Genomic DNA, 121,157 nt, shown 5'->3' with positions numbered 1-121,157 from the left:
GCTTTTTTTCAAGCTACAATATTGTTGACCAAAATAATGAAGATAGTAGCCTGCCCTATTGCTGAGAACCTACCAATAACCTACCACATGTCAACTGTTACAGTGCTGTTAATGAGTATTGCATAAAGCTTCAAGTTCCTCACAGTACACACTGACAATCTGTAATGGTCCACCCTCACAGACAGTGTGGTGAAGAAGGCGCAACTCAGGAGGCTGAAGAAATTTGGCTTGGCCCCTAAGACCCTCACAAACTTTTACAGATGCACAATTGAGAGAATCCTGTCGAGCTGTATTGCCAACTGGTACAGCAACTCCACCATCCGCAACTGCAGGGCTCTCCAGAGGGTGGTGCGGTCTGCCCAACGCATCCCCAGGGGCACACTGCCTGCCCTCCCGACATCTGCAGCACCCAATGTCACAGGAAGGCCAAAAAGATAATCAAGGACATCAACCACCCCAGCCACGGCCTGTTCTCCCAGCTACCACCAGGAAGGAGAGGTCAATACATGTGCACCAAAGCTGGGACATAAAGACTGAAAAACAGCTTCTATCTCAAGGCCATCAGACTGTTAAATAGCCATCACTAGCCGGCTATCGCCTGGTTATTCACTGGACATTAGAAGATGCTGCCCTATATACATAGACATGGAATCACTGGTCACTTTAATAGTGGGACACTAGCCACTTTAATAATGTTTATATACTGCTTCACTAATTTTATATTTATATACTGTATTCTATTCTACTGTATTTTAGTCAATGCCACTCTGACATTGCTCATCCTAATATTTATATATTTCTTAATTCCATTCTTTTACTTTTAGATTTGTATGTATTGTTGTGAATTGGTAGATACTACTGCACTGTTGGAGCTAGGAACACAAGCATTTTGCTACACCTGCAATAACATCTGCAAAATATATTTATGACCAATAACATTTGACTTGAGAAAGGTGCATTGTACATTCACAAGTGAGATAGGCTAGCACATAATTTATTCCTCTCCCCTGTTTCTAGGCTTACATGAAGAGGAGTGTGGAGCAACAAGACAGCGTCAACCTACGGTTTTCATTTCAGTCCCTCTCAGGCAAATCAACTTTCTCAGACTTGCACCCAGACAAGGCTTCAAGACAAAATACCGATAGTACATGCCTACCTCTTTGAACTGGCCAAGATTCCCTGGTGTCATCACTGAGAGTTTGTTCCTGGGGCCGATGCTCATGATTAATTCCTCCCAGCAGGCCCTTCTGGCTGCGGTGCAGAGTTTGTCTTCACAGAGCCTCTGGAAACCTGCACCAAGCTTGGAGGACAAAGTGATGAGTGCAAGCAAGCCCCTTTCCTCCTTTCCTTTTTTTCCTCAAGTCCCAGCTTCTGTATGCCTGTCACATCTCCAGCTCTTTGTGTCAACTCCTCTCTCCACCTGTATTCCCATATGTAACTTGAAAGACATTGTACAACAAAGCCTTTCCTTGCCCTCCACCCCCTGCCATTGTCATTCCCTGTACCACACTCAATTTCTACCACAGTGATTGGCTGTGATGGACTAAATGTTCACATTGCAGTGATAAGTACCTTTATGAAAAGGTCCAGGACACTGCACAATAGTTTTTTTGGAACACTTTATTGAAGTGGAGCTAGTGCTAAGATATGCCCTAGTAGTGTATATGCCAATGGAAATTAAACGATAGTGAAAGGCAATGCAAAACGACATGAAATGTACATCTATATGATACTCACCAGCAAGGAAATTTGGCCTACGAAGAAGATCACATCTTTTAAACTTTTAATCCAAAAATATGTTGCATAAGAGTTAAGTAAATAAATCTGTTGATGCACTTAGAGTGGCAGGTTTAGGTTAATGTTTTTGGTGATAATGATTGATTCTGAGAGAAAGAATATACGTTTTTAGACATAATTTTCAAGTGCTATAAATAATGCTGTTTTGATCATGTCTTTCTTGCAACTGGTGCCAGAGACTAGATGTCTTGAGCATTTAAAACTTTCGGTGCTTGTTTTTAAAATATAATTTCATCTCAGGAGAAGAAAGCAGATAAACATTTAGTACCAGTCACCAACTGAGGGAATTACAATTATGTACTGGGCTGGCTGTATTCTGCTACCTGAAACCCCATTGATTACTGACAAAAGAGCAGAAATAAATAATGGCTTTCAAGACACATGTATTTCATCATATACTTTACAGAAAAAATAATTTACACATCACTTAGATGGCATGGTTCATAAAAACAGTCACAGATTTATTCTGATTTCACCTTAAATAATGACATTTCATTTTAACACAGCCTTAAATCATCACAATTGAGTCAAAAGCCTGTCTAAAAAGGCAGCTACTTTGTGGGAATTCATTGCCTTTTGACTGAATTTCATAACGTCTTAGATATTTTTTTGCAAAGGTCCAGACCTCTTCTTCACATTCCATCACCAGGATTTACCACACTGCATCTAGAGTTTCCTCTGTCTTCAGTCCCTTTGAGAACGTGCTGATAACTTTCAGCGTCTTCCAATTCTTAAAACACCCCAAATTGTTAAAACACTGTTGAAATGTTCCCTGACGGTCATATTCAGAGAAGATCTAATCACATTGAGATGATGCGACAAGTTAATTGAATACTATGTTGTTGTAGTGAGAAAAAAAAATTGGATCTCAATGACTAACCTGGATATAAAAGTCAAATAAATAAATACAAAAATGTTTGCAGTAGCAATACAGCTTTTTGAGGCTCTTTATATTACAAGATTGCTATACTGTGGCCGTAGACAATCTCAGGTATGTTATATAATATCTGGGGCATTCAACGCCATTCTATGGCTTAGAAACACTGATATTGATTCAAAAGTCAGATGATAAACTGTTGAAGGATCATATGAGTCATATCACTGATGGCTCTTAGCTAGTTCCTAAATATGCATAATAGTAAAACATTATATATTGGGAACATAGCGTATAGCAATAAATATTCTGTACAGTAAAATTTGAATATTTTCATTACAATCATAGTGCATTGTTAGAATAAGTTCAATGCTATGTTCAATGCTTGTAATCATAATCAACCATAATATGCTATTTCATGGGTGAATTCACTACATTCCAACCAGGACATACAGTAAATTTGAGATGAATCCAATGGGGAGGCACAAGCCAGAATCTGAAAGAAGATGGCATGAATACTTAAATAATGATCAGATGAGAATTGAGATTTATAGAATAGTTATACACAGATTTTACACGAGTGAAAAAAAAGAAATATATAACATGTATGTACATAAGATGAAGTAAAGAGCTATTTATTTTGTTCAGGGAATAGAATAATATCTCTTGCAAAATGAGAAATCCCTCAGTTATTTATAAAACAACTGAACGGGCAAGGAACTCAGCAGGACGAAACAAAGTTTGAAGAAATTTAAACTTTAAGGAATTTTAAAAAGGTAAGAATACAATCAAGCTTGTCTCCAATTAAGTCTATAGATCAAACACATTCCCCTCAATGGAAAGATCTCCAGTTTCCATGGTGGTACTTCCTGGCCCACTGTGTTCAGGATGACCCTCCTCACAAAAGATTACCTGGGGTGTATTCATTATGCCTATTCTGTTGCAAAACGTTTTCCAACAAAAACTAAAGTTTCTATTGGGCAAATTCAGTTAATTCCCTACCCATTTCATTCTGTTTGTTTCTGTTTGGTTCTTAAACAGTAAACGGTTTCCGTTGAAAGACGTAATGAATACACCCTTGATTAGGCCACAGGAGGGAGTGTGGTGTGCATCAAAGGCAAGTCAGAATATCTTTGAGAGCACAAATCAAGTACAGGGTTTGACACATGGCGAAATGGTGGTAAAAGTTATTTTCTTTAATCTCAGTAGCTGAGCCGAGCAAAAGTCTTATTTTCAGTGTAGCTTAGCAACAACAGAGGGCACCTACACCACTATTGACTTGACTTCAGACTTGCCTTTTCTCTGTCTGAGCACAGCAGCTGAAATTGCTCCCCCACTTTGAAGCTTGACCAAGTTGGGCTAACAGCATGTTCCAGAAGTTCATGGCCAAATGGTCCATCATGCTTATCTACTTTCCTGAGATACATCTCCCCACGTACTGGTTTCATTGTCCTCTGAGTCAGACAGAGCTGCTGTGCACATGTCACTGAAGATATCTGGAATGTAAAAAAAAAAAGAAGAATTAAAGACGCAAACTCACATACATGGGAGTTAGGATCTAACATTATGGAGGCCAAGCAACAGGCGTGAAGGGAGTGGTGATTCTTAAGATTCAAACATCACCATCAGTCTTTTTAGATGGGGGTTGCATAGAATGGATACAATGACTGACCAAACAATGCAGTTTTAATAGCAGAGTAAAGAAGGACACGATGGTGAAACAATATTGATTAAGATCAATACCAGTGAAGAGTGCTTCTATTAAACTTTATAGTAGTACAAACCAGTATGCTGCTGGAATGTGGCTTATAAATGGTTTCAAGTGGGGAAGATCTGAGCAAAAATGTCAACTACCCAAGCAAAGAACAGAAGATGGCATTCCTCTCAGTGCAGACAAGAGCTTGAGAGAGCACTTGTTTAAAGGACAGAGCTCCAAGACAACAAGACAAGCAAGGCTGTGAACTGAACATTTCAAGGGAAGGCTGAGGTGAGAGAGGGAGGGGAGAGAGAGATCATGCTGCAATGGATGACATCATGCTTTGCTTGTTCACCTCTCAGGCAAAAGCTTTACCGTTAGAGTCCACCCAAGCACGCACCCCGCCCAATCCCCCAGCACTGAATCAAACTACCACTTTGAGCTAGGGTGAGTGTTTTCTTGCAATGCCAGGAATAACTCATAATTTTATAGTGGATGTGGATTAGTCAGAAATACCAGTAGTGTTACAGTATGAGTGACCTCCTTCTGCTGCTGTCTGAAGTACACTGGGCGGTACCAGACCTGTCTTCTGAGTAATAAGATTCTTGACTAGCCTAAAACATGAAAGAGAATGTAGGCTTTAATGGAAAGGCTGGTGTAGGACCTTATGCTGGAATAGAAGTGATCAGAGAGTGACTAGGTGTTGGATTACTGCCACTGGCAGTGGGGAGAGCTGACGGGGCCCTGGGAGTGTACAATCTCACGTATTTATAGGCATAGTATTTGATCAGGAGTTCTCTCTATGATCTTGTCTGCGAACTGTCAAGTCCAAAGTTTCAGATTTTGACACCCTGCTTCGTGTGATGGAAAGCTTGTGTATTCATTGGTTATGCTGCTGCTTCCGACAGTTGATTCTGTCCAAAGCCTCTGTACTGCTTCATATATGCATTCCAATCCTCCCAGCATTCTGTCTGTACACTCTGTACACTCTGCAGCTCTGCCTAGCAGAACAAGCACTCTCTGGCCTTGGCCTGATGCAAACCACCCACATGAAGGGACTTAAAAAGGTGCACTGGCCCCATTTCTCATGTATTTAGTATTTATTAGGATCCCCCATCAGCTACAGGATTGAAACAATTACATCACAACAAAAAAACAGCCTATATCATAAATAAAACAATACATCATATTGCATTATTACTCTATTATTAGACATGTACAATATAAAATATAACATTTTAAAGTGTGTGTGCGTATACGTGTGTGTGTCTCTCTTCAAAGTACACGTCATAAGGTGATGTTTTATCAGGGTTTTTTTTTTTATCAGATTTTACTGCTCGCTTAAGTTACTTGATGTGGAAGAGAGTTCCATGTAGTCATAGTACAGTGCCTTTCCCAGAGTCTGTTCTGGACTTTGGGACTGAAGAGACCCCACTTGGGAGGTCTTGTGGGGTATGTATGGGGGTCTGAGCTGTGTGTTAGCTGTTTGAACAGACAATTTGGTGCTTTCAACATGCCACTACCTCTCACAAAGACAAGTAGTGATGCAGTCAATCTTTCCTCTACTTTGAACCAGGAGAGATTGACAAGCATGTTACTGATATTAGCCCTCGATGTACATTTAAGGGCCAGCTGTGCTGCTTTGTTCAGGGTAAACTGTAATTTGCCTATGTCTTTTTTTGTGACACAACCATATAACTGGGTGATAGTCCAGGTGTGATAAAATTATGGCCTGTAGGACTTGTTTTGTTGCTTGTGATGTCAAGAAAGCAGAGCTTTACAGACAGACCTGTCCCAATCTTAGCTACCTTGCATCAATATGTTCTGACCATGTTAGTTTACAATCTTGGGTTACACCTAGCAGTTCGGTCTTCTCAACTTGCTCAATTGACACATTATTCACTACAAGATTTAGCGAATCATTTGTCCTAAATTCAATGCTTTTAGTTTTGGATATATTAAGGATTAGCTTATTACTAGCCACCCATTCTAAAACTGACTGCAGCTCTTTAAGTGTTGCAGTGATTTCACTTGCTGTGGTAGCTGGCATGTATAATGTTGAGTCATCACACAGGCTTTACTCAAGACTAGTGGTAGGTCATTAGTAAAAATAGAAAAAAGTAAGGGTCCAAGAAAGACCGCTACCTTGTGGTATCCCAACTCTACCTGGTTTACGTTAGAGGAGCTTCCATTACAAAACACCCTCTGTGTTCTGTTAGATACTGTAGGTAACTCTCATTCAATGATATGGCAGAGGATGTTAAGCCATAACACATACGTTTTTTTCAGCAGCAGATTACAATCGATAATGTCAAAAGCTGCACTGAAGTCTAACATACAGCTACCACAAAATTCTTATTACAAATTTCTTTCTGCCAATCATCAATAATTTGTGTCAGTGTTGAGTACGCTTCCCTATATGCGTGCTGAAAGTCAGTTGTTAATTTGTTTACTTTGAAATAGCATTGTACTGTATCTGGTCAAATAACTTCTTCCAAAAGTTGCCTAAAGGTCAGTAGCAGGCTGATGGGTCAGCTGTTTGAGCCAGTAAAGGGTGCTTTGCTATTCTTGGGTAGAGGCATTACTTGTGCTTCCCTCAAGGCCTGAGGGCACACACTGTCCTGTAGGTCAAGATTGAAGAGATGGAAAATAGTGGTAATATAGTCCGTTACCATCCTCAGTAATTTTCCATCAAAGTTGTCAGTACCAGGTGGTTTGCCATTTTTGATAGACAGCAATAATTGTTACACCCCTTCCACACTCACTTTAAAGAATTCAAAATAACAATGCTTGTCTTTCATAATTTGGTCAATTATTAAGGGATATGAAGGTTCAGAGTTTGCTAATCTTGCCAATGAAAACGTAATTCAAGTAGTTGGCAATATCAGAGAGTTTGTGATGAATAAGCCATCTGATTAAATGAAGGATGGAGCTGAGTTTGCCTTTTTGACAAAAATGTAATTTAAGCTGGTCCAAGGCTTTTTAATCATCCTTTATATCTTTTATCTTTGTTTCATTGTACAACTTCTTCTTCTTTTTGTTTAGTTCACTCGTATGATTTCTCAATTTGCCAATCGGCTTTGGAGCCAGACTTTCGCCTCATCCCTCTCAACCATAAAATGTTTTAATTCCTCATCAGTCCACTGGGTGCATGCTTATCAGTAAATTGAAGAAGCAATTTCATAAATGTGTAAATTCTGGCAGCTGGTTGCTCCTCAATACACACAGACCAGCAAATATTCTTTACATCTTCAACATAGGAATCACTACAAAACCTCTCGTATGATCTCTTATAAACTATTTTAGGCCCAGTCTTTGAAACTGGTTTTTCTAGATATGGCTACTATACTATGATCACTACATTCGATGGGTGTGGATACTGCTTTAGAGCATATTTCTACAGCATTAGTAAAGATGTGATCAATACACATGGAAGATTTCATTCATATATACCCTGGTAGGTTGAATAATAACCTGAACCAGATCGCAGGCACTGGTTACAGTCTGAAGCTTTTTTTTGAGTGGACAGCTTGAAGAAAATGAGTCAATATTTAGGTCACCCAGAAAATATACCTCCCTGTTGATATCATATACACTCTGTTGATATCACATACACTATCAAGCACTTCACACATTATCAAGATACTGACTGTTAGCACTCAGTGGTGTAAAGCAATTTTCCACAAGAATAGGCTTTAGTTGAAGCGGGTGAACCTGAAGCCATAATACTTCAACAGCATGATATGAGATCCTCTGTAAGCTCTACAGGAATATGACTCAATGTATACAGTAACACCTCCCCCATTAGCATTCCTGTCTCTTCTGTAGATGTTATAACCATGTATTGCTACCATTGTGTCAAATTAATTATCCAAGTGAGTTTCAGCGATAGCAAGGAAATGAATGTTATCTGATGTTAGTAAGTTATTGATTTCATGAACCTTGTTTCTCAGGCTACATATGTTATTGTGGGCAATTTTTGCCCTTTTCTGGGTTGCTTATTTGCGCTGATAGTGCAAGGTGAACTGCTCCCAATGGGCTTCCTACTAGGGTCAATTGTCTCAGTGCTAACAGTATAATTCAGGTTTATAGGCACATGATTACTGATGACAAAAGCTGTCAGATTGACATAGGTATTCAGGGGAGTGAGAGAAACATACATTAAGTTACATTGACCGTACTACCATTTCTACAGGAAGTGATTTGCTTTCCATGTCCTCTGTTGTTGATTACCACAGAGAGGACTGGAGCATTAATATACCCTGGCTGTCAGTCTCTAAAACAGTTTGCAATGTTGCTGGAGATAATCTTGGAACCCCTGCAGTTAGGGTGAATCCTCTCTCTTTTACAGAGTGCTGGTTGCTCCCACAGGAAATCAAAATGGTCACAAAAGGAGACATTCTTGTTCTTGCAAAGTTCCTGTTGACAGCATTTGTAAATATGCTGTCAACAGTGAGTAGGCTGGGGACGTACTGAAGCCTACGTGTGGATGCTAGGTGTGAAGCTGACACCTTATCCGTGGCATGGACAGACAGGTGCACCCGCTCCTGGGAGCACTGTGCTAACATCAATGCAAATGGTGGACCAGATTTCAGTTAGTCAGAACTATCATACACAAAGAGAGTTGTGCAGAGTTTTAAAAACTTCTGTACAGTACATGTTGACTTCCATCTATGAAAAAAAATAATTATTCATTTAAATGACTGCTGAAAAGGAGAGGGTTGTGTGAGACGTTTTAGTGCCAGAACCCAAAGATGCAAATGATGGGAGATGGTTTTAAAATATGAAATATGCATGAGGTGATGAAATATGAGCATATTCAAAGCATTTTTAAGTGCAGCTTTAATCTAATGGAGTATTAGTCACCCCAAAATGCACTGCGAAAGCTCGTGTGATACCACAATCCCTCTCTCATCCACTCTGGCTTGCAATGGATTCTGGAGGCTATTACTGTGAGAAGGTAATAACCACTCCTCATAGTGGTGGGATGAATCGAACAGACGGATATATTATTCATTTAGGCATTGTGTTTTAATTTCCACTGTGATATACAGACCTACTCAACATTTATGCTTTAATATCCTGAATGCCTCATTGAAATAATTTTACAATTAATTAATTTTTAATATAAAACTACACAGCAATAACTGTTCGTCCCAAGGGAACCCAGGAACAACATTGTTATTTGTTATAAATTTTTACAAACACAGTTTTAAATCAGAGAAGAGATAGAGATGGGCAGTGTGTGAATACAGTGCAGGAACAATGACTAATATGATTGTGCTTTATCCTGATGAGTTGGGTCCCTCTTACTACGGCAGGAGAATTGGTTTCTCTCTGGGACTCTCATAGTGTTCAATGGATAGAGAAGGTGGGTGCAACCATCACTCACCAGTGGCCATTCTCTGCCTCATCCAGGAACTGTACTAAATCTCCTGACTCCAGAGACAGGTCCTGCGCTGTCCTCGACTCGTACGTCAACTGGACACGGAAGCGATCATTGTCCCCCTAAGAGCAGGGAGAGAATGGAGGAGGAGGGTGATTTAGAGGAGGTGCCCTATCCTAGTAGTTGTGGGTTGTCTTTGCATGTGCTGGTGTGTAACTTGTGTGTGTGTCATGTGACGTGTGTCTGTCTCCACCCATCTATTCTATGTGTGTGTACAGCATGTCCATCTGTCAGTCTCATGTTGGACTCAGGGAGCATTATTCTCAGTGTGGTAGAGTTGTGAAGCAGGCCCTCCATTAAAACAGATCTCCGGCTCTCATACATCAGAAAGATTGTAATGGAAGGAGAAATCCGGAGGCTCTGGGGAGACCCACACTAGGCTATTTTGTCTTTTAAATGTCAAGTCGTCAGCCCGCGTTAACAAGATGGGTGATGGTGGGAAATAATTAAGCAGAGAGGATTTATTTCCAGGGGTTTGAAAGGATTTAAGAGGAGCAACAAGATGGAAGGGATGAAGTTACCTGTCAGGATTTATTCAACATTACTTACATTTTTATTACTGGACTGGTCCTCACCATCCGAAGAGTTGGAGAGCTCCTCTGCACTCGAATGGATGGTTTCAAAGTCCTCTGTGTCCATTGAAGGCAAACAACGTTGGGTCCAGCCTAGAGAAAAAGAGCACACAGAAAGAAGACAAGGTCTTGTTAACCCTTCAGTTGACTAGTATAAGTGAACACGTTCGTTTTAAGACATGGCATTACACATCCACTGCAAATGTACCCTTTACACATAAGCATTGAACATTCTGAAACATTTATTCTGACAGTCAAAGAAGGTATGAAGAAGTTGGAAATATCAACAACAAAAAAAAACACAATGCAAGAAACCAATCGAAAAGGTGTCACATACAACAAGACACTCAGTGGCAAAAAAAGACGAAAAAATGTTTAACCAAAACCAGCAAAATGAGAAAAGATAAATAGGTCATAGCGTGACTTTCCATCAGTAGATTACCTGGTTGAGAAGTGGACCTAGGCACAGCTGAATCAGTGCTTGTGGTGCCTTTGTGTCTGCTCACAGCAGGGATAGCACTGCGTAATGTATCTGGGAGGAAATTAGCTCTTTACAGACCACTGGGATGCCATTTTACATCACATTGCAGGAAATTGATATACGCATTCAGAAATAAATTAAGGAGCCATCATCGCTCCACAGCCACACTGACTCATTACCAACAACATGGCACTGCTAATGTGAAGTCATCTTGTTCAGCACTTTTTGTGCCAAACTAATACATATACCATGCATCACATTGAATCACAACAGAGCAGGCAAAACACACACCCACACATGAACACAGACACGCATGCAAGCACACATGCACACGTCACCTCACTAAAATGCAAAGCCGTCCCCATTAACAAAGACGGCTGACCATGCACAGATCCACAGCATACTGCTACAGCTATAGCTACCTTCATAACCGAATGGTGTTGGATCACTCTTTATCTCATGCCTTTTGGTCTTTTTAACATGAGTTGAAGGAGGACCTGTCAGGGGCAATGAATGCATAGTGGAAGCGTTAGTGGAAAATTAGATCTATTGAGACAGTCAAGCAAAATCCATTTTATTGTACATTCTCAGTTTTCATTGATCATAAATTATTGAAATACTTGATTATTAGGAAGAAGAAAGGAGGGAAATATTGGCAAAATTAAGTTCTCATCTAAATTCCACAACAATTGCACATGCTTTACAGCTCTGAATGTCACCCCACATTCCAAATGTCAGCTTATCAAAATTTACATTTGATTACTATGGTTTCTCAACAACAAAAAATGTTCCTTTTTGTTTCATTTCTGAGAAAGACATCATCTCATCATTCATCATCTCATCAATATCATGAGATTCATAGATGGGTAGGACTTGTCAATAAAAAAAAAAATATTTTCATTACCTTAGCTGACTCCTACTCTCTACATCTCTAGCTCTCTCTCCCTTCCCTCTCTCTCTCTCTCTCTCTCTCTCTCTCTCTCTCTCAAAGAGCCCCCTCACTAACCGGTCTGTACCTGCTCTCAGACACTTTCAAAAGTTTGATGGCGACGGAAGGAGAGATAAAAAGAAAGCGAAAGACCCCATGCAATCAGGTACCTTTTGTGCGTCTGGTGGCGGAGACACTGATAGAGGAGGCTAAAGAGAAGCGGCGCGTGACATCTGTCACCTTAGATGGAGGATCGGCTGTGAAAGGCAGGGCAGGGTTAGCAATTAGCTGGGCAGAAGAATATGAGGGAGGGAGAGAGGGATGGATGGCACAGGAAGGCACAGAGAAGCATTTTAATGGCAAGGCTAAATGAGCACATTGCTTTGAGGAGTTCTACCTTTTCTCTGGATTGACTTCTGATTTGATACAAGACTTGGTGATAACTGTCACTGTTGATTCCTCACTAAACACTGTCCAGCTTAAATGTATAGTGTGACATTTTAACAATTAAGCCCTTTTTTCTACTTACCCAGAGTCAGATGACCTCATGGAGTGTATTTTTGTGTCTCTTTATGCAGTTTGAAGGAAGTAGAAGCATGCTAGCTGTTCCTTTAGACTTCCAGTCATTGCGTTAATGATAGTTAGCAATGGCTCCAGACCTTCAACTTCCTTCAAAACAGCATGCAGAGACTTAATTGCCAAAATGGCACGCTATCCCTTCAAGATTATTAATTTCTCTTAGTTGTATCAAATTAGTGAGTTCAAACAGGCAGGCGGTTGACTGTGGGACTGAGAAACATGCAATGAATGGAGGAGACACGAGGAAGTGCAGAAAGATGAAGACAAATCGTGGACATTGCGGGCGGGTGGCGGCATCCTCACAGGCGCATATTAGAAACCAATTATTTTTTATATTTTTTATTTCACCTTTATTTAACCAGGTAGGCCAGTTGAGAACAAGTTCTCATTTACAACTGCGACCTGGCCAAGATAAACCAAAGCAGTGCTACAAAAACAATAACACAGAGTTACACATGGGATAAACAAACATACAGTCAATAACACAATAGAAAAATCTGTATAGTGTGAGCAGATGAAGTAAGGAGCAGTGGAGGTTCTAGACCATTTCGACTGGGGGGGCCAAACTGGGGCCAGTTGTACTGATAGGAGGGGCCAGTTACATTAGACGTTATTGTTGTCATATTGTTTTCTTCACTGTATTGCATTAGCAGGCAAAAGATCATGTTCCCCGTTGCCACTGTCTAATAAAGGATGTAAAAAAAGAACGACAGCAAAAATTAGATACACCACATTTAGGGGGACCACAAGGGGTTCCAAAATTGTTGTCACAGGTGCACTGGCTCCCCCCCAGAACCGCTAGTGGTAAGGAGGTAAGGCAATACATAGGCCAATAGTAGCGAAGTAATTACAATTTAGCAATTTACACTGGAGTGATATATGTGCAGATGGGAATGTGCAAGTAGAAATACTGGCGTGCAAAAGAGCACAAAAACAATAACAAATATGGGGATAAAGTAGGTAGTTGGATGGATGGGCTATTTACAGATGAGCTGTTTACAGCTGCAGTGATCGGTAAGCTGCTCTGACAGCTGATGCTTAAAGTTAGTGAGGGAAATATAAGTCTCCAACTTCAGTGATTTTTGCAATTCGTTCCGGTCATCGGCAGCAGAGAACTGGAAGGAAAGGCAGCCAAAGGAGGTGTTGGCTTTGGGGATGACCAGTGAAATATACCTGCTGGAGCACGAGCTACGGGTGGGTGTTGCTATAGTGAGCAGTGAGCTGAGATAAGGCGGAGCTTTACCTAGCAAAGACTTATAGATGACCTGGAGTCAGTGGGTTTGGTGACGAATATGTAGCAAGGACCAGCCAACGAGAGTATCCAGGTCGCAGTGGTGGGTAGTATATGGGGCTTTGGTGACAAAATGGATGGCACTGTGATAGACTGCATCCAATTTGCTGAGTAGAGTGTTGGAAGCTATTTTGTAAATGACATCGCCAAAGTCAAGGATCGGTAGGATAGTCAGTTTTACGAGGGTATGTTTGGCAGCATGAGTGAGAGGCTTTGTTAGGGAATAGGAAGCCAATTCTAGATTTAACTTTGGATTGGAGATGCTTAATATGAGTCTGGAAGGAGAGTTTACAGTCTGGCCAGACACCTAGGTATTTATAGTTGTCGACATATTCTAAGTTGGAACCGTCCAGAGTAGTGATGCTAGTCGGGTGGGAGGGGTAGCGATCGGTTGAAGAACATGCATTTCGTTTTACTTTCATTTAAGAGCAATTGAAGGCCACGGAAGGAGTGTTGTATGGCGTTGAAGCTCGTTTGGAGGTTTGTTAACACAGAGTCCAAAGAAGGGCCAGATGTATACAGAATGGTGTCGTCTGCGTAGAGGTGGATCAAAGAATCACCCGCAGCAAGAACGACATCATTGATATATACAGAAAAAAGGGTCGGCCCGAGAATTTAATCCTGTGGCACCCCCATTGAGACTGTCAGAGCTCTCGACAACAGGCCCTCCGATTTGACACACTGAACTCTATTTGAGAAGTAGTTAGTGAACCAGGCGAGGCAGTCATTAGAGAAACCAAGGCTGTTGAGTCTGCCGATAAGAATGCGGTGATTGACAGAGTCAAAAGCCTTGGCCAGGTCGATGAAGACAGCTGCTCCTACTGTATTTTATCGATGGCGGTCATGATATCATTTAGGATGGGTATGGGCGGGGTGGGGTATGGTAACAAGATGAAATCTATCGACAACTCAAGTTCACAGCGAGGCATTACCTCGGCGGGCCAATAAGTACAAAAACATCACCCCCTCAGTGTCAATTTCTCTTCAGCTAGCCTGCTCTGCATCATGAATGGAGCCAACTACACAGTATTAGATTATCACCATACAAATGACGACATATTATGTACAGTAATGTTATTGCCCACTTACAAACCACAAGACCCCTGTAATAGCACCAAAGTGGTAAGTAAATAATAATAAAATAAACCTCTCCCTGTTCAATTGGTTTGTTTAACTAAAAGAAATCTCATGTTTGTTGTAGAATATAATCAGATGTAGCTAATCAGGCTATCAGTATTGTTATTAAGGATGTATTTTGTGGAGAAGAACCTTGAATCAAACCATCCTCTTAAAAAAATGTTAATACACTTTTGAATGTCAAAAGCATTACAGGCTGACATTTACTAAGGCTACCTGTCTGCAAATTTAGCCTTCATGCATTTTCATTGCCTGGATGCCAAGGTTGTTCCATAGTCTTGAAAATGTGAAATCCCTTTGTTCTCGAGACATACTAGGATTTGGAAAATTCTAATCAAATCAAACGTTATCGGTCACATGCTTCGTAAACTACAGGTGTAGACTAAGGGTGAAATGCTTACTGACAGGTTCAACAATCCCCAACAATGCAGAGTTAAAAGATAAAAAATAATGACAAGAAATAAATACACAGTGAATAACAATAACAAGAAGAATAACTATATAACTAATAACTATATACTATGGCTCTATACAGTGAGTACCAGTACTGAGTCGATGTGCAGGGGTACGAGGTAATTGAGGTAGCTACCTACATACACTCAGTGAGTGACATGGCCGTGGTTCTCTAAAATGCAGGAAGACATACATCGAGGCATTCAGTCAGTATTCGATCGAACGTTAGAAGGGGAAAAATTTGCGACCTAAGCAACTTTGATAGTGGTATGATCGTCAGTGCCAGGCGTGCCGGTTTCAGTATCTCAGGTACGGCCAGCCTCCTGTGCTTTTCACACAGGACAGTGTCTAGGGTTTACAGAGAAAAACAAAAAACATCCAGTAAGCGGAATTCCTGTGGACGAAAACAGCTCGTTGATGAGAGGTCGAAGGAGAATGGCAAGAATCGTGCAAGCTAACAGGCGGTCCATAAACAAGCAAATAATGGCATGTGGTATGCAAAACAGCATTTCAGAACGCTCAACTCGTCGGTCCTTGTCACGGATAGGCTATTGCAACAGATGACCACATAGGGTTCCAATCCTATCAGCTAAAAACAAGAAGAAGCAGCTCCAGTGGGCAGGCGACCACCAACACTGGACAATTGAGGAAGGGTCCGACAAATTCCAGTTCCTGTTGGGTCATGCTGATTTGATGTAAGCAGCATGAGTCTATGGCCCCATCCTGCTTGGTGTCAACAGTACAGGCTCGTGGCGGTGGTATAATAGTGTGGGGAATGTTTTCCTGGCACACATTAGGTCCCTTGATACCAATTGAGCAATGTTTCCATTCCCCAAAGAATTCAGTCTGTTCTGGAGGCAAAGGAGGGTCCGACCCGGTACTCGATGGGTGTATCTAATAAACTGGCCACTGCGTATATATATATAGGGATAAAGTGACTAGGCAACAGGAGAGATAATAGATTGATCTGTAGCAGCAGCGTATGTGGAGCAGGAGCATACGTGGTGTTTGTGTGTGTGTTATCAGTATGCATGTGTGTGCATATGTGTATGTGGGAGTATGTAATGTGTGCATGTGTGTGTTGGGTTGTCGGTGTAAGTATGTGTGAGTGTGTGGGTAGAGTCTAGTGTGTGTGCATAGTCAGTGCAAAAAAGGGGCAAATGCAGGTAGTCTGGGTAACCACTTGATTAGCTATTTAGCAATATTGTTGAGCAGTCTCATTGCTTGGGGGTAGAAGCTGTTTAAGGTCCTGTTGGTTCCAGACTTGGTGCACTGGTACCACTTGCCATGCGGTAGGAGAGAGGACAGTCTATGGCTTAGGTGGCTGGAGTCTGACAATATTTGTGCCTTCCTCTGACTCCTCCTGACATAATTTACATACACTAGCTCTCTGCTCTAAGCGAAAACACCAGTGTGTATTAGTAGCACTGCCTGCGGCACGAGGACATAGAGAGTAGCAGGCTAAGGATAATGACTAACAAAGAGAATGAATGAGAGTAGGTGAAGTTGTATACAACACAATGAGTGGGACCTCTTCAAAGAGGGGATGAGAACAGGGTGAGCAGGTCAGTGGAGATGTCATGGCTTCTTTACCTGAGGGAAGAGACCTTCTATTGGAGAGGCCCTGCAAGGTGAAGCGCTTTCTAGCGAGAGCAGCATTGTGGTCAGGGTTATTAGTTGCAGAAGCCTCAGCTAGGAAGGGAAAGGGAGAGGAAAACGGTAAAGGAGAAAGCAGAAGCAGAGGGTAGAGAGAAAGCCAGAGGGACGACTTTGTAAGAGTAATGGATACCATGACAATCCTGGACATTATGGAGACCCCTATTCAACCACCTACACTTGGGTTCGCATGAAAACTGATTCAAAGATCAGGGGTAGATCAACCTAAACCTATTTCTGAAAATATATTCAAATTGTCACAAGTTTGAAGAGTGCTGACAAGGTTGTAAAAAATTATGTTTGTAAGATTATGTTGGAGACAGATGGTCCTTAATGATGGCTTTATTCTAGATCTTTCTCATCTCCACTAAACGGGTCTCTCTCTGGTCTAATCACAATGCTGACAGAGCTCTGAGATGCATAATAAGTTTGCCATGGAATTTCCTGGAGACTTTCACCATATGACAAACCTGATCCATGATTTACCCCTCTATGTTCCATCAACACAACCTGCATAAGGAAGAGAAGAGTCCTCCACAATCATGCTGGAACTGCAACGGTATAAGAATTTAGACACCTGCCGATGCCAAAACTAGAAGACAATTTTACACTTTTTCAAAATGGACAGCTTGTCTTGGAGAGTGTGTGATTTCAAGGACACTTGAACTACCTGCCCTGGAGGACCGCTCAAAATGTCCATATTATCATGTACATAATTATCACCTTCTGATTGTGAGAACACAGAATAATCACAACTTCCAGGTTCATCTCTTCTCACACCTCTGTCAAAGCTGCCAAACAGAGAGATGTCAACACAGCTGCTGCTTCTGTCCTCTGAGGTTACTCTGGCCTTCTGGAGATCTTGAGATTAGAAAATAAATCAGAGCTTTTGGACAACTATGAGAGAGAATACAGTAGACTGACTAAGCTGGCCCTCTAGCTGTGGCACTAGAGATTCTGGGTTCGAGTCCAGGCTTTGTTGCAGCCGGCCGCGACCGGGAGACCCAAGGGGCGGCGCACAATTGGCCCAGTGTCGTCCGGGTTAGGGGAGTGTTTGGCCGGCAGGGATGTCCTTGTCCCATCGCGCACTAGCGACTCCTGTGGCGGGCCAGGCGCAGTGCACACTGACACCTCGCCAGGTGTACGGTGTTTCCTCCGACACATTGGTGGGGCTTCCAGGTTAAGCGGGCGTTGTGTCAAGAAGCAGTGCGGCTTGGCTGTGTTGTGTTTCGGAGGATGCACGACTCTCGACCTTCGCCTCTTCCGAGTTGCAGTGATGAGACAATTGGATACCACAAAATTGGGGAGAAAAGCGGGGTGGAATTTATTTATTTTAAATAAAGAATGGGAAAGCCTGTCATCCGACTATTTGAGCGTGGTATATATTGTACCGTTGGCAGAATCTAACAGCTCGTCAGAGACTGGGGAAGTATAGCGGGAGGTGTACTAGTGGGACTACAGTATTTGGGGTCATGACCTCTGGAATGGGTCCTTCTGACTCAAAAGGAAACAGTCCCAATCAGGGAAATTGTTGGCATCAGTTACATATGGGTCAAAACTAAAAAGACCCACCAGACCACAGTTCAAAACCTATTGTAGTCAAAACCGTACTGTACTGCGGTTGTGTAACTGCATGAATAATGTAGACATTTTAGTGTAAGGTTGGTACTGAAAAACACCATTGCTCAACCAGCTTCTGTAATATTCCTTTCCCACAGAAGAGAATGGGAGAGATTTCATAGATTTTCTCTGTGACTCTGTGGTGGGGGGTAATAAAGGGCCTCATGCACACAGGACTAAGCACCTGTCGGATCCACTTACTTCTAGAGCCAGGGACGTCCAGCCACTGACCACATCCAGAGTCAAAGAGCAACTCTCCTCTTCTAACCACCACCACCCGCTCCGTGGAAGAATACCATTAGCCCAGCTCCCTCGCACTGTGATGCAGCAGCGCTCTGCTGCCGGGCTCTACACAGCGTGAAATCTTACCCATTACCTCATCCTCATCTGCCAGTATAGTGTATGTAGTGAGCGATCAGAGGGAAGTGGTGGTGAGGGGTTGGCTTGGGCTGATGCCGAGACAGAAAGAGTTGGAGCCAGTAATAGTTAGAGCCCAGATAAAACATCCCAGCTAATTGTGCCATCAGTGTGGTGTCTTTCATAATGCCATTATGGGATGATTTGTACATGGAAGTTGCTGCCTTTTGTTTCCAGTCAGCGGAGCTGAGTGGATGCTGGTTTGGCAGGGCCGGGAGCCTGGCGGGGCTGGCTGCGGCTGTGTGACATCTCACCTCGTTTCTGTCTCATGTTGGGGCTGGGGTTGCTCCTCCTGAAGCCTGTCTCCGGGCTAGACGAGTCCGACTGCCTCAGGGCCATTTTGCGCATGTTTCTGAGTGGAGGAGAGGAGAGATATAGGACAGTCAATCACACAGCCACTGTAGAAGCGTTACATTCACTATCCTTGAGAGCATCTGTGTGGTGCCGCCATTCAATCACACGACATGATGAAAACGTTGAGAGACGGAGTACTCTACCTCATGGGAGCATGATACACATTCTCAGTGATCTTCTGATGGAGTTGACTAGCCTCTGTGAATGGAGAAAAGAAAATGGCATTGGAATAGAACGTAGATTTACTTTCAATGGAATGACAGGGATATTAGTTTAGGTTAAATTGACATAAAAAGGTCAGTGAGGTGAATTTGTTGGGTGAGATCTTAGGTATGCAAGTGTGTGTGTGTGTGCGCGCACATGTGTTTGTTGTTTGGTGTTTGCATGATTGTGCATGTCACACTGTGTGTAGGACTGTGTGAGAAACCTGCAGTCAAAAGCAGGCTGATAAGCCTATGTGTTTCAATGCCATGCAATAAAACAGGAGAAATCCCAGGAGTCACATAAGCCACAGGAGAGTCCGTGGACCAAAACATCGCAGTCAGACCTGAAGCCATACCAAAACAGTGGTGCAGACAGAATGGAAACCAGTAATCCGTGTCTTTAAAGGCCCAGTGCAGTCAAAAATGTGATTACCCTGTGTTTTATATACATTTCCACACTACGAGGTTGGAATAATGCTGTGAAATTGTGAAAATTATGATAATGCACTTTTTAGTGTAAGAGCTGTTTGAAAAGACCGCCTGGAATTTCAGTCTCTTCTGGTGGGATGGAGTTTTGGCCTGCCTGGTGACATCACCAAGGCAGGCAGTACATTAATTAATAGACCAATAAGAAAAATAGTTCCAAAACTCTCTGCCAATAATAGCTCGTTTTCAGTATTCCCCTCCCCACTCAGACCACTCACAGACAGTCCTATCAAAATTCTTGCTTGCGAAATTGTTCTTTGCTAAGAAGCTATTTTTGTTTCTTTTTGACAAGTTTTATTGGAAAGAAAAATCACAGTAAGGTACTTAATTGTTACCCAGAAATGATTTGATATTGAAAGAAAAAAAGCTGCATTGGACCTTTAACAGGAGGACAGGACAGTTAACTGCCAAGGCCCAGGGGAGTCATCAAATCAAACAGCTGCAGCCGGTATCCTCAGTACAAGCCACTGCAGGAGCTGGATGGTCTGTATACTGGCCTTGTCCTGCTATTACACAAACCCCACATCGCCGGGCTTTTTAATACCTCACACAGTGGCTTATCTTGTGTGCCGCTCTTTTCTGCTACGTGCTGCCCTCCCCCCGCTCGCCAGCCGAGACAGGCGTAAATCACCTCCAACCCTCCAGCAGGCCAGAGCATCTTTCTCTCACTCTGCTTCATATGAGGGCTGCTATGTCATTACTCAGTCCCCTCACACATCCTCTCTCTCTCATACACACAGCTTGTCAGTCCAGCCGAGTGTAGACAGAGCAGAGGGTCGTTTTCCTGACTGTCAGGAGCTTCAGAGCGGAACAGTCGGCGATTGATGCATACTGCTGGAGGGTGGTGGAGGGAGAGGAGTGTGTGTGTGTGTGAGTGAGTGAGTGGACTGTACCGTCAGGGTCAGGTATGTGTTCACAAACAGTTGTCCACCTCCCTCCCCTACCTCTAAATCAGCTCTCCTCCAACACTGAATAACCCCCCCTTCCCACTGCTTAACATTCACATCAGCATTCTGAGAGGGTTCAGGGCTGTGTTCAGATGTCTAGTGCTGTATGAGAGAGATGGTGGTTTGAATATGCCTAGAGAAAACCCCCACACACTGTATACCTCTGCAAGCTTCGAGCTGGCCCGTCAGAACTTTTCGGATCTCTGACACCCACATGTTCTTCACATCCATGGAGGGAGCCTGTGGAGACACACAAACACATAGTTATACATACATATATATATATATATAAATAAACACCCTGAGGTTTCACTCTACAGCCTGTCTCACACCAGACAATGAATGTTTCTGTGAGAATGATGTCTGTGGGTGGCTACTCTTCATAGGGCAACACTGCCACCCAGTGGTCAAAGGGTTTGGTTTCATCAGACCAGAGAATCTTTTTTCCTTCAGGTGCCTTTTGGCAAACTCCAAGTGGTCTGTCATGTGCCTTTTACTGAGGAGTGGCATCCATCTGGCCAATCTACCATAAATGCCTGATTGGTGGAGTGCTGCATAGATGGTTGTCCTTCTGGAAGGTTCTCATCTCCAACGATTAACTCTGGATGTCTGTCAGAGTGACCATTGGGTTATTGGTCACCCCCCTGACCATGGCCCTTCTCCCCCAACTGCTCAGTTTGGTCGGGCGGCCAGCTCTAGGAAGAGTCTTGATGGTTCAAAACTTTTTCCATTTAAGAATGACGGAGACCACTGTGTTCTTGGGGACCTTCAATGCTGCAGACATTTTTTAGTACCCTTACCAAGATCTGTGCCTTGTCACAATCCTGTCTCGGAGCTCTACGGACATTTCCTTCAACCTCACGGTATGGCTTCTGCTCAGACATGCACTGTCAAGTGTGGGACCTTATATAGACAGGTGTGTGCCTTTCCAAATCATGTCCAATCAATTGCATTTACCACAGGTGGACTCCAATTAAGTAGTAGAAACATCTCAAGGATAATCAATGGAAACAGGATGCACCTGAGCTCAATTTATTTAGAGTCTAATAGCAAACGGTCTGAATACTTATGTAAATAAGGTATCTGTTTTTTATTTTACAATACATTCGCAAAATTTTCAAAAACCTGTTTTCGTTTTGTCCTTATTGTGTGTAGATCGATGAGAATTGAATCCATTTTAGAATAAGGCTTTACGTAACAACATGTGGAAAAAGGGAAGGAGTCTGAATACTTTCCACATGCACTGTATGCTACTAAGTAAAGGATGTTGCTGAATCACCGTTTTATCAAGTTTATATAGTATGTATTTAGAATTCTTTAGACTATAACTGTTAATATCAAATGGAAACAATGGATATGTTTTGGAAGTTGTTTTTTTACACAGAAACTATATGGACATGTACCTGAATAATATAGACTTCCTCTCTGCCGTTATACCAGACCTCGAACTTCTTAATGTCTCCTTTGACATTTTCTGTGATTCCCACAGCACTCATCTGAAACAAAGGCAAGGCTGTGTTTAAAAACAGGACGGCTTTACATTTTAGATTTACACTGCTGATTCACACTAGGATGCCCTTGTATTCTTCCAATGTGAACTGCTACAGCTTTTTCTTTACAAGCTGAAACGTGTCACTTTTCACTTCTATTGAGCGATGAGTAGCACTATTCATTGACTTGGTTACATGCACACTAGCCAGCGAGTGGGAGCAGAAAACAAGTTCAAAGGTTTCCTCAAGGAAACAAATGGTTGTTCCAGGATCCCAGTGATGAAAGGTTCCTGTCATTGTAGGGCCCTGTTTACTGCCTTGATTTTTCACGTGTCTAGATAAGCTTGAATTGAAATATGGGGAGTGACAGTGAATACCAAGGTTCTCAGGGGTCTGAGAGAGCCACTGTGAAGTTTCCATTTGAGGCGGGGGAACTTAGTGTAGGATAGTGGGCAGTATTGCCCTACAGGCAAGCAAATGGACTTTCAATTTCAGGTCAGAAATAGTTCTCCTACATCAAAGGTGATGTTTGTATATACACACAGGTTATGTTTGTCCAAGAAGAACTGAACCCACCAACCGACCTCACCTTTAGTGAGTGCTTGAAGCTATAGGAGGGGGATGGCTTCTCGTCCGTGGTCTCCTCCCGCTTCTTACAGAAGAGCAGCATCTTGTTGTAGAGGAACAGGTGCCTCTGCATGGGCTTGAAGCGAGCCAGGTCCTTCACCTTGCTGTGGCCCTTCTTGTGGTCCGTCCACACGTTGAACGAGCCCTGCATCAGAAGCTTCCCCAGGTCACTAAGGTTTCCCTGGGAGGTGAGAGAGACACAGAGGCCATCAGTCCCACACGCACACAGTACACCCTCTATACATCTATACAGCCTAGCTATGACAGTCTCTCTCCGCCCGATTAGTCAAACTCATTTACGGCAGGGTTTCCCATAACTTTCCCACAGCCCAGCAGATCCACTCTAAGATAGGTATCAAACTGATTTTTCAAACCCTTAAACTCCAGCTCAGTCATACTGACCTCAAATCCTGTTATGGCAATCTGATGCATGGAGTCATTGACAGACTTGATGATGTCCAGCATGGTGGCCAGGGCCTCCTCCAACTCAGCAGTACCCTCCTGGTTCTTACTGCATTTCAGCATCTCCTAGAAGGGGAACAGAGGCGGTAGGGACAAAGTGAAGTTGGATAAATAATGTATCTTTCAGTGTTTGGCTTAGTCCTACACTAACAACAGACCAAGTCTCAGAATGAAGTCTTTCCAACCACACAGGCTACTGCAAAGAAACCTCTCTAAAAACCAACAGCAACTTATACTATTCAATATCCATTCAGCTGTGTCTTTTCAGCAACATGGCTACAGGTACTGACCTATCTGTGTGGTTGGTTTTCCTGTAAGATATCAAGGTGCACTAGGCATGACAAATACATATACTTGAGACTTCCAATCAGATTAGGACTGAATGAAGAGTTCTGCATGTTAGTCCAAAGGATGAAGTTTGAGTATAGTATCTGTTATCTGTGTGTTGATGTAGAAGGCTTGATTGTATGGTGCTAAGGTGAGAGATTTGACTGTGATAAACTTGCCTTGAGCATCAGCTGGTACTTGGTGATCCTCTGCACAGGCTTGAGTAAATATGCATCCAGGGAGAGTTTGTGGTCCAGCTTCTTCTGACACTCCTGCAGTAACAAACATCACAGAATGTTTCTAGTTGCAATCATTTGTGTTAAGTCAATGTTATAATTTCAGTCATCCAAACAGAAAATGTAAGTTTGTCCAATGACATGTTGCTTAATGCAAACTGACACCATTATATAGTGGAATACTATATCATAACCATGTTAAACACTGAGACACATAGGGAAGGGGAGTCACCTGGAAAAACAGGCCGTCACCACACTGTCTCCACAGTGCCTCTGATCGGGGCTTGTTCTGACAGTATTTCTCATAGATCTGCAGCTCTTCTTTCTGGAGAGAGACACACACAGAGACTTCCCACTGCAACACACCGTAACAACACAGTAACGGCCTTCAGTTTCCAAATGACATTAACACATGGAACTCACCCTTTTCAAAAAGCAAGTCCCCACCAACTCTGGCCTCTCCATGCAATTTTCAAGCTCTTTGAAAAAAGTCCTGTGAACAAGAAGGAATAAGTGAACTCAATTACACATTTCCTGTTTGCACTTTACAAGGCACATAAAGTATAACATTGGATACAATTGCATAGCAACTTCACATTCAGTTCCATCAGATTGCCATTTCCTATGCTGGGAAGTAAAGCGGAAGTGTAGAGTAAAGATTGGGTTGGAAAATAATAGTTTGTGGGCAGAGTCTGTGCACTTCTGTTTGGAATGTTTGTGATGTTAGGAAAGCCGGAGATGCCGGTCGGCAATTTTTTTCCTCCTGATGGTTAAATGCAGGTAAAACTCCGGAACCTAATTGTAGCAGGGACCTTAAGGGTTGCCTTATTTCCTGGGGTGAGTGAACTGAGCAGTCGGGCAAGTAAAAAAAAAAAACTGAAAACAAAAATGCAAGGAATTCCAGTACGCCAGCCTTAAACGGGACCATGTCTATGTTCCCTTAGCCCCATGTTGCAAACCAGGGGTCAGCAACCCAAATGAGAGGAAGAACATTATTCTCTCAATATCTAGTATTTTATGGTGGTGCACGGAATGTGATAAGTATATTACATAGGGCGATTCCAAGATAACAGAATGATGCTGACTCAGATTCTTCAATTTAAAAAGCATGTCGAACAAAATCCAATGATAGTTTGCAAAGTTAAACAATACAACTCTATACACAAGGACTACTTTTAATTCCAGCAGCCTAACATAGCTACAGGGCCTTCAGAAAGTATTCACACTGCTTGACTTTTTTCACATTTTGTTGGGTTAGAGCCTGAATCTAAAATGTATTAAAGTGAGATTGTGTCGCTGGCCTACACCCAATACCCCATAATGTCAAAGAGGAATTATGTTTATACAATGTTTTACAAATTCATTCAAAATGAAAAGCTGAAATGTCTTGAGTCAATAAGTATTCAACCCCTCTGTTGTAGCAAGTCTACATTCTCACCCTGTGTGCAATATTAGTGTTTAACATGATTTTTTGAATGACTACCTCATCTCTATGCCTAACACATACAATTATCTGTAAAGGTCCCTCAATCTAGCAGTGAATTTCAAACACAGATTCAACCACAAAGACCAGGGAGGATGGCACCTATTGGTAGACGGGTAAAAAAAAGACAACATTGAATATACATTTGAGCATATTGAAGCTACTAATTACAATATTGGATGGTGTATCAATACACCCAGTCATTACAAAGATACAGGCATCCTTCCTAACTCGGTTGCCGGAGAGGAAGGAAACTGCTCAGGGATTTCACCATGAGGCCAGTGGTGACTTTAAAACAGTTAGAGTTGAATGGCTGTGATAGAAGAAAACTGAGGATAGTGCAACATTGTAGTTACTCCACAATACTAACCTAAATGACTAACTGAAAAGGAAGCCTGTACCGAATAAAATATATTCCAAAATATGCATCATGTTCGCAATAAGGCACTAAAGTAAAACTGCTAAAAACGTGGTAAAGAAATTAACTTTATCTCCTGAATATGAAGAGTTATGTATGGAGCTAATCCAACACATCACGGAGTACCACTTTCCATATTTTCAAGCATAGTGATGTCTGCATCATGTAATCATTAAATAATAAAATCCTAGAGGAAAACCTGGTTCAGTCTGCTTTCCACCAGACACCGGGATATGAATTCACCATTCAGGAGAACAATAACCTAAAACACAAGGCCAAATCTACACTGGAGTTGCTTACCAAAACTACAGGGAATGTTCCTGAATGTCCGAGTTACAGTTTTGAATTAAATCTACTTGAAAATCTATGGCAAGACCTGAAAATTATTGTCTAACAATGACTAACAACAAATTTGACAGAGCTTGAAGAATGTTGAAAATAATAATGGACAAATATTGCACAATCCAGGTGTGGAAAGCTCTTAGATACTGACCCAGAAAGACTCACAGCTGTAATTGCTGCCAAAGGTGCTTCTACAAAGTATTGACTAAGTGGTGTGAGATATTTCTGTATTACATTTTCAATACATTTGCAAAAATGTCTAAAAACATAATTTATTTTTTTAATTCAGGCTGTAACACAACAAAATGTGGAAATCTGTCAAAGGGTATGAATGCTTTCTGAAGGCACTATACTGGGGCGTCACAAAAGCAGTATATTTTGTTTACCTGCTACACTGGAAGCGTAACTGGTCAGGGCAAGCAAAGTGCAAGCCACTTTATCCTATTGCTCTCACCATACGTATTAACTGAAGATAATGTGGGCGATGACACTACGGAAAGCTATTAATTTTCAATAGAAGAAGTGAAGTGGGCGGTGGGACCATAGGGCGATGCGATCATGGGCAAGGGACATTAACAGGGTGGGACCAAAATTGGGGAAAGCTGAACTTTATGCAAATACTCTGACATCGCGGCACAACTGACCAGTCTTTGCTCTCTATAGCTTACAACCCCTACTGGATTGGCTGTTGACACCTAGCAGTACCTAGCATGCTTGCTAGCACCCACACAAGGATAAGGCTAGCGTGGTGAGACGGAATACAAGTGCTAGTTAATAGGTACTGTCAGGTGTGAGCGGTGTGTCAAAAATCTTGAAAATAGAACAAAGAGCGTGATTTTAAGCTCTAGCAGTGCACTCATCTCTTGGAGCTGGCGCACTCACGCCAAGGTTTCATTTTAAACTCGAGCAGTGCACTCATCTCTCATCTCATGATGACTCCTTGCTGTCCCCAGTCCACCTGGCCGTGCTGCTGCTCCAGTTTCAACTGTTCTGCCTTATTATTATTCGACCATGCTGGTCATTTATGAACATTTGAACATCTTGGCCATGTTCTGTTATAATCTCTACCCGGCACAGCCAGAAGAGGACTGGCCACCCCACAGCCTGGTTCCTCTCTAGGTTTCTTCCTAGGTTTTGGCCTTTCTAGGGAGTTTTTCCTAACCACCGTGCTTCTACACCTGCATTGCTTGCTGTTTGGGGTTTTAGGCTGGGTTTCTGTACAGCACTTTGAGATATCAGCTGATGTACGAAGGGCTATATAAATACATTTGATTTGATTTGGAGCTGGCGCACTCATGCCAAGGTTTCATTTTAAGCTCGAGCAGTGCACTCATCTCTTGGAGCTGGCGCACCTTGGCCCAAGGTTTCATTGAAATGAATAGGAGCTTCTCATGCTCTGCAAAAGTTACACGTCCGATGTAGCAGGCCAGTAAAAAAAATATGTTTAATCAAGAGAACAACAAGTTATGGCATTTCTGCATGTAAACACCTGTTTTCCCATTTTTTGGGCAAGTGACAATCTTCGGGAAACCAAAAAAATACTGCTGACTGGCCGCTGGGAAGTGCCTTTCAGAACTTAAACAAGGTCTAATGCAGCCGTTTTTATCTCAATAGCAAAACATTTCTGGGTAGCAATTAAATATTGTTTCTCGTAACAGGTTCAGGAATGGCTGAAAAATCACAACATTTATCTAAAATTAACCGTAATAGCACTGTTGGGAGATTTGGAAAACCATTGTCAATCAATCAACAGTATAATAAAACACATATCTTTAAATTACAATCTGTAGATACTATGCGATTAGACAGGTTCAGAATTTATGTGAAACATCACAGCACAGTTGAAAAATATATGACATGGAAATCAGAAGAGGGCGGTTTACGGAGATAGGTGGGATGAACAGAGTAGCAGAGGGGTGGGTTTAAAAGCAGTGCAGTGTGCAGTGCAGTGTGGAGTGCGACTGAGTCATCTGTGGATCTGTTGGGTCGGTATGGGAATTGAGTGCATCCAGGTTGTATGAGATGATGGTATTGTGAGCCATGACCAGCCTTTCAAAGCACTTCATAGCCACAGATGAGTGCTAAGGGCCGATAATAATTTAGCCAGGTTACATTGGTGTTCTTGGGCACAGGGACAATGGTTGTCTGCTTGAAACATGTTGGTATTACAGACTGGGTCAGGGAGAGGTTGAAAATGTCAGTGAAGACACTTGCCAGCTGGTCAGCGTATTCTCTGAGTATGAGTCCTGGTAATCAGTCTGGCTCCGCAGCCTTGTGAATGTTAACCGGTTTAAAAGGTTCTACTCACATAGGCTACGGAGAGCGTGACCACACAGTTGTCCAGAACAGCCGGTGCTCTCATGCATGGTTCAGTTTTGCTAGCCTCGAAGCACATAGACGGTATTTAGCTCATCTGGTAGGCTCACATAACTGGTCAGTTCGCGGCTGGGTTTCCCTTTGTAATCTGTGATAGTTTGCAAGCACTGACACATCCAACAAGTGTCAGTGCCGGTGTAATAGGATTCAATCTTGACGCTTTGCCTGTTTGATGATTCATTGGAGGGCGTAGTGGTATTTCTTACAAGTGTCTGGATTAGTGTGCCACTCTCTGGAAGTGGCAACTTCTTAGCAAAGAGCAATTTCTCAAGCAAGAATTTTGCTAGGACTGCCTTGGAATGGTAAGAGTGGGAAAAAAACAGCTGTTATTTGCAGAGAGGTTTAGAACTCTCTTCTTATTGGTTTATGAACTAATTTACTGTGTGGTGATGATACCAAGCAGGCCAAAACTCCATCACACCAAAACAGGAAAAAAAAATTCAGTCAGTCTTACACTAAAAGGATATTAACATAATTTTCACAATTGCACAGTATTATGTATTATTCCAACATCATAGTGTGGAAATATATATCTAAACACAGAAAAATCTTGTTTTTCACTGCACTGGACCTTTAAATTCGATCTCTGTGTGAGTTATGACAGTGATTAAGAAGTTGCAGAATGTTTTTTGGGGGGCTGCGATGAGAAAAAAGGTTTTTCTAAATAAATTGGCTTAGGCTATAAATACATAACGTGACCACTTTGTTTTCTCTGGCCAGATGGGACAGTTATTTCTTACACTACGTTTCTACTATTATTACCTATAGCCAAAAATAACTTTGGGATATTAGATCTCACCAGAAATTCAACTTCCCTGAACTGGACACTTTCTTTGAACATCCCAAGGCAGTTGGCAGCCCCACTCATCCCGTTGCAACACAAAAACGTCAACGCCGGAGAAGAAGTGGGGTTCTAGTCAGACTCAGGTGAAGAGCAAACTATCCAATGCTAACATGTATATTACAGGCTGACCACAGCGCTCTCGTCGCGTGTGCTGCAAAATAAATGTAGAAATCTATGTTATTCAATTATTGCACCAACACAGCTCGCGCGCACGCGCGCCAACAAGCATCTGCATTGCCAAGCTCTAAAATTGAAATAAGTTCCATTTCTGATGCAGATCGCGCTGCAAGTCCTGCCTCTCCCATCTCCTCATTGGTTTATAGATGCAGGTACCCACGTTCCATCTCCTCATTGGTTATACCCACGTGGGTGACTGAAATACGAACGAGGTCAGTGGCGTTAATGCACCTAATTTATGAAAGTTGCCAAATGCAACATAAAGTCAAAAGAAGAAAAGGCCTGGGAGGAAGAGTGACTACAAATGATTCAGTTTACCTTTTTATGTGTGGATTAATTGGTGGAGTAGAGGACCTTGTGCATTTCAGGTAAAATAACAACTCAATGTATATATCCCAGGACAAATTAGCTAGCAACAGCAAGTTAGCTAAATAGGACAAACTACCCAGAAAGTGCAAGGAAACTAGCTAAAATGCCATAAATGTTTAATGCTTTTCGACCTCTCCCCAAATCGATTTAATAGGATCAGAGTTTGTTTTGATATTTTAATCTGCATATCTTGGTCGCATTTTGTGTGGGGGGACAAAATAAATGTATGCACGATGGCGCATGCGCGCAGCTGGTTTGGGTTCCGTGTTACTCTCTAACGTTCAGGAAAAAAAATAGACATGCTCAGGGTGAGGATCTCCTTCCAGAGAGACATAAGGGGACTGTAACATACTCGGTTTTACAGATTCATGGCTCTCTCCGGATATAAATGTCCCCATCCATACAGCCGGGGGGGGTTCTCCTTACATCGTGTGAACAGGAAGCAGGAATTCTCCAGGAAACACAGAGGTTTAGGGGTATGTCTCATGATTAACAACTCATGGTGTGATTGTGGTAACATACAGGAACTCAAATAATTTTGTTCTCCCAATCTGGAATACTTCACAATCAACTGCTGACTGCATTACATCTCAAGATAATTTTCTTTAGTTATTGTCACTGCTGTTTCAATCCCGCGGACTAGGAAATGTTCCAGGTCGCATCAATGAATAGTATTGTAGTATACGCTGACTCAGTAACTGGGTTCATCAGGAAGTACATGTTGTTCCTACGGTGATGATTAGAACTTACCCAAACCAAAAGCCATGGATAGATGGCAGCGTAATGCAATTATATTTTTGTCAAAATGACTAAGACTAGACTAAATCTAAAAAGCATGCCTAAATGAGCAATGCTTCACACCGACAGCGTGGTAAAGAAGGCTCAACAGTGCCTCTTCAACCTCATGAGGCTGAATACATTTGTCTTTGTCCCTAAGATCTTCACAAACGTCTACAGATGCACCATCAAGAGCATTCTGTTGGGCTGCCTCACCGCCTGGTATGGCAACTGCACTGCCTGCAACCGTAGAGCTCTCCAGAGGGTGTTGTGGTCAACGTAGTCTCGCTTTGCCATTCCTTCAACATCCCATTGTTGTCACACCTCCCTTGGAGGTCTATAGAATTTTGCATTGCAATGGGGTTGTGAATGGTCTGCTGGCTCCCAGCTGCAAATTTTTTATTGGTTATTACATTTCAAGAACCCTCCCCAACAAGGCCGTTGAAGGGGGTGTGACATGTTATGTTCATCACTGTTTTCTGACCAGGTAGGCCATATTATGAAGAAAGTTGTTCCATATGCTAGCTAGTTTGCAACACTTCAGAAGATGTAAGAAAATACTGAAAAAAAAAATGTAATTCTGCTTAGAAGTCTGATCTATACAAAAAAAATCAAGTCGATGAAGGCATTACAACGCCTCTGCTTGAACACTCTGCAAAGAAAAGAGACGTTTTGGTCTGTCTACCTACAAGCTATGGTATAAGTTTAGTGTGTCAAGTGTAGCCGACAGTCCGCGATTTATTGAAATTGAAAGTAGAGAAATCGATGGTAATAGTAGTTTGTCCTCTGATGTCAACACGCGGGTCAAAGTGAGATGAAGGATGAGAAAATTGCCAAGGGTGAATACACGATTGTCTTGGTCCCAGCTTTGATGTACCTTTACTGACCTTGCCTTCTGGATGATAGCGGGGTGAACAGACCGTGGCTTGGGTTGATGATGTCCTTGATGATATTGTTGGCCTTTCTGTGACATCTGGTGCTGTACGTGTCCTGGAGGGCAGACAGTGTGCCCCCAGTAATGCATTAGTCAGACCACACTACCCTCTGGAGAGCGCTGCAATTGTGGGCAGTGCAGTTGCCGTACCAGGTGGTGATACAGTCCGACAGGATGCTCTCAAATGGTGCATTTGTAAAAGTTTGTAAGGACCTTAGTGGCCAGGACAAAGTTCTTCAGCCTTCTGAGGTTGAAGAGGTACTGTTGCGCCTTCTTCACCACACCGGCTGTGTGGGTGGATCATTTCAGATTATCAGTGATGTGTACAGCGAGGAACTTGAAGCTTTTCACCTTCTCCACTGCCGCACCATCTGTATGGATGGGGGCATGCTCCCTCTGCTGTCTCCTGAAGTCCACGATCAGCTCCTTTGTTTTGTTCACATTGAGGGAGAGGTTATTTTCCTGGCACCACTCCACCAGGGCCCTCACCTCCTCCCTGTAGGCTGTCTCATCATTGTTGGTAATCAGGCCTAATACTGCTCTGTCGACTGCAAACTTGATGATTGAGTTGGAGGCATGCGTGGCCATGCAGTCATGGGTGAACAGGGAGTACAGGAGGGGCCCCTGTGTTGAGGATAAGCGTAGTGGATATGTTGTTTCCTACCTTCACCACCAGGGGGCAGCCCGTCAAGAAATCCAGGACCCAGTTGCACAGGGCAGGGTTCAGATCCATGGCCCCGAGCTTAACAATGAGGTTGGAGAGTACTATGGTATATTCATCTTGTCCATATGTGATAGGGCAGTGTGCAGTGCGATGGCGATAGCATCATCTGTGGATCTATTGGGGTGGCATGCAAATTGAAGTGGGTCTAGGGTGCCAGGTATGGTGGAGGTGATATGATCTTTAACTAGCCTCTCAAAGCACTTCATGATGACAGAAGTGTGAGCTACTTGTCATTTAGTTCAGTTACCTTTGCATTATTGAGTACAGGAACAATGGTAGACATCTTGAAGCAAGTGTGGTCAGCAGACTAGGATAAGGAGAGATTGTACATGTCCGTAAAACACTCCAGCCAGCTGGTCTGCGCATGCTCGGTGGACCTTGTACTTGAGATGACACACACAGATGTTCATGGAAGTGTCTCTGTTTTACTGCACATCAGCCAATGAGGGTAACCCTGACAAAAATCGAAAAACATTCTGAGCGCAATTCCCTTACTTTTATGAATTTATGGATTTTTTTCTGCTTTGCCCATTGCTGACATGAGATATGCAATAGCCCTACTGTTTATCATTACTTGAGGTTTTTGGATATGATGAACACTTGCGTGATGATGATGATACATAAAATTACAGAATATTTTCAGTTCAAATAATTACACAAATAAAAGCAACAAAGAACGTAATGTTATGAAAGTAAACATTTTGTGAGTCTACATTGTCATTGGTTTCAGTACAACGTCTTCTTTCTCTCTTACATTACTTCTTTAACGGTGACATTTAAGATCATTTCCATTCTAGGATCTCAGCACTACAGCTGAAATCAACTGTTTGTGACCTCAGTCTGCATACCAAATGAGCAGACAGTTTGTTCTTCTCATCGTTTAAGTTCAGTTTGTGTTTGCTGATCCACAACAGTAGTTCCTCATAGTACAATTTCTGCAACAGGCTTATTTGGAAGTTCTGGAACTTGGGTAGAACCTGCTAGTTGTCAAAGCAAACACCTTCTGATCAAGAAGCACACTTGCTAGACGAGAGTGCTTTCGAGACTCTTGCTTCAGCTCACTGTCTTTAGCAAATCGTTGCAAGAGGTGGCCTCAAATGGTCTTGCTGACTTTCTGTGCAATATCAAACTGGACATGTGCCCCTTGATATTGGATGAGGTCTTTTGTGAGGCGCACATGGTATTCGCAGTTCTTACATCAAATACTTTGGTATTTCTCTGTGCCGATAACCTTGAAGACATATACCAATTATTTCCAAAGGACATCTACATATCCGTGATTTTGAACTAGAACAGTGACATTTAATAAAAGGAAAATAGGGTTTTAACATCTGAGACTGACATGCATTATGCAACACATTTGCAAAAATACATTTTGGTGCCACATAAAATGGGCTTTATCAGTTACTTAATTGTCAAGGAAAAATACAAACAATGTATAAATGATCTACGCTACAATGTATGTCACTATGACCAACTGATTATATTATTCAATGTAGCCTACAAATGTGAGCCTGTAGGACTTGTGCAACACTGTTTTTAACCTATATGATAAGTCTACGAAGTGTAATGATTAATACTCTGATAAAAAAAAACAATAGTACACCTGTAGCTGCATGGCCTATTGCATTGACAAACGTTATCTGTAAATAGCTACTGGATGTTGTTAGAAGGTAGAGCACTTTTAAGTACGCAGTGATCACTTTTGTTCTTGTCAGAACCGATGATGCACCAAAAACCGGTGCTTGTAGCGGTTGAATTCCCATATCTGGTGGCTGGTCATCTGTCTCTGGGGTTAGGTCCCTGAATAGGTCTCGTCTCGCCGCACTCTTCGTATTTTCTTGAGCAGACACTCCTTTGGTACTTATGGAGGGTCGAGACAGATCGAAAAGATGTGCTGCGGCTAACTATAGAACTTGCTCTTTCCGCTACAAAACAGACCATTCTTTCCACGTCATTGGCACTTCTTCATACGAGTAGAAGATTGCGACAGGACCAATATAATTTACTGCTTTTGAAAACCCACCACTCAGTGTGACAGGTCGCATTATCTATACTAAAGCCAGTGTGTAGTCCGGTCGCAATAAAGACGATTTACCTTGCAAAAGGTTGTTTTTTCCTGTTAAAGTCGTACGGTTCACCACAAACAAGGCATACATCAACATATTTTGATGGGGTTTTATTAATATGCAATTTCATGGACATACTCACACACTGTTGCATTTACGACACTAATCTAGTGAGCACCTTAGATGCTCCGCCCAAGCAAGGCATTTGATTGGTTTGACATGTTGCGTGGCGTCACTGATTTATACCTGGTTCCTACCCATTTCTAGCTGACTCTGTGCCACAGGCTTCCTGTTTAGGGAAGTCTGGTTCTCAAAAAGGCTACGGGCAGCCCAACACATCATCAGAACACAGTGCTTGCCCTCCAGGATATCTACAGCACCCGGTGTCACAGGAAGGCCAAGAAAACCATCAAGGACCTCAGCCACCCAAGTCTTGGCCTGTTCACCCTGCTACCATCAAAATGGCGGAGACCGTACAGGTGCATCAAAGCTGGAACTGAGAGACTGATTTTATTTTAATTTCACCTTTATTGAACTAGGCAAGTCAGTTAAGAACAAATTCTTGATAAACAGCTCCAGACTGTCAGACTGTTAAACAGTCATCACTAGCCAGCTACCACCCGGTACTCTACCCTGCACCATAGAGACTGCTGCTCTATGTACATACTGTACAGTCATTGAACACTGGTCACTTTAATAATGTTTACATACCGTTTTACCCACTTCATATGTACATAAAGAGAAAAAAAGACAGAAGAAAACAGCAAACAATGCAAAAAAATAATAATAATTTTAAACAAAGGACATCAAGGACAACTAAAATCATAACAGCAATGCCTACTGTATATGTTTGTGTGCATGTCTGGCACTATTACATGTATGTGTGTGTTCTTGTATGCGTTTTATTTGAATGAGTGTATGTATATATTTGCATGTGTACAAACACCTGCACGGCATCGGCCTCAGGCAAACTGGCATTAGTTGTAAAAACACTACCAGTCAGTGTTCTTACCAACTATTTGCAAACTGTATGGCACAGTTGACAACATCCTGGTCCTCAAATGAAACTGGTAAACTTTCCTAGTTATGCTATTTTTATTCCTCTGCCAGTTTTCTATTTATATTGGGCAGACAGACCAGTTCCCTACCTCCTCCCGCTGCCAGCTGCCTCCTCCATTTTTGGGGTAAAGCTGTAATCAATTGGTTGTACTCTTGGATTGAGCTGACCTTCCTGTACAATTCTGATAACTCTATGAAGGGCATATTTCACCTTTATTTAACCAGGTAGGCTAGTTGAGAACAAGTTCTCATTTGCAACTGCGACCTGGCCAAGATAAAGCATAGCAGTGTGAACAGACAACAGAGAGTTACACATGGAGTAAACAATTAACAAGTCATTGTGTGCAAAAGGCATGAGGAGGTAGGCGAATAATTACAATTTTGCAGATTAACACTGGAGTGATAAATGATCAGATGGTCATGTACAGGTAGAGATATTGGTGTGCAAAAGAGCAGAAAAGTAAATAAATAAAAACAGTATGGGGATGAGGTAGGTGAAAATGGGTGGGCTATTTACCAATAGACTATGTACAGCTGCAGCGATCGGTTAGCTGCTCAGATAGCAGATGTTTGAAGTTGGTGAGGGAGATAAAAGTCTCCAACTTCAGGGATTTTTGCAATTCGTTCCAGTCACAGGCAGCAGAGTACTGGAATGAAAGGCGGCCAAATGAGGTGTTGGCTTTAGGGATGATCAGTGAGATACACCTGCTGGAGCGCGTGCTACGGATGGGTGTTGCCATCGTGACCAGTGAACTGAGATAAGGCGGAGCTTTACCTAGCATGGACTTGTAGATGACCTGGAGCCAGTGGGTCTGGCGACGAATATGTAGCGAGGGCCAGCCGACTAGAGTATACAAGTCGCAGTGGTGGGTGGTATAAGGTGCTTTAGTGACAAAACGGATGGCACTGTGATAAACTGCATCCAGTTTGCTGAGTAGAGTGTTGGAAGCAATTTTGTAGATGACGTCGCCAAAGTCGAGGATCGGTAGGATAGTCAGTTTTACTAGGGTAAGTTTGGCGGCGTGAGTGAAGGAGGCTTTGTTGCGGAATAGAAAGCCGACTCTTGATTTGATTTTCGATTGGAGATGTTTGATATGAGTCTGGAAGGAGAGTTTACAGTCTAGCCAGACACCTAGGTACTTATAGATAGATGTCCACATATTCAAGGTCGGAACCATCCAGGGTGGTGATGCTAGTCGGGCATGCGGGTGCAGGCAGCGAACGGTTGAAAAGCATGCATTTGGTTTTACTAGCGTTTAAGAGCAGTTGGAGGCCACGGAAGGAGTGTTGTATGGCATTTAAGCTCGTTTGGAGGTTAGATAGCACAGTGTCCAAGGACGGGCCGGAAGTATATAGAACTCTACCATTCAAATTTACAATATAATTTAAGAACAAAATACCCTTTTCAAACATCTTTCCCATAAATACAGGTATTTTATCAACCAGCACATTTGAGTTCAGCCATAATATTTGTTCTTCTTTCAGGGCGATGAAATTTAAAGTGTAGCCAGCTCTGCAATGCTTGTTTGAAAAAGAGAGATATTTTGAAAAAAATATAATTTTCAATTAATTGAAAATGAGACATGGCAATCTGCACAAAGGCAAAAAAGGCCATGTTTAAACAATGGATGAGCTTTTCTTAGTAATCTACTTGAGAACCATTTAGGGTTCAAGTAAAATTTTTGAATAAGTGAAGCTTTTGGAGAAGTTTAGTGCTTTTATATTTAATCGTCTCAACCCACCCAATTCATATTCACTATATAAACTCAGCAAAAAACATATTCTCACTGTCAACTGCTTTTATTTTCAGCAAACTTAACGTGGAAATATTTGTATGAACATAACAAGATTCAACAACTGAGACTTAAACTGAACAAGTTCCACAGACATGTGACTAACAGAAATTGAATAATGTGTCCCTGAACAAAGGGGGGTTCAAAATCAAAAGTAACACTTAGTAACTGATGTGGCCACCAGCTGCATTAAGTACTGCAGTGCAGGGGAATGGCCCTAGCCCTCACCCTCCGATCCAACAGGTCCCAGACGTGCTCAATGGGATTGAGATCCGGGCTCTTCGCTGGCCATGGCAGAACACTGAAATTCCTGTCTTGCAGGAAATCACCACAGAACAAGCAGTATGGCTGGTGGCATTGTCATGCTGGAGGGTCATGTCAGGATGAGCCTGCAGGAAGGGTACCACATGAGGGAGGAGTATGTCTTCCCTGGAACGCACAGCGTTGAGATTGCCTGCAATGACCACAAGCTCAGTCCGATTGTGCTGTGACACACCACCCCAGACCCTCCACCTCAAAATTAATCCTGCTCCAGAGTACAGGCCTCGGTGTAACGTTCATTCCTTTGACGATAAACGCGAATCTGACCATCACCCCTGGTGAGACAAAACTGCGAATCGTCAGTGAAGAGCACGTTTTGCCAGTCCTGCCTGGTCCAGCGACGGTGGGTTTGTGCCCATAGGCGACATTGTTGCCATTGATGTCAGGTGAGGACCTGCCTTTCAACAGGCCTACAAGCCCTCAGTCCAGCCTCTCTCAGCCTATTACGGACAGTCTGAGCACTGATGGAGGGATTGTGCATTCCTAATGTAACTCAGGCAGTTGTTGTTGACATCCTGTACCTGTCCCGCAGGTGATGTTCGGATGTACTGATCCTGTGCAGGTGTTGTTACACGTGGTCTGCCACTGCGAGGACGATCAGCTGTCCATCCGGTCTCCCTGTAGCGCTGTCTTAGGAGTCTCACAGTACGGACATTGCAGAGTCAGTAGAAAGGCCTCTTTAGTGTCCTACGTTTTCATAACTGTGACCTTAATTGCCTACCGTCTGTAAGCTGCTAGTGTCTATATGAACATTCCACAGGTGCATGTTCATTGAACAAGCATGGGAAACCGTGTTTAAACCCTTTACAATGAAGATCTGTGAAATTATTTAGATTTTTACAAATAATCTTTGAAAGACAAGGTCCTGAAAAAGGGACGTTTCATTTTTTGCTGAGTTTAGATAGGCACGTTTTGTCTGGTTTAGCGTCCCAGAGAAATCTAAATATTTTTTGCTCATACGATTTGAAGTCATCAGGAGTAGAGTCATCAGGAGTAGGATCCTACATAGTTAACATACCTGTACAATATGTTCTATCAAGAGCTTCCAGTAAAAAAGAAGGGGTGAATAAACTGCCCAAACTTGTTCCATGTGAGTGCCTGCCACCAATGAAAGCATGGCAGTTAGCAATGGGAGACTAGGGAGAGGAAGATGGTTCCCTCTCCCGATCGTTATCATTTTGCAGCAGAACCATGCCAATCCTTTTTCTTTTGATGTCACAGGCACATTTGTCTACTCGCTGGATATGGAAATGCAATTCAGAAAGAGACAGAGGAAATTTGCTTACCTGTTGTGAAATTCATATATTTCTGGGAGATTGCCAAAAAGCACATCTTTCTTGTTCTCCAGTGCTGTAGGGATTAGGGGGGAAAGCTCTGTGTTGTCCAGCTCGGCAGCATACCCCTGGACAGGAAAATTACATTCAAAGCCAATAAGCAAAACTATGACGCCTCTGTGATAATGTGAACCCAATAAAACCCAGTCCTTCACATGGCTTTACACCTAAACATCTGAATGAACATTACATGATCATAAATCACGGACAGTTTGAGTAGCCTAATGGCTCATTTAAATTGACAAAGCAAGTACATTTTAAGTTCAACAAAAGTTCATACAGGATTCTGAAATGGCCAGACCTGATGCAACATTTGCAATGTCAGGCAATGTCAGGTTTTATGTTCCCTATGTGCAGTTAGCAGAGAAAGGAGAGCTTTCTCTACTGTCTCTAACGTTACTGCCACTAATTCACAAGGTTTCGGTCACGAGAGAGCCATTTAAAGTAACACACCTCCATGATGCTCTGCAGCTCCTCGACGTACAGCCTCTCAGTTTCAATCAGCTCATTCATGATGTGTCTGGGGAGGAAAAATACAGGATCCGTCAATATACACCAATTACAGAGAAGCCCTTTAGTGGCATTTGTCAGTGCAGCTACATTAATAAAACCCAGAATGGAGACTCCAATTGCCACTCATATCCTAAATGCTTTGTCAAAGTTCTCCAACCAAATAATCATCCTCATCAGGTGGTGGGTGTGCACTCAGTCGAAGGTGGAAAACACGTTCATCAAACAACCCAAAGTAGGCTCCGCTAGATATAGAAGCACAGCATCCCAGACATGAGGTACATGGGGGGGAAACAAGGCCTAACAGAAGAGGTTGTTATAAAACCAAGGAGCTTGAGCAAAGCTAACATTTCCAGACTTTAATGGCCCCTTTAATGTGCACATGAGTTCTGAGGTCTTGATTTTTATGTGCCATCACGAGCCCATCGAGACACTGAGTGCTGTTTGATGTATGGGCACATTTTATAGGTCAATAAAGCTCTTCAAAAGGCACCCGCCACTCTCACAGAGGCAGGCATCTGTCATATCATAGGTGACTGCCTTCCCAAGTCCCAACACAATAGGATATTTGCATATCCATTTTTGGATGTGGGAAGGCAGCATCGTGTGAATAAATATCATGGACAGAGATGCCTTCATTGAACCCCTGAGGGAAAAAAAACATTCCATGAAGTCATGTGCCCAGCCTGTTATTGGTGCTCCTAAGTAAGACAAGTTTTCTTGAATGCCCTAGTGGACAGTGTTTTTTACTAATGATACTTATGTGGTCGTTCTCCCTCAAGTTGTTTACACTAGCTAAATGTATTAGTGCATAAAAGAGCTGAGAAGTCTACAACCCTCTGTGTGCCAAGAAGAAGATAAAAATCACCCTCCAACCAAAAAGCAATGCTTTAACTATATAAAACAAAGAACGTATACATGTCATGTACTAAAATAACACATTGACAATGCCAGTTTGTCCTGTGCATACCTGACTTTGTATGGCTACAATCCCTTTCCTAATGTTCCCTCCAGAATACTGAATTACTTTTTTATGAAGAGTATGTACTACCGGATGCAATTCAGATGACAAATTCCAAGCTCTGGCATAGAATCCAGCTTCACTCCTGCTGGTTGGCCTCACTGATTTGATAATAACTTAGAGAAATCAGACTGACTAAGCTGAGGCAGTCAGGGGGAGTAAAGGGGCTGGGCTTTCCCCCTCTAGCCCAGCAGTTTCCTCCCCCACTAGTCCCACTCTGCTCTCTCACTCTCTCACAGTCACACAGATGGAGAGACATATATAGACAGAGCAGCTCAGGCAGCAGCCCTGAACCCTGGAGTTACTACACAGTTATGCTGTTGTTCCCTACACACAGACAGGAAAGAGAAAAAGAGAGTGAAAGAGGGGGATAGTGCTCATCTACTGGAAAGGAGGGGCAGGGGAGAGTACTTTTCTGTACTTTTCCCAGAAACACGTGGATGGAACTCACATGCTGGTAAGTGATCAGGGAGACGGAGGTGTGGGGGTTTTATGCTCTAGCTGCAAGACTGTTTATAATACCTTAGGGTGCTCAAAGCAAGAGTTCACACTGCTTTTACAGTTAGCCTGTGGGGAGATGTCCATTAACGGTAGAATCATAGCTGGGATGAGGAGGAAGAGGGGGTAGGTTTTGGTACAATGGTAGGTTTTAAACAATAGACACAGGAAATCTTAACAGAATAAAAAATACAATTATACTTAACAATGATATAGAAATGAGGTAATTTTAGAGATCATTGGTAGATATGATTAAACATCTGCTAATACAAATAAGAGCTCTGTTTAAGTGTTCTTATCTATAGTGGTTTGTAGCTACAATTTTTCTTGGGTAGAGGCTTTTCAGCACATCAAGCTTACATCACATTGTGAATACAAATTTGTTGGATGCATTTGCAGTTAGTTTTGGTTGTGTTTCAGATTTCTTTGTGCCCAATAGAAATAAATGGTAAATTATGTAGTGTCATTTGAGTAACTTTTATTAAAAACAACAATATATGTTTCAAAACAGTTGTACATGAATGTGCATGCTACCATGATTACAGATAATCCTGAATGAGTTGCCAATCATGATGAGTGAGACAGTAACAGAGGGTCAAAGATCATACCATGAAGACTTGCTAACCTCTCACCATTACCAATAGGTTAACATGTCTTGGGGGTAGGATTTTTGACCCTCTGTAACTTTCTCAATCATCATTATTCACGATTCATTCAGTATTATCCGTAATAATAGGCACAAAATAATCTTAAACACAACCAAAATTAACTGCAAATGCATCCTAGAAGTTTGTGACTTTACTATCTTGATGTAGTCATTGCGCACTAGGAATTATGGATCAAATACTGAACTTTTCACTACTTTATTCATAAGAATCTTTAGGGATGTCAATCATTCTGACCCCTACCTTTTTGAGTAAAACAAACAAAATCTCTTTGAGAAATTTTATTCAAATAAAAATGTCTTTTTTTGAGCAAACAATGTAGCTTTTTTGTCAATTGCGTGTATTTTCATCCATATATCAGTTTAAAATCATAAAATTTTTAAATTCGCCCTCATTTTTACCATTGAAGTTGGGCTTGTTTGAGTGGTAAGGTGACTGTTAAACGAAAGCCAAGGAGTGAAGTCGGGGGAAGTGCATCTGCGACAGCCAAAAGTGGGACAATGATTGGTGTTCAACAGCAAGGCTCTGTGCAACGTTTCCATTGTTTCTAAAAGTTTTTTCTTTATAACGTTGAATTAAACGTGTCTCCAACCCCCATATCACACGCTCACAAACTCTACATTGGTATGTACATTGTACAATCAATTGGTGAGAGAAAGCATCAAATATCACATTTATTTGCGCATATCAACTGTATACATGGATTGCGGCAAAGTTGGTTCCTGTTTCAGTGATGTCTTTGCTCACGTTTGCGTGGGTCAAACAAAAACACCCTAATGATTGGGTGATAATAGAGCCTCCCACAATGCAGATGATGGCTGCAGGATGAAGTTGGTGAAGAGCAATTACAGAAACTTGCAGTCAAAATTTCATGACCTTTGATCACATGATTTTTTTGGACATTTTTTTGACATCGTCGGACAATTTTATCCCCATAATTCAACACATTTAAAAGGTGATGAACAACGATGGTCATCTTCTTGGCAAAAGTGATCTGCTACAAAGCGCCCAGTGTTACATTTAACCCTGCAATTGTAACATTTAAATTCCGCCACTCTGTTGCATTGTTTACGACCAGTATGTCCTAGAAACGTAGTTACAGGGATTTTCCTCGTTTGGGCAAAAGTCCATTGTCTGACCTCCGTTCTCTCTCCTCTGTGACCCGGAAACAGTGGAGTGTGTCAATTCATTAGTAGGCAAATGGAAGACGGTCCCCCCTCCTCGATAGCCTCCTTTTGGCGAGGAAGCACAAGTGTTTCCCTTTGCGAAAGACTTTCAATCTGTCACACACCCTTAGAAAAAAAATGCTGATTCTCAAAGATGAAAAGTTACTTATTTTATCTATTAAATGCATTAGTTAAAATTGTAATTTGTCTGATGACACGCGATTGGAGAATGAGTCATTTCATACATTTTTCATCTCCTCGCCACCTCTCCTCGATTACCTTTGACCATTTTCAAAAAGGAGGCCAGAGAGGATGGAGGAGAGAGGACGCAGGAGTTGAGCAAATCTATACTGAACAAAAATATAAATGCAACATAACGATTTTACTGAGTTACAGTTCATATAAGGAAATCAGCCAAATTAAATACAGTGGCAAGAAAAAATATGTGAACCCTATCCAGTAGTGCTGTGGAACATCCAGGTACTCTTTTGCGAACTACAGACATGCAACAATGTTTTTTGGACAGCAGTTGCTTCTTCCGTGGTGTCCTCTCATGAACACTATTCTTGTTTAGTGTTTTACGTATCGTATACTTGTCAATAGATGTAACGATCATTGTTGGAAGGATGGTCGGACCAAGATGCAGCGTGAGGTAGGTTAATCATTTTTATTTATGATAACCGGCACAAAACAAGAAAGAGTAACAAATGAAACGTACAGCTTTGTAGGGCTAAAAAGCAACAATACAAAATTAAGATCCCACAAACAACAGGTGGGAAAAGTCTGCCTAAATATGAGGCCAACATAGAAAAAAAAGACTAGAATACCCACCCTAGTCACACCCTGACCTAACCAAAATAGAGAAGAAAAAAAAGGTTCTCTAAGGTCATGGCGTGACAATAGAGATGTTAGCATGTTCCAGAGATTTCTGTAAGTCTTCAGCTGACACTGTATGTTTCTTCATTGAGCATTATGTATCTTGCAGTCATCTTTGCAGGATGGCCACTCCTAGGGAGAGTAGCAAAAGTGCTGAACTTCCTAAATGTATAGACAATTTGTCTTACCGTGGACTGATGAACATCAAGGCCTTTAGAGATACTCTTGTAACCCTTTATAGCTTTACGCAAGTCAACAATTCTTAATCTTAGGTCTTCTGAGCTCTCTTTTTTTCGAGGCATGGTTCACATCAGGCAATGCTTCTTGTGAACAGCAAACTGTTTTTGGAGTAGTCATTAGCCTATGGGTTCACATACTTTTTCCAACTTACACTGTGAATGTTTAAATTATGTATTCAATATAGGCAAGAACAATACAATAATGTGTTATTTGTTTAAGCACAGTGTTTGTCTATTGTTGTGACTTATATGAAAACCAGAACACATTTTATGACCAATTTATGCAGAAATCCAGGTAATTCCAAAGGATTCACATACTTCTCCTTGCCACTGTAAATCTAATCTGTGGATTTCACATGACTGGGCAGGGGAGCAGCCATTGGTGGGTCTGGGAAGGCCCACCCACTGGGAAGTGAGCCCTAGCAATCAGAATGAGTTTTTACCCACAAAAGGGCTTTATTACAGATATAAATACTCCTCGGTTTGATCAGCTGTCCGGGTGGCTGGGCTCAGACCATCCTGCAGGTAAAGAAGCCAGATGTGGAGGTCCTGGGCTGGCGTGGTAACACGTGGTCTGCGGTTGAGAGCCGGTTGGATGTACTGTCAAATTCTCTAAAACCACGTTGGAGGCGGTTTATGGTAGAGAAAATAACATTCAATTATCTGAAACAGCTCTGGTGGACATTCCTGCAGTCAGCATGCCAATTTCACGCTCCAGCAAAACTTGAGACATCTGTGGCATTGTGTTGTGTGACAAAACTGTATATTTTAGAGTGGCCATTTATTGTCCCCAGCACAAAGTACACCTGTGTAATGATCATGCTGTTTAATCAGCTTCTTGATATACCACACCTGTCAGGTGGATGGATTATCTTGGGGAGTCGATCTAGCAACCTTTCGGTTACTGGCCCAACGCTCCAACCACTAGGCTACCTGCCGCCACTAACGGGGATATAAACAAATGTGCACACAATACGCTTTTTGTGAATATGGAACATATCTGGGATCTTTCATTTCAGCTCATGCAACCAACCATTTACATGTTGCGTTGATATTTTTGTTCAGTATAACTAAGAAAAGACCACAGCTGTACAATATTACTAATCTAACTCAAACAATCTTTTTATAAATAAGCAAAAGGCAAAAAGTGTTCAATTTAGCCCGTCTCCACGAGAATGACGATGCATGCCGTCTCCACGAGAATGACGATGCATGCCGTCTCCACGAGAATGACGATGCATGCCGTCTCCACGAGAATGACGATGCATGCCGTCTCCACGAGAATGACGATGCATGCTGTCAGGGCAGCTTATTGTTGTGCACCACCCGTTTGACTAAATCTGCTGCTGTAATGATATCTTGTTGTTATGGTGACTGTTTAGTACAGAGTTCAGCAATTCCATGGCCTCTGTTGGTTTAAAGCCCCTCCATTGTTGAACTTTGCGGTGGGTTAGCTTTTGCATTCATTCACAAAAGTTACTTCCCTAGAATCAAATTAACTTGTGAATACCATTTTTATGTCTCTGTGTCTTGTATGAAGGAAGTTAGAGGTGGATTTGTGCGCTAACGCTAACTAGCATATTAGCTGTACCCAAAGACTTCCAGTCCTTCATACTGGACGCAAGACATAAAAGTGGTATCCACGAGTTCATCTGACTCTAGGAAAGTAAATAAAGGGCAGTATCACCAAAATCCCAAACTATCCCTTTAAGATACTTCACACTGAACAAGCACAAAGGATTGACTCTTACTGATGAACATGGTGAATAGGCCATCATCATTGAATAGATAGGTACAGTTGAAGTCAAAAGTTTACATAAGCTTAGGTTGGAGTCATTAAACCTCATTTTTCAATGACTCCACACGTCTTGTTAACAAACTATAGTTTTGGCAAGTCGGTTAGACATCTGCTTTGTGCATGGCAAGTAATCTTTCCAACAATTGTTTACAGACAGATTATTTCACTGTATCACAATTCCTGTGGGTCAGAAGTTTACATACACTAAATTGACTGTGCCTTTGAACAGATTGAAAAATTCCAGAAAATTATGTCATGGATTTAGAAGCTTCTGATAGGCTAATTGACATCATTTGAGTCAATTGGAGGTGTACCTGTGGATCTAATTCAAGGCCTACCTTCAAACTCAGTGCCTCTTTATTTGACATCATGGGAAAATCAAAAGAAATCAGCCAAGACCTCAGAAAAAAAAGTGTAGACCTTCACAAGTCTGCTTTATCCTTGGGAGCAATTTCCAAATGCCTGAAGGTACCACGTTCATCTGTACAAACAATAGTATGCAAGTATAAACACCACGGGACCATGCAGCCGTCATACTGCTCAGGAAGGAGACAACGTACTTTGGTGCGAATTTGCCAATCAATCCCAGAACAACAGCAAAGGACCTTGTGAAGATGCTGGAGGAAACAGGTACAAAAGTATCTATATCCACAGTAAAACGAGTCCTATATCAACCTAATGTGAAAGGCCGCTCAGCAAGGAAGAAGCCACTGCTCCAAAACCGCCATAAAAAAGCCAGACTACGGTTTACAACTGCACATGGGGACAAAGATTGTACTATTTGGAGGAATGTCCTCTGGTCTGATGAAACAAAAATAGAACTGTTTGGCCATAATGACCATTGTTATGTTTGGAGGAAAAAGGGGGAGGCTTGCTAGCCAAAGAACATCATCCCAACTATGAAGTATGGGGTTGGCAGCATCATGTTGTGGGGATGCTTTGCTGGAGGAGGGATTCATGCACTTCACAAAATAGATGCCATCATGAGGGAGGAAAACTATGTGGATATATTGAAGCAACATCTCAAGACATCAGTCAGGAAGTTAAAGCTTGGTCGCAAATGGGTCTTCCAAATGGACAATGACTCCAAGCATACTTCCAAAGTTGTGGCAAAATGGCTTAAGGACAACAAAGTCAAGGTATTGGAGTGGCCATCACAAAGCCCTGACCTCAATCCTATAGAAAATGTGTGGGTAGAACTGATAAAGCATGTGCGAGCAAGGAGGCCTAGAAACTTGACTCGGTTACACTAGCTCTGAAAGGAGGAATGGGCCAGAATTCACCACACTTATTGTGGGAAGCTTGTTGAAGGTTACCTGAAACATTTGACCCAAGTTAAACTATTTAAAGGCAATGCTACCAAATACTAATTGAGTGTATGTAAACTTCTGACCCACTGGGAATGTGATGAAAGAAATAAAAGCTGAAATAAAATCACTCTCTACTATTATTCAGACATTTCACATTCTTAAAATAAAGTGGTGATCCTAACTGACCGAATACAGGGAACTTTTACTAGGATTAAATTTCAGGAATTGTGAAAAACTGAGTTTAAATGTATTTGGCTAAGATGTATGTAAACTTCCGACTTCAACCGTAGAGCACACAGGGATGGATGTAAGCACTGAAAACAGAAATTCAATATTCTAATCTGATTTAGTGTGACTTTAAATCCAGTTTGCCTACAAATTATGAATTGTTATGTTGGATTCACATCTCCAACCAAAAATATAAGATAATGAATAGGATTAAATCAAATCAAATATTAAATGCACTTTAAATAAAGTTGAATTTGATTTACTCCTAATCTTTCATTTAGATTTTTGGTTGAGATGGAGACTATTAATGGTTAATTTGTAGACAAACTGGAATTAAATCCAGACTAAGTCAGTGGTACAAGAGATACATGTCCTTCAAACAGTTGATATTTGGTTGCATTGACAACCAAACACAATTCAATATGAATTTTGTAATACAGTAAATAGCCTAAAGTTAAGGCTATCTTACAAACTAAAGTAACCGTATTTATTCAACCTTAAAATGAGTAACACATCCATGGCCACATTGAGGTTAATGTAACTATAAGTGCCTTCTTATGTAATCATAGAAAATCACTTGCACTATGTACTTTTAATGTAATCTCAACTACAATCCAGGTCATTTCGTTGTGCTATTAGATGAAGCACACTGAGAACACATTATTAAATTGTTGTATGAATAAAAAATATCTGACACTGTATTCCCATTTCAACTTTGTTGAATTTTTAAATGGTTGAAAGCGCAGTGATAACACATTTACATGACAACTAAACCCAAACATTTGGCATTGTTTTTCCATTGGAATTTGTTTATGCCTTTAGATGGTCGAAAGCACAGTGATAAGCCCTTTGGGAAATCAACAAACTTCTGGCTGTCTTTTCAAGTGGGTGAATACTGGTTAAAATCACATTGATCAACGTCTCAGCAAAATGTTACCCAAATGCCGAAGTTTAAATGACGTGGTGTGCCCAGTGGACTACTTCAAGCCATTTCATATCATCTGTTTCAACTATAACATTTGTAGGCTGCAAAACAACAGTCAGAAAACAAATAAAGGCTAGGAGGAACGATTAAATAATTTCCCTCAGTAATGTCCTCGCGCCCTGCATGCATTGTCGGCTTATTAAATCCGTTTGAAAAGGTAAGGTCAAAATGCATTGGTAAACATGTAGCCTTACCTTACCTACACCAATTGGTCGCGAATTCAATTGCGAGCCATGACGCTTCTCTTGTGCAGGGAGCACTGTAGGGGGTACGTGTTTGGGGGTACGTGTTTGTTTCCTTTTTTTATTTGGAATCATTAGAATATGAGAAAATTTATAATTTCGCCTTCAGCCTTGTTGTTATTTCATTCCGATGAGTAGGCTGACTGAAAAGCCACAATAGCTGTTTGTGTTCATAGACCTACAATCAATATTGAATTTGGACTGTCCACGCTTTGTTGACTAAATGTGATTATTCGACCCACGGTTGTTGTTTGGTCGTCACTAGTTAACACTGCCACAAAGTCATAAATTGTTAAAATAGGGTTTATCTTATTAAAATGTGATTTTAAACCTAACATTAACCACACTACTAACCTTAAATTAAGACCAAAAAGCAAAAACATTTTTCATGAATTTGTAAAAAAAAAATAGACCATTTTACTTTGTGGCTGTGGTAACTAGTCTCGCGCCAGTTGGTACAGAAAAGGCGGGCGCAATTGATTTAAGTAGCCCGGCAGAGTCGCACTTTAGCACCATTGGAATAACTTCAAAAGTCCAAACAGGTTTGCCAATTGTTCATATTTTTGTCTTTCTCTTTTCAGACCTTATGATGTGGGTCGCTCTTTGACCGGACTGTGTGGACACGGGTATCAAAACAGTGATGACTCAGAGAGCGGAGGAGATTAAATTGAACGAAATACCAACATTTCTCAAAGGAGCCCATGTCTCCAATTGGGTCAATATGATGGAACTCATGCACTCCCAAATCATTTGGAATAATTCTGAAAGTAGAAGCCTCTCAAAGGCAACTACCTATTGGACTTGAGAAAAAGACAGGGTGAGGGCAGGAAGGTTAGCAGAATGTTTATGAATTTCAGAAGGATCAGAAGATGTCAATGTGTGCAGCTGGTGACGACAGGCTTTGTCCTGTCTGTGTTGATGGTGTGCTGGGTGCAGCTGGACCACCATATGGAGAACCGTTACTTGGTCAACAGCTTTGACTTCATCAACAAGAGCTTTGGCATCAGCCAGCAGGAGTCGGAAAGCCTGAGCAACTTCCTGTACCTCATCAACCACCATGACAAGTGTAACAGCAATGATGTGCTGCTGCTGCTGTTTGTCAAATCTTCCCCAGAGAACCTGGAGAGGAGGCAGGCCATCCGGGCCACCTGGGGGAATGAGAACTACATCCAAAAGGAGCTGGGGGCCAACGTGAGGGTGCTGTTTGCCCTGGGGGTCTACTCCAACCCCCAGCAGAGGGGCAGTGTGCAGAGAGGGCTGCTGGGGGAGGACCAGGTCTATGGGGACCTGGTCCAGCAGGACTTTGTGGACACCTTTCACAACCTCACCATCAAACTGCTACTGCAGTTCCGCTGGAGACACACCTACTGCAACAAAGCACGCTTCCTCATGTCAGCCGACGACGACATCTTTGTCCACATGCCCAACCTGGTGCACTACCTGCAAGGCCTGATCCAGCAGGGGGCCCGGGACCTCTGGGTGGGCCACGTGCACAGGGGAGCCCCCCCTATCCGCCAGAAGGACAGCAAGTACCACGTGCCTTATGAGATGTACCAGTGGCCCTCCTACCCAGACTACACCGCTGGGGCAGGGTACGTAGTCTCAAGGGATGTGGCTGCCAAAATCTACCAGGCAACTCTGTTCCTCAATGCCTCGCTGTACATTGACGATGTGTTCATGGGCATCTGTGCCAACGCCATGGGGGTGTCTCCCCAGGAACATGTTTACTTTTCAGGGGAAGGGAAGGCCCCCTATCACCCCTGTATCTACGATAAGATGATCACCTCTCACGGACATGTAGCAGACGTCCGGCACCTGTGGAAGGCAGCTATGGACCCACAGATTCATGACATTTCCTCTGGCCAGGTGGGAAAGCTGTACTGCACAGCAGTGAAAATCATGCTCCTCTGTAAACCTTACTATTTAAATACCTACCCATGCAAGGCAGCCTTTTCATAGTGTACTGTTAGGCTGCACAGAATGTCACTTCAGTCTTTTTCATTTATATTTCAGTGTCTGCAGCTGGTATCATCTTCAAAATAAAGACCAAAGCCATGTTCTTGACCATATATTCACCACACCTGCCTTGGCTTGATGGATACTGTAGTTGTACTTTGTGGTTCAGCTCATTGTGTGATGTAAACAGACGTTACAGAGCTAATGTTCTTGGCTGCAGTCAATAATTCAAAAGGGAAAAATCCTTCAAATTAAATTTTGCTAGCAGACAGTGTTTTTATTGAGTTACCATTACTCATTATCTGTATCATACACATTTTATAATTCCTCTTCTCTCTATAGAGCTAACTCCATTTCTTCCCCCATTCCCCTGTTTCACTTCTCCTAAAATGTCAGGCTGCAAACCAGGAGCAGACACTGGCATTTCCCAAAACAATCTGCTTCAAACCACATCCTGCTCACTAAATCATTCCATATGAACTCTGCTCCCCCATCTCTCCCGTCTTTGTCTGGGTCCCCCAAAAAGGCAACATGCAGTATTTAGTGACACTGCAGACAGGAATTAACTGGCACCGGAGGGAGGAGTGAAGCTAGATTTCGATTCAGTATGGATCTCTAGGGGCCCTAGCCTACAGTACCATGCATCAGGGACTTAGGGCAAATAAACAGTGGTTCTCCATTGTGGTTGAATGAAAAATGCAGAATGTGACGAAATCCACTGTGGGATGGAAAAACTCAATCTCTCAACCTTATATGGAATTAATTTACTTCTTGCAGTTTTATCCGGTACTACTTTATGCTTTAAGAGATTCTGCCAGTGATGGGAAATCAAAATCAACCAGGACGTTGCTATTCATGTGTTTTTAAAATCTATTGCGTACAAAAAAGCCCCCTGGTGCAAAAATACTCAGAACTGTTACGGGACATTTTAGCATATCAGGTGACATACAGTATGTACAGTAGCTGTTGTATGTTTCAAATACACATGACCTACATTGATGCCTGTGCTTATCAGAAGAGGGGAATGCAAGTGTCATTCACTTCCTGTGTCAGATGAGTCAGAGATTATACTGCCTATTGCATCTGTACAATTTAACAAACCCCTAACAGTTACAGTAAAGACGTGGCAAATAATTTTTTCAAAATTCGGAATACAATGACGAGTATGTTCCATATCAGGAGGCATTGTGCAGGCTGATATTAGAACAGGAGACATCCCACAAGCAGGTGTGTGGTCACCTGGTGCTAACAGTCAGCTGGGAGGCTCTGCCTTAAGCCTCTCTTCATCTCTACAAATCCTCTCTTCAGACAGCTATAGTGTGTGTGCTATGCTCTCCTAAACTCTCCTTTCAATTGTCACTTTCTGTCTGTGACTTCTCTCAAAGTGCCTTAAAACAAGCTAATGGTTGAGGAAATTGACTTTCACCCATAGGAGGAAAAAGCTGTGCCAAAGGGAACTTTCTTGGATTCATACATTGGGTACCTTACATCCAGCAGGGCTTAATGATGATTTTGACATGTGGGTCATGTTTCAATCTGATTTCCACGATCCCTGGCTATGTGGTTATTGTAATTTAATTTATGTAATTTATGACAGTTCTTTAATCCGTTACCCCCTTACTATACTGAACAAAAACAAACGCAATATGTAAAGTGTTGGTCCCATGTTTCACAAAAATCTTATTTCTCTCAAATTTTGTGCACAAATTTGTTTTACATCACTGTTAGAGAGCATTTCTCATTTCCCAAAATAATCCATCCACCTGACGTGTGGAATATCAAGAAGCTGATTAAACAGGTGCACCTTGTGCTGGGGACAGTAAATAGCACTCTAAAATATGCAGTTTTGTCTTACAACACAATGCCACAGATGTCTCAAGTTTTGTGGGGGCGTGCAACTGTTAAAATAATTTAATGTTAATTTCTCTAATATATGCCACCTCCAACGTTATTTTAGAGAATTTGGAGTGTAACCACGCCAGCCCAGGAACTACACATCCGGCTTCTTTACCTGTGGGATCGTCTGAGACCACCCACCCAGACAGATGATGAAACTGAAGAGTATTTCTGTCTGTAATAAAGCCCTTTTGTGAGGAAAAACTCATTTTGATTGGCTGGGCCTGGCTCCCAGTGGATGGGCCTGGCTCCCAAGTGGGTGGGCCTACCCAAGCTAAATAAAAGTATATTTTAATATGTTGCAAGTATACTTAAATATACAAAAAAAATCTAATAATATACAGTACTTCAAATATGTGACTTTTCTAGTGTACTTTTCTTAAGTGTACTATAAATATACTATCATTACACTTCAACATTTTTATTAAATGTGTACTTTATATTAGTTGTTTTTTCAGTCTTAATATATTATAAATATGCTATCATCACACTTCAATACACTTATTAAAAGTGTACTTTAAATTCAATTGTTTTTTTCAGTCTTTTAGTATATTATAAACATACTATCATCAACTTTTAATATGCGTATTAAAAGTGTGCTTTAAATGAATTGTTTTTCAATATTTAAGTATACCATCTTCACTATCATTAAACTTAAACACACTCATTAAAACTGTACTTCAATTTCAAACATTTTAATTGTAATTTAGTATATTCATTCAAAATACACTTGGAGTTGTATTTAAGTTTAAGAATTTATTTTATGTAACTCTGCTTGTGAGTGATCAAGTACACTATAAGTATACAGTAACTTGCAAAAGTATTCATACCCCCTGGATTCCTTCAAGTGGAAGAAAAAGTCCAAAACAAAAATTAAGATTAATAAAAATTAAAAACTAAAATATAGTCGTTGCAAAAGTATTCAGCCCTTTTGTTTAGGCAAGTCTAAATTAGTTTTTGGCGTAACAAATCACATAATAAGTTACATGGATTCTGTGTGAAATAATAGTGGTTGACATTATTTCTGAATGAGTAACCCTTCCTCTGTCCTCCATACATACAACATCTGTAAAGTCCCTCAGTCAAGTTTTGAATTTCAAGCACAGATTCAACTACAAAGACCAGGCTGCCCTTCAAAAGCTTCATAAAAGGGGCAGTGATTGGTAGATCGGTAACAATATCAAATCAGAAATTAAATATCTATTTAATCATGGTCAAGTTAATACTTATGTTGTGGATGATGTATTAAACCACCAGGCACATCAAAGATACAGTCGTCCTTCTGAACTGCGCTGCAGGACAGTAATGAAACTGCTCAGTGATGTTACCATGAAGCCATTGGTGATGTTAAAACAGAGTTCAATGGCTGTGATGAGAGAAAACCGAGGATGGATCAACAACGTTTTAGTGACTCCACAATAATGATTTTAAAATAATAATACGTGACATGTATACAAAATATATAAAGTAATACTGGGGGGAAAAATGGCCTAAAAGCAAAGCATTATGTTTGGGGCAAATCCAACACAACACACCACTGAGTAACTGCCTCCTTATTTTCAAGCATGGTGGTTGGTGGCTACATCATGGTATGGGTATGCTTCACATCAGCAAGTTTTGGGGAGTTTTTCCAGTTAAAAAGTAACGGGATATAGCTAAGCACAAGCAAAATCCTAAAGGAAAACTTGCTTCAGTCTGCTTTACAACATATACTGCGAGAGGAATGCACCTTTCATTAGGACAATAACCTACAACACAAGGCCAAATCTACACTGGAGTTGCTTACCAAGAAGACAGTGAATGTTCCTGAGGGGCCAAGTTACAGTTTTGACTTAAATCTGCTTGCTTTAAAATAGCTGTGTAGCCATGAGCACCAACATCTTGACAGAGCTTGAAGAATTCTGAAAATAATATAGGGCTAATATTGCACAAGAAGACTCACCTATGTAATCGCTGCCAAAGGTGTTTCTAGCATGTATCGACTCAGGAAGCTGAATACAAAAAAAGGTATAGAAATCTTCCACTTTGACAGAGTAGTTTGTGTAGATTGTTGACCAAAAATTACAATTAAATTTGTTTTAGTCTCACTTTGTTAAATCAAAATGTGAATAAATCCAAGGGGTATGAATACCATTGCAAATCTGTCATCAAGGCGAAGGGTGGCTACTTTGAAGAATCTTAAATATAAAATATATTTTGATTTGTTTAACACTTTTTTGGTTACTACATGTTTCCATATGTGTTATTTCATAGTTTTGATGTCTTCACTATTATTCTACAATGTAGAAAACAGTCAAAACAGTCTTGTATTTAAAGTATACTTTCAAAAACTAACGTTCACAAAGAATTTGCATATTTCCCAGCATCCTTTTCTGCAGCTGAAGTTTTGATTTATACTATGATATTGTTCCTCATATTTACTTTATTCAAATATTTTCAAACTGAATAATGTTGTACTTTTAATTACAGATCACACATTTTATTGAAATGTTCATTTATTTCCGAAATGTGAACCACTAAAGTGTGAAATGCCAAGGGTGCACAGTTCACAAAAACATCCCTTAAAAATTTCTGCTCCAGCCACAACTCCTTTGTAAATAGCATGTTAAAATTGTCTGAGAATAAGCCTCGGTCAATCAAGGTAACCTTTACATGGCTAATTACAATAGCTAATGTGGTTAATGAGTAAAAGTGTATTTGTGAAAGTATACTTGAAACACATTATAAATACACTTTTTTTTGTAAATATTCAAATACTATTTTAGTATATTTCTAATTTATGAGAAATATACATAAAATGTACTTAAGGTGTAATCCACAGATTAGGTTCTAATTTATTTATTTCAATTGACTGATTTCCTTATATGAACTGTAACTCTGTAAAATCATAGAAATTGTTGCATGTTGCGTTTATATTTTTGTTCAGTATAGTTCTCATGTTTTTTTTAGGTTTGTCCTGGTTGTGACACCTGATTCTTGTTTTGTTAAGTGTTTATATGTCATGTTAAAAATACATGATAAAACATTTCAAACTATCTAAAAAATAATAATGTAAAACATTTACACATCAGTACCTTTTTCACTTAAAAATTCCACCCCAAAATTATATTTTGGTATTAGTTTCATTCGTCCATTGTTGATATAGTCCCAACATGTTTTGCATGTCAGCAATCACATTTTCAAGATATATAACTTTAAAAATACAGAAATACAGCTGGTATCATGCAAATGCATCGAACCAATGTGCCTCCTAGCACTGTGTTTTAACCCAAGTGTTGCTCATCATGTCTGACTGCATTGACACACGTTGGCTATATGTGGCTCCTCATCTCCTGCACCTCAGCAACAGTTGGGTGTATGACAGATTCTCCTCAGTTACCGAGGGAATGGTAGTCCATTGTAGATGTTGACATCATAAACCATATCATTAGCAACTTTGTGAGTACATACAGCAGTTGCTCTGCATCAACTTTGACAGAGAGCAGAGAAAAAGAGAAAGAAAGGACAGTTCTCTTTCTCAGAAGATTTTACTTTACATATTGTAGAAGGGCAGAGAAGAGAAAATATCCATTTACCTCCGCCTGGTTGAAAGACTCTCCTCTGTCTCGTTCGTCACCAGGATGTGGCTGGAGCCTCCCTGGCTTGCCTCATGCATTACCTCAATCTGGGGACAGAAACACAGAGTGATGCAGTCATGGATACTGTAGGTGGAGGAAGGGTCACACACATATACCTTGGAGGCCCCTATTTCCTTTCAAATATCACACTCCTGGTCCAAGAGCGTTGTGCCATAACTGCAAGGTTGCTGGTTTGAATTCCAGAGCCAACTAGGTGAAACATCTGTCGATGTGCCCTTGAGCAAGGCACTTAACCGTAATTGCTCCTGTATGTTGCTCTGGATAAGAGTGTCTGCTAAATGACAAAAATGTAAATGGTGTTAGATAAGATGAGATGCTCATCATAACTAGTATGGCACATTATTGATATTCATCAGACAGACATGATGTTGTCAGGGGAAAATGTGCATAATTGATTTAAACTAGGGCTCTGGGTTTTCTTTCTGCACATGTTTCAGCTGGGGAAAGGCAGGAAACAGAAGATAGTAAAACTGGACACCCCAGTGACTTTCTTTCCCAGACTCCCATTGACCATGTCACACCCTGACCATAGTTTGCTTTGTATGTTTCTATGTTTTGTTTGGTCAGGGTGTGATCTGAGTGGGCATTCTATGTTGTGTGTCTAGTTTGTCTGTTTCTGTGTTTGGCCTGATATGGTTCTCAATCAGAGGCAGGTATTAGTCATTGTCTCTGATTGGGAACCATATTTAGGTAGCCTGTTTGGTGTTGGGTTTTGTGGGTGATTGTTCCTGTCTCTGTGTTTGCACCAGATAGGGCTGTTTTGGTTTTTCACATTTCTTGTTTTGTTAGTCTATTCATGTATAGTTTATTTATTAAAGAACCATGAATAATAACCACGCTGCGTTTTGGTCCGCCTCTCCTTCGACTCAAAAAAACCCGTTACAGACCAAGAGTTCTGTTTTAATAAATGATAAAATAACTATATTGGCGGAACGCTGTCATAAAAATGGGCCAGTGGCTAGCCAACAAAAAAGATGGTTGTTGTTGTTGTAGATGAGTTTGAACCATTCAGGTTCAATTGTCTAGAGTTCATCAGATCTTACCTTGAGGCTCCCTTTGACTTTGCGACTTAAATTCTTCTTTTTGGCGAGCTCAGCCTCCGTGGGCTGCTTTGTGGCACTGGAGTTCTCTGAGGTCCTTCGACTGAGTGCTGGTAATAGTTACAGAACAGGGATGGGAAAAAGAAGAAAGAGAAACATAAGTCCTGTTTCAATTCTCTATGTGTGGAACAACAGCATAAGTCCCTGGCCCAAAGCCATGTCCTCTTCCTGTCGTAGTACCGCAGTGAATACAATAAACTTCCCTTACAAGTCTAAGGCATCAGGATGTAAGGTTTTAAACATATGCTTTGTCTAAAACTAGAAAATGACTACTTCCTGGCAAGTAAAGTATAGTATATAGCCTATCTTTCAATTTGAATAGTAATGAATAGGCTCTACATCGATGGTCTTGTGTTGAGGGCAGGTAAAGTTTGTGGTTAGGTCAACGTGGGGGAGACTTACCAGGGGCAGGGCCGGTGGTCCTGGGTGTTTTTGAGAGCGCGGGGCGATTGGGAGAGGACTCAGGCCGGGGTGCCACAGGCTGGACGGGCCGTGTCTGTTTGGCTGACAGCTTCTTCAGACTGACCTGTCTCTTCTCAAACATCTCCTGTACATCGTCCAACCTTTTTAGAGCCTTCTTTACATTAGCCTGAGGGAAAGCATAATACAAGTGGTAAAAAATAGAACAATTGTTCATCAGTAGGCTGACAACTCCAGGAACTAGGATTCCATGAGTTAGTTAAGGGACCACTGCACATACCTTGACTTCAGCATTGAGGACTAGCTCATATTGGTTGTGGATGTTCTTGAGGTCACTCAGTTGGTTCTCCTTGGCCGTCTCCAGGAACGTCTCAATGTCCTGCAGCGCTGCCTCAGCTCCATCCTGAGACTGGCACTTGTCCACTGCCTGAGAGGCCAGCAGATACACCCCCGACTCACACCACTGGTTCACCTGCAACCACCAGAGAACACATGGATGAATAAACAATAACTACAGTATGTACTGTCGAAGCTCCACATCAGTAGTATATATCTATGCTCATTGGCATGGCACTATCACACCAATTGGTGTCAGTCTGTGTTACGCCTGTTCTGGTTGGTCATCTTGTTAGATGGAAGGTGTTTCACCTGGTTGGCCCAGGTGTTATTTCAGAGGGGTGCAGTTGTCTTGAGAGATGTGGAGTGTCAACAACTTTAGTTATTATTATTTTGATTCTAGAAAAAATGTTCCTTTGTCTGATTTCCCTGATTTTGTTTTGCTCCACCTTTTTGGTTTGCGTCCTGTCTTTAAGTTTGGTGTGGGTTTTTCTTTTGTTTGCCTCTTCTTGGGCAAATTTAGTGGGCGCTCATGGTGGGTTCCAGTTGTTGCTAGTCAACTTTCAGTGGACACCCTCATGAGTGTCTTTCAGAATCCCTCATAAAACCCCATCTGTTTCATTTTGGTTGTTGGTCAGTGACTCTTTGTTTGTTCCACTTTCTGTTTGAGCGACATTTTTAGTTTTCTTGCGGGAGAACGTAACAACGCTTTTAGTTTTTATTGTCCTAGGCTACCTGGCTAAAATGCTTGCTCGCTAGCCTAACTTCCTTTTATGAGCAACGATGTTCCAGGCAAGCTAGTTAACATTAGCCTAACGTTACTACATCTAGATACATGTTGAACTTCAAACCTCTCATGACAGGGGCACAATCTGTCAATGATGTTTGGCTTCTAATGTGATGTGATTGGTATGAAGCCAAATCCAAATTGGCTTCCCTTAACACTTTCTTTTGGTGCCCCAGGACCATTTACAGCTGAGCTCACTCTGTTTAGCTCAACGCTGATTGGCAATTGTTTTTTAATCAAGGGAGGCCAAATGCTCATCGGCTTCCCTTGCATGCAATGTTATGTGCTGCAACAATATCATAGTCTTTTTGGCCAGAGAGCATCAGATACATGGGCTACACATAAAGAGACAAAGTGGAGTTGTTAAGTTCATATGAATGCTTACTCTGGTGAGATACATTCACCCTCGTGCTTTCCCCAGACGAAAGATACATTATTTTGTTTATTTTTTTATTGGTCATTTTTTGGGCTGCCATGAATACATGCCACTGAGTGTTTGTGGTGGCATTTAAACAATATGTAAATCTTCATCCAGGCATGTTGTACTGTATACAACAAGTTCTTGGTTTGGTATGTGGTTATCACCTACATGGAAGATTAAAGAATACCTCATGATACGCAGTAGACCACAGTATTTCCAAAGAGACGTTGCATCTATATTCTTTATAGCTGTTTATTTACCACAAACTGATGCTGGCACTTAGACCGCACTCAACAAGCTGTATAGAGCCATAAGCAAACAAGAAAATGCTCCAAGTGGCCGGTCACTTTAAAGCAGGAAAACTGAAATCCATTTGACCTAATTTCTACCAGCATGTCACCTGTGCAACTGGAGGCGAAAAAAACTCTAGATCACCTTTACACCACACACAGAGATGCATACAAAGCTCTCCCTCACTCTCCATTTGTCAAATCGGACCATTACTCTATCCTCCTGATTCCTGCTTACAAGCAAAAACTCAAACAGGAAGTACCAGTGACACGCTCAATACGGAAGTGGTCCGCTGAAGTGGATGCTAAGATGGAGCCGACAGAGATGGTCGCCTCGCTTCGCGTTCGCTTTCTTAGGAAACTATGCAGCATTTCATTTTTTTAATGAATTATTTCTTACATTGTTACCCCAGGAAATCTTAAGTCTTATTACATACAGCCGGGAAGAACTATTGGATATAAAATCGACGTCAACTTATCAACATTACGACCAGGAATATGACTTACGACCACCACCCAGGACAATGGATCTGATCCCAGTAGGCGACCCAAAACAACGGCGCCGCAGAAGGGGCAGACAGAACGGTCTTCTGGTCAGGATCCGTAGACGGGCACATCGCTCACCGCTCCTGAGTACACTACTTGCCAATGTTCAGTCTCTTGACAACAAGGTAGATGGAATACGAGCAAGGGTTGCCTTCCAGAGAGATATAAGAGATTGTAACATTCTCTGATTCAATGAAACATGGCTCACTCGCAATATGTTATCAGAGTCGGTACAGCCACCTGGTTTCTTCACGCATCGCACCGACAGAAACAAACGTCTTTCTGGTAAGAAGAAGGGCGGGGTGTATGCTTTATGATTAACGTGTCGTGGTGTAATCATAACAACATACAGGAACTCAAGTCCTTTTGTTCACCTGACCTAGAATTCCTTACAATCAAATGCCGACCACATTATCTACCAAGAGAATTCTCTGCGATTATAATCACAGCCGTGTATATCCCCCTGTCATGACGTTGGCCTGTGGGTGAGGTTTATGACCACACCCATAAATACCTTTCTCCCTTTCCTCTCTCTTGACTCTACAGAAGGACTCTTGAAAAGCCTTTGTTAAAAACCTTTTACGGCTGCTGTTCCTGTACATCACAGGAACAAAATCAAAAATGGCAAAACGAAAATTCCAGAGCGCCAACTAATTGTGTCTTCTGTGTGGACGGTACTGAAAGAGTATAACTCAAACTTTGGAACAAAGGCTTAAAACTCCTCAAATCTCGACAGGCTCTGTTCAAAAAAGCCAAATCACAAGTACTCAATTTTAAAAGCCAAATCAGCCCGGCCATTTACGGAGGGGCGGCAGTGGGTGCTGTGAATCTAGCTGCAACATGTCAGATTTGTAAAATGATGAACTTTTCCTGCTGAAAGCATGAGAAGCTTGTATTATCTGATACCCACATGTTATGGGGACCTCAAACAAGTGATTATCATATTGAACATATTTGTTAGGTTTATTATCTGACTTTTGAGCCTAACCAACTTTTTCTTTGAAAATCCATGAGAACATTTAACTTGCCCCCAGAAACACACAAAGGGTGGACGAAAACAAAGAAATTAGCAGAAACGCAGAAATAAAATATAAAACATTCATTACCTTTGAATATATTTGTTAGGTTTTCGTAGCTTCTTTGTTGGCACTCCTATATGTCCCATAAACATCACAATTGTTTTTTTAACTCAAACTTTCAAAAACTCACATGGTCCATATATACCCAAAATGTCCATTTATGAACACCGTGAAATCCAGGGAAAAAAACATCACAATTGTCACGTTTCCCAAAATGTCCATTTATGCGAAATCGTCATTTTTTTTTTAAAATTCATAAAGTTGCCTATAAACTTTGACAAAACACTTCAACCTACTTCTGTAATCCAACTTCAGGTATTAGTAAACGTTAATAAACGATCAAATTGATCACGGAGCGATCTGTATTCAATAGCTAGAAGTTTTGAAAACGAAGTCCATTTTGTCACCAACATTTTTTCCAGCTGCGGACCTGAAGACAGGATGTCCCATTCACTAATCTGACCAAGGATAAAGGTCCCTGGAAATCACAACACTGGCGACATCGTGTGGAAGCTGTAGGAATTGCAAGCCCAGTCCCATCAATTATGGCAAGCCATAGACAATACCGAGACTGGCGGATGAATTTTTTCTTTGTTGATTTTGTGATCAGGTTTTCTTGCGATTTTGACCACAGAACTCGTTCTGTTATAGTCACAGACACCATTGAACCAGTTCTAGAAACTTCAGAGTGTTTTCTATGCACACATACTAATCATATGCATATACTATATTCCTGGCATGAGTAGCAGGATGTTGAAATGTTGCGCGATTTTTAACAAAAAGTTTCGAAAATTCGCTGCAGCCATAACAGGTTTTAATTAAACATATAGAGTCTGGGAACATCAAAAGGTGGGGGAAAAAGAACCATATTTTGATAATCCAACCAGTTGAAAATATGTGTTGGTACTTAATGAATATGATGCCAGATCAGTTGGCATCTTAGACATTCTTACTAATGATAGGATGACATAAACTGGATCTTGGAAAGTCTACACATTATAGGTATCAGATTCACATGGAATTGTTGTGCAATTTAAATGTTTAAATATGAAACTATTTGTGAAAATATTCAATGTAATTTCAGCTTCCAAATAAGAGGGTTTTCATAAGGTTAAAGCTCTGCTTACTCAGTGACCCCGTCCATGTGAAGAGATATTGGTTATAAAAAATGAAACACGCCCTTCTCTCCTCTCCTATATAAAGCCCTTGACGAAAATGTAACTTTGTGATCCGAGGACGAGAGGACTATGGTCCCCACGTTGAAAGGGCTCAGATAATAACCTAATGAAATTAGCATTGAATTTCAACGTGAAGATGACGATCAACACACAGAAAGGATGAATTTCGACTATACCAACCAGAATATAGCATGAGCTAAAAGTATGGCAACTTGGTTTGAACTTTGAACTCTTATTCACTCCAGAAGTGATACCTCCTAGCCGTTGAGTTAGCAGCGGTCGCTGTAAACGTGGGCTAGGAAAGGACGGACAACGTATCCAGTCTACCGGACAACGTATCCAGTCTACCACACAACGACGATACTACAACTTATCCAGTTTACCACCAGAGACACTCTTCCACGGACAAGGAAGATCTTGGTCGGGCAACACAGCCTTCCATCTACAACCAACCTATTGAAGCGCAGATCAGAGTAAATATTTATTGCATTTTCCTTTTGCAAATGGGTGGGTATTCAGAATGCATAAGATTCTGTATTTACGATAGCATAGCTTCTCCCTTTGTTCTTCAGTCCTCCCGCACTTTCATTCAAGCCCAATCCCCTCTGTGTAACCAGCCGTCATGCAGGTTCCATCCCCCAGGGACGTTTTTTTTGTAGGAGATAATTAGTAATCAATGAATGATCCATTCTGTGTTTTGTAATTCTGTGTGATTATTTAGTTATTTAGTAAATAAATAATTAAACCAAAGTTTTGTATTGCTGATTCAACTTGTTAGCCAGGATTCGTGAAGATAACCAAGAATTTACAACTTACAACAAGGTGACGATTAAATATTGACTGCTATTGATGTAAAAGATTACCAGGTTTACCAGGATTACCCGTTTATTTGGAAGAAAACAGCTCTATAAACATTCTTTCGTGGTGCCCCAACTTTCTAGTTAATTACATTTACATGATAAGCTTAATCAAGTAATATTAATTACAGAGAAATTATTTTATAGAATAGCATGTCATATCACTTAATCCGGCATAGCCAAAGACATGACACCCACCAAAGCAGACACCTCGACGGTCCTGAAAGAACTTCACTGGAAACCATATATCCTGAGGCTGCATTTATTGTAGCTGGGGATTTTAACGAAGATAATCTGAAAACAAGGCTCCCTAAATTTTATCAGCATATCAAATACGCAACTCGGGCTGGCAGCATTCTGGATCATTGCTACTCTAACTTCCACGACGCATACATAGCCCTGCCCTGCCCTCCTTTCGGCAAATCTGACCAGGACTCCATTTTGTTGCTCCCTGCCTATAGACAAAAACGCCTGTGCTCAGGTCTGTTCAACGCTGGTCCGACCAATCAGATTCCACGCTTCAAGATTGCTTCTGTCACGGGACTGGGATATGTTCCGGATAACCTCAGACAACAACATTGATGTATAGGCTGACTCGATGAGCAAGTTTATTAGCAAGTGCATCGGAGATGTTGTACCCACGGTGACAGTTAAAACCTTCCCCAACCAGAAACCGTGGATTTATGGCAGCATTCGCACAAAACTGAAAGTGTGAACCACTGCTAATAATCATGGCAAGGCAACCAAAAACATGACTGAATAAAAACAGTGTAGCTATTCCCTGTTCACCCAAACAAGCTAAGCATCAGTATAGAGACAAAGTAGAGTCGCAATTCAACGGCTCAGACACAAGACATATGTGGCAGGGTCTATAGTCAATCATGGAATACAAAAAGAAAACCAGCCCCGTCCCGGACACCGACGTCTTGCTCCCAGACAAATTAAATAACGTCTTTGCTCGCTATTAGGACAATACAGTGCCACTGACACGGCCCGCTACCAAAACCTATGGGCTCTCCTTCACCGCGGCCAACGTGAGTAAAACATTTAAACGTGTTAACCCTCGCAGGGCTGCCGGCCCAGATGGCATCCCTAGCCGCGTCCTCAGAGCATGCGCAGACCAGCTGGCTGGTGTGTTTACGGACATATTCAATCAATCCCTATCCCAGTCTGCTGTGGGATAGGGATTGCTGTTCATTATTCAGCATTTAACACCATAGTACCCTCCAAACTTGTCATTAAGCTTGAGACCCTGGGTCTCGACTCCACTCGGTGCAACTGGGTCCTGGACATTCTGAAGGGCCGCCCCCAGGTGATTACCAACAACGACGAGACGGCCTACAGGGAGGAGGTGAGGGCCCTCAGAGTGTGGTGTCAGAAAAATAACCTCACACTCAACGTCAACAAAACAAAGGAGATGATCGTGGACTTCAGGAAACAGCAAGGGGAGCATCCCCCTATCCACATCGACTGGACAGTAGTGGACAAGGTGGAAAGTTTTAAGTTCCTCGGCATACACATCATGGATAAACTGAAATGGTCCACCCACACAGACGGCGTGGTGAAGAAGGCGCAACAGCGCCTCTTCAACCTCAGGAGGCTGAAGAAATTTGCCTTGTCACCGAAAACACTCACAAACTTTTACAGATGCACAATCGAGAGTATCCTGTCAGGCTGTATCATCGCCTGGTACGGCAACTGCTCCGCTCACAACCGTAAGGTTCTCCAGAGGGTAGTGCGGTCTGCACAAAGCATCACCGGGGGCAAACTACCTGCCCTCCAGGACACCGACAGCACCCTATGTCACAGGAAGGCCAAAAAGATCACCAAAGACAACAACCAACCGAGCCACTGCCTGTTCACCCCACTATCATCCAGAAGGCAAGGTCAGTACAGGAGCATCAAAGCTGGGACCGAGAGACTGAAAAACAGTTTCTATCTCAAGGCCATCAGACTGTTAAAAAGCCATCACTAACATTGAGTGGCTGCTGCCAACATACTGACTTAAATCTCTAGCCACTTTATAGTAAAAAATTGTATGTATTAAATGTATCACTAGTCACTTTAAACAATGCCACTTTATATAATGTTTACATACCCTACATTACTCATCTCATATGTATATACTCTTGCCTATGCCGCACGGCCATCGCTCATTCATATATTTATATGTACATATTCTCATTGATCTATTTAACTTGTGTGTAGAAGATAGTTGATGTGAAATGTTAGATTACTTGTTAGATATTACTGCACGGTCGGAACTAGAAGCACAAGCATTTCGCTATACTCGCATTAACATCTGCTAACCATGTGTATGTGACCAATACAACTTTTGATTTGATTTGATTACACGAGTGTGCAACGCTTGTCCCAAGGCAAAGGGTGGCTACTTTGAAGAATCTAAAATCTAAAATAGATTTTGATTTGTTTAACAATTTTTTGGGTTCCTACATGATTCCATATGTGTTATTTTATAGTTTTGATCTCTTTACTATTATTCTACAATGTAGACAATTGTAAAAAATAAAGAAAAATCCTTGAATGAGTAGATGTGGCCAAACTTTTGAAGTGATTGTGTTAGCTGTGTTGTTGGCTAGCCCCTCCGAACAACAGTGCCCTGACGAGAAAGCACAGTTTCTATGTCAGGTGAAATCGTCCACATTCTCTTATTGTTGTAGATGTATCCAAATAAATGTCACTAGAAAACAGCTTAAACAAATGCAAATGCAGCTACTTCGTTGTTATTCTGGCTGTACTGTTTGATGTGACTGTAAGTAAGCCGTCGTAGGCTAGCTAGCAAGCAAGGGGTAAGAACGTTCCCAGCCAATATGGCAATGGAACATTTAGAACAAATGACCATAGATACAGAACAACAATACTGAACGACTGGGTCGCAACTCTGGCAACCAAACCGATAGAACAAACGACCAGCCAGCTTCGGTAGCAACTCTAGATTTGTTTCGGAATATATCTTGTGGAAGAATGAAATAGTATGAATAAATTAATCAAAATAAAGATTTTTATGAAAATATGGCAATCATTATTTTAATATGTTGTTAAACCATTGTACAAAACTGATAGTGCCCTCGAAGCTGGTGTTGGAGGATATATTGGCACAGATATCACTTTTGTACAACGGGTTAACAACATATTAAAATAATGATTGACATATTTCCATCTTTAATTTGATGAATTCATTCATACTATTTCATCCTTCCACAACACCCATGGCAATATATCCTCCAAACACCAGCTTCTCGGGCATTATCACGTAAGTGGAAATGTCTAAGAGCAACAATGACTCAGGTAGGCCACACAAGCTCACAGAACGGGACTGCTGAGTGCTGAAGCGTGTAAAAAATAATCTGTCCTATGTTGCAACACTCACTACCGAGTTCCAAACTGCCTCTGGACGCAACGTCAGCACAATAACTGCTCGTCGGTAGCTTCATGAAATGGGTTTTCATGGCCGAGCAGCCACACACAAGCCTAAGACCACCCTGCGCAATGCGTCAGCTGGAGTTGTGTAAAGCTCGCCGCCATTGGACTCTGGAGCAGTGGAAACATGTTCTCTGGAGTGATGAATTGCGCTTCACCATCTGGCAGTCAGGCGGACTAATCTGTGTTTGGCGGATGCCCTGAGAACGCTACCTGACCCAATGCATATTGGCAACTATAAAGTTTAGTGGATGAAGAACAATGGTCTGGGGCAGTTTTTCAAGGTTCGAGCTAGGTTCCAGTGAAGGGAAATCTTTAACGCTACAGCATACAATGACATTCTAGATGATTCTGTGCTTCCAACTTTGTGCAAGAGTTTGGGGAAGGTCATTTCCTGTTTTAGCATGACAGTGCCCCCCCGTGCACAAAGCAAGGTCCATACAGAAATTATTTGTCGAGATCGGTGTGGAATAACATGACTGGCCTGCACAGCGCCCTGAACTCAACCCCATCAAACACCTTTGGGATGAATTGGAACGCAGACTATGGGCCTAATCACCCAACATCAGTGCCCGACCTCACTATTGCTCTTGTGGCTGAATGGAAGCAAGTACCCACAGCAATGTTCCAACATCTAGTGGTAAGCCTTCCCAGAAGAGTGGAGGCTGTTATGGCAGAAAAGGGGGAACCAACTCCATATTAAAGCGAATGATTTTGGAATGAGATGTTCGACAAGCAGGTGTCCACATACCTCAATTACCTCGTACCACTGCACATCGACTCGGAACTGGTACTTCATGTATATAGCCAAGTTAACGTTACTCATAGTGTATTTATTCCTCGTGTTGTTATTTGTCTATTTTTCTATTTTAAAAAATATCTCTGCATTGTTGGGCCCTTAAGTAAGCATTTCACTGTTAGTCTACACCTGTTTTTTACGAAGCATGTGCCAACTAAAATTAGATTTGATTTCAAACTGTGTGAAAGTTATTTGAATCTATTAGAGAAAGTGTAAATGATGCAATTGATCATGCAAACAGCCAGTGTCTTTTCTGTCAGAAATATAGGGATGAGGAGCTTCCTCTATAATGCACCTCACCTTGTCTATGCCTTTGTGTATTTGGTTTGATTTGGAGAGGATGTCATATTTCTTCTTGGCCTCGTTGGTGAAGTTGTCACAGATGCGTCGGAGCTCCACACACTTGGGCCGTATGGAGTCCACAGCATAGTGGTTGCTCTGAATCAGCTGGTCCCCGTGTAGGGCATGGAGCTGGGCCTTCTCTAATGACTCCTGACATGCGCACAACAGATAGACAGAGAGCCATTCATCTCACGTGACCAACACACTGGGGCACATCCATGTTAGGCTCACATACAATACAATCAAAGGCTGATGATCATATGCTATATGAAGCCATAGTGGAGACATTGTGCAATGTACTCAATCATTGGAATTGAAAGGTTTAGATGTTACATCTCATATGACGTATGTTATGTGACTGAGCTGACCTGAGCCTTCTCCTCTAAGGTATTGAGGTCGTTCAGTAACATCTCCACTCGGGTGACACAGTCCCCAATATCTGACAGGAAAGTCAGAGTGTCCATCAGACTGTCCAATGACACTTTCACCTGGGAGGGGGGAGAGGACACAGAGACAACTGCAGATCAGGCACATATTCATGTACAGTGTTTTCTAACTTATATGCTTGAGAGAAAGCGTTATACTGTAATTGTGAACATAAACAAGCATGTATAACACTGAGAAAAGTAAGAAAAGTAAAGGGCAAGCAACTATTTTTAGACAAGCAAAGTGTTGTCATTGTAATGGCTTTTCACAAAGCATCCAGCCCTGAAGGCTTACATCCCAAAAATATATGTGAGTTTGCCTGTGAATTAAGCCACCCTGTTAGCAACATCCTCAATTCCTCAGGGAATTCCCTTCACAGTGGAAGGAGGACACAGTGCTGCTGATACATACCACCCCCCAAACGACCAGTTGAGGCCTACTGTATATCACTAACTCCACAGCTCTCTAAAGTATCGGACAGTTTTGCCGCTGCCTGGATTAAAGAGGACATGTCACCAAACCTTTGGCAATTTGGGAGCATGCCGAACAGATCATCCACCCAAGCCCTGGTCAGTATGCTTGACTGCCTATACAAAGAGTCTGACATTCCATCCACAATATCCACCTTAATCACCAAAACCTTTCCAAGGCCTTTGATAAGATTGGCCACACCACAGCAATATAGTGTCTGATACAACTGGGTATGAGACCAGCAGAGCTACTATCCCAATAGGCAAAATTACGCTGAAAAGACATCTTTTAGACTTCTATTCCAGACATTGACTTCAGGTGCATTTTATGTGCTGAATGAAAGGTGACATTGAAAATATGTATTTTCCAGATGTTGAAAATACATATTTTCCTGATATCTAAAATATATATTGAATATACATTTCAAATACGTTGAAAATCTGTATTTTTCAATCATTGATTCTATGGCCAAATTTCATGTACATTCTCAATGAAGTAAGAATTATATCACAATAATATTTTTAAGGAGGAATCTGCAGTTGCTACATCCATTTGGGGATTTACAGTGCTTTCAGAAAGTATTCACACCCCTTGACTTTTTCAACATTTTGTTGTTACAGCCTGAATAAAAAATAACAAAAATTGAGATTTTGTGTCACTGACCTACACACAATACCCCATATTGGCAATTTGTACTTAGGTTTACCAATTGAATACAATTTAAAAGCTGAAATGTCTTGAGTCAATAAGTATTCAACCTATTTGTTATAGCAAGTCTAAATAAGTTCAGGAGTAAAAAGGTGCTTAACAAGTCACATAAGTTGAATGGACTCACTCTGTGTGCAATAGTAGTGTTTAACATGATTTTTTAATGACTATCTCATCTTTGTACCCCACACATACAATTATCTGTAAGTTCGTTCAGTCAAGCAGTGAATTTCAAACACAGATTCAACCACAAAGACCAGAGTGGTTTTCCAATGCCTAACAAAGAATTGCACTTATTGTCAGATGTGTAAAAATAAAAAAGCAGGCTTTGATAATCCAATTGAGGATAGTGAAGTTATTAAATACACTTTGGATTATGTATCAATACACCCGGTCACTCCAAAGATACAGGCGTCCTTCCTAACTCAGTTGCCAGAAAGGAAGGAAACCGCTCAAGGATTTCATCATGAGGCCAATGCTGACTTTAGAGTTTAGTGGCTGTAATTGGAGAAAACTGAGAATGGATCAACAACATTGTCCTGTACTTACTCCACAATACTAACCTAAATGACAGCGTGAAAAGAAGGAAGCCTGTACAGGACACAAATATTCCAAAACTGTTTGCAATAAAGCACTAAAGTAAAACTGCAAATAATGTGGCAAATAAATTCACTTTATGTCCTGAGAACAAAGCATTATGTTTATGGGAAATCCAACACAACACATCACTGAGAACCACTCTTCATATTTTTAAGCATGGTGGTGGCTGCATCATGTTATGGGTATGCTTGTCATGGGCAAGGACTATGGAGTTTTTCAGGATAAAAAGAAAGGGAAAAGTGCTAAGCACAGGCAAAATCAGAGGAAAACCTGGTTCAGTCTGCTTTCCAACAGACACTGGGAGACAAATTCATCTTTCAGGAGGACAATAACCAAAAAATACAAGGCCAAATAAACAGTATCTTGCCAAGATGACATTGAATGTTCCTGAATGTACCAGTTACAATTTTGACTTAAATTGGCTTGAAAATCTATGGCAAGACTTGTCTAGCAATGATCAACAACCAACTTGACAGAGCTTAAAGAAAAAAAAAATAGCCAAATATTGTGCATTCCAAGTGTTCAAAGTTCTTAGAGACTTACTCAAGAAAGTGCCTAAAAACATGTTTTCACTTTGTCATTATGGGGTATTGTCACTAGTTGGGAACCACTGGAGTAGAGCACAGTAGAGTACAGTACAGTGTCATAACGTGGCACTCTTTGGGTATAGCGAGTGCCTTTCCCCTCTCTCCCTCTTACACCCAGGTTCTGTTATCTCAGGTCGGACATTTCTAGAGGAGACTCTCTCCTCATGGCCAGGCAGTATAGAGAGAGGGTTTCACAGTAGAACAAAGGAACTTCTTCTACATCACAGAACTTGAGAACTGAACAATATCCATGTTTTGAAGAATGTGTAAACGGTCGGTGTAGAAATCAGCTATGACCAGTCTCTTTTGTTTAATGATTGTGACCTCAGGAAAGACGATACAGCCACATTACCATAACTCTGTTTATACAGGAGCCTCCGTTATGAGGCTTGCATCTAATTATTGTATAAAATGAATGAGTAAGGATGAAACTATTTGTAGAATTGTGTTATGTGATTTTAAACTGTTAATGTGAGATAATTGTATTCCCTTTAACTAAGTCATTGGCCCGCCCCATGAGCACAGACATTGATCTGGCCACATGGGACAGCCCTTTTCTACTGTTACGAATATAACCCCCACCTGAAGGAATTTCCTTTAGACCATGCCTATCTCGGTCAGCTGAAGGAGCTAAGGTTGAGTGGAGACCACAAGTTTCTCAGTATAAACTAAGGTTGTAATGGTTGTTGAAACTCTGAAACTATCGATTCCGACAGAATAAGAGCAACTCTTCGATACTAATTACTAGTCTGCAGCTAAGAATTATGTACCATTGAATGCGAAGACCGACAACTTGCCGAAACATCTATCCCATAAGAACATTTCTGAATGGGACTCTGAAGTATCCATTCTAACAACGAGAGACTTCATGGGAGCAGAGACGATCAGGTGAACTTTCCAACAGAAAGACGGACGATTCCAACAGAGATCACGACGACACACTGAGCGTAAATATATATTGATTGCAATTATTCCCGAATAAGTGAGCGTTCATGTGCACAGGATTAGCATTTCAATCAATATAATTATCAACTGTGTAGTGACTTCTCTCCTTCGTGCCCTTCTCAGTCCACACCCACTTCCCTTTGTCTACCAAGTCGCCATTTTGGCTTAGCCCACTAGGGAACATCCCCTATCTTTTCCTTGTAACAAAATCTACTGTTTCTTTGTTTGTTTCATTTCTGTGATTATTTAGTTAGTAAATAAATGATTAAGACAAAATAATTTTTTTAACCTTTATTTAACTAGGCAAGTCAGTTAAGAACAAATTCTTATTTTCAATGACGGCCTAGGAACAGTGGGTTAACTGCCTGTTCAGGGGCATAACGACAGATTTGTACCTTGTCAGCTTGGGGGTTAGAACTTGCAATCTTCCGGTTACTAGTCCAACGCTCTAACCACTAGGATACCCTGCCGCCCCAATTGATGTATGGATGATTCATAGTGAAGGCTGGGTTCGTGCAGATCACCAACAACTTATGACGTTTGGAATGAGACTAACATGAGGTAAAGAATAATTAATTAATTAGAAGACTAATTGATCAGATATTAAAATATCTGAAAAGTTATATTAGGAAAATTATAACTTTGTAATCTGAAGATTTTCCTTGGTGCCCCGACTTCCTAGTTAATTACATTTACATGATTAGTTTAATCATGTAATAATAATTTGAGAGAATTGATTTGATAAAACAAGTCTTCATGTTAATGATGCCAAAGACACGACAACAGTATGGTATGGTACAGTATCGGACAGTCAAGTTTTATTCAGTACAGCACACTATAGTTTAATTCAGTAGATTACAGTACAGTTTAATTCAGTAGAGTACATTAGAGTAGAGTACAATGCATTACACTATACTTTTCTTTACTGTACTCTATTGTATTGTACTGTACTGTAATAAACTTTACTTTTCTATACTGTATTGTGTATTGTAATGTAATGTCCTCTGCTATGCTCTACTGTGCTGTACCATGATGTCCAAACTTGTGAAATGTTTGGTTCAGATTTGGTCCGGTCCAGATCGGCCAAATCTGAACCAATTATAGACGCTTATGTTTTTGGCCAAACATAGACTGGTCCAAAAGACGTTGCTGTCAGTAAATGCTTAGTGGGGAGGGTCCAGGAAACTCATATGGCCATGAACACCTTCAAATACAAGGTCCTGTTGATATAATTTGTGAGAAACCTGCCCCACCCAAGTCCCCTTGCAATCAGCGGGAAAGACCTGCAAGTCTGTGAATCAGTCAAAATGTTTGTGCTTGTCCTTGTGCAAAATAATCTACAGTGGGACGAACAAGTAACGTCCATTGTTAGAAAAGGAAACAAGAAGTTGTTTTACACAGACTAAAAAGTTTCCATGTCCCACAGGCTGACCTGGTAGCCATACACAGGCTACATCCACCCCTGCCTAGAACACGCAGCACCAGCTTGAAATAGCTCCTCAAGCCCTCTCCGACCAACTGGAGCGCATCCAGAAGTGCACTTGCAGAATCATCCTCTCCACAGCATATTCTGGATACAAGGAGGACACTCTGACTTATTATCACTACCCTCACTTTGTGAGAGAAGAGAGAAACAGTGCCTGGGCTTTGCTGTGTGACGTAGGATGTGGATGTGAAACCACTTGAAGCTGGGATGTTCCTCCTACCATTTCATTTGCACTTCTGAATGTACATCAACTCCTGGCTGAACCCTACATCGCAATCATTACATCGTAGCGCAGTAGGAGAGAGTGGTTTCATCACGGTAGCACATTCAGAGATTGATTTATAGCATTCATCTAAAATAATTAATTAGATTTTAAACAAAAAAAACTTTGTTTGTCATAAGCAGACAAGATTATTATGAGGTGAAAGGCGAGTTCCTAACGAGTTCGGAAAGCCAAACTAGAGCTCTGTGAGACATTCACAGCGATGGGGGCAGACATTTTGATCAAGAGAGATCTTTAGAAAATACGCACATTTTGTCTAACACTAAACATACAAATGTATTTTACAGTTAAGGTGAAGGTGAAATCTTATAGTTAGTTGTTTTATAATTTGATTATGCTATATTTAGAAAGCAGAAAGTAATTTCAAGCCTTATTCATACAGTTTTCTTGAATAGAAAATCCATCATATTAAATATTATATAATCATATTTTTATCATATTTGTACTGTGTACTAGTCTTGTGTCCTCAAGTGACTACACCTCAGCAATTTATAAAAAATAAAGAAAATTGAGTATGCAGCATTACTAGTTATTGTTTATGGTCCTCATGATAAATAAGTACTTTTGGGGATTATGTAGATTACATTTTCAATTACATTTAGTTACATTTAATTAAATGTTTTATTGTGTATGTAGTATAATATCCATGTATTTCAGTGACCTTGACCGCCATGCTCTCTCTGGAGGAACTCAAATAGCCAGGATGTGTTCTGTCCAGCTCTCTTTTTTATATGATTAAGCAAAACCTGCTGACCACAGTAGTCAGCAGACAGGGATAGAAATGTACATACCTCTCGGAAGTCATGTTCAAAATGGCGTAACTGCAGGCACTGCTCCAGTTTGAGGTAATGTTTGGACCAGAACTGTTGAAAAGCATTTTCTGTCTCATCCAGCTGGGCCAACAACCTGAAACCCATGCACTCATGAACTGTACGTATATGTTTGTACTGAACTGTACATAAAAACATGTTTTATTAGAAACATATAGTATCTGAACTAGGTCCCAGAAACCAACCTTTCCACTGTAGTCTGGTTCTCCATCTCGTCTGGGTTTAGTTTGTGGTTCTCAGACTTCGCGGCCTGCTCTTTGATACAGCCCAGCAGAGTAGTCCCCTGTTGCACCGCTAATTTCAGTTCATCCTGTCAAATTTATACAACTAATTAAATACCAGGCTATGCCAGGGGGCAACCCACCTGCCTATGGGGGGGATCATGAGACACGGGCTGCTCCTGATCAACAGATCTGGTTTTGGAATAGAATACTTGCTATGCTTGCTATGCTATAATTTGCTATGCTTGTTATCTGGGCCATTGATGCAAATGAGTGTGGTTAAACTACTAAGCAACAGGCCATGATAGAAACCAGTCCACTGATCTCACTACTGTATGTGAATCTACTAATACTATACTACCACTCATCAACATAGGGAATATTCAGATGCTAACTATGGGTACAAGTGAACCCTAATAGGTAGCCAGGTTCAGAAGCCCCGTGTTGATGCTGAAGCAGTGTCTCACTTTTAGATTGTCATGCTTCTCATTGTGAGTAGTTAGCAGGTCTTTGGTGTACTGCACGTCATTAGGCAGCTCCGTCTCGGACAGATCTGTGCCAAACTTCTGCAGCATTTGGGCTGTGGTCTTCACTGTCACAGCAAAGTTCTCAATGGCCTGTCAGCAAAACACAAACACACCTCAGATTATATTGTGCCATGACCCATAAATTTTTAGGATTACATCTATAGTAAACCGACATCCCAGTAGAAAATAAATATGGTAGAAAAGGATTATTATGTGGAAACTGGCAATATTTCAGTATTCACTTCTCTGTAAGATCCTGCAGTTACAAGAAATTCCCAGTGAGTAAAGACTGTTTAGACCAAAGGTCAAATGTCATGGTGACTCACTGTCCGGTGGTGGATCCACTGACTGTGACAGTACTCCAGGTTCCCACCAAGCTCACATGTTAGCTGGCCCTTATCTACGTAGCCATGTAAGTCAGACAGGGAGTTGAGCATCACAATCTGTAAAGACAGAAAATATATTCACACACAATACTGTATGTTATAAAGTCACCTATGTATTTGGACAGTGAACTAAAAATGTTTAATTTGGCTCTATACTCCAGCATTTGGGATTTGAGATCAAATGTTTCATATGAGGCGACAGTTCAGAATGTCACCTTATATTTGAGGGTATTTTCACACATAAATATTTAACTTTTTAGAAATTAAATCACTTTATGTATTGTAAGAATAACAGGCTAAGGCCTAGTTTTCTGTAACATTTTCGTGGCAGAAAGCAAGGACTGGAAATGCTGACAGGAAGGCCCCACTCACACACTCACACACTTATGAAGAAGTTTCACTTACACTCGCACAAAGGAGAATGAACATTGAGAGAAAAATGTACATTGACCCTAGAAAAGAAGAAAAAGAAGAAGAAATGAATTGGGACTGAAATGTATTAAAATAATAATTGAATGTTAAATGTTAAATATGGTTGGAAACATTGGGGAATGTTAAAGGGTGACTGAAGTAATATAGTGAAATGGTTAAGGATGAGATGTTTGTTTTAAGGTACAGTAGATTTGGAGATAGATAGCGAAATGTTACAATGTTGAAATAATAGGATGAGGATGGGATGTTGTATGTTTAAGATGTAACTGGAGTAATAAATTAGGTTGGGGTGAGATTAGAATTGAGTGAAACTTGAATAGTAAAGGTTGATTTTTTTTAAAGGAAAGGGAGATACCTAGTTAGTTGTACAACTGAATGCCTTCAACTGAAATGTGTATTCAACATTTAACCCAACCCCTCTGAATCAAAGAGGTGTGGGGGGGCATCCACGTCTTCGGCGCCCAGGGAACAGTGGGTTAACTGCCTTGCTCAGGGGAAGAATGACAGATTTTTACCTTTCGGTTACTGGCCCAACCATTTGAAGGGAAAAATAAGTATTCATGTTTAAAACTAGTTGTGATGATGATGTGTAGCTATAGATATATTAAGGGTAAAGTAAAAGTAACGTTCTACAAGGAATCCTTAAGGTTACCTTATTGATAGACGTTTTGAGTAGCTGTTAGAGTTTTGAAACACCAATTGAGAGACTGATCATCCTGAGGGGGGCAACAAAAGACTGTTTATATTTGCAGAAGACATAATTGTTCTTGTTATTAAATTATATGCTTCTCATAAAAGTGTAATATACAAAAAATATTGCATTGGCAGCCTAATAGGGGTTTAGATAAGGGCGCTGGAGGTATCTAATCCATAGTTAATTTTTGCTTCTCATAATTGCTTGTGTGATTATTGATTTGTGATATTGATTGATTGAGCTGGGACTTATAATGCCTGTTTCTAGGATTTTTGAATAAACTTGCTTTATTGTTCTGATACTCCTGTGTCAAAGAGTCATACAAGTGCCTGTCGTTTTACTCTAGGTTTTTGAAATTGACTTGATTAATTTAGGATTTTTAGCACCTAGTTAATTAGTCTATTGGGAACCTTAGTTGCTGGAATAAAATAACCTGAGACCGAATAATAGGTACTGAGTACAATGGTCGGAGTCGTAAGAGGGTTGAGAAAATAGGGGCCCAGGAAATAGGGGCCCCTCATAGTGGGCTACAGTGGAAGCTCTGGCCTGGGCGATCCTGAGAAGGCGCCAGGTGGAACGAGAGTGAGGCAGCATAAGCACTAGGCTCTGAGGATAGCTCACTTTACTGTAAGGCCCTTACTGTTGAGTTTGAGGAACAGTCCCGAGCCATAAACTGGCTCAGTGGTAAGGCAGAGCAGCATCTAACAGATCTGAGAGACTAATGACAAGGAATAACTGATTGCTATTGGGTAGGCAGGTTCGAGTTGAGTTGTTAATCTTGCAGAGGTGGTATTTTAGCTTTGACAGTATCTAGTACCCCTATTTGAAGGTGTCATAAGTATTTGGAGAAATTCACATATATGCGTATTAAAGTAGTCAAAAGTTTTGTATTTTGTCCTATATTCCGAGCATGCAATGACTACATCAAGTTTGTGTCTCTACAAAATGCATTTGTAGTTTGTTTTGGTTGCGTTTCAGATGATGTTGTGTTAAATAGAAATTAATGGTAAATAATGTATTGTGTCATTTTGGAGTCACTTTTATTGTAAATAAGGAAATAATATGTTTCTGAACACTTCTAAATTAACGTGGATGCAACCACACTACGCCATTTCAACGTAGAAATATGAGTACATTTAAAAAGAGAGACATAAGTTTTTTGAATTTCCAATATGTTATCACTATGCGTTCAACGATTTAAAAGCACAATAAAGTTCAAATGGGAATACAATGTCAGATATTTTGTGTTTATAATGTGTTATCACTGTGCTTCATCTAATAGCACAACCAAATTACTTAGATTCAGATTTTATTAAAAGTACACAGTGCAAGTGATCAGTGCTGTTCGAGATTCTGCACAGATGTTTATATCGTGAATTTAACCTTGTCTGTCCCTTACAATGTATTGTGATCCCTGTTTTGTCACACTCCATGCTTCATTCATACCAAATAACATTTTGAAAACCTTATGTCACTACAAGGTTGAACTTTTATCACATTGGGTCTCCATTGTATTGTTGTTAGGTGTGCTTGACCTCTCCTCTAACTGCCCATCCACTTTACTGCATCCCTATTCCACTCTCACCTTTATCTGAACCCTCCACACCACAACATGTTACCAGCTATCCTACCCAGTAACAGTGCAGACCAATCAAAATAACCTAAGCCACCTGGCCCACACATACACACACCAGAGAGGGAGCACTCCTCACAACTTTACAGGGAGACCACTGGACAGGCAGCATTTTGCTCCACACACCCAACCAGGACTACAGTCAAGGCAAGTAAATTACATAGTACACCCTACTGTACATGTAGATATATATACATACATTTTTAAAAACTTTTTGCACCTTTTATTTCAATTTTATTTATATATTTCCTCCCTGCTACCTGATGAAGCCGAGTAAGGCAGAAACGCGTCGTGGCTGGGACTCCTCTCGATCTGTAGTGTTGCTGTAAGGAAGGCAGGTTCCACACAGAGATCGGAGGAGTCTCCTTTTGGCTACTATTTTATTTGTACACTTTTCTTTCCTTAATTGGATTTTTACACAGCTCTCACCCTAACACACTATGATGTAGTGGAGTGTGACGTTGTATGTTATCCCTCACACCACTTGTGGATGTATGTGTATGCTTTTGTATATGTAAAAAAATGTGTACAGGCACATCCCTTTTATGTTCATGTGTGTATGCATGTGTACCTCCACCCCATCCTTGGTCCCAACCCTACTGACTAACACTTTTTACCAGTAGGATACCCTAAAAATAGAAAGGTGGCCATTAGGACAGTAAAAATAGATCTTTAATAGCATTTCAGAGTTACCGTGACCACGGACTCTTAAAAATGTACTTTATATTTATCCTAAATGATCCCTTGGATCCTGTACCAAAAATCACTAGGGAACCAATTTATATTTAACAAAATATTTAATTTTCTTCTCTTGGGGTTACCATGACCATGGACCCTTGACCAATAGGAAACAATTAAATAAATAAAAACATATACATATATATATATTTTTTTTTAAGTTTCTTGAACTCGGAGTTACCATGACCATGTACCCATGACGAAGAGAAACTATAAAATAGAACATAAATAACTAAAATTACAACCAAAAAAAACCCTCACCAACTCACCATCCTTCCAAAATACCTCTCATCAACACCCACCAGCACCCCCAATGGACGAGAACCTTTTTTCTCCAACTACTCTTGGGACTACGATCTTGGCGACTCCCCCGCAGCGAGTAGACCCTAAGCAATTAGGCCCGGCCATACCCCAAGCAAGAAGACGGGAGGAAATGGAAGAGACCGGACTCCTTTGGGACCCCTCGTGGTCCTGTTGGCAGACCTATCGGCACAACCCTCCCAGCCCCACACAAACAGGAGACTCACGTACCGCGCTGGACGACTATCTACCCCAGTTTAGAATTGGATTGGCAGTATGTCCAGTAGCGTGAGTTTCATCCTAGCGGGTTGGGGCAGCTAAAAGTGGGGCTTTCGGGTCGGGCGCTGCACCTGGAGGCTCGCGTCAGCCGTGTAATCCCTGGGGTGCCCAGATTATGTCTGGCGGAGAATTGGATCCCACAGAACAATTCTTCACTGGGGGACACCTTACCCCGCCGCACTAAGCCTGGACAACCGATCCACCTTTTTACCTGGACTACAAATAAATTCACTGTCTAGGGAGGATATACCTCTGGAAACGTTACGATCCTGGAAGGGAGTAGCTCCACTGGTCACTATCACCCGAACCACTGAATCACCTACGACCGAGATGGTGGGGATGGTACACGGCAATCGACTGTGACTCCTGGCAGACGTACAATACCAAAGCCAGATGATGCTTGCCTGATCCTAAACCCTCCATACACCTACCGAAACGCAGGACGAAACTCCAAGGGCGGATGCATGACAGCCACAAAGAGGGCTCGCCTTCTGGGTTTTTGTCTGCTCAAACCAATGGTAGTTCAATGACCTACCACTCCATATGGACACATGGCAACCAACCGAGGACCAAACCTGCATAAGGTGGGCAACTCAAGGGATTTTGCCTAATCCTACATCGAGTCGACAGACCTACCTGAACTTAACCATTCTAAAAACTATACCTGACCCTAACCCTAACCTTAACCATTCTAAAAATCCATACCTAACCTTAACCCTAACCCTTACCCTAACCTTAACCTAAATATTAAAAAACTATACCTTACCCTAACCTCAACCCTAACCTTAACCATTCTACAAACTATACCTAACCCTAACCCCTACCCTACGGACAGACAACTTTTTAACCCAACTAATGGGTTAATCTACAAGTGGGCAACCATGGGGCCTACAACTTTGGCCGGCCGCACCCGGACCCCTCCAGCCGACACGCATATGAGTGGAGTGCACCCCCTCCCTTCCCCCCTCCGGTTTCCACGTGTCAGAGATGGAAGTGGATCAACCGACTCAAAACTAGAAACCAAACACTAGCCAGTCACCGCTGCATTGCCTGCCGAGGGATCTGGACGCAGCAAGCCAAGGACATTCTTATCTCTGAAATTCACTGGGATCATTTAAATCTGGCTTTTTTTAGGGGTGTTGATTCTCCACCCATTATACTTCTCATAGGAATGGTTTGATGGTGAACAGGTCAAAAATAATAATTAGATTAAATACAACATAAAATAGCTTTACCAGGTCTATGAAGGACATCACTTCTGAGACCTCCACCAACACACACTTTCCATCTGGGAAACAACTAGAACGACGGATAATTCAAGACCCACCTACTCCAAGTCTTCTCAACCAAGATTTTTTCATCAAAAGACCAAGAATTCTACAGCCACCTCCTCCACTTTTTTCAACTAAAGAGGATTTTTTTTTCACAAAAGACCCTGGATTCTACCACCACACACTTCTACTTGTCCTTTAGAAGGGCATCACCTTTTTTTTTAAATATTTAAAAAATATAATGCTTTTTACATCCATTTAAAATTGGACCCCACAAGACCTACCCTACCCAACCCCTCACCCAACCCCTCACCCCTCACCTAACATTCCTACCCTAAACCTAACCTTAACCATTCTAACTTTGACTTTAACCCTAACCGTAACCATTCTTACCCTAACCTTAACCATTCTAACCCCAACACAAACCTTAACCATCCTAACTCTAAACCTAACCCTAACCTTAACCATTCTAACTCTGAACTCAACCCTAGCCTTAACCATTCTTACCCTAAACCTTAACCACCCCAACCCTAACCTTAACCATCCTAACCCTAATCATTCCTAACACTAATCCTAACCTTAACCCTAGCCCCTAACCTTAACTGCAATCCTAGCCCGAACCCACCTGTGTGTGTGTATTAGTATATGTATCTGTGTCTGACCTTATGTTGTTAACCTTGTCTCTCTCTTATAATGTACTGTGATCCCTATTTTGTCAATTGGACCTTAAACTCCTCACATACCCATAACCTAATGTTAACCATTCTAACCCTAACCGCAACCATTCTAACTCTAAACCTAACCTCAATCACCCTTACTTTGTCCTTAACCCTTACCTCAACTATGCTAACCCTAACCCAAACTGTAACCCTAAACTTAACCATTCTACCCTAAACCTAACCTTAACCATTCTAACTTTGACCTTAACCCTAGCCTGAATAACTCCAACCCTAACCGTAACTATTCTAACCCCAACCCAACCCAAACCTTAACCCTAACCTTAACCATTCTACCCTAAACCTAACCCTAACCTTAACCATTCTTACTTTGACCTCAACCTTAGCCTTAACCACTCCAACCCTAACCTTAACCATTCTAACCCCTACCATTCCTAACTCTAACCTTAACCCTAGCCCCTAACCCGAACTATAATCCCAGTTCTAACCCCTCTGTGTATGTGTGTGTGTACATGTATATGTACCTGACCTCATGTTGTTAAAGACTCTTGCTCCCTTCGGTCTCAACGTGGACATTGACCTGAAGCCATTCGTGTGATTATTGTGATTTTACTATTGTAAATGTTTGTAGGCTTATGTAGCCAAATTGTATCGATGATCGTATACTATCCATTCATGTTTTTGGTATGTTATTGCTTTATCTGAGAATTAACCAATGATATCAGGCCACGATTACAGACACCTGTGTGTGTCCTTTGACACTATATACAGTTGAAGTCAGAAGTTACCATACACTTAGGTTGGAGTCATTAAAACTAATTTTTCAACCACGCCACAAATGTCTTGTTAACAAACTATAGTTTTGGCAAGTCGGTTAGGACGTCTACTTTGTCATTTTTCCAACAATTGTTTACAGACAGATTATATCTCTTATAATTCACTGTATCACAATTCCAGTGGGTCAGAAATCTACATACATTATGTTGACTGTGCCTTTAAACAGCTTGGAAAATTCCAGAAAATTATGTCATGGATTTAGAAGCTTCTGATAGGCTAATTGACATCATTTGAGTCAATTGGAGGTGTACCTGTGGATGTATTTCAAGGCCAACCTTCAAACTCAGTGCCTCTTTGCTTGACATCATGGGAAAATCAAAGGAAATCAGTCAAGACCTCAGAAAAAAAAGTGTAGACCTCCACAAGTCCGGTTCATCCTAGGGACCAATTTCCAAATGCCTGAAGGTACCACGTTCATCTGTACAAACAATAGTACGCAAGTATAAACACCATGGACCACGCAGCCGTCATACTGCTCAGGAAGGTGACGCGTTCTGGCTCCTAGAGATGAACGTCTTTGGTGCAAAAAGTGCAAATCAATCCCAGAACAACAGCAAAGGACCTTGTGAAAATGCTGGAGGAAGCAGGTACAAAAGTACCTTTAACCACAGTAAATCGAGTCCTATATCAACATAACCTGAAAGGCCGCTCAGCAAGGAAGAAGCCACTGCTCCAAAACCTCCATAAAAAAGCCAGACTACGGTTTGCAACTGCACATGGAGATGCTTGCAAAGCGAAGAACACCATCTCAACCGTGAAGCACGGGGGTGGCAGCTTCATGTTGTGGGGGTGCTTTTGCTGCAGGAGGGACTGGTGCACTTCACAAAATAGATGGCTTCATGAGGTAGGAACATTATGTGGATATGTTTAAGCAACATCTCAAGACATCAGTCAGGAAGTTAAAGCTTCATCGCAAATGGGTCTTCCAAATGGAAAATGACCCCAAGCATTCCAAAGTTATGGCAAAATGGCTTAAGGACAACAAAGTAAAGGTATTGGAGTGGACATCACAAAACCCTGACCTCAATCCTATAGAAAATTTGTGGGCAGAACTGAAAAGGCGTGTGTGTGTGCAAGGAGGCCTACAAACATGACTCAGTTACACCATCTCTGTCAGGACAAATGGGCCAGAATTCACCCCACTTATTGGGGGAAGCTTGTTGAAGGTTACCCGAAATGTTTGACCCAAGTTAAACAATTTAAAGGCAACGCTACCAAATACTAATTGAGTGTATGTAAACTTCTGACCCACTGGGAATGTGATGAAAGAAATAAAAGCTGAAATAAATCACTCTCTACAACTATTCTGACATTTCACATTCTTAAAATATTGTGGTGATCCTAACTGAACGAAGACAGGGAATTTTTACTAGGATTAAATGTCAGGAATTGTGAAAAACTGAGTTTAAATGTATTTGGCAAAGGTGTATGTAAACTTCCGACTTCAACTGTAAACTAGTCACCCCGCAGTGTTTGTCATTATACCCAGATGTCATTATACCCTTTGTCATTATACCCTGACAGCTTGTCTGTATCACGCCAGTCCCCGCTCTTCCTCCCCCTGGCGCTAGAGGGCGCCAGGCTCTCCAGGATTACACAATCAATCCACGATCAGTACGCACACCTGCCTTTCCCCGTCACGCACATCTGCGCTCATTGGACTCAGCTGAACTCTATTACTTGTGTTATTGCCTTCCCTATATCGGTCTGTTCCCTAGCTCTGTTCCCTGCTTCGGGATTGATGTTTGTCATATGTCCTTGCTTACCCGTGTGCTGATGCTGGTCCTGTCATGTTCTATGTCCATTCCTGATTAAATGTTTGACTCCCAGTACCTGCTTCTCATGTCCGACGTCACTCCTTACAGTCTGTCAAAACGTTGGTTATTAAAATATTGCATCTGAGCTCCTAGAGTGTGCGGCTCTTCTTTAATTTTTCAAGTGTTCTACTCCGCTTGCCAGCACCTCACCTAAATTGGTGTGCGTTTCTTTCGCCTCTAAATTGTGAAGATCTCCACAAACCTGCGACCTTTGCATGCTATCTTGAAAATGTACCCTTTCTATGATTACACATGACTTGTATAGTTACAGTAACTTCAAAATGTGACCATGTATCTGTTACTCATTTTAAAGTTCAATAAAAACTGTTACATTAGTTTGTAAGAGACTTTAGGCTATTTACTGTATTACAAAAGTCATAATTAATTGTGTTAAGTTGGTTGCTGTAAATAAGGCATCTGTTTTTTTATATTTAATAAATGTGCAAACATTTCTAAAAACTTGTTTTCGCTTTGTCCTTAATGGGGTATTGTGTGCAGATTGATGAGAAATTATTTAATCAATTTTAGAATAAGGCTGTAACGTAACAAAATGTGGAAAAAGCCAAGGGGTCTGAATACTTTCAGAATGCACTGTAGGACTAAATCAAATATTGTTTTATGCACTCTGTGTTATGCACTCTGTGTGTTATGCACTCTATGTGTTATGCACTCTATGTGTTATGCACTCTATGTGTTTTGCACTCTATGTGTTTTGCACTCTATGTGTTTTGCACTCTATGTGTTTTGCACTCTATGTGTTTTGCACTCTATGTGTTTTGCACTCTATGTGTTTTGCACTCTGCCGTTGTGAGGCCGGATTGGACGTACTGCCATTTTCCAAAACGAAGTGAGAGACAACTTATGGTCGATAAATTAACATAAATTATCTGGCAACAGCTCTGGTGGACATTCCTGCAATCAGCATGCCAATTGCACGCTCCCTAAAAACTTGAGACATTTGTGGCACTGTGTTGTGTGACAAAACTGCACTGTGGCCTTTTATTGCCCCCAGCACAAGATGCACCTTTGTAATGATCATGCTGTTTAATCAGCTTCTTGATATGTCACACCTGTCAGGTGGATGGATTATCTTGGCAAATGAGAAATGCTCACTAACAGGGATGTCAACACATTTGTACCCAAAATGTGAGAGAAATCATCTTTTTGTGCTTATGGAAACTTTCTAGGATCTTTAATTTTAGCTCATGAAACATGGAGTCAACAATTTACATGTTGCGTTCATATTTTTGTTCAGTATAGTATCATTGATGATATATGGCGTATAGAGTACGGTTACATTAAATTTGCTCTGTTAAACCTACCCTTTGGAATGACTTTGATAACAACCGTGAATCTATTTAATTAGCAAGGCTTGGTTAAATCCCTGGATGGATAACTGTAGACATTAACTCTCCAGTAGGAGGTGCTGCCCAGCCTACAGTCTTTTTCTGATAGTGGATTTAACATTGAAGATCTGACATTGTTTCAAAGGTAGAAATTCAACATAGACAAACCTTGTATAAAATATGTTGAATATTGGTTACCGCGATGACATCATTTTGTGGTTGAAATGTTAGTCTCAAAACAATAGTTTACATTGATGACTTTCTGCAAATCCAATGTATTTTCCACCTAAAGTGCCTTCAGAAAGTATTCAGACCCATTGACATATTCCACATTTTGTTGTGTTAGAGCCTGATTTTAAAATGTATTAAATTTAGATTTTGTGTCACTAAGTATTCAACCCCTTTGTTATGGCAAGACTAAATAAGTTCAGGAGTAAAACATTTGCTTAATAACAAGTCCCATAAAAAGTTGCATGGACTCACTCTGTGTGCAATAATAGTGTTAAATGTGATTTTTGAATGACAACCTCATCTCTCTACCCCACATATTACAATTATCTGTAAGGTCCCTCAGTTGAGCAGTGCACTTCAAACATAGATTCAACCACAAAGGCCAAGGATGTTTTCCAATGCCCTGCAAAGAAGGGCACCTATTGGTAGATGGGTAAAAAATACACCTAAAACAGACATTGAATATCCCTTTGAGAATGTTTAAGTTATTTATTACACTTTGGATGGTGCATCAATACACCCAGTCACTACAAAGATACAGGCGTTATAAATCAGTTGGCAGAGAGAAAGGAAACTGCTCAGGGATTTCACCATGACGTCAATGCTTACAGAGTATAATGACTGTGATAGGAGAAATCTGACAATGGATCAACAACCTTGTAGTTACTTCACAAATCCAGCACATCACTGAGAACCACTCTCCATATTTGTAAGAATAGTGATGGGTGTATCATGTTATGGGTATGCTTGTAATCGTTAAGGAATAAGGAGTTTTTCAGGATAAAATAAATAAATGGAGTGGAGCTAAGCACAGGCAAAATCCTAAAGGAAAACCTGGTTCAGTCTGCTTTCCACCAGACACTGGGTGATGAATTCACCATTCAGCAGGACAATCTAAAACACAAGGCCAAATCTACACCAAGAAGACAGTGAATGTTTCTGGGAGGCCAAACTACAGAGACCTGAAAGAGACCTGAAAATTGTTGTCTAGCAATGATCAATAACCAATTTGACAGACCTTGAAGAATTTTGAAAAGAATAATGGAGAAATGTTGCACAATCCAAGTGTTCGAAAGCTCTTAGACATTTACCCAGAAAGACTCACAGCGGTAATCACTGCCAAAGATGATGTAACGTCTGCTTCCAACTCACACTCTCAAACACGTAGATCCCCTGAACGCAGCTCACTCTCCAGATCCCAATCACCTGAATTCTAATAATCTGTTCACACACCTGTATGTCATTATCACACACTATTTAGTTCAGTTCTTTGCACCCCTTCACTGTGAGGTATTGTTTGTTTTGTGACATGCTCTGGTTCTCCCCGTGAGTGACTACTCCCGTGTATGATAGTTATTCCCTGCCTGTACTTTAGCGGATTGGATTTCCTGTTATCTACCTACTGCCTGATCTCCAGGACTACGTTACTAGCCTTTTCCCTGCCTGTACTGTTGCCCTTTTGGACCCCTGTGTATGACCTTCTGCCTGCTCCTCTGGTCCTTTGCGATAAACACCTGCTGCGCCCTGCGCTTGAAACCTCCCTCCGTGTTCATTACAGATGATTCTAACATGTATTGATTCAGTGGATTGAATACTTATCAAATCAAGATATTAGTGTTTTCTTTTTCATGTTTTCTTTTCGCACAAAGGTTAGATTTTTACACTTTGACATTAGAGTATTTTGTGTAGATCGTTGTCAAAAAATGACAATTAAATCAATTTAATCCCACTTTGTAACACAACAAAATGTGGAAAAAGTCAAGGGATGTGAATACTTTCTGAAGGCGTTGTCTGCCTCTGTAACTTTCTCAATCATTATAAATCATTCATTCATGATTATCTGTAATCATGAGTGTCCACGTTAATTTAGAAGTGTTTAGAAACACATTTTATTCTTATTACTTTAAAAGTGACTCCTGAATGACACAATACATTTACCAGATACAGTAAATATGAAAACAGATATGTATTAAATTACCCTCAAATAAAAGGTGACATTCTGTAATGTTGCCTTATATGAAACATCCAAAATGCTGGAGTATAGAGAAAAAGTCTACGTTTTTGCTTCATTGACCAAATAAACACGTTGGGGAGTGTAGATGTTAATGCAACATCCTCTGCATCACACTCTGGATTTGGCAAAATACTCCCTCAAGGGTTATGTAATAGCCCACTGGTTGAATCAATATTGTTTCCACGTCATTTCAATTAAATTACCTTGAACCAAAGTGGAATAGATGTGGACTTGACATCTATGCCCAATGGGAAGTGTCATGGTGTGCTAATGCAGCATGATTTGATATCTTGTGTCTTCTGTGGGTTTTACTACAATCAGTTTTTTTGGCTTATTACAGTTCTCTATTAACACTTCCTCACCAGATGTCTTGACTTGAATCATACAACACTTGCATAATGATGGCATGCCCACATGAGTTGGTGAGGAATCTGAGGTTTTGGAACCTTTGTCTTGGAAAATGTGTACAGTCATGCGCGAGAATTTGCCTTCACCAAAATTCTTGAATGAAGTAAGGGAAATATATGAATGTCAGGTCCAAATTGATTGGCACCCTTGATAAAGATGAGCAAAAGAGACTGTATAAAATACATAATTCAAATACTGAGCTATATTGTACAGTATGCAAAGAAAAGCAACATTATATTATTTTATACTAATACACTTGCACAGAGAAAAATAGGTGTCAAAATGATTACCTTTCAATACCTCCCTTGTGAAGATAACAGCAATGAGCCTTTTCTAAAATGTTTTATGAGATTGGAGAACACATTGGGAGGGATCTTAGGCCATTCCGCCATACAGAATTTGTTGGGATTTTGTGGTCAACTAACCAATTCTTTGTGGATTTTGATGTGTGCTTGGGGTTATTGTCTTGCTGGAAGATCCACTTGGAGCCAAGATTCAGGCTCCTAGCAGATGCAAACAGGTTTTTGTCTGAAATGTCCTGGTACTGGGTAAAGTTCATGATGCCATTGACCTTAACAAGGGCCCCAGGACCAGTGGAAGCAAAATAGCCCCATAACATCGAAGATCCAACACCATATTTTACAGTAGGTACTGGGTTCTTTTCTGCATATTTATTTAGACGCAAAACCCACCAATGGTGTTCGGGGCCAAAGACCTCTATTTTCATGTCATCTGAACATACAGTAGCACCTGTTCCAATCAAAATGCCGTTTAGCAAACTCTAGGCGTTCACATTTGTCGGATGACATGAAAATAGAGCTCTTTGGCCACGTCCACCAGTGGTGGGTTTTGTGTCGAAAGAAAGATGCATATGCATTGAAGGTATTGAAAGCATGGGTGCCAATACTTTTTACCCCTATATTTGAGAGAACATTTTTTTAATGTTAAACAAAATCTCTTTCTCTGAGAAATTGTATTAAATAATATAATTTTGCACATTTTTATCAAGAGTGCCAATAATTTTGGACCTGACTATATATGTTGGCAGATTAGTAGCTCTACATAAACAAGCAAAACATGCAGTGAGTACATAGTCACTGTTTTAGCAGTTAGTTTACCGGTGAACATCACACTGCCATGCAAAACGCCACATGACATCAGGTCACTCACTATCTCACACCCAGACACAGAGGAAAAGTTTCTAAGATGATCTAAGAGTTGGACACGGTGAGTGGTAGCGAAGCATGCTTACCGGTACCTTCATTTTAAAGTCATCCCGGTGCAGCTTCATGCCTATGTCAGCGACAGCCCTCTGGAAGAAACGGGAGGGCCTCAGCACCAACACCAGCTGGAGGTTCCCTGGAAATGCCCCCTAGTGGCCACAGGTACAAAGCACAGCTTCATAACATCTCATAGTTCTGAATGTGGAGGGAGCTCCTGCTCTGTTTCTACTTTCCATTATGTATGTCACATATTATACTTGGGAATAATTTGCCTTATGCAAGACTTCCTGATATAGAAGCATTGGTCTATTTTACAATGGTACATAATGCTGAGATAAAATAGCCTGGTTCCATACTCTATGTGCTGCGGCAAACTCTCCTTGATGCCAAACACAAAGAGAAGTCGAGTGAAGCACAAACAGACTGGACCACCAGGAAAGAGATAAAAGCGTTGTCGGAAGTTAAATATGGACGTCTTCATACCGCTATCCGCGTCAGCGAGGCCTTCACTGAGCTCCATTTGTCCCGCCTGCGGTCAATGATTATAACGAAACCGATGCTGGCAGCGTCCAAACTAGACAAGGAAAGATAGAAATAAACACATGCGGTTGGTGTAGCTATCCAAGCATGCAGTCACAAGACATATCCAAGAGGGCACTACAGTACACTGCTGTATTCTGTCTCTGTACATTTTAAACAGAGTTTATACCAAATCACTTCAGCGCTCTCTGAACCAGGCCATTATAGTTAACAGTGTAAGAGGAGCTGTGTAAGCTTGTTTAATGTTTGGGGTGTTTTACAGGGAAAATGTTAAGTGAGGGTCATTAACATTCTCAATGTGTTACTCTGACAAAAGGGTGAATGAAGTTGCTCCCCTATCAGTACAAGACGTTTAAAAGACAATGAAAAGAATATGTATGTTTAATGTCTTGTGCTCACTGGGTGGTGATCTTACTGTGTTATCTGGCCTCGTATATTCCTACTCGACTGACTGAGTATTTTCCTGACTGAGAGCAGTTTACATGAGACCAGATTAATTGAAGACTCACTGTGTCACTGTGTCTGTTTTTCAACCCCAAACTCACCACTGGTCTGAGTGGTCAAATTACATGACAATAGAGCTCTTTGGCCACACACATCAGTGGTGGGTTTGGCGTTGAAAAACAGAAGCATATGCAGAGAAGTACCTCATACCTACTGTAAAATATGGAGGTGGATCTTTGATATAGTCTTTCTTGCTCATCTGCAGTATATCAAGGTTACCAATAATTATGGACCTGACTGTATCTTCAGATCTGTGGTTCGTTGGGAGCAGGAACCACATCCCATACAGAGGGAAGGTAATGGTATTTAAAGTGCCTTCGGAAAGTATTCATACCCCTTGACTTTTTCCACATTTTGTTGTGTTACAACGTGGGATAGAAATTGATTTAAGATTCATCTTTTGTCATTTTTGTCACTGATCTACTCAAAATATTCAGTCATATCAAAGTTGAAGAAAATATATACAGTATATATTTTTTATGACAAATAAAATGCTAATATATCTTGATCGTGTTAGTTTTACCCCACTTTGGCAGCGATATCAGCTGTGAATCCTTTTGTGTAAGTCTGGAAGAGCTTTTCACACCTGGACTGTGCAATATATGCCCATCATATTTGCCCATCACCAGCTGTCAAGTTGGTTGTTGATCATTGGTACATTTTCAAGTCTTGCCATAGACCTTCAAGTAGATTTAAGTCAAAACTGTAACTAGTCTACTCAGGAACATTAAATGTCTTCTTGGTGAGCAGCTCTTGTGTAGATTTGTCTTTTTTAGGTTAATGTCTTGTTGAAAGGTGAATTAGTCTCCCAGTGTCTTAACCAGGTTTTCCTCTTGGATTTTGCCAGTGCTTAGCTCCATTACGTTTATTTTGATCAGGAAAAACTCCCCAGTCCTTGTCGATCACCCACAACCTGATGCATCCACCACCATCCTTGAAAATATGAAGAGTGATACTCAGTGACGTGTTGTGTTGGATTTGCCCCAAACATAACACTTTGCCACATGTTTCGCTGTATTACTTTGGTGCCTTGTTACAAACAGGATGTATGTGTTGGAATATTTTTTATTCTGTACAGGCTTCCTTCTTTTCACTCTGTCGTTTATTATTGAATAATTGGGTCGTTCCACAGTTTACCCATCTCAAGAGGTTCAATAAAAGTTGACGATTTCATTTGAAATCACCCATACATTCTCTTGGGACAGGGGAAATGGAAACTTGTTGTGTACAACAGGGAGGGGCAATTGAATGCTTCACAAAAACAATTCATTGTTAAAATGTTTCTAGCTTGTCTATCTATGGGTAACATGGTTCAAATAAAATCTAATTTTATTGGTCACATACACATAGTTAGCAGATATTAATGCGAGTGTAGCGAAATGCTTGTGCTTCTAGTTCCGACAGTGTAGTAATATCTAACAAGTAATCTAACAATTCAAAACAACTACCTAATACACACAAATCTAAGTAAAGGGATGGAAAAATAATATGTACATATAAATATATGGATGAGCAATAGGCAAGATGCAATAGATGATATAGAATACAGTATACAGTGGGGCAAAAAAGTATTTAGTCAGCCACCAATTGTGCAAGTCCGTGTTGCCCAGCAACAGCCCCAAAACATCACTGCTCTAAAGGAGATCTGCATGGAGGAATGGTCCAAAATACCAGAAACAGTGTGTGAAAACCTTTTGAAGACTTACAGAAAACGTTTGACCCCTGTCATTGCCAACAAAGGGTATATAACAAAGTATTGAGAAAAATACTTATTTTCCACCATAATTTGCAAATAAATTCATTAAAAATCCAACAATGTGATTTTTTGGATTTTGTTTTCTCATTTTGTCTGTCATAGTTGAAGTGTATCTATGATGAAAATTACAGGCCTCTCTCATCTTTTTAAGTGGGAGAACTTGCACAATTGGTGGCTGTATCAAATACACAGTAGCATTACAGTAAGCTTCTGTTCTCCACTGTGGGAAAATAATGTGCACCAGAATTGCAGAATTGATCTGAACTGCATAACCTTGAGAGCATATTTATGGTTGTAGTGAAGCTGCATACTTTACCTGGGGATGCTAGTCAGATATGTGACAACATTCTGGAAGTCCTCGTCTAAGAGGTCGCTGAAGCCTGAGTATTCAGGGAAGGTGATGATGGGGGCGCCATCTTTCCCTCTTCCTCCTGCACACATAGGGTTACATCAATAGATTGACAGAAATGTGTCCATTTTGTTACATTCATTAATTTACACCAGGCTTCTACAGTAAAATAAATATTTATTTGGATAAAAAACGACATTCTGCTGTTTCAGATCTGATGGGTGACTTTATATCAATAGAAAAGTTATATCTCTATTAATCAACCACAAGGTGGTGACATTGGGCTGTCAGCACAAATTCGGATTTGATTATTTTTTGCCAAAAGTCATGATTGAATCAAAACTTATATGAAACTAAATAAGTTTGATGAGTGAAAATGTTGATATGACAATCTAAATGAAGAAATATGAGGAGAGATGTAAATTTCAAATAATCAAAATTGTCTCACTAAATCCTGAAACAAATGAAGCAATCAGAGGCAGCCATAATATAATCCATGATCATATATCTCTCCAATCAGAGATTTATCAGTCAAAGTGCATCACTATGAGAAAGTATAGTGGAACAGCAAGTCACCCTATATATAAAGTGTTCCTCCTCATCATCATGCCCCAGTGCCTGCATTCCTGAGTGGAGATAGGAGTATAGAGGTCAGCCTTATGAAATAGATTTTAGGGTGAATTCTCAACTTCAAAACAGTTCAGTTTGGGATGACAGAGAGGAACTGCTGTAAATTGTACCTCATCTAGCCGAGGCAGTCTGGGCACTTATATTATTTGGACATACACTGTATTACTCTTATTCCGGAGGAGCACGTCAGGAAATGCTGCCTTTCATATTAGTGGTGAGGTAACTGTAGCTCTTTACTTTTACTGACTAACTGTTTCCCTTCCTAACTCCTCCTCTGCCTTCTTCTCTCTGTCTCTCAGTTCTAAAAATGGACTAACACTGACAAGCAAATCACATAGACAAGCATAACAGCCTCCTCCCAAACTCAGATGTCTTTGTGCTGAAAGCAGCGTGTAGTTATTTCCTGTGCCATCTCGTCTGCCATCCATCCCACTGGGTGACAACTCATCTATCCGTCCTCCCAGCCAGACACATCCAATTATTTACCTGCATATGGCAGAAAAATCCTCCACGGGGAATCCTCACACATGTCAGTGCTTCTGCTGCCTACCTCTCTCACTGACAACAGTACACAAGATAACAATCAGAGCTGTACAATACTGCCCTGTCTAGAAAGCTCAACTCAGCATCACCTCATCAGGTATAAGGTAAGTAGTGCAGAAATATAGGTGTGGAGGTAATACTGGAATAGCGTCAACAGCGAGGTGGCCTTTGCTTGTAACCAGTGGCGTAAAGTACAGTACTTAAGTAAAAACACTTTAAAGTACTACTTAAGTAGTTTTTTTTGGGGTAGCTGTACTTTACTTTACTATTTCTAATTTTGACAACTTATACTTTTACTTCACTACATTCCTGAAGAAAATTATGTACTTTTTACACCATACATTTTCCCTGACACCCAAAAGTACTTGTTACATTTTTTATGCTTATCAGAACAGAAAATTGTTCAATTCACGCGCTTATCAAGAGAAAATCCCTGGTCATCCCTACTGCCTATGATCTGGCGGACTCACTAAACACACATGCTTTGTTTGTAAATTATGTATCAGTGTTGGAGTATGCCCTTGGCTATCCGTAAATAAATCAAAACAAGAAAGTTGTGCCATCTGGTTTGCTTAATATTAAGAATTTGAAAGTATTCATACTTTTACATTTGATACTAAAGTATATTTTAGCAATTACATTTACTTTTGATACTTAAGTATATTTAAAACCAAATACTTTTAGACTTTTACTCAAGTAGTATTTTACTGGGTGACTTTCACTTTTACTTGAATAATTTTTTATTAAGGTATCTTTACTTTTACTCCAATATGACATTTGGGTACTTTTTCCACCACTGCCTGTGACTCTGTCAGGTATCAGCATAACAATATGGAGAAAAGGAATGGAGACCAATGTTTTAAAACCGTACAAAACAACCCAAACTCAGTGACAGACCCACTGAGAATAAAAACAGGCTTGCTGTGTAGATAATTAAATATATTGTGCTTTTTCCACAGTAAAATGACATAACTTTGAAAGCGAGCTTTGCTGACCCAGGGTTTTTGGAGTAAGACACCAGCTTGGCAGGAGCGCAGCTGGCTGACCCTTGGTGGTTTGACATGGGTGGGAAGGAATGGAAACAATCACTGTGGAGCCAGAGGCTGTGGCGTAGAGCTCCCGTCCAATCAACCTGGTCTCAGGGCAATTCGTTGGATTTGGTACGTACATCTTTTACTCCATTTAGTATGATATATTAAGTTACGTTACGTTATATTACGTTACATTATGAATGGAATAGCGGTTCTACAATATCATACGAATTGGAGGACATATCGTATACGTCTCACCTGGTCATACAATAGCTTAAGAATTGGATGATGTATCTTGGGTCAAGGTTAGAATAAGGCTAAGCTAAAATGCTACAGTTGTTCCCGACGCGACTCGAACACCAACCTTTGGATTGCTAGAAGGTCGCGGTATACATCCACACATCTTCCCTGACCAACCTCCCTACTTTTGTTTCTGTCTAAAGTAACTAGACCATTAGTACATATCATATGCCTTGGAGGTGCTCAGAAATACGCATAGTATGTTTCGTGTAGTATGGCTCTGAGGCTAGGCTAGCCCAATAACTACCAACAACTCCCTCTGTTATCGTTCCAGATTAGGCCCTGCACCTCTGTTCATGTCTCAGGTACTCTTCTATGTCTCTGGTAACTCAAAGGAATCTTCAGACTGAGGTGATCTGTGAGTATATGGACATTATTTAGTGGACTCAATATTCTCAAATACATGTTTAATAATAATGTATAGTATGTACACAGTCATTGCCTATGCATCCCAACTTAACTGAATGGAAAAAGTGGCCATTTTATCCACTCTGAACAAAGCTCATGAATATGGCCAGAGAGACAAAGACATCCTGGCAGGAAATGGTTCATGGTGTAATGTGATAATTCTGTTATTGTCCTGGAACAGACTATGGAGCAGACCAGACCTCTCTACTGTCTCAGACAGGAAGTGATTAAGAGGCAATCCTATCGATCAGTAGTTAAAAGGTTCAAGTCCGGTCACAACTCAATCATGTCTTAACGTCAACAATGGAAATGGCCTTGTAACTCATAACGGATATGACAAAATTATTTTTCTGACCGTGATCAAAACGAATGAACAAACATTACATTGTGCTGTTCTGAATAACTGTAAAGTAGATATGATCACCTCTGACCAAAATGTGATTATTCTGTCATTCCCATATTTGCTCCTTCACAAAGGGAGAGGAACTCGAATATCTGCCCGTCTTTGTGTGAGGGAAGCAGGGATAAGGCGAGGAGACTGAGGCCTAGCTACGTACCAGAGAGCAGGGCAAACTGCCGATGCAGCTGCTCTATGATGTCGACAGCAAGCAGGGGCCTGATCTCCTGCTGCATGATCTCATCTGGGGAGGGAGAGGAAAACAACAGGGAGAACACCTCCAGTCAGCAATCACAATATCATAGGAATGTATAGGAAAGAGAGCAGCATTAAACAACAGCGTACAATGTGTCCCCACAAATCAAGTCCTGTGGCCATACACTGGCCCAGTCATTATCGGTGGACAATCCATCCACATGTCTGACAGGTCAGTATGACCTGTGGAAAGTGAGGCCAAGGCACGGCTCTGGACATTTCCACAAATAAAATAAAATAAAATGTTATTGATCACGTACACATGGTTAGCAGATGTTAATGCGAGTGTAGCGAAATGCTTGTGCTTCTAGTTGTGATCATGCAGCAATATCTAACAAGTAATCTAACAATTTCACAACAACTACCTTTTACAGACAAGTGTAAAGAAATTAATAAGAATATGTACATATTAATATATAGATTAGCAATGGTCGAACGGCATAGGTAAGATGCACTAGATGGTGTAGAGTACCGTATATACATGAGATGAATAACGTAGGGTATGTAAACATTATATAAAGTGGAATTGTTTAAAGTGACTAGTGATACATTTATTACATCCAATTTTTTATTATTAAAGTGGATAGAGATTTGAGTCAGTATGTTGGCAGCAGCCACTCAATGTTAGTGATGGCTGTTTAACAGTCCGATGGCCTTGAGATAGAAGCTGTTTTTCAGTCCCTCGGTCCCAGCTTTGATGCACCTGTACTGACCTCGCCTTCTAGATGATAGCAGGGTGAACAGGAAGTGGCTCGGGTGGTTGTTGTCCTTGATGATCTTGTTGGCCTTCCTGTGACATTGGGTACTGTAGGTGTCCTGTAGGGCAGGTAGTTTGCCCTGCCCTGCGTTGTGCAGACCTCAGAGAGCCTTACGGTTGTGAGCGGAGCAGTACCAGGCGGTGATACAGCCCGACAGGATGCTCTCGATTGTGCATCTGTAAAAGTTTGTGAGTGTTTTCGGTGACAAGCAAAATTTCTTCTGCCTATTGAGGTTCACCACGCTGTCTGTGTGGGTGGACCATTTCAGTTTGTCCGTGATGTGTACGCCGAGGAACTTAAAACCTTCCACCTTCTCCACTACTGTCCCGTTGATGTGGATAGGGGGGTGCTCTCTCTGCTGTTTCCTGAAGTCCACGATCATCTCCTTTGTTTTGTTGACGTTGAGTGTGAAGTTATTTTCCTGACACCACACTCCGAGGGCCCTCACCTCCTCCCTGTAGGCCGTCTCATCGTTGTTGGTAATCAAGCCTACCACTGTAGTGTTGTCTGCAAACTTGATGATTGAGTTGGAGGCGTGCATGGCCACGCAGTCATGGGTGAACAGGGAGGACAGGAGAGGGCTTAGAACACACCCTTGTGGGGCCCCAGTGTTGAGGATCAGCGTGGTGGAAATGTTGTTTCCTACCCTGACCACCTGGGGGCGTCCCATCAGAAAGTCCAGGACCCAGTTGCACAGGGTGGGGTCGAGACCCAGGGTCTCTATGGTACTATGGTACTATGGTACTGAGCCCTATGGTACTGAGCTGTAGTCGATGAACAGCATTCTTACATAGGTATTCCTCTTGTCCAGATAGGTTAGGGCTGTGTGCAGTGTGATTGCGATTGCGTCATCTGTGGACCTATTGGGACGCTAAGCAAATTGGAGTTGGTCTAGGGTGTCAGGTAGGGTGGAGGTGATATGATCCTTGACTAGTCTCTCAAAGCACAGTGTCTGTTCTCTTGCAACAGTGGTCTCCATGTCTACCGCTGCCCCTCACAGTTAATACCTTTAGCTGTGAACGCAGATCTTTGTGTACCTTCATTCAATTTCCATTACAAGCTTCTGTAGCTACTGTATCCCTCCTTTCAGACATATGTTTCCTTCATTGTGTTGTTCTTGGAAGAGTCAGTAGCCATTCTGGATGCTTGAAGAGGAGGGGAGGGTTAATGAAGCTTCATCACTCTCTGCCTTAATACTTTGGTATCACCCTGAAGCACACTGCAGCTAGCTTTCCACTGTGAACAAAACACCCTCTGTCTGGCCACGGTATAAAGGAGTGCATTACAACAGACTACACTTTATCAAAGACTGAGCGAGCTTTGAGTTGGTCTTGCAGCCAGGGCTATAGATAGCACAGAGAGCCTCACAGAAGCATGTTTCTACTGTATGGAAGTTGGAAGCTGTAGTGTTGTCATGGTACCAGCAACTTCAAGTCTCCACAGGGATTTGGTCCATTGTTTGGTATCAAGGCCAAATTACATTGACAGTATTATTCTTAGCATGTTACCTCATTTACATATATTTCCATGGCTCCTTTTACGACAATATACTAAAACGTGTGCATCACGGAAAAACTGGCACACAAACCTGCACGCATGCGTGCGTACACACACACACACACACACACACACACACACACACACACACACACACACACACACACACACACACACACACACACACACACACACACACACACACACACACACACACACACACACCCTCCCTCAGCAGAGTGGTGGCGAGAGGAAGGAGGATCTGCGTCTGGGAGCATGTTAACACGCTAGCTCCAGATCTTATCATCCTGCTGCAGGAATCCCAGCCCCAGACATGTAAGTAAATCACAAAGCCAGGTCTCATAATGGCCTCTGCAGGCTTCAGAGAAAGGTCACAGCATTCACTTCTAGAGGAACAGCATGCAGAGCACAAAGACACAACCCACACTCCTGCCTCCATCCTGCCAGCTACAGGCTCTGGAAGGAATTAGCTCTCCAAGAACAGATACATAAAAAATATGACATAATACTGAATTGAATTTATTTTTTTTAAACAGCAAGATCACAAAACAAGATCACAATGGTCAGTCCTGTTCTTTGGCATCGCAGAGCAAACAATGGAAAAATGCATGATCAAATTCTATTGACTAAATACCAAAAAGCATTATTGTATACAGTAATAAAAAACAGCACAACAACACATTGATTCTAGTTACTGGAATGCTATTAGTTGTATGCCATTGTGCTCTGACCAGAAGAAAGTCCAGTTCTTCCAGGTTTCCTATATCACGTGGTGAGGGAAAACTCCTGGGCCTAGTCAGTCATATGTTAAGTCTGGTGGGTGTGTTGATTCTGTGGCAGGTTGTGCCAGCAACATGTGGAGACACCATGGATTAATGCCATGGCAACACAGAGGGGCACCGTCCTCTGCTCTCCACACACCTCAACAAACCTCATCCCAGTGTCCACCTTGTCCGAGGCTGCCTTCAGCCTTCTGCTCCAATTCATCAGGTTTAATGAGCAGAAACACACACATTCACTCTCAGCCACAGTCACACATCTACTGGAAATGAGGACTTTAAGTACATACCGTATTTCCCCTAAACTAAGCTGTGTGGTATACTGTATGTATTATTGTGATGTGTTGTTAATAGGGCACATTAAAGATTGTCAATCGCACAAGGTTCAAAGTGCAATGCAATATTGTAAGATATGGACCTACAGTTGAAGTCAGAAGTTTACATACATACATACATACATACATACATACATACATACATACATACATACATACATACATACATACATACATACATACACCTTAGCCAAATACATTTAAACTCAGTTTTTCACAATTCCTGACATTTAATCCTAGTAAAAATGGATAGGATAACCACTTTATTTTAAGAATGAGAAATGTCAGAATAATAGTAGAGAGAATGATTTATTTCAGCTTTTATTTCTTTCATCACATTCCCAGTGGGTCAGAAGTTAACATACACTCCATTAGTATTTGGTAGCATTGCCTTTAAATTGTTTAACTTGGGTCAAACCTTCAACAAACTTCCCACAATAAGTTGGGTGAATTTTGGCCCATTCCTCCTGACAGAGCTGGTGTAACTAAGTCAGGTTTGTAGGCCTCCTTGCTCGCACATGCCTTTTCAGTTCTGTCCACAAATTATCTATAGGACTGAATTCAGGGCTCTGTGATGGCCACTCCAATACCTTGACTTTGTTGTCCTTAAGCCATTTTGCCACAACTTTGGAAGTATGCTTGGGGTCATTGTCCATTTGGTAGACCATTTGCGACCAAGCTTTAACTTCCTGTCTGATGTCTTGAGATGTTGCTTCAATATATCCACATCATTTTCCTGCCTCATGATGCCATCTATATTGTGAAGTACATCAGTCCCTCCTGCAGCAAAGCACCCCCACAACATGATGCTGCCACCCCCGTGCTTCACGGTTGGGATGGCGTTCTTCGGCTTGCAAGCCTCCCCCTTTTTCCTCCAAACATAACAATGGTCATTATGGCCAAACAGTTCTATTTTTGTTTCATCAGTCCAGAAGGCATTTCTCCAAAAACTACAATTTTGTCCCCATGTGCAGTTGCAAACCGTAGTCTGGCTTTTTTATGGCGGTTTTGGAGCAGTGGCTTCTTCCTTGCTGAGCGGTCTTTCAGGTTATGTTGATATAGGACTCGTTTTACTGTGGTTATAGATACTTTTGTACCTGTTTCCTCCAGCATTTTCACAAGGTCCTTTACTGTTGTTCTGGGATTGATTTGCACTTTTCGCACCAAAGTACCTTCATCTCTTTGAGACAGAACGCGTCTCCTTCCTGAGCAGTATGACGGCTGTGTTGTCCCATGGTGTTTATACTTGCGTACTATTGTTTGTACAGATGAACGTGGTACCTTCAGGCGTTTGGAAATTGCTCCCAACGATGAACCAGACTTGTGGAGGTCTACAATTCGTTTTCTGAGGTCTTGGCTGATTTCTTTTGATTTTCCCATGATGTCAAGAAAAAAGGCACTGAGCTTAAAGGTAGGCCTTGAAAACATCCACAGGTACACCTCCAATTGACTCAAATCATGTCAATTAGCCTACCAGAAGCATCTAAAGCCATGACATCATTTTCTGGAATTTTCCAAGCTGTTTAAAGGCACTGTCAACTTAGTGTATGTACACTTCTGACCCACTGGAATTGTGATACAGTGAATTATAAGTGAAATAATCTGTCTGTAAACAATTGTTGGAAAAATTACTTGTGTCATGCACAAAGCAGATGTCCTAACCGACTTGCCAAAACTATAGTTTGTTAACAAGAAATTTGTGGAGTGGTTGAAAAACAAGTTTTAATGACTCCAACCTAAGTGTATGTAAACCTCCGACTTCCAACTGTATTTGACTGATAACAATTAAGCTATAACTACCCTAACATTTTAGGATTCCCTTTGTAGAGTTGTACTGTATGCTTGGTGAAGATCAGTGCACCAGTTTCTCTCTCTGGAAAGTACATCATTTCTTCAAATACATTTTTTACATTAGCTCACCTCAATAACCTAAATGGAGTCCAACCAACCAGGTGCTTTACCTTTTATTCATTAGCTATGGTGAATATGAAGATAACGTGCGAGGTTGAGAATTCCCTAAATCAAGTTTCCTACTTCACTTTACCCTACTTTCCCTCTAAATCGATTTATACAAAGGCTAAAAAATGCATCATTGCTTAGCCTACTAATTAACAACAAGGCTGTTACGAAATAATGAGTAGAGGACAGGATACCAAACACAAAGCAATTGCAACACATGCTATATATTTGTAGCCTACATAAGGTTTATAACGCAACAATCTAATTTTCACACAGCTGGCCGCCATCAGAAAGTCACAGTTGCATCTCCCCCACAGACAACTGCAAAACAATTGAGCCGTTTTGTCCCTGAGCATTAGCTATGGACAGACAGGCAAGAGTCCCTTGAGCTCCTCAGAAGACACTTGAGAATGTATCAACATCTTGGTATTCTGTTGTAATGGAAATAAAGTCTAGGACCCAGGCCAGTGACAACAAATGTGTCTCTCTGTTTGGCATGTAAACACCCTATAGCTCCCGACAGAGAGCCAGCGAGCGAGGAGAGTATCAATACCTTACCTATGACATGTCTAGTTCTCTTCATCATAGCGCCACGATAGTCGGGTGTGAAGAGAGAGAAGTCACTAATCCAGGCGGCAGAGGTAAATTACACCAGTAGAACTTAGTCCAGACTTGCTTTTCTACCATTATCATCCCTTTCTTCTCTTCAGACTTCCTGAGTAACGACACAGACAGACACACACACACACACACACACCCCTACACTCCCTCCCCCCATTTACACACACCCAGCTCTTACAGAGCCTTGGCAGCAAAGGAGTTTTTTCTAAGGAAGCAGTGCGTCTGAGTCTTTTGTCACTTTTTCCAGCCCTAGCTGCTTCTCACAGCTCCAGTCTAACCTCTCACAGGGCTCTCTCAGAACATAGCAACCACACAAGCAACCTATCAGGAAATCAGGGAGGAGGGAGAGAGATCATAAACACACTGCTTACTGCCTCTTTAAGTGGGGGGCAGCCCCAAACATTTAACTACATACTTCAGAAAGAATGAAGAGAGAGAGAGAGAGAGAGAGAGAGAGAGAGAGAAGATCCCTTCAGCATCATCCCTCTTCATTAAAGTCACACCCTGACCGTGCACCCCTCTCTAATCTGACTCTGTCTTTCTCTGTCCTTTCTGTGGTTGACTGAACATGACACCCCCCGCCCCGCCCCTCCCTCCCTCCTCCGAGTCCTCCCCCTGTCAGAGCAGCTGGCTGGGAGTACAGGGGTGTTTATGGTCCTAGAGGAAGCATGTCCCAAATCCCCGGTGGCAGCTACTGAGGCATTGTATGTTAAATAAGCAGCTTCCCTTCCCATTGGATTCCAAAATAGTGAGATTCACTGAAACATGTCCAGTTTGCCAGGTGAAATGTGTTACAATGGTCTCAAAAAGGTCAAAGGACAACTTGAAAAATATTCTCTTTTGTGTAATCCGATTAAACGTTTTATGTCCCTTAATTTAATATACAATTTGAGGGCACATTATATCATTTACAAAACACATGCCCGTAAAATCTGAATCCATGTCATGGTTTATACTTAAAACCCCACCATTGATTGTGTAAACAAGCTTTCTCCCCCCAACGAGAGCAGCTTATCGTAACTAAGAGAGCTTGTTAGGAGACGAGGCCCCCTGCATGACAGGGGGTAAGAGAATGCACCAGTAGATCTGCTATAATGGGATAATTAGCTCTGTGTCTAATAATTTGGAGGGTCAACAGCAATCTACAGCAGGCAGATCAGCTGTGTCTGAACGGGTAGACGGGTTGCTGTGTCTGCCCTGTCAACCTGCCTGAGCCACCATGGATCTCACACACACACAGTGTTACAGGGTTACGTAAGAGACCATTATTGAGGACAGGATAAGGAGACAGCCAATTGTTCAGAAGGAGAGTGCAAATCAATGTTGATGACAACATTTCCCACTGTTCTCTTCCAAACGGAAGACACAAGTCACAGATACACTCTAGATTCTTGTGTGAGAAACAAAGCCTACAATCTCCACCACATACTGCCTAACTGCCACGCACTCATCACACTTTCTCTCCACACTTTCCTTGTAGAACATGAACCCCTTAGTTGGCAAATTGAGTCCTGGGGTGAGAAGTTCATCCCTTTAACAAAACCTGTCCTCCAGGAGAGGACAGTTAATAGGCTGGATAGGGTGGCAGGTAGCCTAGCGATTAAGAACGTTGGGCCAGTAACCGAAAATACGCTAGTTTGAATAACCAAGCCGACAAGGTGAAAAATCTGGCATTGTGTCCTTGAGCAAGGCACTTAACCCTAATTGCTCCTGTAAGTCGCTCTGGATAAGAGCATCTTTTAAATTACTAAAATATCAATGTTACAGGAGGAGGCATCCTAATGAGCAACTTAAAGCAGAGGACTATTTAACAAAAAGCATCAGGGACTACAGCACTGTTTTTTGAGCTCCCCTGACATTAACATGTGACTGTAAAGACACCCAGCCAACCAGGCCTGAGCATCCCTGTTGCGTCTGTCGTTAAATGAAGACCAAGGTGCAGCGTGGTAGGCGTACATTTTCTTTAAATATAAATGTTCCACCAAAAAACAATAAACAACTCAACAAACGTAAAGCTAGGAGTGCAACACATGCAACAAACAAAGACAAGATCCCACAACAGAAGGTGGGAAAAAGGGCTGCCTAAGTATGATCCTCAATCAGAGACAACGATAGACAGCTGCCTCTGATTGGGAACCATACTCGGCCAACAAAGAAATATAAACATAGATTTCCCACTCTAGTCACACCCTGACCTACCAAATAGAGAATTTAAAGGATCTCTAAGGTCAGGGCGTGACAATCCCATAATGTTTCTTATCCAGTTGGATCCCTGCTACAAGACCTACACCCACACAGAGACACACACGTGCGCGCAAACACATACAGGTGTGTCCATGTGGAGTAATACGTTTCTCAAAATCCACATTTAACACAGAAGCCCAATCAAATTACACACATAAAGTATTTTATAAAAATAGTCCAGCCTTGTGATTTTAATGTAATTTTATAGTGGTTGAAACAGCCTCTCCAGAACAAAAGTTCTGTCTTAACTAATGGGACATAAGAAGCTGTGACCAACACTCCATGCTGAGCGGAGCAGGAGCCCATAAAACAGAGTGAGGTAGTGTTTTTGGAAGAACTAGGCCAAGCATCTCTCCACCACCACCCTCCATGGGCCCAGTGGGGGACGAGAAGCCCTCGCGCTCATTCTGACATACACACAATGGTGTAAGCTAATAGCACAGGGAGAATACGAGACCACTAATATTTCTCTCTCTCTAAGAACGTCAAATAGAACATCAAATAGAACATCAAATATCATCTTCGATACAATATGTGGTAAGTACTCTCTATCATTGAGTATTCCAACTACCTGACATCATGTAGTTGGTAGAATTGATTTATATACATAAATCCTCCCTGTGCTCCATTTGACTTATACATCAAATGAAATGTTATTTGTCACATGCGCAGAGTACAACAGGTGTACCGTGAAATGCTTATGGGCCCTTTCCCAACAACGCAGAGTTAAAAGGTAAGACAAATTTGCAAAAAACAAAACAGGAAATAGTAACACAAAATAACGAGACTATGTAGAAGGAGTACCGGTATCAAGTCACCTGTACATACAGTTTACAATAATATGGCATTGCCAGGGTCCGATATCTACAAACACTCCTGATGTAATCTCCTTCAATATTGTTGGAGAGGAAGTTTGGATATAGCAGCTATTTTGGTTCGGAATTCCAGATACGTCCAAAAGAGCACGTTTCCCATTGACACTCAGGAAAAGGGCAGCCGTGCAAGAAAACAATAAAAGGATGTGTCAGAAAGGTCCATTTATCTCCCAATAACAAACCTCACCTAGTGGTGAATATCAAATGAAAGCGAAGCCAAACACTGCCTCCAAAACCAACACTAGATTGAAGAGATGTCATAACATGGAAGGCTACAGTACATATACAGCTACCATAGGAAAATAAAACCATGTATGTTGCCAGGTATGTTCCTGACAGTATGTTTCTAGGAGGCAAAGGGGGAGGCGGGCATGGGGGCCAGACCAAACCAAAGGTATGTTGTCATGAGGGTTTGATTACAAGGGGCAAGGTTTTGGGAGACAATGGGAGTCTGGTTGTGTTTGAGCCCTTTGAAAGTTGAATGATCCCCAGCTGTGGGAATAATCTGGACTTCAGGTGGAGAGAAATACCAACCAACCTAATGGAAAGATAGGGCTGAAAATAGGGACTTTGATCATACATTTTATGCCAACATTCATATGGTAACTTGTCTTAGGAACAGAACTAATGGATGTCATTATGGTGCTAAGAGCTGAAAGGATATCAAAGGAAGTTATGTCAAGGCCATGTGACGGTCATTATGGTTTCAGTCATACATTCAGGACATTAAGATGGATTCCCCATTCTCTTATTAACAATCAAATAGTTCTTGGAATTTCCGCCCTGGCAGTTACAGAAATTGCTGTTGGCTTTTACTTTGTTCAGACTAAATATAATTTTAGCAGAAAGACCTTTAGATCCAGACAGTCCAGGAACAACAAAAAGGGAAACAGATCCTCACTTGAATGTACCAAAACAATTTCATTACATTTTAATCTTTAAATCCACATACAGTGCATTTCCGAAAGTATTCAGACCCCTTGACTTTTTCCACATTTTGTTATGTTACAGCCATATTCTAAAATGGATTTAATTTGTTAAAATCCTGAGCAATCGACACACAATACCCCATAATGACAAAGAGAAATTCAGAAATACCTTATTTACATAAGTATACAGACCCTTTGCGATGAGACTCAAAATTCTCAGGTGCATCCTGTTTCCATGAATTATCCTTGAGATGTTTCTACAACTTGATTGGGGTCCAGCTGTGGTAAATTCAATTGATTGGACATGATTTGGAAAGGCACACACCTGTCTATAAGGTCCCACAGTTGACAGTGCATGTCAGAGGAAAAACCAATCCATGACGTCGAGGGAATTGTCCATAGAGCTCCGAGACAGGATTGTGTCGAGGCACAGATCTTGGTAAGGGTACCAAAACATTTCTGCAGCATTGAAGATCTCCTAAAACACAGTGGCCTCCATCATTCGAAATGGAATAAGTTTGGAACCACCAAGACTCTTCCTAGAGTTGGCCGCCCAGCCAAACTGAGCAATCGGGGGAGAAGGGCCTTGGTCAGGGAGGTGACCAAGAACCTAATGGTCACTCTGACAGAGCTTTAGAGTTCCGTTGTGGAGATGGGAGAACCTTCCAGAAGGACAATCATCTCTGCAGCCTCCATCTATAACAACACAGTGAGAGACCCAGATACGGACACCGGAGGCAGATAGTTTGAGTCTCTGATATTTATTGAAAAACAAGGTGCAGGCAAGAGGCAGGTCGAGGACAGTCAGAAGTTCATAAACCAGGTCTAGAAGGTACAGGGCGGCAGGCAGGCTCGGGGTCAGGGCAGGTTGAATGGTCAGGCAGGCAGGTACTGTGTCAGGGCAGGTTGAATGGTCAGGCAGGCAGGTACTGTGTCAGGGCAGGCTGAATGGTCAGGCAGGCAGGTACTGTGTCAGGGCAGGTTGAATGGTCAGGCAGGCAGGTACAGTGTCAGGGCAGGCTGAATGGTCAGGCAGGCAGGTGTCAGGGCAGGCTGAATGGTCACAGTGTCAGGGCAGGCTGAATGGTCAGGCAGGCAGGTACAGTGTCAGGGCAGGCTGAATGGTCAGGCAGGCAGGTACAGTGTCAGGGCAGGCTGAATGGTCAGGCAGGCAGGTACTGTGTCAGGGCAGGCTGAATGGTCAGGCAGGCAGGCACAGTGTCAGGGCAGGCTGAATGTTCAGGCAGGCAGGTACTGTGTCAGGGCAGGCTGAATGGTCAGGCAGGCAGGTACAGTGTCAGGGCAGGCTGAATGGTCAGGCAGGCAGGTACTGTGTCAGGGCAGGCTGAATGGTCAGGCAGGCAGGTACAGTGTCAGGGCAGGCAAATAGTCAGAACCTGGAGGACTAGGAAAACAGAGACTATCAAAAACACGCTAGTTGACTTGACAAGACGAACTGGCGACAGACAGAAGACACCGGGATAAATACATAGGAAATAATGGGACCAAATGGAAGACACCTGGTCGGGGGTGGAGACAAGACAGGTGAAACAGATCAGGGTGTGACACCACCAATCAGGCCTTATGGTAGAGTGGCCAGACGGAAGCCACTCCTCAGTAAAAGGCACATGACAGCCCGCTTGGAGTTTGCCAAAAGGCACCTAACGACTCTCAAGACTATGAGAAACAAGATTCTCTGGTCTGATGAAAACAAGATTGAACTCTTTGGCCTGAATGCCAAGCATCACGTCTGGAGGAAACCTGGCACCATCTCTACGTTGAGGCATGGTGATGGCAGCATCATGAGTGGGGATGTTTTTCAGCAGGAGGGACTGGGAGACTAGTCAGGATCACGAGAAAGATGAACAGAGCAAAGTACAGAGAGATCCTTGATGAAAACCTGCTCCAGTTCTCAGGACCTCAGACTGGGATGTCTGGAAGGTTCACCTTCCAACAGTACCTCGACCCCAAGTACACAGCCAAGACAATGCAGAAGTGGCTTCGGGACAAGTCTCTGAATGTCCTGAGTGGCCCAGCTAGAGTACGGACTTGAACCCAATCTAACATCTCTGGAGAGACCTGAAAATAGCTGTGCGCCGATGGTTCCCATCCAACCTCACAGAGCTTGAAAGGATCTGCAGAGAAGAATGGGACAAACTCCCCAAATACAGGTGTGCCAAACTTGTAGCGTCATTCCCAAGAAGACTCAAGGCTGTAATCTCTGCCAAAGGTTCTTCAACAAAGTACTGAGTAAAGGGTCTGAATACTTATGTAAATGTGATATTTCGGTAAACATTTCTAAAAACCAGTGTTTGCTTTGTCATTATGGGGTATGGTGTGTAGATTGATTAAGGGGAAAAACAAATAAATTCATTTTAGAATAAGGCTTTAATGTAACAAAATGTTGAAAAAGTCAAGGGGTCTGAATACTTTCAGAATGCACTGTATTTTCAAGGCTCAGCAGCTAACTGTACACTATATGGAGAAGTGACTGTTTGACAAATGCTGTACAATCCATTCTCAGGATAATCACACATAAGAGAGGGTGCATGTCTACACATTATGTGTCAGAGTGAGTAGGCTGAGCATGCATGCACACACACACACACACACACACACACACACACACACACACACACACACACACACACACACACACACACACACTATAAAAAGACAGGCACTGAGGGTTTGTGGGACCTTGTAAGGTTTTACATAAACTGCTATCAACGGCTTCTGGGTAGGTTATTTTGTGACATCATTCAACTTTGAGGCATACTGCCAGCTAGTCTTTTTCCACACATTTAAAACAGTCAGACAGGACAGCTTTATCCAACCATAGACACACGCTGATTCAAATTTCGGAATAAAAACCTGGAGCTATTTTTTCTGCTGTCATTGCCACTTCTCCACAGAAGGAAACAATCGAAACGGTGCATGCTTGCATATTATAAGACATGTCTACTCAGTATTCTTTCAAAGGTGGTTGTGATGTGGAGCTTTTCTATCCTGTACAATGAAAGCCATTTGCCATGCAGATAGGAAAGCAACCTGGCATACACTATCTGAGAAGGTGACAACTGCCTATTCATAAATGCATCAGTCTAATATTAGAAGGAAAGTCACACCACAGATAGCAGCTGCAGACTAATGAAAATGCACCAAAGCATTAACATATAGTAGGGCCTTAGCAGATCTACATCAATCATCTACCTGACAGATCCCCACTTGTCTTTTCCTAATAGCACTGACTTCGCTGATACCTACTTTATTGAAGTAAAATGTTCTTACTACAACTGTGATATGTGGTTGTCTCATCTAGCTATCTTAAGATGAATGCACTGCACTAAGGATAAGAGTGTCTCCTAAATGACTTAAATAAAACGTCAAATGGCAGGTGGATGAAGCGAGGGAGAGGAACTGAGGAGGAGGGTGAGAGGGAAGAGAGGGAGGACATACTTCTGGCTGACTCGTGTGCCACCTGCACGCTGGACACTGCGAAGGGATGGTCTGGTACCGCGGAGAGCCGTCCATCATCCCACCACAGCCGAGCATCTAAATATCTGCACCAGTCATCTCTAATATAGAGTCTGAGTGTGTGTGTTTGTATGCAAGAGGTGGCTTTCCTGCACAGCAGCCTGTGTAGTTCCTTCCTGCTCAGTGCCTAGTATAGCCAAGGTCAGCCCAGACTTCAGCTCAGGGAGACAGTAGGGAGACAGGGACAGACAGAACTCTGAGTGGCTACCAGATTGTCACTCTCCTCCCAGGCTTAGAGCTCCTGAATCCCCCCCGGTCTGCTATTCATGTCCCCTGGACACTCTTCTCTTACAGTGCCTTGCATCTGATAGCCGGTCTCTCAGAGCAGCACAACTCTAACACACACACATACTGCATACAGTACACACACATCAGGTCCCCTGCCAGCCTCTACCACCGCAATTATTTCTCTTCAGTCCAGGGAGGCAGTGAGCTGCTGCCTCTGACCTCTGCCTAGGTCTCTTACCTCCACTTACCTCTCTTTGTCAGGCACATGCAACAGAGAATAATCACAAACCCTTCTTAGCTAACCTCTATCTTAGCTCAGGTGACTTCACACTCAGGTGAGAATCTAAAAGTGAAATGCACCATCCACAACATGGAAACATAGAAGCAATGGAAACTGAAAAAGAACTCTGTCATACATTCCAATGGTAATTTATAGGGCATTTTGAACTACTAGCTCTATTCGTAACAAGGTTCCCACAAGGTGTTACCAGGGTAATCACCGTCCTCTCTGTTAGGTCACATTGCTGAACGTCTTCAGCCTGTAAGCACACAGAACTTCTTACTCAAGACGTCACAAGGAAACACCACTCAATCACCAGCCCCTACCTACTGCTATCTACTGAGCAGGCTTCTCCAGTACCACAACTAGAATACATCACATCTGTTTCACACCACTCATAGGCAAAATAACCACAGACCTGTATGAGTATCAAACACACAGAAAATGTCCATGAAGGGTTAAAGTAGATAATCCAGTCACTTACACATAACTGAGCCCATGGTGAGGTCTTCCTGTCTGGACCAGCCCGACAGTCCTGCCCTGAGGACTCCAGCTGTGGTATGGAGAGCAGCGCAGAGCAGATTCCTTACTGTGTGTGTTTCTGTGAGTGTGTGGGTGCATGTGTATGTGTTCTGCCAGGGCTCTTGCCAGCAGTCTGAGTTGAAGTCTTGTGACCAGTGGAGCTCAGGAGCCTGCCATGGCTTACACCAATCTCCTCAACAATGTCCTGAGGCACTGGGGGCTTCCCTTTCCTCCCCCACCCTGCCCGACATTCAGCCGTTGTGCTGTGAGGCCACCGTGCGTCAGGAACCCAACACCGCTTTCCTCCTTCTGGCTGTAGCTCATTCACTGGCCTGGCCTTGTCTCGGAAGCCCTTTCTCAACCCCTCCCTGCCAAGACACTCTCAGTGGACAAGGGTATGTATCACATGAGAATAAACACACAAGAATATTATCAGTAATACTCAGGCATACTGTATCTAAGTTACACCCATGGGCATGGCAGTCATTTGTTTGTTTATTTGTTTATTCAGATCCTCGTTAGCTTTTGCAGAAGCAGCAGCTACTCTTCCTGGGGTTCACAAAAAAACACAAAACACTCATACACTGATAGACAAGGAGAGTCACACAAATGTAAAATAGAACAATATACAAACAATACAACAACACAAATTATGTGTGTGTTGGAGTGTGTCTGTGTGTGCATGTGTTTGTGTGTCCCCTCACATTTAGGGGGCAAAGTTTGTAGAACTGCTATTTTCAAAAAAAAAGAAGCAGAAATCCTACTACTCCAATAGATCTTTTTTACACCACACAGCATACTGTAACAACTGAAGAGGCAAAGGAGCTACCAACCATTACATCAACATGTGTCCTTTTAGTGTCAAAGCAAAGACCAATATGTGTGATACTGTAGCCTTGATGTTTGTCACAGGAAATTGTATCCGGTGGGCTTCCTGTCTTTAAAGAGACATAACACACAGATCTGTATCTTAAAGCTTACCTTTCCACTGGCTGATAAACATACATTACTCTCACTAGCTAATATTAATACACTAGTCTATTCAGGGAGCAGTTTATTGACATGATAGGCCTTTTTTAGCATTAGTGTTTACCTCTGCATGCCCCAACAATACACATTAACAACAAGCTGTCACAGCTCAAGCATACCTTACAGCGCACATATCACATCACGTGATACGCCACGTTTGGCATATAATGTAAAGAAGTGAAATGTCCCACCTTTCTTTTTAGATGACTTTGAGATAAGTCTCCACAGCCTATGTTCAGATAGTTGGTCTAGCAAGCTGATAGAATGGCAGGATCCAGACTCCTATTCCCAAGTGGTATCGAGGTGGAGCGATTACTTCATGTGAGTAGAACTATCCTTAGTTCAGTTCAACAGTATGATTTTGAATCTCTATATTGACAGTATCTATTTTAAACCACTATGCTAACGAAACAGCATGAAAGACTACAAAAGCAGCAACTCCTGCAAGCATATTATAACAACATTTGCACTGTTTGTTTTTCAACTTAAGGGCAAGGAGTCAATTCCATCATATGACATCACCATGTGGCTCTGTCAGCAGAAGGAGGTATGACCTTTACCATTGGGACATGTGCTCTAAAAACAGAAAAACAGGAACAAGATGCTAGCATAGAAGAAATCTGGATCTGGAGATCACACTTCCCATTTCCACGTCCTCTGCAGCCCTCCCTGAACCATGACCTATTCAGTTCTGAAGCCTGATCAGCCGGCCAGCCCTTACCATCACCCATGGTTGACATCAACGAATCACAGGGCTATATGCCTGCACTATAACCCTGCAGTGCATGGGTCCAATGTTTGCAGTAAGGCCACATTATACTAGTAACACTGGTATCTGGCAGTCACTCCTCCCTCCAGAAAACACACACACACACACACACACACACACACACAAGGATGGTGAGGATTAGTACTGTATATGTGAGCTCTGACCAGTAGTCAAGAGGTCCAGGGTCACACACACTGAGTCAGATAACCACATGTAACCGGTGTGAAATGGCTAGCTAATCAGCGGGGTGTGTGCGCTAATAGCGTTTCAATCGGTGACGTCACTCGCTCTGAGACCTTGAAGTAGTTGTTTCCCTTGCTCAGCAAGGGTCGCAGCTTTTGTGGAGCGATGGGTAACGATGCTTCAAGGGTGTCAGTTGTTGATGTGTGCAGAGGGTCCCTGGTTCGGGCCCAGGTAGGGGTGAAGCTGTTACACACACACACAGTGTCTTTTATCTCTTCCTGCTATTGTAATGAGGCTCGCACATGTATGTTATCATGTCAACACAAAGTCACCCTGTTTTTAAAATATAGATATTGGAAGCTTCAGCTGGTCCTCTTCACAAGTTGTACATGACTAAATTACAACCGAGTCCGTCAAGTCCAAATAGCATATATTTACCTTCCATTTGTTGATTTATCTGACAGGAACAACCCTACCCAGTCTGAAAAAACATTATGTTAAAATATGTGAAAACATCATGAAAAAAGATAGCTTCAGCACCATTCAATAATAAATGAGCAGTATGTTGTCCCACATTCAGAGCTGTTGTAAACATCTGGTCTATTATCTGATGTATAAATTATTAGTGCTGTGAACCTCAGTTACCAGGGCAGGAGCAGAGCATCAAATCTCTCAATCATGAGAGGACCTGAGGATAGGAAATCGATCCAAAGATCAGGTCTTCTGTGACTGCACACAATATACTGCAGCCACTTGCGAGATAGATTAAGGTTCTAAACATCTGCAGTGTTATTCTCTACAATGAAACGACACAGTGTCCTTGAGAGGTAATTATTCTCAAAAACAATGCCCTGTGGGGGGGTGAGCAAACCTTGCTGCAAACCATCCTACCCACCTTCAGAGAGTGGAGGGTCATGGGGTCAAGGTCACAGAAGGAGAATGGGGAGTAGTCATCCCAAGTACTCCCTCTGTGTGTCCTAGGCTGACCTAGTAAGACTCCTCTCTTCTCACTACGTGCCATCTGGTTTCCCAAGCATGCTGTGGGGCTTGACCTCATTTGGTTTGAGCTGATCTGAGGGGCCACCCTGAGCCCTCTGGAACTTGAGTAGTTACACTAGAGTCAGAAATTAGGCCAGACTCTCAAATATATGTTCATATGTTATGGCTCAGTGGACTATTGTTCCATTGTGTTACTGTGAGCACAAGTCAAATGCTGGCCAAAGCCCAAAGGGGTCTGTGCGAAAAAAGACAAACGTTTTCCAAAGGATGTCGAGAGCCCATTTCACGTAAAGCAGGGACAAATAGGAAGCAGTGTGAATACAGCCTACGTCAGAAAAACAAGGTTGTCCTGGCTGGGTAAACCCAGAGCCCAGAGCTGTCTGGGGTTATGTCACCGGGGATATTGATGGCTGGAACCCCTATCTGACCTAAAGAGGTTCAAAGATGTTGACGACCTATGACTGATACAAAAAACAAACAGCCTATGATGTGTCTGCAGATTCTATGCAATTGTGCCAATGTGTAACATTGCAATGTTGATTAAATCAAATCGACTAATAATACAATATTGAATCACTACAAACATTAAACCCTAAATCCACATAATCTAAAATCCAAACACGGAGATAAAGTTGACGGCATTGTTGTGAGGGGATATGACTTCAGAGGTGAGAGGTAAGGAAGGAAGCCATCTGCTCAAGCCGTTTGAGATGATGAACACCAGGGCTGCTGTTCCAACAGGAGAGAGGATGACCCTTGGACCTTCCCATTGTTTACCTCTCTGCGTATGGGACAGTTTTTTATAGATCTGAATTGTGTCTCATTCTGTGCCAAGGCTTATGAATGTACTATCAGTATCACAGAATAACATGGCACCAGGCCCTCATGGTGGCATCTGGTATTGATTTTAGAGAACAGCACTGACCCTTTGGCTGCTAAGCCGATGAGGGACGGGCACATAAATAAAGGGAGGGACAAAACAATGCTGATTTCTATTTATCTATCTATGATAACCTGCACAAACCAACATTGCAGATGTCCATAGAGTTTCAATAGATTCATGGCTTACTGTAAGAGGATATAACTAGCACAGTGCCATAGTTACAACAAAATGATTGACAGAAAAGTTAGCCAACATTTGTGGTGAGAGAAACCATAAGCATGCTCACACAAAATACACAACGTCTAGGATAGAGGCCTGTGTTGTAGAGCCAGCAGAACATGTACATTGTCATGTCACTTATCACTTATCAGAGAAAATGATGCTTGAAACTAAATGCCTTCGGAAACCATATATTGTAGTTATTACTCTGACATTGGAATGTGTTTTCCAGCCTTGGTGCCTGTCAGCTGCAAGCTGTGTCTATATTCTGTGCTCATGTTTGGAAGTGGTTGTATTTTCTTTTTCTATAGGTCTATAGACTGTTTCATTTCCCTGTGTGAACCACATACTGTATATGGGGCCAGCCATGAGTGGCCAGACAATACTAATCCTCCTAGTGCAATTAGCAACGGGTGACTGATGCCACACATGCCCATTCTTCTACTGTGATAAATAGTACAGTGTGCAAAATTAGGGTTACTGCTACAGTGGGCCAAATTCTTTGCACACAATGAGGTTAAGAATTCAACCAGTAATACTGAGTTTATATTTTCCTGTATGGAAATGTAATTCTTCCTATTAGAGATCCTTGGGGTGTGTTATGGAGGATTTCCCAGTACACAGGAAGCATTGTGCTACTGTAATTCCTCTGTTGCTATAGAGGCAACAAACCATAACATACTTTTGCCTGACCTTAACTTCCTGAAAACTATTTGAAGGTTCATTTCAATTAGGTAATGTATTTCCCTCTAAATATAATTTGCTTGGGAGAGCTGTGACTGGATACAAATACTACGGTCTGAATTCTAATCATTACAATAATTCTGTTTGAAACATCATTTGATATCATGAATCGTTCATAAAATCAATACGACGTTACCTTAAATTACGCAGCCTTCACTTTCTGGCAACTATGATGTCACCTGCCACCAATGAGAGCTCAGATAAGGCTTGAATCTCTCTCTTTCTCTCTCCCTGTGAGTCATGGAGCCTGTTACAAGGTTTTAATTGCAATAATACCTCTGAGGTAGTGCTGCCGACATCAGCTGCCAAGCTCACCATTTCCCACTCATGGCTTAAAATGTCAAATATGTGATTGAAGCTGCACAGTTCTACATCCCTTACAGATAAACAGAGGGGTGTGTCGTTGATCTTAAATAAATCAATGGAGAATAAATGCCACTAGCAGAATAACATTACTTTCATCAGCGTCTTGTGTAGCAAGTCAATCATCTTCTGTAAAGAGAAGCTCATTAGGAACCTTTTATATATGACACTTTGGGGATACAGTATTTAGGTCAGATTGGTATAATAACATACAGTTGAAGTTGGAAGTTTACATACACTTAGGTTGGAGTCATTAAAACTCGTTTTTCAACCACTCTACAAATTTCTAATTAACAAACTATAGTTTTGGCAAGTCGGTTAGGACATCTACTTTGTGCAGGACACAAGTCATGCACAGCATGCCAGGGCGGCAGGGTAGCCTAGTGGTTAGAGCGTTGGACTAGTAACCGAGAGATTGCAAGTTCAAATCCCCAAGCTGAACAGGCAGTTAACACACTGTTCCTAGGCCGTCATTGAAAATAAGAATTTGTTCTTAACTGACTTGCCTAGTTAAATAAAGGTCAAATAAAAATGTTTCCAATGATTGTTTACAGACAGATTATTTCACTTAGAATTCACTGTATCACAATTCCAGTGGGTCAGAAGTTTACATACACTAAGTTTACCCTGCCTTTAAACAGCTTAGAAAATGATGTCATGGCTTCTGATAGGCTAATTTACATAATTGGAGTCAATTTGAGGTGTGGATGTATTTCAAGGCCTACCTTCAAACTCAGTGCCTTTCTGCTTGACATCATGGGAAAATCAAAAGAAATCAGCCAAGACCTCAGAAAAACAATTGTAGACTTCCACAAGTCTGGTTCATCCTTGGGAGCAATTTCCAAACGTCTGAAGGTACCACGTTCATCTGTACAAACAATAGTACGCAAGTATAAACACCATGGGACCACGCAGCCATCATACCGCTCAGGAAGGAGACGTGTTCTGTCTCTTAGAGATGAACATGCGAAAAGTGCAAATCAATCCCAGAACAACAGCAAAGGACCTTGTGAAGATGCTGGAGGAAACAGGTACAAAAGTATCTGTAACCACACTAAAACGAGTCCTATGTCGACATAACCTGAAAGGCCGCTCAGCAAGGAAGAATCCACTGTTCCAAAACCACCATAAAAAAGCCAGACGACGGTTTGCAACTGCACATGGGGCAAAGATCATACTTTTTGGAGAAATGTCCTCTGGTCTGATGAAACAAAAATGAAACTGTTTGGCCATAATGACGATCGTTATGTTTGGAAGAAAAAGGGAGAAGCTTGCAAGCCGAAGAACACCATCCCAACCATGAAGCACGGGGGTGGCAGCATCATGTTGTGGGGATGCTTTGCTGCAGGAGGGACTGGTGCACTTCACAAAATAGATAGCATCATGAGGGAGGAACATTATATGGACATATTGAAGCAACATCTCAAGACATCAGTCAGGAAGTTGAAGCTTGGTCGCAAATGGGTCTTCCAAATGGACAATGACCCCAAGCATACTTCCAAAGTAGTGGCAAAGGACAACAAAGTAAGGACAACAAAGTAAAGGTATTGGAGTAGCCATCACAAAGCCCTGACCTCAATCCTATAGAAAATTTGTGGGCAGAACTGGAAAAGCGTGTGCGAGCAAGGAGGCCTACAAACCGGACTCAGTTACACCAGCTCTGTCAGGGGGAATGGGCCAAAATTCACTCAGCTTATTGTGCGAAGCTAGTGGAAGCCTACCCAAAACGTCTGACCCAAGTTAAACAATTTAAAGGCAATGCTACCAAATACTAATTGAGTGTATATAAACGTCTGACCCACTGGGAATGTGATGAAAGAAGTAAAAGCTGAAATAAATCATTCTCTCTCTTATTATTCTGACATTTCACATTCTTAAAATAAAGTGGTGATCGTAACTGACCTAAGACAGGGAATTTTTACTTGGATTAAATGTCAGAAATTGTGAAGAACTGAGTTTAAATGTATTTGGCTTAATGTGTATGTAAACTTCCGACTTCAACTGTATTATCACGACAGCGATCTATAACGCTCAACATATAACATGACACTGAGGATAATTGGGGGTCTCTGATAAATTGGGGGCGTGAGAGATGCAAGCAGTAACACAGGGGAGGCTGCTTCCATAAATCGATAGGGCCTGATGCACACAAGCCTGGCAATCTCAGTTTCTATGGTAACTGCCTGCATGGTCCCCTCCCCCATGGATGGCTGCTGACTGCCTGCTTCACTAGAGCCATGATAGAAGACACTCCGTAACAATCTCCAGCGTGGCACGATAACCTACTTCCTCTGTCCAGCCCAGAAGACCCGGATGTAGAATGTGGAATGGTGGTCAACAAGAGGAATTGAGAGAGGGGCAAATAGGAATCTAAAGAGATTTATATTAGGTTTTCTGTTTTCTGTGGCTAATGACATTGACTTTCATTAAATAGCTAATGAAACCAGTAAATACAGTATATCTATCTTCATGATGATATAAAATATTAACTCTTAAATGTGGTTATAGTGATTTGCAATTAAATTCATAATAAGAATGGGATGGGATTATCAGATAATGGAAAATCCTTTTCAATATAGGAGCATAGGACCACAAGCATTTCGCTACATCACAAGCATTTCGCTACACGACAAGCATTTCGCTACACCACAACAATTACACTACATCACAAGCATTTCGCTACACGCGCATTAACATCTGCTAACCATGTGTATGTGACAAATCAAATTTGATTTCTCTGTGATTTGATTTGACAATCACACTCTATGATAACACCCCTGTGAAGTTCTGTGACAACTAGTTAGTACACCAGCATAGTATGAGAAGTCTGACCGGTGTGAGGAACATGACGTGTTCATTATGAAACTATACAAAAATCAAATATAAATCCACATACCAGATGGTCCACTAGATATAACCACATACTTCATTGTCATTTGTGTAATGTTGACTATGACCTTGAACTAACTATGTAAATTGCAGCTATAATGATCAGCCCAAATCTGACATTTCTACCAGTTTAGACCATACATTTACACATGTATCTCTACTATAAAGCAATTCCCTATTCCATACTGCCTGGAATAGGGAGACCATCCAGGGAGCAGCTGCTGGGTATCACCTCCCTGCTCCCTCTCTCGCTCCCTGGTACATACCCTTTCCCTCCCCACAACCCTCAGTGTGGCTGATGGCTGATGGAGGGATGAAGACAGGACACTCACCGACATGTGTGATGACACAGCCCACATGCTGCTGGAACTCCTGCAGAGACATCTCCTCCTCTCTTAGCCAGCAGAGCATCTCAGGGTGTGTGCAGCTTCGGCTCTCCTCTCTCCCCTCCTCTGCTCTACTCTCCACCACTCTCCTTCGTCAATCCGCTCCCTCACCGGAGGCTGAAGGACCCTTCACAAAGCACAGTGCCACTCCCAGTCCGAAAGCACCTCAGAGATGATGTGAGAGAAGGGAAGTAACTTCAGGGTCTGCGGATACCTCTAACTCCACAAAAAATATATATTTTTCTCAAAAAGTACAATACAATTTAACATAGTATGTGTATGTGTCATTAATAATGGATGGATACACACACGCTCACTGGGTGAGCCAATCAGGAGAGGCTAACGCTGCTTTCAGGCTGATGCTCGGCTTGCTGTAATAAAGGCTGAGTCAGACACCAGGAAGCAAATCAGGGAGCAGCTACCTGCCTTGGGGAGATAGGGGGCTAATGGATTCCATAATACAAAACCTGGAGCTGTAGAGCCACTGGAATGGAGCTACAGTACCACTTGGGCTATGATGAAAATGTTGCTTCTAAAGAAATCTGCTTAATCTCAATGGCAGACAATATCAAATAATATCATATACATTTAAAATATAATATTGTAAGTAAAGGATTTCATTATCAAGTATGCATTTTAATAATGGAAATATGTAGGCTGAAATAGGCTGTTAGCATACAGAAACTAAATATGTAGATCAGGGATTCTTGAAAAACGGGACAATCAACTATTTTTTTCACAAATATTTTTTTATTAATATTAACAACATTGGAAATATATATTTTGATAGACCAAAGTATCAGCTATCACACCATATAAGGGAACAACCTACTATTTCTTGAATTTGTTTCATAAAATGCACCTAACTGGATTTATGTCAACTCATTTTTACATTCATTTTTACAATAATTTTGCACGCCCAATTTTTCAGTTTTTGATTTGTTAAAAAAGTTTGAAATATCCAATAAATGTCGTTCCACTTCATGATTGTGTCCCACTTGTTGTTGATTCTTCACAAAAAAATACAGTTTTATATCTTTATGTTTGAAGCCTGAAATGTGGCAAAAGGTCGCAAAGTTCAAGGGGGCCGAATACTTCCGCAAGGCACTGTATATAACACAAATATTTGTATTTTTTTGCTTTATAGCAATAAGAACACCTGCTTTTTACATGGCATAGATAGACTGATCAGGTGAATCCAGGTGAAATATATAATCCCTTACTGATGTCACTAGTTAAATCCACTTCAATCAGGGAGAAAGAAGTAGGTTAAAGAAGGATTTTTAAGCCTTGAGACAATTGAGACATGGATTATGTATGTGTACCATTCAGAGGGTGAATGAGCAAGACAAAAAAATGTAAATGCCTTTGAACGGGGTACGGTAGTAGGTGCCAGGTGCACTGGTTTGAATGTGTCAAGAACTGAAACGCTGCTGGCTTTTTCACACTCAACAGTTTCCTGTGTGTATCAAGAATGGTCCACCACCCAAAGGACATCCAGCCAACTTGACACAACTGTGGGAAGCATTGGAATCAACATGGGCCAGCATCCCTGTGGAACTCTTTTGACACATTGTTTGAGTCCATGCCCCGACAAAATGAGGCTGTTCTGATGGCAAAAGGGTGGTGCAACTCAATATTGGGAAGGTGTACCTAATGTTTTGTACACTCAGGGCTAATTCTATTAGCATTTTGGTAAGTTATTCTAGATTCAGAATATATATTTTTTTTAACATTTATAAAGCAAACATCATCCCTTAGGTTTAGCACAGCAAATACTTCAATAGTTTAAACATGTGTTGCAGAACATTGCTTAAATATTTTTTCAGAATATTGACAAATAAATTGTATATTAAGGGGGTTAGCCATCAGTGGCAGATTTGACGAGCCACACAAAATATGAAACATGATCCATTTGAAAATCCCCAATATAAACATAACCATTCTATCAGATCTTCCAGTATTCTGACGGAGTTGACGTTAGACAAAAATTGCATTTTTCTTAATTCAAGTGGTATAAAACGTATAAATGTTGTTATTGCTCAGTTGCTTTATGACTCTAAAATGTACATAAAAACAAACATATTTGAACCAAAATTCATATCATATCCATCAGATAGATGGAGTTGACAGTTTATGGTTGTGACCATGGTGATTTAGAATTACAGTGCATTCGGAAAGTATTCAGATCCCTCGACTTTTTCCACATTTTGTTAGATTACAGCTTTATTCTAAAATGGATTTTAAAAATCCTCATTAATCTACACACAATACCTCATAATGGCAAAGAGAAAACAAGTTT

At 41.5% G+C, this 121,157-nt stretch overlaps 2 protein-coding genes across 11 annotated transcripts; one reads left to right on the top strand and one right to left on the bottom strand.

Annotated features, from left to right (window-relative positions):
- Window positions 1-2,163: 2,163 nt before the first annotated feature.
- LOC135512916 (guanine nucleotide exchange factor DBS-like) lies at window positions 2,164-119,031 on the bottom strand. 10 transcript variants are annotated; one of them, XM_064935421.1, is made up of 34 exons: window positions 118,802-119,031; window positions 95,712-95,795; window positions 92,210-92,324; window positions 89,577-89,667; window positions 89,123-89,242; window positions 75,134-75,250; window positions 74,748-74,897; window positions 74,245-74,369; window positions 74,021-74,135; window positions 68,092-68,211; window positions 67,682-67,873; window positions 57,928-58,119; window positions 57,630-57,816; window positions 57,171-57,277; window positions 56,065-56,153; window positions 39,553-39,619; window positions 39,052-39,167; window positions 24,503-24,572; window positions 24,312-24,404; window positions 24,023-24,115; window positions 23,457-23,582; window positions 23,017-23,235; window positions 22,341-22,433; window positions 21,099-21,177; window positions 19,445-19,499; window positions 19,202-19,299; window positions 16,848-16,946; window positions 11,965-12,051; window positions 11,289-11,363; window positions 10,828-10,917; window positions 10,363-10,478; window positions 9,760-9,875; window positions 4,884-4,981; window positions 2,164-4,167 (listed from the first exon to the last, which is right to left on the bottom strand). In XM_064935421.1, the coding sequence occupies exons 1-34, from the start codon at window positions 118,878-118,880 to the stop codon at window positions 4,076-4,078; spliced, it is 3,765 nt and encodes a 1,254-aa protein (XP_064791493.1). In that variant the 5' UTR covers window positions 118,881-119,031; the 3' UTR covers window positions 2,164-4,075. The 10 variants fall into 10 exon arrangements, with proteins under 10 accessions (XP_064791493.1, XP_064791495.1, XP_064791494.1 ...); XM_064935423.1 differs by having other exon boundaries at window positions 4,908-4,981; XM_064935422.1 differs by having other exon boundaries at window positions 89,129-89,242.
- On the top strand, window positions 40,875-50,694 carry LOC135512917 (lactosylceramide 1,3-N-acetyl-beta-D-glucosaminyltransferase A-like). The gene is made up of 2 exons (XM_064935432.1): window positions 40,875-41,087; window positions 49,219-50,694. The coding sequence occupies exon 2, from the start codon at window positions 49,478-49,480 to the stop codon at window positions 50,594-50,596; it is 1,119 nt and encodes a 372-aa protein (XP_064791504.1). The 5' UTR covers window positions 40,875-41,087; window positions 49,219-49,477; the 3' UTR covers window positions 50,597-50,694.
- Window positions 119,032-121,157: the final 2,126 nt, after the last annotated feature.

Source organism: Oncorhynchus masou, chromosome 24 (assembly GCF_036934945.1).
Source record: "Oncorhynchus masou masou isolate Uvic2021 chromosome 24, UVic_Omas_1.1, whole genome shotgun sequence".
In the NCBI taxonomy this organism is placed as follows: Eukaryota; Metazoa; Chordata; class Actinopteri; order Salmoniformes; family Salmonidae; genus Oncorhynchus; species Oncorhynchus masou.
Note: the sequence above shows the minus strand (reverse complement) of the source record. Positions and strands in the feature narration are given on the sequence as shown.

What these genes read in the sequence shown, in the direction of transcription:
- LOC135512917 (XM_064935432.1), top strand. Translation starts at nt 49,478, where the DNA reads ATGTTTATGAATTTCAGAAGGATCAGAAGATGTCAATGTGTGCAGCTG.
- LOC135512916 (XM_064935421.1), bottom strand. Translation starts at nt 118,880, where the DNA reads ATGCTCTGCTGGCTAAGAGAGGAGGAGATGTCTCTGCAGGAGTTCCAG. An exon ending in TACACAAAGGCATAGACAAG is followed by an intron (nt 58,120 to 67,681) that starts GTGAGGTGCATT and finishes TGGTGGTTGCAG; the next exon opens with GTGAACCAGTGGTGTGAGTC. An exon ending in TAGAAGGTCTCTTCCCTCAG is followed by an intron (nt 12,052 to 16,847) that starts GTAAAGAAGCCA and finishes TGCCTTTCACAG; the next exon opens with CCGATCCTCCATCTAAGGTG.